At 37.9% G+C, this 133690-nt stretch overlaps 3 protein-coding genes across 3 annotated transcripts; 1 reads left to right on the top strand and 2 right to left on the bottom strand.

Annotated features, from left to right (window-relative positions):
* Positions 1-61427: 61427 nt before the first annotated feature.
* eipr1 (EARP complex and GARP complex interacting protein 1) lies at positions 61428-89120 on the bottom strand. The gene is made up of 9 exons (XM_066715649.1): positions 88954-89120; positions 88337-88420; positions 83669-83801; positions 81330-81486; positions 75955-76054; positions 72363-72499; positions 64853-65020; positions 63374-63541; positions 61428-62257 (listed from the first exon to the last, which is right to left on the bottom strand). The coding sequence occupies exons 1-9, from the start codon at positions 88993-88995 to the stop codon at positions 62083-62085; spliced, it is 1164 nt and encodes a 387-aa protein (XP_066571746.1). The 5' UTR covers positions 88996-89120; the 3' UTR covers positions 61428-62082.
* Positions 89121-89251: 131 nt separating this feature from the next.
* trappc12 (trafficking protein particle complex subunit 12) lies at positions 89252-121306 on the top strand. Its single transcript, XM_066715533.1, has 12 exons — positions 89252-89317; positions 90099-91320; positions 91571-91687; positions 104715-104828; positions 106925-107063; positions 108545-108657; positions 111604-111676; positions 113543-113616; positions 116201-116299; positions 117649-117752; positions 118460-118547; positions 120728-121306. The coding sequence occupies exons 2-12, from the start codon at positions 90103-90105 to the stop codon at positions 120968-120970; spliced, it is 2382 nt and encodes a 793-aa protein (XP_066571630.1). The 5' UTR covers positions 89252-89317; positions 90099-90102; the 3' UTR covers positions 120971-121306.
* A 4447-nt stretch (positions 121307-125753) lies between these two features.
* Positions 125754-129653, bottom strand: adi1 (acireductone dioxygenase 1). Its single transcript, XM_066715761.1, has 4 exons — positions 129366-129653; positions 128731-128850; positions 127375-127554; positions 125754-126129 (listed from the first exon to the last, which is right to left on the bottom strand). The coding sequence occupies exons 1-4, from the start codon at positions 129480-129482 to the stop codon at positions 126013-126015; spliced, it is 534 nt and encodes a 177-aa protein (XP_066571858.1). The 5' UTR covers positions 129483-129653; the 3' UTR covers positions 125754-126012.
* Positions 129654-133690: the final 4037 nt, after the last annotated feature.

Consider the following 133690-nt stretch of genomic DNA (forward strand, 5'->3'; position numbering starts at 1 on the left):
AATGAGAATGTGGCACGTAATTCTCACGACAGTCAATCAGCCAATCAGACCATGCCCAGGAGACACCATTCAAGCCCTCCTCTCTGTTAAGAGCAGTTGCTGCACTTAGTTCACTATGGGGTACATTTTCATTGAAGATGCAATGGCACAAAAAGATATTTCCAGGAGCAAGTTCAGTCAGAGAGCATATTGCAGTTGTGTTCCATTTGTCGACAGCAGATTTGTGTCCTGTGGATATTTTATGGTGGTCCCTGCTTACATTGACCAACCTCCTGATTTTCAGTCAGCAATGTGATCCCATACTGCCCATTTGTATCTCACTTTCTTAGCTCTGCTTAGAGGAGTTTTAACTGAATCACAGATGTATACTGGACATTGTTGCGGGACTCCAACTCCAAACAACAGGTGTTACACAGTAAGACTGTTGCCATTAACTATCAAAAATCAATAGGACTAATTATATTATTCATCGTCATTATCATTCTCCTGTTTATAAAATTTTGCATTGCATAGTAAAATATGGTCTTAAAAACAGTAAAGACACTGAAAACATGTAAATTGACATACTATGAAAATTGCATGCTATGATGACTTGCAGAAAACTGGAACTCAGGCCAGAAATTGGTTATGACTGTTTCTGTATGCAGACACCTACACAGCGTAGGATTTTCTGTAGCGCGTCAAATCCTATTGTCCTACAGCCATACTAAGAACGATTATCAGCGGTTTGCTTCTGTTTAACCTACCAGTCTCCGTGGTGATACAGTATGTACACCACCATGGGAAGAGAAGGGGTGAAATACAGAACTTTTCATGAAACCTGGCACAAAGATAGATGTGTGGAGGAGATGTATGAAATACGATGGCTTAGATTTTTTTTTTTTCAATTGATGGATTTATTTATTTTTTACTTACGGCTAAAGTTTTTGCCTGGAAAGGTGCAGCTTTGTGTAGCTCAATTAATAGAATTAAAATAATTCTATATATTTAAAATCATGTTCTTGAGTATTCTGTTGTACTTTACCTTCAGTAAATCTAATTAATTCCAAGATGCACTTTTCTTCTTTTTACTTGTTTGAAATCAGAAAATATATTCCTCTCTGAATGGCTGAATATTTAATAGCTGGTTCTTCATAGAAAAACTCTGTCAGAAGCATAGCTCCAACTATACATCATAAACTACACATGCATACATATACACACACACAATATATATATATATATATATATATATATATATATATACACTCACCTAAAGGATTATTAGGAACACCTGTTCAATTTCTCATTAATGCAATTATTTAACCAACCAATCACATGGCAGTTGCTTCAATGCATTTAGGGGTGTGGTCCTGGTCAAGACAATCTCCTGAACTCCAAACTGAATGTCTGAATGGGAAAGAAAGGTGATTTAAGCAATTTTGAGCGTGGCATGGTTGTTGGTGCCAGACGGGCCGGTCTGAGTATTTCACAATCTGCTCAGTTACTGGGATTTTCACGCACAACCATTTCTAGGGTTTACAAAGAATGGTGTGAAAAGGGAAAAACATCCAGTATGCGGCAGTCCTGTGGGCGAAAATGCCTTGTTGATGCTAGAGGTCAGAGGAGAATGGGCCGACTGATTCAAGCTGATAGAAGAGCAACTTTGACTGAAATAACCACTCGTTACAACCGAGGTATGCAGCAAAGCATTTGTGAAGCCACAACACGTACAACCTTGAGGCGGATGGGCTACAACAGCAGAAGACCCCACCGGGTACCACTCATCTCCACTACAAATAGGAAAAAGAGGCTACAATTTGCACAAGCTCACCAAAATTGGACAGTTGAAGACTGGAAAAATGTTGCCTGGTCTGATGAGTCTCGATTTCTGTTGAGACATTCAGATGGTAGAGTCAGAATTTGGCGTAAACAGAATGAGAAAATGGATCCATCATGCCTTGTTACCACTGTGCAGGCTGGTGGTGGTGGTGTAATGGTGTGGGGGATGTTTTCTTGGCACACTTTAGGCCCCTTAGTGCCAATTGGGCATCGTTTAAATGCCACGGCCTACCTGAGCATTGTTTCTGACCATGTTCATCCCTTTATGACCACCATGTACCCATCCTCTGATGGCTACTTCCAGCAGGATAATGCACCATGTCACAAAGGTCGAATCATTTCAAATTGGTTTCTTGAACATGACAATGAGTTCACTGTACTAAACTGGCCCCCACAGTCACCAGATCTCAACCCAATAGAGCATCTTTGGGATGTGGTGGAACGGGAGCTTCGTGCCCTGGATGTGCATCCCACAAATCTCCATCAACTGCAAGATGCTATCCTATCAATATGGGCCAACATTTCTAAAGAATGCTTTCAGCACCTTGTTGAATCAATGCCACGTAGAATTAAGGCAGTTCTGAAGGCGAAAGGGGGTCAAACACAGTATTAGTATGGTGGTCCATTCTTTAGGTGAGTGTATATATATATATATATATATATATATATATATACACTCACCTAAAGGATTATTAGGAACACCATACTAATACTGTGTTTGACCCCCTTTCGCCTTCAGAACTACCTTAATTCTACGTGGCATTGATTCAACAAGGAGCTGAAAGCATTCTTTAGAAATGTTGGCCCATATTGATAGGATAGCATCTTGCAGTTGATGGAGATTTGTGGGATGCACATCCAGGGCACGAAGCTCCCGTTCCACCACATCCCAAAGATGCTCTATTGGGTTGAGATCTGGTGACTGTGGGGGCCAGTTTAGTACAGTGAACTCATTGTCATGTTCAAGAAACCAATTTGAAATGATTCGACCTTTGTGACATGGTGCATTATCCTGCTGGAAGTAGCCATCAGAGGATGGGTACATGGTGGTCATAAAGGGATGAACATGGTCAGAAACAATGCTCAGGTAGGCCGTGGCATTTAAACGATGCCCAATTGGCACTAAGGGGCCTAAAGTGTGCCAAGAAAACATCCCCCACACCATTACACCACCACCACCAGCCTGCACAGTGGTAACAAGGCATGATGGATCCATGTTCTCATTCTGTTTATGCCAAATTCTGACTCTACCATCTGAATGTCTCAACAGAAATCGAGACTCATCAGACCAGGCAACATTTTTCCAGTCTTCAACTGTCCAATTTTGGTGAGCTTGTGCAAATTGTAGCCTCTTTTTCCTATTTGTAGTGGAGATGAGTGGTACCCGGTGGGGTCTTCTGCTGTTGTAGCCCATCCGCCTCAAGGTTGTACGTGTTGTGGCTTCACAAATGCTTTGCTGCATACCTCGGTTGTAACGAGTGGTTATTTCAGTCAAAGTTGCTCTTCTATCAGCTTGAATCAGTCGGCCCATTCTCCTCTGACCTCTAGCATCAACAAGGCATTTTCGCCCACAGGACTGCCGCATACTGGATGTTTTTCCCTTTTCACACCATTCTTTGTAAACCCTAGAAATGGTTGTGCGTGAAAATCCCAGTAACTGAGCAGATTGTGAAATACTCAGACCGGCCCGTCTGGCACCAACAACCATGCCACGCTCAAAATTGCTTAAATCACCTTTCTTTCCCATTCGGACATTCAGTTTGGAGTTCAGGAGATTGTCTTGACCAGGACCACACCCCTAAATGCATTGAAGCAACTGCCATGTGATTGGTTGGTTAGATAATTGCATTAAAGAGAAATTGAACAGGTGTTCCTAATAATCCTTTAGGTGAGTGTATATATATATATATATATTCATCCTCAAGATAACCATACAGGAAGGAAATACTGGGTCTTTCCAGCTTTAGGGTGTGATCCAAATCTTAGCATTTTTCATTTGTATTTCAGAATAACTTTCCCCAGAAACAGACATATATATTGACTAATTTATTCAAAGCTCCACAAGATATGTCAGTGTAGTATATCATCTTCCTTAGGCTTGGATCCTTTGAGCTCATAAGAATGTACCTCTTCTCTAGGAATACAGTTAGGTCCATATTTGGACAGTGATACAATTTTCATCATTTTGGCTCTGTAAACCAACCACAATGGATTTGAAAGGAAACAATCAAGATGTACTTTAAGTGTAGACTTTTACCTTTAATTTGAGGGCAGTTACATCCAAAGTGGGTGAATGTTGTTGGAATTACACCCATTTTTATATGTGGTCCCCCAATTTTAGGGGCTAAAAAGTATTTGGACAAACTAACATAATCATGAATTAAATTGTGAGTTTCAATACTTGGTTGCAAATCCTTTGCAGTCAATGACTGCCTGAAGTCTGGAACCCACCATGCTGGGTTTCTTCCCTGGTGATGCTCTGCCAGGCCTGTACTGCAGCTGTCTTTAGTTCCTGCTTGTTCTTGGGGCGTTTTGCCTTCAGTTTTGCCTTCAGCAAGTGAAATGCTGCTCAATTGGATTCAGGTCAGGTGATTGACTTTGCCATTGCAGAACATTCCACTTCTTCGCCTTAAAAAAGTCTTGGGTTGCTTTCGCAGTATGCTTTAGGTCATTGTCCATCTGCACTGTGAAGCGTCATCCAATGAGTTTTGAAGCATTTGGCTGAATCTGAGCAGATCATATAGCCCTAAACAGAATTAATCCTGCTGCTCAGTCACATCATCAATAAACACAAGGGAACGGTTCCCTTGGCAGCCATACATGCCCATGCCATAACATGCTTCACAGATGAGGTGGTCTGCTTCAGATCATGAGCAGTTCCTTCCCTTCTCCATACCGTTCTCTTCCCATCATACAAGTTGATTTTTGTCTCATCTGTCCATAGGATGTTGTTCCAGAACTGTACATGGTTCTTTAGATGTTTTTTAACAAACTCAAGTCTGGTCTTCCTGTTTCCTGTTTCCATCTTGTGATAAACCCTCTGTATTTACTCTGGTGAAGTCTTCTCTTGATTGTTGACTTTGACACAGATACGCCTACCTCCTGGAGGGTGTTCTTGATCTGGCCAGCTGTTGTGAAGGGTTTTTTCTTCACCAGGGAAATAATTCTTCTGTCACCCACCACAGTTGTTTCTCATGGTCTTCCGGGTCTTTTGGTGTTCCTGGGCTCACCAGTACGTTCTTTCTTTTTAGAATGTTCCAAATAGTTGATTTGGCCACACCTAATGTTTTTGCTATCTGTTTTGATTTCTAAGGCAAAACTGAAGGCAAAACGCCCCAAGAACAAGCAGGAACTAAAGACAGCTGCAGTACAGGCCTGGCAGGGCATCACCAGGGAAGAAACCCAGCATGTCTATGTGTTGTCTATCCATTGTCAAATACATTTTTTTGGCATACAGAGCCAAAATGATGACAATTGTGTCACTGTCCAAATATTTATAACCTAACTGTTACATTGGGTTTTGTCTAATAAAAACAAAAGTTTAGTCCCTTCTCAATGCAGTGGTACAGACCTAGAACAGGCACTCAATGAAACATGATCCAGATGTAACCAACGAAATGTATTCGTATTGTGTTGTGCAAGTATTTTGAATGATACGGATGCACTAGAATGGCATGAGACCTCCCCTTAGTTATAACCTTTCTTATGTTCTTATGACGAGAACATGAAAACAGACAACAGATGACTGTCATGGTCAATTGGAATACTTTCACATGAGTTAAAAAAGCTAATGTGAGATTATTTTGTTTGTTTATTGTTTTTGTAATTGATTCCTTGCTTTGGTGAATTATTGATCTTTCTCTCAGTGTTGCAGGACTTAATTATGTAAAAAAAAAATCCACACAGTATATTGTGTAAAATCTATTGCATAAACACAATATTACAATAGTAAAACAGATTTTGAACATTTGCAATCCTTAACCCTTTGATCTTTGTATCAGATAATTTCGTAAGCATAGGTTAAAATTATCCCTTTATATTGCTTTGTTGGCCCCTTCTTCCGGATTTTGTCTATTATTTTTAGCAAAACAAAATGTTTGTATTTGAAAAACACAACTTTTAATAAGTGAAGGGTATCCAACAAAGTGAGACTCAATGGGTGAGTTGCAACAAAACAATTGTCTGTGGATGATCCCATATTTAGTCCTCTGAGTCTAGACTAAGGCCCTGTCTATTTGTTGTTTTAAAAAAATTCAAACGATCTCCATTCACAAATTTTCACACTTTTTCTGACAATAGAACACATGTAAAATCACACCCAGTACATGAAATCAGATATATCACAAAAAATATCAATGGTCAACATTTAAAATGTATCTACTGTGTATTTAAACACATTTTCACATTGAATGAATCCTTATTTCGCCTGTCCTCTCCCTACTCTTTAAGGTAGTCTTCTTGAAGAGGTCTCTAGGCTGATATTAATTTCCCCATACCCCACAGAGACATGTCTGCCTAGCCCTAGACTTTAAATTCAAGTATATTTCTAATCCCCCATAGCCTATTAACTCTCTCTTCTCCCACTCTGTTACACTGAAGGAGGCTGCCATCCTTAATGATGTTGTTTATTCACCTTTGTATCACTAACGGGTCCAGTTCCTGCTTCTGGTTCATGCTCATGTTTCTTGCCTCCCACAGAGTCTGATCCAAGAGACAGAGGCCTGCTCTCTAGTGATGCCCCCCTGGGGGACCGTAGAGGACACTCTCCACCGAGAGCACCACATCTGCCAGGACCCTGCTGAGGGAGGCAGAAAGAGAAGCCGGGGCCCATACCCATTTGCAATAATGGCATCCGCACAACAGGTGGGAGATTCCCCTCAGTTCCTGTGCAACCCCTGTAATTGCAGATCTCAATAAGGGCTGAACTTATTTTACCATAGAAGCCTTTGTGGGGAGACACTGATGTACTACCATCCAGGCAAGGACCTTCTGTGTGTTAAGGGGTGAATTTTAAAAGGTGTTGGCAAATACTGTTGAGCCTATGCAAAACGCTGTTGTCTTGTTTGGAAGGGAAGGCAAAATACATGAGAAACCTGTATTCTGCACTGATCAGTTCGCATTTATAAACATAAGCGCATGCTGGGATACTGTACCATGTATTGCGCTGTGAGGAACTGTATCTGAACTACATGTAGATTCAGTAATCTCGACTAAACAGTCTTCTTTGTGGATCTGTCAGTCTGTTTATTTATCAGTCTGTATGTATACACATGTCATGTGTTGAAGTAGTTGTTATAATGTTATTCTTTTTTTACGTTACGTTTTACGTTTTTCTACTTTGTGATCAATACACTTATATGAATGATGTTCACCTGTTAAATCAATACTGAACCTGGATAATTGTTATTTTAATTAAATTAGAACTATATTCAAGGTATTTATTTAACTTATTTACTTTTTTCTTCATGGAAGGAAATGAACTGAACGAAGGGAACGAAAAAATTGTTCTTACACGTAATACAAAATAAACAGATTACCCTATCTATATTAACCCTATCTGTCTGTTTGTCTTTTTGTTTTAATCAACCTACTAAAATAAATCATCTTGTTTTGATTTGTTTTGTTTTGTTTTTGCATGGATTAATAAAATGATAAAGTAGGCTTCTTGGAGAATATTTAAGTGCATACACTCAGGCAGGTAGATGGAAAAAAACACTCCCATGGGCACAGTGGGTTGTTTTAGAACTCTTCAATGATCAGTCAGTTTCACCTGAAAATAATTCAGTCCAGAAGAAATGAATGTGTATGAATAACTCAAAATCTGTAGTTCAATTAGCATTTGTTTTATCAGCATATAATACACGGCGTCAAGGAAAACTGAGCTCCTGATCACACTGAGTTAATCTGGAGAATTTAAAAATGCATATTTATTCATGGTAAGGTTTATTTTAATTGGAGTATCATGTTGGCTTGCTAAAATTTCAAAGAATAATTTGGCATTTCACCTGGTTAGCACTAACAAACTGAACCATATAATTTATTTTGCAAGGTACCAAGTGGCATTGTCATGAATTTAAAAAATTCAAAAAACTATTTTGTTTTGTTTCAAACAATAGTCCCCTGGACCACTGTTCGTGCCATTGCATTGCTTGTCAAAACATAGACAGGGTGATTTTCGAAAGGGTGAAATTAGTCATTTCTAAATCCTCATTTGGCACACTTTGGGGTACTCTTAACAAAAGGTTTATATAAAATGTATGATGTCGCAATTTCGTGCACCTTTACAATAAGATTGAAATTATTCGGTATGTAAATCAGGCTTTAGAAATTACTTCGCCACCAATTTCTTATCATGCTGATAGTCTCCCTGAGACACTAGTTCACTGCTTGAATTAGAACTTCCTTTCATAATTTATTACGGGGACACTGCATGGTATTTCACTATCGGTAACATTGTTCTCCTATACAAAAAAAAATGATAATGGGAAAGCTTTTGGTTAAGCTAAATAGTACACCTTTTTGCCATCAATCCACTGATTATGTTTTGGCAGAATTCAGTTGAAATCCCTACATTATGTAGAATGTTTATCCTTGTTCTTTATTATGACCCTATTTAGAGATATCCACTCTCGATCAAACCTCTTTTCATCTGGCTGTAGAGGCAACAATGCGGACAACCTCTACATTAGATTTCCAACTGTTTATTTTCTTCGGCATGGCCTCTGATTAGAAAATATTCAAGATATAAGCCTACCTTCCACAAACATGTTTTTGTTCCCATATCACATCTCTTATGTTAATGTCAGTCAAGCTTGATCAGGTTTTCACCATCTCTTTCACCAAGGATTTGATGGTATTAAGCATATAAAAGGTAACGTATGAGTTAATAAGAATTACTCTATCCCTAAGTTGATAATAAGTGGAAAGACAAAGGAAAGGAATTGAATGCTATAAGAAAAATCCTACTTTGGAAAATGTAATTTGTGTTACATTTATATTTATTATTTTCTGTGCAGACCTCTTTTTGTCTCCTTTGTAAGACGTGTTAGTTTTGTATTTAATCTTAACCTCAGCTATATCTCTCTACTGCCAAACCCTGTACAAGAAAACCAAAATTGTAGACATAGAATGGTGTTCTTTATCTGACTTAGAAAGGGTTGGAGACTATTCTTGGGACTATGCATTTTAATAATTTTATATTCATTTGTATGTTCTTTCAATTCCCCAACACCTTTATTAAAAAAATACAGTTATGGAAAAATTGAAATTAGCATGAGAATTTACATTTTACTAAATCAAATATTTAGGTTAAGATTTTAAGTTCACAAATTTTAGTTGAGCAATGGTGTTTTGTACAAATCTCTGCCTTTTCTTTTCAATCATACGTTAATAGTTGGTTCCTAAAGTGGTTTGAGTGACCTTTTGGATGTTTCCGTATCAAGTGCAGTTGTTCAATATAAATGTTACCAGACTCCTAACAGATTGTTAGCCCTTTTTCTTTTTTTTTTTTTTTTGCCGCTGTTGTATTAATGCACTCTTTTGGAAAGGACCAAGTCTGACTGTTACCTTTCTGTCATTAGCTCCCTCACTGGCAGTCAAAGGTCTGAGAGGGATAGTAGTCTGGGGCATTGACTTCATTATTGTAGTAAAACAACTTTTGCTACCACTCAGACTACACAATGCATGCAATAAGTTAGCTGTTTAAGATGTGAATGTTCTGATCTATGTCACAAATGCATTTACCCATCACCTGCATCACAATTTTCAAAGATTTAATTGGTAAGTACTTGAAAGTTCAGCAGAAGCTATATTAACATTTAAGGGAGTGAACTCAACTTTAACATATGTTAACTCTGCTACTAAATACATTAAAATACATTAAACCTCCCCTTCCCCCACTCATTAGATTATTAAAACCTTGACCTACTTGTTAAACTCTTGTTTTTATTTATAAGTAATACAAACTGGCTTCAGACAATAAAACAAACCACATTTGTAATTTCCAAGGTCAAAGGTATGTCAAGATCTATACAGGAAGGTTTCATAAGTAACAAATACCCTCTTGCCTGCTTGATTGCCGAAACTCTGTGTGCGACTAATTGGTTACTATTATTATTGTTTAAAAATTTGTACTATTCCTATTTATTCCCTCGACCTTTTATCTTTTTGTGTTTAATAACATCTGTGGAAAAAAATGAAGTATGACCCTGCTAAACTTTAATGAAAGATAATACAAAGGTGCATTTCCCTGCAAAGGCTTCATCTGTGTTATTTTCAAATTCAGAACTTCATTTTAGATACCAGTGTGAAATACAGACTGTGCCCAGATGCAGTTTCTAGCTGAACTTGTTAAACTCTTGTTTTTATTTATAAGTAATACAAACTGGCCTTAGACAATAAAACAAACCACACTGGGGTTCATGTTTGTAATTTCCAAGGTCAAAGGTACAGTAGGTCAAAGTTTTGCTATGTGTGAATTGATTGTTATATGTGATTCTGGAGCCCAGTTTAAATGATAAAGAATTATGAAGTGTCCTAGCAGGCTAATATCGCTTTTTATAGTAGTCAATAAACTCTCTGTACACAGCTAAAACCCATCCCATGGCAACAAATAGCTGTCCTCACAACTGAGTCAGGGTTAAAATGGTGTAGAGCGCCTGCTGAGAGTGATGTCACACAGACTCCTTGCAAATACAACTGGAAGCAACTAAATGTGACCTTGTCCAGCATTAGACATTGTTATATTTCTTAGGTATTAACATATGAGCCCTAGAATGTGTTCAAAAACACAAACAAAAACACTTAATCCTAATACTAAAAATGAAATACATTGGTTTAGCATTAATATTCAAAATACCAATCTTCTTTCATACCTCCATTTTTATTCACTGTAATGTGTAGATTACTGTATTACAGTGATGTCGGCAGCCTTGTAATAGATATGCATTAGGCAGACTATGGTATGTGACTCTGTCCAAAATAAATGTACCTTGCCTTCAATGAAGACACCAGAGAAAAAGAAACAGAATGAGAAGATTTAATTTTTTATGAAATACTGCTCACTTGACCTTTAGGTTGACATGGTGTAACAAGAAGAAGAAAAAAAAGAAGTGTATGCCACAGAAAATGTGTGCTGTGATTGGAGCTGAACCACAAGCCCCATTCTCTGATGATGTGAAAACATGTTTTTGTCTCCACCTTGAAGGCAGGCAGACCTGGGCTTCTTTTTTTAACCTCCAGAGGTTAGCCAGAGTACTACAGCTCTGTGGTCATATGCAAATGCTTCAAACGTCTCTGCGGACCAGCAGATACACAGCCTACTCGGCCAAGGAAAGCATCTATAAACCCACAGCTGGAGGTTGCAGTTTGAAAGGGCAACCAAAGTCAAGCTTATTTAGGCAGAATGTCCCCTCAGCTGGAACTGTGCGAAATTGGCCTGCCACAAGTGTGTAGGGGGTCAAAGTCAATTTTTCTGACAGCAAACAAAGTCTCAAGTTTGGAGAAATACAGGTCTTAAAGCATTACAAATGTACAGTCAATACAACATGTATTATTACTACTAATACTACACTATTACTACCACTGCATGACTGTTAAGCTTACAGTTTGTAATTTAAAATATTTCCAGTTAACTGAAGCATTGCTGGAACGATTTGCAATGTTTTTTAGAAGTTAATTACCAACAAATGTCATGTGGCCTGTTTATTACTATTGAAATCATCAAGATCTATACAGGAAGGTTTCATAAGCAACAGATACAGACTGTGCTCAGATGCAGTTTTTAGCTGAACTATGACATGTCTGAGTGTGAGTATGCATGTGTATGATTAAGTCTGTTTTTAGTGGCAAGACTAAAACGTCCTTTCCCTCAGTTGTTTTTTTTTCCCCACTGTGTCCCTGACCTTATGTTAAAGCACTGCTGAGCTGTTCTGAGCTTGCTTGGGGCCTAGGGTACAGCTGATCCCCTCCAAGCCAGAGTTGGCTCAAATACCCCATGAGCCAAATACAACCATTTTAAAGGGACAAGTGTGTTGGATAAGGCAGCATTTTGTTATTCCACTACATTGACTAGATTTTATATTCAAAGACAACAGTGTTTACCGTCCTTCTTGAACCATGCAGATTTAGGAAGATGTAATGTAAAAAAGTTAGTCACACTGTGGGGCTGAAGTCTGTTCATGATTGTCATTCAAGACCAGCAAATTATAGCATTTTGGGGATTTTCAAATTAAGATAATTAAAGGGGCTTTTTGCAGACTTTCTGAGTATGTCTTAGTTACTCTAATAAACGTATGTGCAGTATATAATCATTAGTAAATGCCTTAACAACTTTGGAATATCAGGCCCTGTATATATTTCATCATCAGTCTTAGTTGATGCACCGTTAGATGAAGGCCTCCACAATACATCGCGTGCTGGGAGGGGTGAGAAATGTTCATCTTGAAGGACACTAGATTCCCCAGAAGCCTGGGGTGATGAATCGGTAGTGGGGAGCAGCTGACGTGCAGGGCTCCCATGTTTGGCCCAGCTTCTGCATAAACGGAGGAAGCCAGCATACCTTTGTGTTGGGGGAGTTTGAGGAGTCAGAGACTGAGAGAGAAAATACAAAGAGAAACAAACTGAGAGACTGGAAAACGAATCTTCGCCTCGGATTTGGATTGACTGGGGAATTGCAATTGGGATTGGTTTCCAGGTGTGCCTGTTTAAATGTAGGCAGACTGCAGGGGAGTTAGGTTTTCTTTTAGGTTTTTGGCTTGCTTGCTTTGTATCAATGGCAATTCCTGTTTACCCTTCCTAGATCCCACCTATAAATCAAGCCCACCATTGTGGTCAACCCCCCATGGTGTTACAATATATAGTGGTGCAGTGCTAGGAGGGGCACACAGTGGATGCCCAAGAAGGCTTGGGGGATGATTAAGTGGAGGGAAGCACCTAATTTACAGGACTCTGCTGATTGGCCCAGTGCCTGCTTAAAGGCAGGAAGCCACACCTTGCTTGTTTGGTAGGAGTGGAGAGAGTGAGACAGAGAGAAATGGAGTGAAATACAAACAATGTCACTGGTAATTGACCGCTTTCTTTTGTACTGGGACTGGATTTTGATTTTGATTTTTGCTGTGGACTGAGTATTTGTTTGTTAGTGTTTGTGTTTATAGGGAGGGACAGAAAGAAGTGAGTTAGGCTAACATGTATGTATACTGAACTTGAAAAGTCTATTTATGCATTGGCATTTTTGTCAGTACCGCAAACACTGCATATTCTTTGTATTATGTTGTGTTCCTAAATACAATACATTACTATATTCCATAATACAATTGTCCCATAAAAACCGAATGAGCTTTATGCTTAAGATATACTGTTAGAATAACTCAGAGAATTTACGTCACTTTAAATTAAATCAGCGAAAATAAAGTATGGAGGTGGTCTGCGGTGTTGGAAAACCAGGTTAGATTCCAGGCACTTCTTTATCATATAAAATACAATATCTGTCTATGGAATGTGTTGATAATTTAGTTCTTCATTTTAGTGATTTGACTGACAATAACAGTTTTTGAACTGACAACCAGTAAGCAGGTTGTTCAAATTTCCCCATGCTATATGTTCTATACATCAGTGGCTCATCAGATTAGGTAAGTGAGGCATGGCTTCACTATGAATTCCCAAAGGGTAGAAGGTATATTTTAACATGTATTGTTTAAAATCAATTGATAAATATATACAAAACTAACTGCAGCTGAGCCTATTTATTCTATAAGTCAACTTGCATTCCCCAGATTGCCAGAGAGTCAAAGACAATGAGATTGTAGGGGAGGAACAAAGTGTGGCATTGTTACCATGGCAATTGAACCTGTCCAGCAGTCCTGTGTATAGGTCATTGCTATTGAATCCACATCTTTGTGAGACTCTGCTTAGATTTGTAATTTGTGGAAACTTAGAAGCAGAAATGGCTTACACATCAGCACAATGCGATGCTGTTTTGCAAAATAAAGCAAACAGGATTTTTGTGAAAATCTGAAGTGAAGGTTTTTAGGAAAAATTAGGAAACAGTTTCTGATGTCTTGGCAAATTGGTATCGAGTCTAAACATTGACTTTAAAATGGGATACTGTTAAAAATTAATGACTTATTCCAGCTCATCAAAAGTAAGTGTAAATCAAGTGTAAACTTTCCCTGAAACACTTATAGAGAGCAAAAAGCTCTCATAGATATGGTGATGAACGAAGAAAGATGCAATGCTATCAGAAAGAACTACTAGAATATCAGATTTTGAATAGACTGACTAAATGACTAGCATTTTGTGGCCACAGTGAGAGAGAAGACTAGCAAAGCAAGGTTTTGCAGGGGACTTTTTGTTTACCCATTTGGTTAAGATGCAAACTTACAAATGTATTAATCGAACAATGCATCTACTCATTTATAGACTATTCAAAAATAAGAGTTTAGCTGATCTCCTGCCTGATGCAAATTAAGACATACTCATCATAAATCTAATGTTCTTTTTATATATTGCTTTTATACAAAAACAGGTATAATATGGATTTAATTGGACTACAAGCTCTCAATTGTTTTGCCACAGCATGATATACTACCTTATTAATTAATGTATTAATTAGTGGAAGATTCCCTTATCCAAGCAAGCATTAAAAAAACTACAGTAATACCACCCAATAAAAAATTCAAATTAAGCATTAATACAAAGTACATTTTAAGAATGACAAATGTGCAAAAGTACAGTTAATATTAAATATAAAGCATACATCCTAGTTCAAAGTGGTAACAAGTGCAGACATGATGCAGTGATGTCCTAGGTATGTGCTAAAGGGAGGGGGCATAGGGGAAATCACAGTAAACAATAGGAGATCTAACAATGTATAAGTAAGCACAAGTATATTGAAGCATAGTTATAGGAAATGCAAAACTACAGGAGTGCGGCAGGTCAGGAGAATAAGCTGCGATATTACAAGTACAGTCTGAACAGATGTGTCTTGAGTAATCGCCGGAAGGTGGTCAGGGATCTGCTGCCCTGACCTCAGTGGGAAGGCCATTCCACCACTTAGGGGCAAGGGTTGAAAAGGAGTGTGCTCTGGAGGAAGGGGAGCAGAGAGGAGGCAAAGTTAGTCTTCTGGGACAGGAGGACCAGAGAAGTCAGGAGGGAGTGTAAGGAGAGATGACGTTCTGAAGGCAGCTCAGTGCAGTCTGGTTGAGACAATGGCAGGTAAGAGTCAAAGTCTTGATCTGGAAGCCGAGAAGGGAGCAGAGTAGTGCAGTAGCATGTGATAATCTGGTCAGAGAGAACATCAGACAAGCAGCAGAGTTATGGATGAGCTGGAGTGGGAGGGTAATAGATACAGGCAGGCTGGCCAAGAGGGAATTGCAGTAATCCAGGCGGGAGAGAACCAGGGTCTGGACAAGCAGCTGAGTTGAGTAGTCACTGAGGAAGGTGCAGATTTGGCGTATGTTGTTCAGGACAAATAGACAAGTGTGTGTCAGTGTGGAGATGTGCTGAGAGTCGGATAGAGTGGCTGCATGGATGACTCCTAAATTCTAAGAGGAAGAAGAGGGGCAGAGTGTGGTAGATTCCATGGGAGTTGAGATGGAGAGATCCATAAAGGTGAGGAGGAGGAGGGAAAGAAGAGGAGGTTGCATTTAGAGAGATTGAGCTTGAGGTGATGGGAGTGCATCCAGGAGGAGATAGCAGATGCAAGAGGGGATGAGAGGGTCATAAGAGGGAAAAGACAGGAAGATCTGGCCATCTACTGCTTAGAAATAGTTGAAGGAACCTTGGAAAGTGATGAGGGGGCACAGAGAGTTGTTGCAGAGAGAGAACCAGAGAGCTCCCAGGACAGAGCCTTGTGGCACACCTGTGAGGAGAGGTTGTGGTGTTGATGAAGATCCGGGTCATGTCACTTGGTAGGTGCAGACGTTGAGGTAGAAAGAGAACCAGATGAGAGCAGTTCCAGAGATTCCAAGGTCGACAAGGTAGGAGAGAAGGATAGAGTGATCAAAGATGTAAAAGGCTGCAGAGACACAGAGTTGAGGGAGTCAGTGATTGCTAGGAGAGCAGTTTCTGCGGAGTGAGCAGTACAGACGATTGCAGAGGATCAAGGAGTGAATGATGGGATAGAAATGTAGAGAGCTGATGGTGAACATCCCGGAGCAGGAGCAGTTGGCTGCAGGAGGTGAGTGGGGAGGGGGGGCAAGAGCACACATGGTGGGTTTGTGGCCTTGAAGCAGATAGGAGAGCTCAGAGTCAGAGAGATTTGAGAAAGAAAAATAAGAAGGTTGGAAATATAAGCAAGATGTAAGGAGGAAGGGTGCTGAAGAGTTAGTGGTTATCAGCGATTTTACAGGAGAAGGAGGCAAAATCATGTGCAGAGATTAGAAGAAGGAGAAGGAAGGGGAGAGCAGAAGCCCCTTCCCACTTCCCTGCCCATATGGAAGAGGAGAGTAGGACAGTACAATGAGAGAGGAGAGGACAGCAGGGGTAGCTGAGTTCTCAGGGGAGATCTATGTTACAGTGAGAGCAAGGTAGTCCAGAGTGAGGTGGGAAGCAAAAGCAAAGTTGGCCTTGTCGTAAGCGGAATTGCAGTTCTACAGACCTCCAGAGAGGGGAATGGAATGAATGCTACAGAGTAATAGTTTGTATAGTTCAGCTAATTATTGTAGGTTAATATAAGTATGTTTAGCACTCAGGTTGTGGTCAGACTAAGGTTAGGGTATGTGTTGTTCTTACTGCTACTACTGCTGCTACTGCTGTAAATCTTCATATTTTCAGTGTTTGTTTGTTTTTATTTTTGTTTTGTTTTTAAGAAAATTGGTTACATAACAATAGTGAATACACAATAAACGATTTCCCACTAAAATGAAAACTAGCAAAATTGAATTGGTGGGATTGGGTATTTTGTTTTAATTTGGACATCATCTGTCAAAAAAGTCACCACTTCTTTTAAGGGCCCTGGAAAATTCACAGCATGTTTCAAAGAAATTAATGAATGCAAAAGGGGGGAAATTACACATTTCACAGAGTGTCACAGTAGCATTTTAAATCAATATTACTAAAAATACAAATTTGATGTAAGTTACTTAATATTTGTTAATAGTTCATAAATAGTATCAACCTGATACCAAAGGTACATTCAAAACATTTTAACTTGTATCTTTGCAAAGTGAATGGTCCCAGTTAAACATTGTAACATTAGAAGTTGCAATTTAATCTATTCAAATGTGTTGAACAATACCTTTTGGATACAGCAATTAAATAAGTTAACAACAAAAGTTAAACTTTATTAATCTACTAAAATGTTTTAGAATTAGTAGCAGATGATGAATTACATATTATAGCTATTAATCCTGAGACATGTTAATATTGCAGAATAATTTATGAAAATGTTTTTCTTTTGTAAACTTTTAAGCATATGCAGATGTTTGACCTGTTGCATCAGTAATAAAATTCACAGCATTGACACTGATCTATGGGCAGCAAACTGTAGCATTTCTGCGATGTGAAAATGTATGAAACAAACAGGGAATGTGAGGATTGATGTAAAACATCATAAGTAAAATGAAAATACTAAACTCACAGAAAGCAGTGAAATTCAAGATTTCCGTGAAATCCGTGAAATCTTAAATTTTCTGGTGCCCTGCTTATTATACATAGGCATGCTGAAAGGTTTTGGGGACTACGAAGTGAAATGGGAATGTATTTTGTTTTTCTTTATTATTTTTTTTAATTCAATCGTAGTTTGGGAACCCATTCCCCATGGGGTGAAGATTGCTAACTGTCTCTCAAAGTGGCCACTTATGATCAGTATCACCCATTAAAGAGCAAGGATGAACCTGCAGAAGGACAATCTTATCTGGAAGCTGCAGGCACATATTTTACACATCTGCAGGCTCCTGCTTTGCTTTTGTTTTTAAATCTAGCTTTCACACATATCTCTGCATGGAGCTGAGGACACAAGGTGACCATCAGTATGTTTGAAGATCCTCCAAAGTTTTTTTTTTTTTAAACTTATGTTATGAAGAGAGCTAGCTCTCATGCATGCAATCCTCTAACTTAGGATCCCTGAAGCCCTGTTAGTCTGCTTTGGTGAAATTAGGTCTCTCGTGGAGGCCAAATGTATATATTAGAGAAAATCAACATAAATGTGGCATTGGAGGTGAATATGAAATGAGCAACTGGGGAATTTTCATGAATGTTATTTTACATTCAAGTTTAGAAAACTACCTGACAAACTTCATAATATATACTTATATTAATAATACTGAAAAATATTTCAAACTATCGTATTTCATACCCTATTATGGAAAAATAGTATATTTCTTGATTTACTCCATACTAAGTACTACGTATAATTGTTTAAATGCAAATTACACATATTTATTCTGAAAACTACAAGCAATGCTGGCAAAATAAAAAAGGGAAAACCTCACAACTGAAGAGAGTAAGAGTTAGAGTAATGAATTCTGAAGGCAGTACATCAGTACACCATGGAAAGAAATATAAAAATTGCAATGAATATTCTGATTCTTATATACAGGACATTTTATGCTGCAATATTTGAGCAAAGAAATAAACATGAATAATTCAAAGCTGAATGACCTTCCATCTAAATTACAACAGGTATAAAAAAAAATATATATATATGTAAAAAAACATTAATACTTATGCATAAGTATCTTTTATTCATAATTTGTTAAGATACACTTAAGTCAGGAATGTACCCATTTATGCTTGTGTTTCGCACCGCAAAGCTACCTGCTATCTAATAATCAAATGTGTTTTTATAGCTGTTAATATCGTTATTAAATGTGTATGGCCCACACGTCATGATTGGCAATCCCTTGAAATAAACACTATTACTCAAATTAACATTTACACGTGTTTGTCAACTGCATTGGTACAAAGTATTTTTAATTACTACACAGTTGATTTACAATTAAAAGTGCATGCTCCAATCTGAAAATAGATTTCTGCCGTATATGGAGATAATTGGAAATGGATCCACATAATTAAATGAAAAACATTTACATTTTGGGAAAGTCCTATGTTTATATAAAGTGGAAATTTTATGAAAAGGGTTCAGAGCATTTCTTTATTTCTGTTTCCAATTGTACTTCAGCATTATTGTGCCACCATGGTGCATTGGACCAGGTGCTGGGGATCTCAGGCAGGGCTTAGGACACACATAGGCTGGTTTACGGAACAAGTAGAGGTGATTTATTATATACAGTGCATATGCTCTTAAACAAAAGGACATACAAAAACGTAAACAAAACCATAGCTCCTCTCGAGCATAACCAAATTAGTGAACTACACATAGAATAAACAAAGACAAACACACAAGCTCCCATACACATTCCTTGATCCAAATCGTAGTCAAGTTCATAAACAAAGTCACTCACTCACTCACTCACTCACTCACTCACTGTCACTGCATCTCATTATTTAAAAATACATGTCTGGAATAAAGTGATTGAACCCCACTTTTGGGAGTTATTTTTAGTCATCTTTTACAGTTAGTGTTTTCTCACCATTGTAGTCACAAATTGTTACACAAATAATTGAATTAGTTCAGATATTTATTTAATTTAGTTTAATTTAGAATAAAAATGAGGCACTTATCAGTTTGATCTCTCCTTTGAGTACCTTCTAGAACGTGTACATTTTTAGACCAGTGAGAGCTTTCCAAGTAACTTTTCAACCATGGCAATGTTGCATTCGGAAAGAAAAATGATTTGAGTATTATCTGCATTCTTTATGATCACAGCATCAAACAAAACATTAGTGACATCCACAAATAAAAAATGCAATTAAAAAATGTTGATCAACTGTTTGCCGAAAAAGCAAAAGACATGGAAAAAAACTAAAAAACAAACAAAAACTATTGACCCATGGATTTTCCGAGATAAAGAAAAACAAACAGTGTAACTTACCAAGCCAGACAACATCCATTATCAAAATAAGGCACTTTTTTTCTAATCAGAATTACTGTCTGATGACAGTAATGAGAATTGACACTTCAAACATGTACTGCTTCTTTTATCACTAAGCAGAGGGGTAAGCCTATTCCTGTCAGGTGGATTCACTAAACTCTAGAGAAAGGAAAATGCAAATTTACTTTTTGGCACATAATTTAGCAGATGCCTTTATCCAATGTAAATCTCTTGTTTTTCAGACATTAACATTAAAAGTACTACACAACATTACAAGTGAAAGGCCAGATGAGCAGGGACACATGGACCTGGAGACACAAATGGAAATTGGGCTTCAAGGCATTCAAGATGGAAAACAGGAGACACTTCTTCACACAGAGAGTCGTCACAATCTGAACAAACTCCCCAGCGATGTGGATTAGTGGGGGACAGGGGACAAGTCCCCCCATTGTTTAGAGAACGTTAAATTATGCCCCCCATTCACGTATGGCTTAGGGGATGGGGGGGGCTCATCCCCCCAATATTGTGAGAGCGTCAATCATTTACCCATAGGCGTAATGTAAGGGTGGTACATGTCACCCAACGCAAGAAGATGCGTTAATTCATAGTCATTATTTACCTGATGTATGGGTGAAATCACCCGCCCTCTTTGACATATCCCTAACCCCCCCTCCCAGTCCACAAATCACGGTAAACTCCCGGTCACCCCGGACTCAAAATGCATGCCCCCGCCCCCACACTTCTGAAACTAAACCACTTTCTGTTTACCTCCATTACACTACTGATCAAAATAATAATCTAGTCCAAAAAAATTACAAACATTTACTATAGAAGAATTCTCTTGGATTGTACAATAAAATAGAAAGAAAGAAAGACATTTTTTTTAGCCACCATTGAAATGTTGTGATCTTTTTATTTTGATGAGAATTGTTTGCAGTAAAAGGTAGACCTGTATTTTCTTTACATTAAATGAATACATTTTCATCAAATCCAATAGCTTTTCAATAACATTTCCAGGTTACCTATCTTTTTGATATACAATGTATACGCATTTTTTGTTTTACATATACAAATTGAATTCTACTGGGAAATCAATACAAATAATAAATACAATAATAATAATAATAATAATAATAATGAGTTTTGATTTGCAATAACACCATGTGATGATTCCTTAACGAGTGACAGCTGCAGCTTGAAACATACAAATATGGTTCGAGCGAATTCCTTGAAGCAAACGAGTCTGCAGGCTTTGACACAGCTTGAAGAGCCGTATTCCTATTATTACACATGGCATAGTCTGCTTCAGCAACTTGCATGAGCGAGAGGAAGAAACAGCGTGCGAGGAGAGAAAAATGGAACCACTGGAGGGCCCGGTACAGTGTGTCCTGTGGGACTGACTGGAGCAAAAAAATGCAAATGCAACTGGAGCACAGAGGAAAGGATTTCTTCAGTGAAGACTTTTGCATGGATATCCTCTGTAGCAGAAGGGCTGGCAATTTCTAATCCCCACATGCTCAAATATAAGCTGGCCATGCTTTAAAATACCAAGGAGTGAACGCTTTGAATCTAAGCTTCAGCTGTCTCTGGAAAGGGTGTCAGTGCTGCCGTCTCCTGCATTAATGAGGAGAGCCGCTTGGGAGGGAGGAACAACCAGACCTTGGGGGCAAGGGAAGGGGGCGGGGGGGAGGTCACTGCCAGAGTCACTCAGCTTTCTGTAGAGGCCAGAGCAGAAATGGCAGGTGGCAGCTGCAGGCATCCACACATCTCTGCTTTTCTGGCTTCACCAGCAGGGGTCAATGCAGAGCAAATCTGTAAGAGATGAAAATAGTCATAATGATGATTCCCTTTCCATCCCAAATATGATTTCACATTTTCTTTTCCTGAATAGGGGCCATACCACTTTTATCTCTGAAATGCATTTCCTCGCTTTTCGTAAAAATTGGCTAGCAATGTGCAAGTCCCTTTACATCCACAAACATACGCAGGCATTGTTTCACAAAGACAACATTTCACTTTCAGGGTCGAGAAACACTAGAGCCACAATGTAGGAAACGAGGAGGTACGTTTCCAAAATGAATACAAAATAAACACATTTTCTTTTCTCTGCGTAGATGGATGGTGTTGTTTGTCCTACGTGTAATGATTAGCACATGCTGGTTTCGATGCTTTGACTCATTCTGTTTCAGACAGAGGTAGAGACTGCAGCACCACGGTGACAGACAAAAAGGGTTTTGCAGGGAGACAAGGAAAAAAAAGATGATATCACGTCGAGACAAATTACAGCGGTGCAGTGTCTTAAATGTATTGGAGCAAAAAGCTGCTGTACAGCCTCCGTATCGCAGGGCTGCTGTGTGCCTCCTGCATACGCGCTCAGAATGTAAAGCAGACACGCTGGGGACGTGATGCTGTTATTCAGGTCAGAAATAAGCTTCTTCCTGGCAGCTCCTCATATGGCTGCCTGGAAGGCCCCCTGCAGGCCACTGGACTTACACACAGCAAACATCCAGGAAGAAGTCATTAGAAGTGACAGGTACCCACAAACCTGAGGCCAGAGTCACATCCCTCTTGCTTTTTTCTTTTTTTTTGCTTTTTGCTTTAAAAAAAATCTGTCTATCAACAGTGACCCCTTCTCCCCACTCCTATAGGCATTCAGCTGTGAAGCCTCCTCCCACACAGTCTGTGCAGCCACCCGCCTGCATTTCACCTCAAATTGCCTATTTATTTTTTTTCTAGTCGGCGTAGCTCTAATCACCACTCGTTCCTGAAGATGATGCTTCCTCTCCGCTCTTTGCGGTTGGAATGATATGTAAGAAGCGAACACATTTGCATTTTGTGCACCTTGACATTTAAGTAACAAGAGACAGGCTGCATGCTTCTGTTGCAGATATGCCATAGACATACAGCTGTCAGAGAATGAATGCCATAACAGCTGGAATAGAGGGGGCTACCTGCAAGCTATTCAAAAAAACTGCAGGAATGAAATCACTGAAAATCGATCCTCATTAATCACCATAAGATTTTTTTGCTGCAAACGGCAATGTCAAGCAAATAAATAAATGTATGAATGAATAAATTAAATATGTATATATATATAACCCTCCATATTAAGTTTAGGAAAATACTGCCTACTATCTGGTACAACTCATCCTCCCGGTTTTTCAAATGCAATATGCTTTTTATTAACACTGATATCCTTATCGCTGTGGAAACACAGATTATATGTTCTCTGCAGGAAATGTGTGCTCAGTACCTGTCATTTGTAATTATGCTAATAACTAATGTGAGAAAAAATGTGAATTGGAAATACTTGGTTAAATGATGTTGTTTAGTTTTAAGTTAATCACGTTGAAACTAAGACTGTGGTCAAAGCATTTTATTGTTTTCGATGACTGGGATCATGGGAGAACTTGGAAAAAACAACTGCATATTGCATACTGTAATGAGTGTTTTTTGTTTTTTTTTAAATCAGCACCATCAAGTGGGGACTTCTGAGAACAAAGCAGCTTTTCAGCAGTATTGATTAGACATGTTGTGTTCTTTCACCATGACTGTAAAAGAAGGGTCAGTCTCTCACCCATTAATTTTCGGGCATTATTTTCCCCACCATAAATCAAGCAGTTTTTCATAGTTTTATCAATTTTACTGTGCAAGAAAAAGTTAAATATAAAAATGAATGCTTAGAAATTGCTCTTCCTTTTCTCAACTATTGAATATAATGGAGAAATATGAAAATATTGTATCAATGGACCCCTTTCGGGTTAGCATATACTTAAAATCCTTTTCCCTGAGCCAGTATGCGACTTAAGACAGATATGTAAGTTCAGATCAGATAAAAAAAGAAAAAAAAGAAGGTGTCAATATTTGAATCTGCTGTGATGGGAAATTCAGAAAATGTTCAATGTATCTTATTTATTTCATTTATGTCAAAATTCCACGGTAATGCCTTTCTTTGGGGAAAGAAACAAAGCATGGATTTTGTACAGATGGGTACAGTTCCTTACCTTGTCAAAAAAAAAACAAAAAAAAACACAGATATGATGTGCCTCAGGCTCACTATAAACCAACCGTAGGGAAATAAATAACACTCTTCTATTCTCTGTGTAATACAGAGGTACAGTGTGTCTATTTTCAATTGTCAACAAAGCTAGATAAGGAACACATTCTTCCTTAGGCCACCTGACAATATCCTTGGCTGTTGTTTCTGTTTTCATGTATTAGTTGGAGGAAAGTGCTGTTCAGATAATATACCTAATTTTCTTCAATATTATTTGGGCATCTCCTGTCCCTTTCTGTCAACATAAGATATCAGCTTGTCAATATCTCAGTACAAAATAACTCCATACATGTGGGGTGGAGTGGGGACTGATCCTTTACTAAATTGCATATACCTTTCTGTGGTTCTGTTGCCTCAAGTGGAAGCTAAACATGCATCTCATGAACAGTAAAGTAAAATGGCCATGTGCGATGGAAAGGGGGGATTGCACTGATGTTCTTATAATTAAATCAGGTTTAGATTTTTATATCCACTTAATTATCTAAATGATCACTTTATTATTTGCATAAAGTGTAGATGCGATGAGTAAGCTTTACCAAAAATGCATTTTAACAAATACTTACCATTCACAGTCCACTGTGGCCAAATACATAAAGGCCCCTAAGTAGTTTTTCTGTAAAAATCCTTTACCAGAAGTGGAAAATGAACCTAACAACATGGAGGTTGGCGATTCTGACGCAGCTTGCGCAGTTCACCAGATGTGTCCGAGAGTGGCAACCGGTGCTGTGAAATTGACTTTGCTTTGCCAGGGCATTCTCAGCTCACCGGGCAGCTGTGACCCCTGAGCTTTATTTGGTCATTGCTGGGCACTGTATCTGCCCTATAGCTGACTGGAGAGCTCGATGTTTACCCGCAAAAGTTGAGTGCGGTGTGAAAAGTGGTGATCGATTTGGCATTGATTCACACTGCATCTCAGAGGGTGCTTGAGTGCTTTCAATCTTTTTAGAACAGCGGTGGAATAAATATGAAGTGACAATTACAAAATAGTTTAAAACGAAAAAACAAAACCAGGACACAGATGACATGTTAAACACGCAAGAAAGTAGATGGAAGTGTAACATGGACTAGAACTATTGCTTAAGAACCATATTCTTATATAGAAATATATCATTTGGGGAAGCAATGAGGTAAAGTAATGATTCCATTCTGTTGTACACATCTTCTGAGAAAAGTATAAAAACTTCTGATCATTTACATAGTGATAGAAGTAATCTTTGCCAACATTTTTTTTTTCTCAGATTTGGTGTGGTTTAATGCTAACCAAGACTAGAATGTCTCCCCTTAATTGGCTGACCAATTAATTTGCATTGAAATCTCATTACTGCAGAATCTGCCTGAGAGAGATTGTTGTTTCTGTCACACAAGCTAGTTGGGATAACAGTCCCAGCTTAGATTACAGCTCAATGTCCTGTATTTTTTTTTAATACCAAATAGTTCGCTAATGACATGGATGCCTCAGGCTTGTTTGAAGATTGCATTATTACAAATAAAAATGTATGTATAGCATCAGCCAATTTCTCAATCACCCATTAAAATTACAGGGTACTGTATGAGGTGCTGAGACATTCCAGGGCACATTGGGAGGTAATAAGGGAGAATACAAACAGATCCAGTTGTAGTTCAGACAGTTTACATGTATTTGTAACAGGACTTGTGTGTGTTGGCCTTTAATGGTGACATTGCTTCCTGTTTTCTTGAGAGCGTAAAAATTCCCCTTGCCCGGGAATCGGTCTTGTGGTGTGGTAGGGTTGTTGCTCATTTTGGTGTGTAGTTCAGGTGCTTGGGGGCCATAGACCATTATATAAACCTAGGTTATAATCTCCGCAAGCCACAATATCTGCAATCTTTTTGATTCCACCAGGGTGCTGAATTACACAATTGTCCTAATTATTAGCCTTTTAATAAATTGTCCTAAGTGCTTTTCTTTATTGTGTTGGTGGAACACAGTTGGGTCCCACTGGCATATACTAGACATGCACAGAATGTAGCATTTAAATATGTAGCAGGATATCAGGGTTACTACCATGCTTGTATCTTTTAGTCCTGACCAATATTGATGTCGACTAGGTACTTGGACACCTGGACAGTCTTTCCTTGACCACAAAATGAGCATGATTAAAAGCAATAGGTTGCAAAAAGATTTGGCTACATATCAGTTTAAGAACTAGACTAAAGCAAAGCTATCATGGAGAAATAGTTAATGTTCAGGCATTCCTGGTGTCTGTGAAATGTCACAGTTTCAACAGACAACCTCTTCACATTTGATAACGGCATTATCGCAAGTTCACTGTTATTGGGAGGAGAAGTAGAATGGTTTCAGATCGCCTTACCAAATCCAACAAACCTCAGCGATAAATCACAAGTACACATTTTACAGGCATTTTATTGATAACTCATTAAAGGCACAAAACCATAAAAAATACTATATTTGCTAAATAGCCCATAAATGCCTCAAGATACTCCATCAACCTCATATATGGAACAGGTGCACACAAAACATTATTATTGTAATTGTAATTATTATTATTATTAACTATTATAATTATTATAATTATTATTATCATCATCATTAGCCTTTCAGCAATGCATTCCTAGATGAAGGCCTCCCCAAGTTATTCCTACCCAATCTTTTCCAGGTTACGTCAGAAAGCTTCTGGTTTAATCTGTTCATCTTTTCTAGGTCTTTTTTAATCTCTTGGGATTTGTTCTGTAGTCCTTTAGTCCATCTATGACCTGTTATTTTTAAAATCAGTCCAGCCAATTGTCATTATAAGTATACATATATTGTAAATAAATAGTTCATATCTATACATTTGCATGTATAAAGTGCAGGCAACAAGAAAAATGAATTTAAGAAAACTTAATAACATGTATTTTAAGGTGACATTTCTCCAAATCTCTGACATCTGAAATCCAAAGGCAAATTAGTTAGGCTGCTTCCTTATATGTGTACAAGATGGTTAGTACAAGTAGGCCAATCATAACAGTAATCTTTCAAGTCGAGAATACAAGCCAAAGTGGGATAGTATAAAATTGTCCTTTCCATGGGATCTCAGTGAACTCAATTGTCTAACAAAGCATCATTTACCCCTCCCCCTACCGCCTGCTTTATCTATTGATGCTCGACGCGAGTTGAATAAACAGCAGTGCGCCTTGGTAGCAGCTCGATACTGCTTGGTACTACAGTGCGTCCAAAAGCGCAGTCTGGTAAACCCCACTCCTGGGTTTGGTTGATGCTGTACAAGCGCCTGGTGGCCCCTGTCCCCTTGTAAGTGCTGTTCATGTCCTAGTAGAGCGTGATCTTACCCGCCCCATGTCATATATAGAGTGCTGTGCAGGCTCTGTCGCTCCTGCCCCCCTTCCTTCTCAATTTTTAAGTTGAGCTCATATGTTCATTGAGTTCACATGGAAATGACAATGTCCCACCCTCTTTGAGTTGTATTCTCTTTTTCAGATGACTGGAGATGCATTTGCAACCTATCGTTTTGCATTATGAAAGCGTAAAATTATAAAAATCGTGATCACGCTTAAACACATTTGAAATATGAAGGGTGATTCAGGACATGGATACGTATTCCATTTCCTTGAGGTTCAAACAGGGTACACTAAAGTACAGTATCATTCAAAATGTAAAGAGATCCTGTAGAAACACTGTGTGCTGCAATATTAAAACTGATCAAACAGAAACCACTAAAATATTGAATTTAAAATATTTTAAAAAAATAATGGGAATCTTTGCACATTCTCAGAAAGTGGCGTGTGAGGTGCAGAGCAGCATTTTTGTATTCCAAGGTTATCCAAGGTGACTCACAGGGTTACTCACAGGAAAACAATGCATTATTAATTTTGGTTTAAAACATTTGTGCCTGTCATCATACTCAACTGTGGGTAACTTTCACTGACCTGCCCACTCGCACCACTCAGTTCACACAACTTCTTTCAATCAGCAATGACTCTAGAATGAATCCCAACAAAGGTTTTTGGCATGACTTTTCATTTCATTTTGAGGAAATAAAAGTGATTTTCAGCTTGACTCTATTTGTTTTCCTATTGTTTGTTCTTTTTATTTTCTGTGCATTATCATTTGTTTTGTTTTGTTTATAATAATAAGGATTGTGGCAATGTATCACATAACCATTGTAATCCAAAGCAACACAATAGATTAAGAGGCTCTGGATTTTATAACATATGTGGAAATATTTGCTTTGGATAGGCATTTTACTGTACCCTATTACAAATATTTAGAACATAAACTCAGTTTCCGAATAATTATACAAATGCATAAGTATCTGTATATTATACAAATGTCTGACGCTTTCGAGGGAAATGTATATAATGAGCCAATAGACTAAACAAATATATATATATATATATATATTATATTATATTAAAACCTAATAAGGAAAATAAATTAAATTAAATGTAAAGGAAGATAAACAAATTAAAACAGTGGCTCAGCAAATTAATGATATACACGTTCCATTACAGTAATGGACTAGAAAGCTTTTTCAGTGACCCCTTTTAATGAGCAAGAGGGGTGAATCTGCAGTGATCCAGGCCTGGATTTAAAATGTCCTGCGGCAGCTTTAATTTCTTACAACCACTGGACTGCATTAGCCTCTAAAACCTGTGATGGCATTAACGCTGTCAGTATTATTATTTTTTTTATTGTTGTATTTATTTATCTTGAGGATGCATATTGCCGCTATTGTAGGTTTAATGGGATACAAAGTTTAAAAAAAACAACCTTTGTTTTAAAAGACCTTGTTAAATCAACCCTGCCAAGGAAAAAAAACCCACTCCTTTCATTCTTATTAATTGAAAACACAAACATTCATTCCACCTGTGGATTTGCTAAACCTAAAGAACTGTCATTGTATCATGCAAAGAGTTTTGTTTTACCTGGATTTTTTTTACTCACCACCCAAGTTGTTTCCTGGCTTCTTGAGGAAAATCTTAATTTGATTCTTACACTTCTAATCTGAAGACCCTGGGTTCCCCATGCATTGATAGTCTCTTTTAATATTAAAGTCCTGATTCAATCTGCTATTGCAATCATGAAGCAGGCATAGTAAAAATGATGGGTCGATTGACAGCATTTTGCACCAAGTTATTATTATCTTCAGTTTGTGTCAATGATTAAGATGTGATGAAATGGAGGTGTACCATACACTTGCCCCTTGCAGCCTGACACTGCAATGACTAGACTAGAAAAATATAAATGATTAATAGTGTTATTATAATGATATTGTTGTTGTTGTTGTTGTTGTTGTCTGAAACCTTTGTCAAAGAGTAAGTGTAAGAAAGTTAAATAGTGTACAGAAATATACTATACAAACACATACACACACAAAACATATACATACTGTGCAAGCTACAACAAATATAACAACAAAACAGGAAAAATAAACCCACTTAAATCATATACATGCAGAATTGAACATTAAACAATGGGCAATAGGAACTTAGTACAAAAGGTCAATTTTAAAACAACTGACAAAATATAGTTCATCTCTGATTTTTAATTCATAAAATACTTCTTAATAAGACCATATTTCCTTAATAAGTGGTGATTTTTATATATATATATATATATTTAAATAAATAATAAAAATAGCAACACTGAAGCATTTCCCCCTTTCTTTTCAACGACTTCAGTCAAATAGTGTAATCAGCAGTCTGCAGGCAGGAATGTATTCAAGTCACTGATTGCTTTTAAAAGAAACACACACACAAAAAGATGCTTTTAGAATTTTGCTGTTTGAAGAATGACAATTTACATCAAGCACCGTTTGAAATACAAAACTGCTAATTGAAACCAGCGAGAGGTTTTATTCTTTTTCATTAATTTCTCTTTTACTGTCTTTGCTTTTCACAATTTGCACAAATAAAATCTGTACCCCAGCACCATTTACTGATAAGCCTCTGTGTCCTTGCTCTGAAGGTTGATCTTCGTCGTGGTGTAAAGGATGTCCACGAGTCGGATTGCATGCAAACACGTTTGATTATATACCAAGTCTTCTCATGCATGTGACAGTAAAATGACTAAGGCAACATGCCAAAAATGATATCATGTCCCCACTTGGTATGTCAGCCACCAGTGAAGAACAATGGGGCATAGTATTGCAGAGGGCCCAGACAATGACACTTTAATGAAAACAGACTTGCTAGGAGGTACCTTATTTGTTTCTACACTAAATAGGGGGATTATTCAGGACAATACTGTATGAATATGCACAAGAATATGCTTTTTTGTTCTGAATAGGGGACCGCATTGCAATTTGTCGTTGTCATTTCTTATCCAATGTACCTACTGCATACTTAATTGGTATTGTCATGTGCAAAATCAAATAAAAAAAAACGTCCATTGCACAGCAGTCTTATCCAGGTTTTTAAGCTGCATGGGTATCATTGTATTAAAGAACAGAAAGCGAGTCCAAATGTAAGACAGGGATTACTCCAATCTTGTAGGTTGTCAAGAGGTTTCAACCTTCTTTTTTTGTCCTATATATATATATATATATATATATATATATATATATATATATATATATATATATTTTTTTTTTTTTTTTTTTTTTTTTTTTTCTATAAACAAATGGTTGTTTTAAAGAAACTGATACAGACCCAATGCAAAAACCAATACATAATGCATTGAAAGAATACAATATATATACACAATATAAAAAAGTAGCCAGTGTCACGTCTGCCTCAGGGGTTCGGGAACAGGGGACCCAAGTGCAGTGCTGGATCGCGGGATGGTCGGACAGGCATGGGTCGAGTGCTGGTGGATCAGGGCAATGGAGGCTAAGCAGAGACGTGGTCGTGGTCACAGACGATGCTCGGAGGAACAGGGCTCGGAGGAACAGGGCTCGGAGGAAAAGGCAGAGCTGACGAAACTTCGCCCTGAGTGAAGGCAGTGAGGGGTTTATAAAGGGGAGCAGGAACCAGGCTTGGGAGGTGCAGGGCGAATAGGAACAGAGGGATAGAACAGGAGTGCACATGGCTGACCGGAATGTTAATGGACAGAGTGACGAGAGCAGGGAGAAGGCAGGGAAATGGCGGCCCCTAGTGGAGATAGAGGGGGAGCGCTAGGGGTCATGACAGCCAGGGTGAATCACCTTGGAGAGATATTAAGAGTGTCAAAGAACCACAATGCCCACACACCTCAAACGCAGCCATGAAAATCAATAATATATATATTATTTTATATAAACGAAGTTCAGAATTACTTGTGATACACAAGCAAGGCCTTCAAAGACCCCCACCCCCCATCTTTTCAATGAACCAAGGATGCCACATTCTGCAACCTCTTGTTGATGACCTATTCAAAATGTATTTACAAGAATTTCCTCTCAGAGGAGTGACTGATATCTGCGCCAAGCCGTTTGGCAGTACACAGCTGCCAATGCTGGGGAGAGAATCCGTACAGCTTTTCTACACAACAGAAAAGGGACACACAAATTAATGAGCCATTACAATCCAATTTATTCCTCGTTAAAATTCTAAGAATAAAGTGATTAAGAGTACGTTGAGGGTTGAATACAATAACGTCAACCTATGGAACGTACTACAATCAGAAATATTCTGTGGGTTTATATGACTGGAGACTTTTTTTTTTTTTAATTAAAGCATGCAGCTAGTGTGAAATTAACTCTCTCCTACACAGGCAGACAATGTAGAGTGGGAGTCAGAACCGGCTCCCTTCATCTCTCGTGTAATTAGACCTAGGTTGATGAGTACGTAGTGTCAACCTGCCAAATGAAAAACAATGGAAATTATGAAAGACTGGTGTTTTCAAGGGCAGGAGCAGGACACCGGCATGGGATGCACCTGATTGCACTACAGCTTCAATGACTCTCTGTAAATGCCTTCATAAATGCCCTTTTCTATAAAATCTACTCATTTGGATGAGAAAAAAAAAAACACCTCTCTGCATAATTTGTATATTTCAATTCCAGTATATAAAAAATATGTTTAACCTGTTTTGCACTGTTAATGGAAGAAAGAGTCACATCTAATTTGCCTGAAAGTGTGATTCTTTTGTTATACCTTAGAAGACACTTTCTATGCAAGTTCTGCTTCACATGAAAGTGGACTACTGTGAACTGTAAACGTCAGACCAACTGAAGATACTGGCAGCTTTTCTTTGCAAAAACAAAGTGGATACACTTCAAAATACACGTATATTAACTAAACTGTACTTACACTGTAATTACAGTATTACATACATGGTGTATGCAAGTACTGTTAAAATCTTATAACCGGGCCAGTAATTACACTGTACTATTACTGCATATTACTGCAGTTTCAAATGTCCCCAGATTATATGTAAAAGCATATCACCTCTTGATGAAAACTTGTGGACATTTGAAACTAAGTGGAATTCAGTATTGGTCATATCACTAATTAAACATGATAGTAATCACATAATTAAATGTATCCACCACATTATATACACTGTATTTATAGTGTACCTACACCATTTGTTTTTTAAAGAAATCATAACATAATAAAATGTAATAAACATCCACTATTGGTATTAGTTTTGTGTGTGAGATTTTGAGAAAGAAAGTTCTAGAAATTAGTATTTAGATGAATTGCATTGTTTTGCGATAATAGAATGTGCTGGATAATCAACAACATTATTCTCTGGTATTAGAATTCTTTTGTTTTTTTCTCTACAGGTTTTTCATTCTGTTTTATGTCTTTAAGCTTCTAGAGCTCATACATATTCAGCAGGTGAGTTTGTCTTTAGCTCCATTTGACTTGTATATAGAAAAAGATCTCTCTAGATATGGACATATGGGAGGGACTTAGTTGTGGGGAGAAACCTCAGGCTTGCTAAATGAGTAGAGAGGCAGTCATGTGTAGAGAGGGTTGTTGCAGAGAGCTGGTGAAGTTAATGGATTTGAAGGATGGCAGAACCACAGTGTATGAAGGAAATTAGGAACTGCATAGACAGATATTGATAGAGGAAAAAACCTGGACAAGCTGAGAAACTGAATATTGGAACAGTTCATATTTATAATAAGGAAGTTATTATTTTCATTTTAGGCTAACAAGACAGTACTGTACTGAAGAGACCTCTATTTCATCTGTTCATCTCACTCCTATCCCTATTGAGCTTAAAGCATCTGCATAACATTGTTATTATTAGTAGCAAAGTGGTGGTGGTCATAGTAGTATCAGTTATTTTGAATTTTCCTAGGACTATGAAAACTAAAAGCAAATTTAAATGTCATTGTGAATGTGGGCATATGTACTGCCGTTTTACAATGAAAATTTAATTTGAGCAAATATATATTTTGTTTGTATATTTATCTGGTAAGAAAATATAAACCATACCATAAACGTAAAACACCAACAACAATGTATGTGGTAATTGAATTTACTTTATTTTATTCGATTGAGCATTTCTGTTAACCTTTGGTCCGTTTTGAATCCAAAATGCTGCCTGCTTCCTTGAAATGGAAAGATAATACACTGGTTTTCCTGGTTCTGAGAACACGCTTTACAAATTAAAAGGTTATTCTTGCACACAGGGCATTACAGACCTCTATATTAATACACTGTCGGCCTTGTGTTGTGAATCTGGCACAAGGCTGTTCCGTGCAGAAGATCAACACTGTGCTGCTGGCATAGCTCACACTCAAAGCCCCATGCCATCCACGAGATTACCCAATACTGCCTCAGCTGCCTCTAAGGCTATACAGCCCACAATGAGTGGTTGGGACTGTAAGGGGTGCTCTGAATAGCAAAATACACATCCACCCACAAATGCAGAGATTTCAATTTCCATCCATACCCACAGAAATCCCCTGAAAGTAATTATGCTTTGCATTTCTTCCCCCATTGATAACTTCATGTTGAGTGTCATGAATAAGACTTTTTAAAATATACTTTATGTATTCTGTAACTCATATTCTCTGTCATTCTCTGTCATACACTGACATTTAAATCAAGTACCATATTATATATTCAACATATTCTCGACAATCAAAATTAAGTGTTACCTTCCTTACAAGCTGCAGTACTTCCTAAATTCCATACTATCTATATTATTTTTTCACTTGGAGAGAACAGGGAAAAGAAGAAAAGGGAGTTCTATGAGAAGCATCAGTGGCTGATACAATGTCATTCATGGGCCCCCTCATTTCTTTTTTTGTAATGGCTCAGCTGCTTTTACTCGGGTGTCTTTCCAACATCTTATACCATTAAGCCTTCTCAGAACCGCACAGGATATGGCATTCAATTAGTGTATGAAATGCTGTTGTGATTTCTCAGAAGCTTTAAGAATGGAGTATTATGATTCTCACCACTAGTTAAGGTTTTTGTCAAACATAAAAGTTAAGGGCTGCACCCACTGAAGAAATAGGTTACTACAATAACTACACTTTTGTTGTGACAATCTTGCATTTTATTTGCTGGCTTTACATGGGAAATTCAGTATACCTCACAATTCAGATTTAGGAAGAGAAACTGGCAGTGCTAATGTAAATTGCTCAGTTCATACTGTGGGTTATATAAATGTTTGTAACTGCCTACTAATTTAGGAGAGAGTGACTCTTATGATCATGAAGAGAGACAAGTGTGTTATATGTGTGTGCAATGTCACAACATAATGACTGTAGAGGATCACGCAAACCCAGCCAATGATGTCCACTTACCTCTGTCTGGATGAAACAGTGCAGCAACTTATCTTGAACATAATGGTACACAAACAGAAATTTGCCTGAACAATACTTTGACAGGAGTAGTATGCTTTGATTTCCCCTGACAGACTTTACCACAGTAGTCATCCCACACCACATTTAATCCAATCTTGAACTGTCCATTGAACAGTCTATAGCAATTTTCACCAGCATACATGTACATAAGCCTTTGTTCGTTTGTTTGTTTAAAAAAATTGAATCATACTTTTACCAAATAACTACTATGGTTTGCTTTACGTCCCTGCCCACATTCTCCACCATTGTTACACCATGTGGGGACATACATGGCGCCTGGGGGGTTGTAAGACAGGGTATGAAGCATGGAATGCCTGGCACTTTAAGAAAGGAGCTATACCTACTGCCTACTGTTGTCCACCCCTCTGTGTTCATAAAGAGCTCCACCAGAGGGAACCACCATCCGCCACTACCTGTGTCCCTGGGCAAGCTACACCAGAGGGAGCCACTGACCTTTACCCACCGGCATCCTGGGGTAGCTAGTAGCCCACGTGGGGCAGGTTCACAAAAACCTAATTGTAAATAAAACTGTACTCACCTTTGCCAACTACTCAAGTCCGGTTCTTGTGGGGAAAATACATCACCAGCAGCACTACTAGAGGGGTCCGCTTTACAAGGGTTTAGGAAACACAAGGCAGGGGTATATTGAAAGCAGTGTGGATTTATTATGTACAGTGCTTGTTGTGCTAAGCAAACATACAAAAACCATAAAGAAAATCCTAACCCTTTTTTGAGTCTAAACTACACAGCAAACAGATCCCTCTGTATACATGGAATAATAAAACGGGACATGAGACAAACACACAGCCGGCAAGTCAAATCCATACAGAAAAAAGTCTGTTACCGAACACAATCCTTATTGCGTGTGCTCGTTCTCTCTGGGCCTTCTGCCATTTTATCAAGGGGGGAGTCAGCCATGGGGTAACAGTAGGTCAGGTGTTACCCCAGGCAATCTGCCTCCCGCAGGGTCCGGGGAAGGGCATAACCTTTCCATGTCCCATCCGGCACAGCATCACAATATATATAATAAAATTGGACTTTAGTAAAACCAAAGTAATGTTTAACAGCTTTCTTAAATCTAAGACATTTTAAGTAGATCAATGTATACTTGAAGTCAAATGGTATGTCTACCTTGGAAAACAAATCAGAACAGATGGAGACATTCCATCCATCCATCCATCCATTTTCTACACCGCTTGTCCTGGTAAGGGTTGCAGTCAGATGGAAACATTATGGAGGAAATCTAAAGAAAATTGGAAGTGGGATGGAGTTTATTTGGGAGGAACAGCACGGTGTTAGAATGAAATCTACCCATTTGCCAGAAGAGAAGTATCTGATCAATGCATTCTACCAGTGCTCACTTATGGTTGCAAAAAAATGTTATACAAAGATGTGTGCTTGGAATAACAAGAAGAGATAGACAACTAAATGAATGGAACATAGAAAAGACAAAACATGTGACATTGCTGAAAAGAAAATTTTAAAATGGGCCGGACACAGATCAAAGATGGACAAAGGAATGCATCCCAAGAGATGAAAACAAACCTAGAAGACCACATAAGCAGTGGATCGATTTAGACTCATGGTGACAGTGATGCTATATATATATATATATATATATGTGTGTGTGTGTGTAGTTGAGTTATAACATTTCTGGCGCTACAACAGTGATATCAATTCCCTGTACATGCGGGGTAGCTTGTCTCATGCAATATGTGCGAAAATAGATTATCCTCTAGTGGATAAACCAACTAATTTTGACTCTATTTCTTAGAACATTGTCTGAGGAATATGTATGTGTATATGTGTGTGTTTGTGTGTATATATATATATATATATATATATATATATACACCAGTACCACTACACTATTTTTCTTCTGCCTCATTTTCTGCCTGGTAATTCTGAGAAGAATGTTGATTACTTACAAATCATGGGTACCTGTGATGGGATAGAGACACTCTGACTCTCATTATTGATTCCTGAGCTGATAATGGATGTCTGTCTGACGGGATTTTAATTGGCTAAGTGATCTGATTACTTCAAGGAATGTTTCCTGAGTTAGTCAACAGAGTTACTGAAGCATCACAGCACAACTGACGGATTATTCAGGAGAGTTTTAATTAATCTGAGGAAATTATAGGAGGCGCCTCAATGTCTTTTATGGAATACAGAAGAGTTTCATTGTATTTATTTACTTGCTTGATAATTATGTGGTTTTAATGTATTAGTTTATATATTCATAATTATGTAGTTAAGTGTACTCATTTATATATCATCTTTATCAATTTAGCCAAATACAAGGAATTACATTTTATTTTTCCTGATCAGAAAAATATTTATTTTAAACAAACCAAAATTAAATTAAATTAAAGGGTAGATATAAATCTGATGAACATATATACAATAACATCAGTGTGCTCACTAGCTTCAATATATTCATAAGTAAAAAGAAAAAACATTTGTAATGATATATAATTCTAAAAAAGCATAATCAGAAATAGAAGATATCTAGCATTGATGCTACTGGTTACCACTGACCCCTGTTTTCCACCAAACTTACATTTCACAAGAGCTGGGGCCAAATGTCTCTAATTATTATAATTGGCAATAATAGGATTCTTCTTTAATACATGGACTGGGAACGTCATAAATATTTTTATATCATGTGCTGTTCTGGTGCACGGCTCTTATGGCAAATTGGTACCGTGCTGGTTTGATTCAAAGGCAATGGGAATGTTGAGTTTTGAATATCTTTGTTTACTGTCATCATCCATGAGGATGTTTCACCTCAGCACCTTTGGAAATGTGGAAACACATCAGAAGGAAGTGGAGTTCAGTGGTAATGAGTAACCACCCATCTGCTCAAAGTGCAATTCTGATTATGATTTTTCAGAATTATTCATTATTAAACATTGAACAACAGTATGGATTTTTTTTATTACAATTTTTTAAATCAGTGAATACCTGGCTATATCGAAAGCAGCAGGTTCCCTCATAAGCAGGTAATGTATTTCATCAAAGCTCAGGGATAGGGCTACACTCTGTGTGATTTCCGAGATTTAAATTGTGTACTGTGATCCCAGTAAAGGAATTTATCTAAAGTATACACAAATATACATTTTTAGTCTGTTCATGCTCCGTGTTATTTGTTGAATTGTGCTGTGTTCTGTATGTAAAGCATGAAATTAACATGTACGTTGTTCACAACATAGATTTCTGACTAATGAAATTACACTGCTTCAAGCCAATCATCTGAATTCCATGACACTTATGGTGCTTATATTCCCCCCCCTGTGAAGTACCTCTTCAGTGCCACAGATAGGGGCGAGGGCACACATTTTCTGCACAGTGCTGACTAAGAAAATAAACACCCCAAATACAGAGGGACTGCTGCAAATGTACTGCTGTAATTTTAACCATGTTATCATCTTCCCATATAGATACCTTAGGGACACTTAGTAGGCTATAATTGACTTTCTGCCACAAACCCAAAGCTGGAGGCAAATGTTTAATCCACTTGTGCCTGCTTTCTGTACGATAAAACAATTACAAAACACTTGTATAGCACCCAAACTGCACCAAATATATTTTTCTTTGCTTGTTCTGGTGTGATGTAATGAACTACCTCTGTCACTTAATATTAACATTTTAATTATATTTCCTCATACACTTTCTCAAGAAACAAAGCAACTTGTGAAAATGTTATTTTGTGGAAAAAGTGGAAAATGTTAATAGTTGTTAGCCTTTAGTCACTTTTCCATTTACCTTTTTTCCATTTTTTTTTATGATGTATAAGAAGTAGACCAGGGGAATTCTGAATTGCAAATTGGTACATTATGTTTGTATTTTTCATTTATTTCTTTAAGTCTGTTGTTGTATTTGTTTTTGAAAAAGCTGCTAGCAAAAGGCTTATTGTGGGGCTGTTGAATTAAAAACATGAACCAGACCTCTGATAGTAGGAACATTAGAAAAGTCATGATAACTTAAAAATGTATTGTATGAATGCCTACACACATTGATTTGGCTTAAGAAAAAATAAAAAAACATGTAAAAAGCAAACCTGCAGCTTATGCAGAATATGGTCCTTTACATCTCTAGAAAAAAGGGGTAAAAGTTTTGTATATTCCAATGTAGATTAGATTATAATTTTGAGGAAAATCTCAGTAGACAATGACTGAATCAAAAGGGTCTGACACTGCTTTTCCAGGCCATGCTATGGTAGGACTTCTCAGTTATTTCCATATCCAGCAATTAGAAAAATAAAAAATAAAGAGGCAGCTGTTACAAATTAATTTAAAGGTTAGACATTCAGATTGAGTAGGCTTGGCCTATAATTCAATATTGTGTAGGTTTGAAAATAAAAGGGGGTGGGGGGTTGATAAGATTGGAGGAAGGTCAGTAGTTAGATTTAGCACCAATTAAAGGTTTAACCATTGGGCAGTGTCTAACAGTTAGAGCAAACAAAATTAATCCAAATATCCATTTCTGACTGTATAAGATGAGATGCTGTCAAAATCAAGTTTGATTTGCAGTCCTGAGGTCCAGATCTGGTCCTGGACAGCCACAGAATCTTTTGCTTTTCCAATCAGTAATTATCTGATACAATCAAAGGGTAAAAATAGTCCAAATGAACATGTATTTAAGTTATACAACTGACAGGATCGTGGCTCTCTGTTGACAGGGTTGGCCACTATTGCTATTATGATGCTACTGCTATTGAGTTTACAGTTTGCACAATAAAGGTGTAAAAGAGAAATGTAGAAACCTGAATAGCATAAACTAGTCCATAGATGCAGGGCGGAGTTCAAGGCACTTCAAAATTCAAGCATTTCCATGAGGTTTATAATGTTACAAGAACTCCCAAATGTGCCAGCAAGGTTACAGAGCAAAAAACTGAGTGATGTAGAAGTGAAGAACTCACCACAGACAAAATAAAAAAAGCCATTATGTGAAAACAAATACAACAGAGGTTGATAAAGGGATAGATAATAATTTGCAAACTTCAGTGCACATCCTTTTTGCCTGTTTGTTTGTTTGTTTGTTTGGAACAATTTCTCTCTGAATAAAAAGGTTGCATTTTCGATATGTACCCTGGATGGATCTGATGCAATTACAGGCACCAGAAAAGTTACAGAGTTACTTATCAGGTTGCTGAATTGGTTTAGATAGGTCTATCAGGTTTGCTGTTTAATCATCAATGCGAACAGCCATTTGAATGACATCTCGATATGGCTTGCTGAAGCAAAGAAATCCTATTAGATGCCGAGTGAGACAGGGATTTGCCTTCACATAAACCAATTGAGCTGAGTTACTGAAAACAATCAGTTTTGTACTCCAAACATATGACAGAGCTTTGGCACGTTGAAAGAGCTCCCATAAAAATAATGGAATCAATTATCTACCTAATCTCAGATTTTGAATCTCCCATTATTATTGTCCATTTTTCTTCCCAGTTTGGAGTCACCAATTACAAATCTTGGCACACTCCTACAACTCCAATGTTGCTTCAGGAGCACACATCCTCCAATATGCACTCAAAGTCATCCACGTGTTTTGCACTGCGAGCCGGGTTTGCCTGTTGTCCATCTATCACACCAGTCAGACCATTCAGTGCAGATGGGACAAGTAATACCCTTAACTTGCAGGTGTGCAACAAGCCACAGGAGCCTCTCTTATGTGGAGAACTGAGTTGTCCCTAATTGACTTCCATCTCCCCCTTCTTGCAAACAGCAATCGTCCAATTGCACAGCACCCCCAGCAACTCCTACCCGATAGCATTGAGACCATGGGCTGGATTCTGGCATATGTACCAGTCTTTGACATGAGTGTCTGAATCATCCCCTGCATAAGGCATAATGCTATGCTACTAGACCCTGCAACATTTGTGTCCGATTCATTTACTCCTGATGTTTTGTCATTTACATATTATTTCTGTGTCAACGCTGTTCATTTTGTTCACATTTCAACTGAGAATGAAAGCAAATTACTGTTTAATATATCTTAATTCTAAACAGATCAAAGCAATTTGAAGACAGGGATGTCTGTGACTCACTGTAATTATTTACATTTGCTAAACTAGTAATTACTCAAACATCAAAATGGTCTACTTTTGCTGTGTCAGGGCACAGAAAAGCTGGGTGATGTTGAACATAAAATACCATTGGTTTAATTTAGGGTAGCATATCTCCCATACTCAAACACCTCAGGGTTATAGGCTTTCATTCCATGTGAGCTATTAATAACCTAATTGAATTATTTGGTGCATTTTCATATTATTTTCAGGTCTTAAGCAGTTAATGATTTAAAGATTTTAACCCCCCCAGTTGTGCATTGCTGGCTCAAACAAGTAATGTGTTGTGGTCGACACAGCAGGACAGGAAACAGGGTGAATGGGAGACAAAGGTCATAACCAGAATAAAAATAAAAATATTTTAGTGCACTGAAACTAATAATAAAAAGCAAACAGACTTTGGGCCCAATAAATCACACCTTCTGCATTTGCAATGCAATTAATGCCTGATTACTGATCACTTTTTCACTCTCATTGCCTTCTCTCTGTCTCTTGCTATACTATATTTTTAACTCTCTTATTTGTGTGCCAACTATGCTTCTGTAATCAAAATATTCTATATATGACTTACTGTTGTCTACTGTAATATACACCGATCAGCCATAACATTATGACCACCTGCCTAATATTGTGTAGGTCCCCCTTTTGCCACCAAAACAGCCCTGACCCGTCGAGGCATGGACTCCACTAGACCTCTGAAGGTGTGCTGTGGTATCTGGCACCAAGACGTTAGCAGCAGATCCTTTAAGTCCTGTAAGTTGCGAGGTGGGGCCTCCAGGGATCGGACTTGTTTGGCCAGCACATCCCACCAGATGCTCGATTGGATTGAGATCTGGGGAATTTGGAGGCCAAGTCAACACCTTGAACTCATGATTCATCAGACCAGGCCACCTTCTTCCATTGCTCCGTGGTCCAGTTCTGATGCTCACGTGCCCATTGTAGGCGCTTTTGGCAGTGGACAGGGGTCAGCATGGGCACCCTGACTGGTCTGCGGCTACGCAGCCCCATACGCAACAAACTGTGATGCACTGTGTGTTCTGACACCTTTCTATCAGAACCAGCATGAACTTTTTCAGCAATTTGAGCTACAGTAGCTCGTCTGTTGGATCGGACCACACGGGCCAGCCTTCGCTCCCCACGTCTATCAATGAGCCTTGGCCGCCCATGACCCTGTCGCCGGTTCACCGCTTTTCCTTCCTTGGACCACTTTTGATAGGTACTGACCACAAGAGCTGCAGTTTTGGAGATGCTCTGACCGTCGTCTAGCCATCACAATCTGGCCCTTGTCAAAGTCGCTCAGATCCTTACGCTTGGCCATTTTTCCTGCTTCTAACACATCAACTTTGAGGACAAGATGTTCACTTGCTGCCTAATATTTCCCACCCACTGACAGGTGCCATGATAATGAGATTATCAGTGTTATTCACTTCACCTGTCAGTGGTCATTATGTTATGGCTGATCGGTGTATATGTATATATAGACAGTATTTGTAGTGATGTTGTAACTACTTACTACTTCTGTAAAACTATTACAGATCAAGAAAACTGCCTGGTGGTTTATAATGATGTTTCTCAAAAGTGATTTTATGGTTTTGTTGTATTAATTCTGATTAATGCATGACATTATATTCTAATTAGACTAGATTACTGCTGGCTCACAGGTCACTCTGTGGTAGACATCACCTGCACTGCTGAATTTGAATGACATGTGGATGCAACTTAATAGGGGGTTGTGCTTCCTTTTCCACTGAAGTAAAAAAATAAAAAAATACAGTACACCTGGGTCATCTTCAAAAAGAGTAGTGATATGTATAAAGAGGTTTTAAATGAAAGAAGTACAATTAAATACAGTGGCTCTCAAAATTAGTCACCCCCTTTGGACTTTTCCACATTTCATTGTTACAACATGAAATCAGAATGGATTTAATCAGGAGTTTTTGCCACTGATCAACACAGAAAATGTCCATAATGTCAAAGTGAAAAATATAATCTGCAAATTGTTCTAAATTAATTACAAATATAAAACAGAAAATATTTGAAAGCATAAGTAATCACCCCCTTTGCTATGACACACCTGATTGAGCATTGGTGAAATGATATCCCAGTTATCTGAAAAAGGAAGCACTGCCCAGGGGAGGGGAATGGGTTTCCGTGCACTTCCGTAGAAACCCGATTGAAAACACCACTCTGTCAAAGCTGCCATTGGCCCCTGCGCACGTCACTCAAACAGGTCCCTTCCCACTTCCTGTTTGATAAAAGGTGACGTCTACGCAGGTTCGTCCTCTTTTGCTGGGAGCAGGACTCCCGCATGGCCTTGCAACCCTTGGGCAGTGCTTCCTTTTTCAGATAACCGGGGCCGCATTCACAACCTATCTAACGGTTCAAGTCGGAAGCACTGCCCAAGGGGGAGGGGTTACTGTATAACAAAACCGTTGCTAAGGGAGGACGCAGCGAGCTGATGAGGGAGCAACACAACATAACTCGAGACAGGAGCCACAGAGGCCCCTTGGGGCCACACCTACGCTGCCCAGGAGCAAGGACCACAGTCATGCTCTACCGGGAACTGTCTGCAATTAGCATATACAAAGCGGGGCTAAAACAGGAAAAACATTTAATGCACTCTCTGCATAAAATGGGAGCATTGGCCGCTTGCTCCACTAGCCCATCTAGGAGCGAGGCCACACCAGCTTTACAATGTCGTACAAACAAACTATATACACCAGGGGGTGCAGGAAGCCACCCGCGAAACACAGGAGCAGTTGATGCTGATTAGACTGGATAACGCAGGTCAATGGTAGCTCTACTGTGTTGACAAATTAACTATATACACAGCGAACACAAGAGCCTGCTCAAGTGCTTACCACTGAGGACAGCAGCAGTGGTCTCTTGCTCTATGGCACACAGCCAGAGCGGCCACAGACCTGCTGACCAAGGAACTGTATACACAGCGAGGCGGCAAAACTGGAGTGCCAACAGCTGGGAACAGCAGCAGTGAGCTCCAGTCTACACAAGCTAGAGCAGAGCCACAAAGTCCTGCTGTTTACACACATATATATATAAATATATATATAGTGGAGGAGGGCGATCAGGTCTGCAAACCAGAATCTGCGAGGCCACTGTGGGGCTATCATCAGAACTGTCACTCGTTCTCCCCTGACCTTCTCCAGGACCATCGTGAGAGGGGGAATGGTGGGAACATGTAAAGGAGACAGCACGGCCATGCTTGGGCTAGTGCGTTGATCCCTAGGGTTCCTGTGCGGTCTTGGACGGAGAACCATAGTGAGCAGTGGGTGGACTCTGCCGAGGCAAAGAGATTCACTTCTGCTCTACCGAACTGGCTCCACTGGGAGGCCTCCCCGAGAGAGGTGAACTGCTCTGACGGAGCAGAGCCATGGCTGCACACACAGAAGCAGACGGTGTGCTAGACAATACAGGCTGTGCGACCGGAGACCTCCTTGCCTGTTGATACAGGCAACCACCACTGTGCTGTCCATCCGAACCAGAACATGTCTGTACTGTAGGACTGGCAGGAAATGAGACAGTCCAAGTAGTACTGCTTGTAGCTCCTGGACGTTGACATGGAGGACCCGTGTGGGCTCCGAACATCTGTCTTGGACTCCATGTCCGTCACAGACTGCTCCCCAACCTTGTTTGGAGGCATCTGTCATCATCACCACTAGGTGGGAGCCTGGCCTCAGTGGTACACCAAGGGTCAAAATGTAGGGGCTCTGCCATCAACGGAGCACCTTCCAGCACACCGGGATGACTGTGACTCGGTGTGCTTAATTGCGGCTAAGATGCATCTGTAAAGACATGAAGAGTCTGTCAGCCTCTGGCAAGGGGACACCCTGAAACAAGCTCTCAGTCAGAAGAGGGAGAGACACATGTGTATGGAGGCAACTCTCTCTGGCGCCAATTCGTAACTGAAGACGTGGAGCCCCTGGCAATGCAAGGGGGCTAACATGACGTCAATGCACTTGGAAAAAGGAAAGAACAGCAAACTCAAATGCTCAGCGAAGTGGAGGTATCTCCTGTGTACCTGTGCAATAGGGATGTGAAAGTAAGCGACTTTCAGATCCACCGTGATGAACCAGTCGCCAGGCTTGATGGCCTGGGACATGGTGCGCAAGTTGTGCATGCTGAAGCGCAACACCCTGAGGCGGCATTTCAGGCATCTCTAATCCAAGATGGGGCGGAAACCGCCATTTTCCTTGGGTACTAGGAAGTTTGGGGTTTAGAATCCCCCGTGCTGCCCCAGTGGGGTCACTTCGCAAATTACTTGCATCTTCAGGAGAACAGCGATTTCAACGTGAAGTGCCTCACACTGTAACAGGTGCCTCACTCACGTCCTAACCACGCCTTGGAAGGGGGGATGGACGAGTCTGAAACTAGCCAACTGTTATAGTTTGGAGTTGCTGGGAGGTGTACGGGTGGGCCAGAGACTGCTGTAGACTTGCGCTGCCTGTGCAGACAGGAGGGCGCAGATGTGGTGCATCCCATTCAGGATTGCTATCCGGAGTGGGAGATCGCCGGGCATACTGTAGTGGACCTGGAAGCTGCAGTCAGATCGCGCCCGCTGTCGGTACCCAGACAGACAGGGCGGAGGGCCTCCCCACTCCAGGTGGGCAAGGTGCGTCGGCAGCAAACAGCACAATGGGGGGGGGCAAGAGGAGCTCATTGCTGAGAGCACACGTGCGTGAACCAGTAACATGCAGCGGGGGCACCGGTCAGTATTTGCACCAGGGGGCAAACAACAACTGAAACACCGCCGAGACAAGTGGAGCGTCTAGCAGGCTCGCCGCTGTAAGTGCGTCTCCACTCGGCAATGTTTATGGACATGAGGGCACTGCAACACCAACCAGACGCAACCTTGCTGTTGCCGGACAGAACACTGTGTATCCAGACACCGGATTGTGTGATACAAGCACCGCATAGGCCCGTTGGCTTAACAACACTGTGTGTGCCGGGGTTTCCGGGGACACTGGGTGATGCAGGGTCTGAGGGGCTGAGGGTAGTAGGCCACCAGCAGAAGCGGGGCTTAGAACTGAGGCCGCACTCGTGGACGGTGGAGCGCAGCAGAGCTCAATCCCAGCAAGCTGAGAGAGCAAGATCTCCTACAGCCACAGCCGTGGGCCATAGTGCGGGCACAAGCTAGCGGAGGAGCACCTCTCGCGGGCGAGATTTCTTACTGCACGAGGCCGTAAAACCAACACAGCAAGCAATCAGCAATCAATATATGGCACTATATTAACAAGATTATAATTTTTAAATGCTCTATTTGTGACCTGAAACTGAAACCGATAGCGCAGCCAGAGCTCTGGTGTGTGGACGGACAGAATCGAAATTAACTATAAATATAACTAATAAAACACACAATAGAGATGTAGTGAAATGGTGGTGAACCACTGTTTCGATCAGGTTCCTATGTAAGTGTGCAGAAACCCCTCATCCCTCAGCAGTGCTTCTGACTTGAAAGATAACCAATTGTCTTTAGAAGTCATATAATTAGTTGAATGTGCAATTAAGGTGTGTCACATGATTTCAGGTTAAATACACCTGTCTCTGGGAGGTCCCACAGTTGGTTAGTACAATTCCTAACAAAAACTACATGCAAATCCAGAATAAGGTTCTTCAAAAGCATCAATCAAGGGTAGAATATAAGAACATTTCTGATGCATTGAATCCCTGCTGTGAGATGTCTGTGGAAGAGGGCCTGTAGGTAATAAAAACTCTTTAAAATGGACGAGATCCGAAATCCCGACACAGAGCTACGAACCCGGGCCAACCGGCATTTCCAAAAGATGGTACGGATTGACATCAGTCATACATCAAGCCTCCTCCAATAGGACACTGGGGGCTGAAACCGAAATCCAATCTCACAAACTCAAGAACCAATCATCTATTGATCTGACAGGCATATAAAGAGTAGTGCACGGCATCTCTCTCGCTCTCTCTCACCTGAACCAGTAACTCGCTGCCACAGCTCATCCTGTAGCTCTGTTGCCAGAACCGGAACCAGAAACCAACTAAGTCTTTGCCGGCAACAGAAGAGTTAAACTGGGAGAAGGAGATTGAGCCGTACAAAGAATTCTTTAAAGAACTTTATTCAGTTAAAGAACTTTATAGACTGCGCTGCCCGCCTGTGCCCATCTGATCAGTGGAGTTTTACAGCTGGACAATTGACTAAGTTGACTGAATACGAAATGTCAGTCATTCTCATTCCTGTTTAATTGTTTAGTCTGAAATTGACACACGTTAATAGACACCAGATTATAGGTGGCCCTGCCTATCCTTAATCATTGAATAATAATCAGTTAAGGGAAATTGTGGTAACAAGTAATGATAGGATCTTTCTCGGCACCTAAACGTAAATGAGACTGATATATATATAACGGGAAGTTACCTGACATAAATACTAACCTGCGTAGTTATTTAATGTCTGACTAACAATACTAATGAAAGACTCACCTTCGTCTTACTAACCGGTATTGTAGTCAATGTGTTTATAACCTTTTTTGTTTAACGATTTGTGTGATATCATATGCAATACCATGGTCTTTGATTTGGTCACGGAAGTGATTTGTCTTTGATTTGTGATCTAGAGTGAATTTGAATTAGTTTTTCCCTTTTTGTATGATTAGTGTAGTGCTACATTTAGTCTTTGTTTTTAATAAATTTGACAATTTATATCTTTGGAATTGGTGTCTGCGTCCATTTATTATGGAAATTGAGTTCTACAAGATTCCAGGATTCTTGATAAGGTGATACTTTAAATTCACTTCTTTAATTGAAATGTATAAGTGTACCTTATGCTACATAAGACATGGAGAGAATATGGCATAACTGTGAGTCTACTTAGATCAGGCCATCCTCAAAAACTGAGTATCTGGGTGAGAAGGGCACTAGTCAGGGAGGCCACCAAGAGGCATATGGCAACTCTAAAGGGTCAGGGTCTTCCATGACTGAGCTGGGAGACACTGTGCATACTGCAACAATTGCCCAGGTGCTTCACAAAAGTGGCTTTTATGGGAGAGTGGCAAAACAAAGCCATTGTCGAAAAAAACTCAAATCAAATCTCGGCTAGAGTTTGCCAGAAGGCATGCGGGAGACTATGAGACCAAGTGGAGGAAGATTCTGTGGTCTGATGAGGCCAGAATAGTGTTTTGAGTGTTTTGGCCTCAACGCTAAGTGTTACGTTTGGCGCCAGCCTAACACCGCACATCATCCTGAGAACACCATCCCTATTGTGAAGCATGGTGGTGGCAGAACCTTGGAAACCTTGTAAAGATAGAGGGTAAAATGGATGCAGCAAAGTACAGAGAAATCCTGGAAGAAAACCTGCTGAAGTCTGCAAGAGACCTGGGACTTGGGAGAAGATTAATCTTCCAGCAGGACAATGACCCCAAAGCCACACTGGAGTGACTTAAAAATAAAAAGGTCAATGTCCTGGAGTGGCCTAGTCAAAGCCTGGACCTCAATCCAATTGAGAATATGTGGAAAGAGTTGAAAATTGCTGTTCACCAAAGGTCCCCATCCAACTTGATGGAGCTTGAGCAATTGTGCAGAGAAGAATGGGCAAACATTGCTGTGTCCAGATGTGCAAAGCTGGTAGAGACTTATCCACAGAGACTAAAGCTGTAATTGCTGCCAAAGGTGCCTCTACAAAATATTGACTGAAGGAGGTGATCACATATGCTTTTAATTATTTTCTATTTTGTATTTGTAATTAATTTAGAACAATTTGCAGATTATATTTTTCACTTTGACATTATGGACATTTTCTGTGTTGATCAGTGGCAAAAACTCCTGATTAAATCCATTCTTATTTCATGTTGTAACACAGTGAAATGTGGAAAAGTCCAAGGGGGGTGAATACTTGTAAGAGCCACTGTATGAGAGCACATCAGCCACATGCAAATAAAAATTTTCACAAGTGTTGTGTACCTAAGCAATGTTTTTTTTTTTTTTTTTTTTCAGGAGCTCACTAGCGGAGGTCTCTTTTCCATCAATACCATTGTATTTATGATCTAACAGAAAAAAAATAAAAGTAATAGATATTGGAAGATTGATATGAAAGGGTTTGCAAAGGTATTTTTTAAACCTCATTTACGTACAGTAATCATGTCATATATGTTTTAAAGGAGCTGAACATAATACATATTTATTAAAATGTGACCCTACTGAGATATTATAACATTTATTTTCAATACAAATTTTAACTGATTTCTAACAGTGATAGAAAAATTAACACTAAGTACTGTATACTTTATAAAAGTTCAGTGAAATTGTTAAAATTCTAAGATTCAAAATAGAAATTTGTGTATTTTGTGCACTGATGATAAAAAAAAGACCTAAATAAAAATATAAAGGCCTTTTCAATATGTTATTTGTGTGCCTCAAAAAAGGGCAGCGTTGTATTTTCTGTTCATAACCTACCTTCTCCAGCAAAACTCAAGCTGCACAGAAATTGAGATAAATGTTTGGTCGTTTTCTTGCTTAACAAAGGCATTATTCTTCAGGGAAAGTGCAAATCCCTGGGTCTTATTCCCTACCTAAATCTTCTTAGCACCAGACTGGTTTAAACAAGCTTTACAGAAACTAGCTTTTCAAATATCTACAGATTTTTCACACAAGACCAAGCGTATAAAACACTGTGAACGTGGACATATAAATGTGAAGCTGTGTGTAATAAGCTATGGAAACAGTCAGGGTGTTATCCCCATATTTAGTAGCATGTTATCAAGCACAACTAGTCCATTTCAATGGGACAGTCAGAAGCTACCAGCCAGAATTAGGCTAGTTGATACGGTTCAGCAGTTTTCAATAAACAATAATATTTATACAAAAATAAAACACTACTCTTAGCAACTCTTTAATGAGCCTTTTCGCCTCAAGTTGTTTGATTATGACATGCTGCAATTTGTATGCTTTTGTACGGTGGGAGGGGCTTAAATAACATTTTTATAACCTAGGTTCAGAAATTAGCACCCTGAAATCAATGTGTCAACAATCCTTCAGTTTAAACATGGCTTAATTTATTTGGTGGCTAATTTAGTCATGTGTACACTTACTCACATCTGTATATATCTTTACCATATTTCCCTATTTCCTCCTCAAGCGAAGATGCCTTTTAGGTGTTTGCTGGGGTTATCGTTCATCTTTATTATTGCATTGTTGGCTGTCCAGATGTTGACACAAGGATCAGACTGGAATTACTTTACTAAAAATAGTCTGTCACAAAGCTTGCTGTGGTCAGTATCCATAGTGTAAACCTTTACTAAATAAAGATGCTTATATATGAGCGACAAGCTTAGTCTAAACAGTTGTGGTTTAGCTGCTCTTCTTCTATTTTATGGTGAAGTTTTACCAGACGACCTTTACAGATTTATTGAATTATTAGGACTGTACAGCTGCAAGCACCAAACCATAAATATCACTGATTTACACATTAGTAGATATCTAAAAAGTACACATCCCGACCAGGACCAAATGCTAGTCAAAACAGCACTGCCTGACAGTCATCACATAATGCATCATCATAATCACCATTTCTGCCATGACTACATAAGAATGTCCATATTAGGCTTCTAAGATGGCTATACTAAGGCATGGCATTGTGAGGGTTGAATATCATTAGCCTCTTGGAATGATTGTTATGGGTTGGCATCAATACGACGGGCAGGACCGATTTTCACATTTTCATATTTGACATAGTGGTATCCTGGCTGCATCCTACCAAGTCACAATGATGGACTTGTTTTCCATTAGACACCTCTAAAGGAAGAATGTACACACCTTACTTCGAATCTAGCGATGTTCCCAGACCACCATCATCAAGAACTTTGGGACATTCTCCAACATCCATCTCCAACAGCATTGGTCATTCACACAGAACTGACAAAAGTTGTTCTACAAGAGGAATGGCCAAAACCTAAGTTGCAACTAGGTTAAGTCTTTACAACAATGAAGGCAACCACATGGGGTTGAGGGGAGAATCCCGGAGGTGTATGTTCAGGTGGGAGTATTTCACTGCAAATTAAAGTGTCACGAGAGGCATGGAAAACGAATAACACAGCTCAAACACAATGAGCAGAATGGATATCACAATTGAGAGCTCTAACCAAAACTGTAAATTCGACATTCTCTATGACCTTAAATATGACTTGAGGTGTCTGATCAACTGATTAACCAGCCAATGTGAACATGCTATTAGACTCATCTGCTAGTCAATCAGCCAATCAAACAGCACTTTAGGTCAGTCATGTAAGGTCATGGCAGACCAGCATGGGCTCAAGACTCTGCTTTTATTCTTCACATGAGCACTTTGAATCTAGTAGATCAACAGATATCATTGCCAATGTTTCTAATGTTGTGCTTTGTTTGATTGGATTTGCAATAGAAGCTTATGTTCTATGTTGTGTCAGCACAAAAAGCCAACAAGAATGTTAAACTTTGTACAACATTCAACAGTATGAAGTGAACAGGATGTGTGAGTGCGAGTGCGTGTGCGTGTGTGTGCGTTAAAATTCCTGAGTGATGTGTGAAATGTCACTGAAGGAGCACTAAAGAGCAACACAACTAAAGATTCACACAACAAAATCTGACTGAAATATTGCATGATTGTTAAAGAGCCTTCTGTCAGTCAAATTATACAAAAATATGTGTAGATAATCCACCAGTGAGATTACTTGAAAAGAGTCTTTTGAGCCTGTGGCTATGGAATTCTATCCCAGTGTCAGCTGATCGGGGATCTTAATTACTGTGTTAATTATTACCAAGTTGGAATCTGTAGTCAAAGAAAAAAATTTAAGAATACAGAAAATGATAAAACTACACCTCCCACTAAGCACTGTGTGGCCAATAGAGGTTTCTAAGATTAACTTATTTTTCTGGAATCTGCCCAATGAACAATGATGCTAAATGTTCTGTAATTTGTAATTTAACAGCTTCAATGTTCTTGATTATTAAATATCCAAAATTCAAGCCAGTTTGGAATAACTGTTACATATATGTATTCCGGCAAAAAAATTATCAAAATGCCAATATAATATACAACAAGACATAGCTATCCACTGTATTTCCAAAATGTTTTATCAACCAAGGGCCATGATCAAATGGACATTAAGGCATTATTCCAATTGAGATACCATAATGGGGAGTTTAATCAAAAAATGTATTTTCACTTTGATCAAAAATGGTACTCAAGATAGTTTTCATCCTGGGAAAAGTTAATAAAAGACAAATCTGATTAACAATTACCTTAAATTGAAGCACTGTTTCTTTTCAGTCTATTAAAATATTTGGGCAAGGTGTCTTTGGGAAAATGAAATGATTATGTTGTCACAGAGTTATAATTGTAGATGAGGAACTCTCAGCTAAATGAGTACAGAATAGAGAACATTTGTTTGGCATATAACTGATTGAAATGAGGAATACATGTAAATATAAATTCAGTTATAGGAGAGCTGTTTTTTGTTGTTGTTTTTAGGGTTACTACCTGCTGAGGTAGAATAAATTGGTGATTATGGGTTGTGTATGCTTCTTATGCAGTGGAAGTGGTTATGTTGTGTCTCAGAGAAGCTGGAGTGGGCAGACCTACACTTGAACAGCTGGTAGCATGCTAATGTTTTGTGCCAACATCACTGAGTTACATCTGTTGCGTGGTAAGGTTTTTCTAAGGTCACTGGGAGAAGAACCACCGAGGACACGAAGACCAAGCAAAACTTTTCTAAAAACAGGATAGATCCCATTTCGATCCTCTAGTTTTAATTTATGCAAGTATGCAGACATATAGCAATCCAGATCGTTATAGGGAAAGGTATTCAACCAAAATATTTACTGCTAGCTGCTAGGGCAAATTTAGTGTTAGTGTACAAATATGTAATCGATAGATAAGTGTAGTTGAATAAACAATATTACTAGTGAAATAATTAACAACATTTGTTCAGCTGAAGTGTGCCAATATTTTCATCTGATGCTCTTATGAAATTGGTTTAGATGGTTTTATTGTTACTGGTTTGATATAGCCATGGCTTGTCCTATCAACAGCTAAGCAGGCGCTCACTTTCCAACATTTGCTTAAACTTTTTGGTATTCAGAGTGCATATATCAAACTGAGAGCCCATTAGTACCACCGTTTAAATGTCAGTGAGAAGTACTGTCCTCTCAAACACTGCCAATGAGATTGATTTGTTTTGCAGGAAGTCCATTTCATGTGTTATCTGAGGCGCTGCCTTTTTCTGCAGCTGTCACCACTGGATTGGACAGAGACAAGATGATGGAGGTAGTTCTATTGAAAGTACAGAGACTTATATTTCTTTCACAATAACTACGCCAATTTTTTTTTATAGCCTTGGTTCCTCCTGTTCCACTGCCATGTATGTAACAGCCAAACAATGCATGAGTTATTATTTTGATCTTGTTTGGAGCCATACCTTTTCACAGTAGGTGGAAGTGCAGAAATATGTTGGCTAAGCATACCAATTAAAAACAATATGGTCTGGTGACAGCAACTGGGTCCTTGGGCCGGATTAAATAAAAACATTACACTTATAGCAAACTACCAGCCTGTATATCATAGCAGTTACATTTATGATTAGAAGTAACTGGGTACAGTTTTGTATTTTTTTCATTAAATGTTTAGATTAGGAAAAGGGTACAAACTAATATCCAAGTGTTTGGACATTTCAATGTACCATTTGTAATTCAATAATATGAGAGAATTGGTCAAGGGTCTGAATACTTTTGCACTATACTGTATATTGACAGGTTTATATGCACCCTTTAAGGAATTATTTTGTTCTTCATCTGACTTTCTGTTGTGTTCCTTTCAAGCACCACCAACAAAGCCGAGGTACCATATATACTTACCCACCAAATTTGAAAGAATATATCTATGCACCTTTTGTCTTGTGTATGGTTTCCCTTCAATTGTGAAAAACAGAAACACCAGTATATCAACTGGAAATTATAAAAGAAACCCTATGCCAAAGCGTACTATTTTTATAAAACCGGCAAGAGAGTTGTGTATGCGTTTTCCATTGTTGACTTCTGTGCTTTTGAACTCTCAAGTTCTGCCTTTTGCTGCCTGACGAAACCCAAGGGTGCGTGTATCACTGTGTTGAAACTCCTGCTGTGATTTTTTTGGAGCACTAATTGTAAGTAAGACGCGTTAAGTTCGTTAAATTGATCGAAGGCTGTCATGTTGCAGGAATCTATAAATTATTAATTGCCCCTTAAAATATAAAAGGCAGCTGAAGTGAGCAACCACTCACTATGTAGGTCACTTCCTTTCTCTTCCCAGCCTTGCAAGGAATGAGAAATTAAACATGACTCTTATTTTCCTAGTTATTCCAGAGCACTCAGGCTTTTTCAAATGGGAGAGAGAGACTGATTCACAAGGGACAATAATATCCCCAGCTTTTCAGGTACATTTTGACTCATTACATCAATAAAGTGAAGTCCTGGTCAAAGCGTCCTTTTATTTTCACCTGAGATAATTTTCTCAAAGCTCATCTGCCTACTTCAGGACCTCCTGTAAAATGTGTCATCTCGAGTCATTTGTAATCCCCAGTTAATCCCAATGACACCCAGTAATGCATTGCTAGGAGATAAACGACGCTTAAACAAACAAACAAACAAACAAACAAATACGTATCTTTATGGTCTCAGTGGAAATGTACCAATCTCCTTATGTTCTCTGCATCCGGGAGATGAGGTCCATTTGAGTAAGCATAAGTTCACGACACTCGGTGAAAACCTGGCTCCTCTGCCTTCCAGTCAGGACATACGAGGCCTACAACGCACCTGGGACTGCTGAAAGAAGCAGATGCTGACCAGACGACCGTGGATCATCAAGCTCATTTATCCTGACGATTTTACACATGGGAAGATGTCGTAGGCATGGCTGAATGCTTCGGTACCTGGACGTGTAATACTGCAACTGACCTATATTAAAAAGTGTTAGTCCTCCAGTTGTGCATAGTTACAGTAATTTAGGTCATGGCTTCTCACACTCTTCAATGGTATGACATGTAACTGACTTCCTCTCAGGTCAAATGTCCCACAAAGTAAAAGCATCTCTGGCAAGTAGTATAGAAAACAATAACTCATGACATAAACTACATTAACAAAAATTTTTTTAAAGAGGGGTGCGTGACGATTTCAGTAGAAACTGCTTTATGGTACAAACATACTCTAAATTAAATGCCCCCCAAAAATGTATTGTGAGCCGTCTGTTGAGGTGCAAATCTCTTCATTTAGCTTTTTTCATTAAAAAAATGTTTGTAGATGGATTAATATATTTAAACGTTTCTGTTGGTGGAAATTTACATATATATATTAATTACCATTGTACTAAAGGCAAAGACTTGCATGAAAGGGCTACTGCTGTTCTTTATGCTCTTCTAGGTCATGTGTTATACAGAAATGCTATTGCTTGAAATATCAGGGGACGTTTTTTATTTGCATTTCTTTCTACACATATACAGCACAAAGCATGCACACATGCACACACACCAAGTATTGTGGCTGTGATATGCTTCATTGAGTTTTTCTTACCTCTGGGGTAATGCTGAGGACAGATGTGTAAACTATCGTTGAAAAATGTATTCATATATAAAAACAGAACACAAAACAAGCACACAGACGATTAATAGAATGACAGTATATGTAATAAACAGCACTATTCACCTACATTTTCCACTGTGGCATTAATTCAAATGTGGGTTATATTTTCCAATGGGTCCTGATGCACACATCAAATAAAAAATGAAACTCTGTATTTATCCACAGTCCAAAATCATTTCATTAAATGTAGTGAAAAAGCTACAGAAAGAAAAATATAACTGGGGTAATACTTAAAACATTTATATTCAGTGGTATAAGACATATGCAAATATTAATAATTTCCCCAGCATTGCTGTACTAATTATAAAATTGGGTGCTCTTACCTTTATAGATGGCTTATGAACCTAACCATGTATTTACACCCATAGATGATTCCATATACATTTTACATAGAGTCCAACAGCACTCACTGATGTATTAAAAATAGCTTAGCTGTGAATAAGTGATAGCCTGCCCTGTTATGGATGTGCTCAAGCATTTAGAACAGAAAAAGAAAAGGGAATGGTAATTTAGTTGTGTGCGAGTGAGAGACTATATGGCTTATATTTAATTTGGCAGTTTAGGAAAGTTACAAGGGGGAAAAAAATCTTATGAGCGTAGATCATGCTTATAATTTATTAGAGCGTTTGATATCCTGGTACAGTAGAGCTAAAGCACTTTATCTTCCGAAAAATTATGGTAAATAAGCTGCTTATGACATACTGTTCTGGGTCTGTAGGGTGTTTGTCACTGTAAGTAGTTATCCATGTTCCTTGCAAGCTAACTTCAAAGGCATTGGACTGTATTTAAATGTATAACTATAACTCACTCCTCCGCCATTTAACAGAATGAAATATTCTTCAGAAATTAGAATATTGGAACTCATGCACATTGGGCTATTACTATATACTATATATAGTTGGTGCCTATTATTTAATCAAATGCCAGCTGCTGTTCAAAAATAATAGAATAAAAATAAATCTGCATTTAGTGTGGTGAGTTACACTGATCCCTTTGATCTTGCAGGTGAGGCATACAGATTCATCCTTCCTTCAAAACTGAGTATGCTGAATGTTGTATCGCTTGTTTTCTTGTTAGTTAGTTACTTAGTGACAGCTGAATTATTGTAAGTTATTGCAAACGAGGATTTGGTCTCAGTTAACATTATTATTTACATAAAGGTTTTGAGTAAGTGATTATCTTACTGGAAACACATACAATATATAGGCCTATATATTTGCAAATTAAAAGTCCTGAACAATCTTATTTTATATGTTTGTATATTTACATCAAAATTCCACAAAGTGGGGAGATATTTGCATTATATCAGCATGTCTGTCTGTTCATAACAGTATTAAATCCCCGTACAACAAAGTCTCGCGTTTGTTGAATGATGAACCAGTGGGATTATGGGTTAATGACCAAAGATCTTGCAGGAAGACAACTTTAAATCTTGACATTTGAAAATGGTTCCGATTCCACAGTATCTGTGAAATGCACATGCTGCTAGTCAGGTCACATGGCTGGGGGTCTGTGGCCAGTTGAAGTCTCAGTCTAGGATCAGAATAGCCTACAGCTTTCATTGTTCCTGCTCTTCTGACAATGTTGCCTTAACGCCCCCACTCTTAACACCCCATGACATCAGTTCCAGCTGTATGTCAACCCTGAAACCAGTCATGTCTGTGCCTCTAAATGACAGAACAGCCTTTACTTACATTTTGGTAAATGTGCAGAGATGTGCATCATCAAGAGCCAGTGTTTTGCCCTAAGTTTCACTGACATGCAAAAAACATGATTCTGCCAAATCATTTTAAACAGATGTGTGTAAGACCACTCAGTGCTTTTGACCGTCCATCTTCATGGAATTAGAAGTACACAACTACATCATGCCTTACCTGGTATATGTATATGCATTAGTTAATAACTGCTGTGTTGGAAGGGCTTATAAAATGTACAATATACTGTATAATTACACAGAATAAAAAAGATAGTAAGATATTCACATTTGTCTTAATTCTGCTGTTGTCATTTTGCTGGAGCCCCCCAAAAAAATTCCCCATATTCCTGTTTGGCATTCTGTGGGTTCAATTCATTTTTGCATATGAAGTTCAGCTGTCCACCAGACACCATACACATGCAGGAGAAAGACAGGGGTTGATAAGTCCGTAAATATGGTTTCCATGTGCAGAGAACATGTGTTTACAAGAGAGAATCTTGTCAGGAAAGTAATGACGGTCAGCTTACATCTTGTTTGAGTGAAACGTTATGCACCATGTCTTGTGGCAGGGATGGCATTCGGTTATAATTAATAATGATATTTCGTATCAGCAATAATAATAATTATCATATATTATATTATATATTATATATATATATTATATATGGTATATTATAAATAAGTCAAAATCAGGTATTGCAAATCACTGTGCTTGGAGACATAGGCTTACACAGTTCAGTGCTAGACACTACTGAATTCCCTAAATGTGTACATGCATCATTATTGCACATGTAAATAACCATACAGTGAAACTCCACCTCTGACATTTCAATAACTGTGTAAGTTCAGCATTTTCTATGATAGGGTTTATCATTTGATTGAAGTCCTGTAATGAGGTAGCATTAATCAAAGTAATATCGGTGGAAATTGACTGCTAGTTGACGTTTTGAGATTTGCAGAGGGACATCCATAATTTAAGTAAACAAACAACTTCTGGGGGAAGAAAGCATGGTGGCCATGGAGGTCTTTGAAGGGGAAATTGTCTATCTGCATTATTCCAGTAGAATATTGTCAAACTATTCATGTACAACATAATGCACATCATGAATGAACAAAAAATGAAGGAAGAAAACAAGGGGAAAGTTATCAATGTATGGACAACATATGGTTAAAACTGAAGATGTATTTACATACACATAGATTTAATTTTAATAAAAATTATAACTTTTCATAGATGCCATACTGCATATGGTGTTGATAATGCAGGAATAGAAGGAACAATTGTATTCATGGGAGTTGCTTCAATATAGATGTGCACTTCTGATATAAGTATTTATCCAGCCTTTTTTTTACATAAAGTACCAATTGGTTGCTAAAGAATGTCTCTGTCATATATTCCTACCATTTGTATATCACTCCTCAAGTATCGTTGAGTTCTTGGACATTTTGAAAGGCTACATAATTTACAAATCACCTTAACCAGTCATTTCAAGTGGAAAACATGCCATTATTATTTATTTCTTGGCTGATGCCCTTATCCAGGGCAACTTACAAAACATAAGAGCAATACAAAATTCAAAAATACAGTACAGTTCAAAGCATAATGCAATTTACAAATTTCAATTTACATACAGTACTCTTATCAGCTAAGTGACTGCATAGATGTAAGATATTATACACTCATGCTGAAAGATACAATTTTATAAATCTTAATTGGTTATTTTGAACTCGCTGAAGGTGTGTTTGCTTTTAATTTTTAATTTAAAATTTAATTTCAAGGGATTCTGCATCTTCAAAATTTAAACGAATGCTTCTTGAAGGTAATAATCCACCTATGGTCCCTTAAGGTTGTGCTGACTCTTAAAACGCATATTGAATAAATTATGAATTGAAATGTAATGTTCTGTTTTAGAACAAAATCCACTTGTTGTATTTGCCCTTAAAATAATACATTTTAATGACCTGAAGCAAAAAATAACTAAATGGTGGAAAAAATCATTTGGAAAGAAAGAACAAATGCTTTGTACTGTTGCAGTTTCAACTTCAAATCATTATATGTTGGAGTAAAACTTGAAAGGCCTTGGTTTTTATGGCTTTAAAGCACAGCGCCTGGCATTTCGCATGACATTAGGATTTTGTTTAATCAAAATGCACCACAAATATTATTAGTCACAAGCTAACGTCTACTCTTGATTTCTTTTCTTTTTTTAATATCGTTTGTTAAGCCGTTGACTTGACTACCTTATTTCTATTTATTTCACACTTAAGGTTCAGCTTTTTCCAAGTCAGGCCTAGAGTATATTTATTATGTTTCTCACTGGATGAGAAATAGTAGAATCAATTTTACATCTGCCCTGTTTTACATTCAGGTCAAGTTACTGAAAAAACAAACAACATAAAAAACATGGCCATATGCCTGTAGCAGATATGACATCATGTGGATATCTCCAAATTGGCCATGATTTAAAATGGAATGAATGTGAAATTTAGTTGGAGATGCAAAAAGTCATAATGACACCACCCAAACAATCACAAAGATCATGACTTGGAAAAATAATGGTCAGATCTCTTACAACCAACCTGCACAGAAGATCCATATATCAGGTTGACAATTCTATATCATAAAACTAATACTAATGATAATAATAAAGTAAGAGATGCACAGAAAGTTTGGAGACAACACTGCCAAGCTCCTAGGCTATGGATCATGTTTGCTAATGAGCCAGGGAAACAGCTGTAGAACATCCCTGGAGTAAGCATGACCCACTTCACTGGCGAATTTATAGATTGCCTTAAAGCACTGAAGGTTTCTCAGGAATCAATATTACACACCAAAATGTTTTTTTATCGGTCTGTTATATTAGGGCTGCAGTCTCTCCCTTCCTCAATATGAATTCAGCACATTTATAATAAACCTTAAGCACAAGGGTTACCTTTCCATGCAGGTTTTTTTTCACTCCACCTTAGCGACCTCTATATCAGTGAAAGGGCTTCACACCCTGCAAATCTCCACGGGAACATCAGTTGTCAGCAAGTCTCACATCTCTGACTCTCTCTCTCTCTCTCGCTCCCCCCAGGCCTCTAGGCAAAACCTTTCACACCACGATTAACCACGCATCCAGACTCGGGCTCAAAAAGCACGAGCCACTAACACAAGCCCAATAACACCAAGCACTAACTCTCTTGAATTCTGTCACACCTCCTGTCCAAAAATCACAATGCCTTGTCAATTGTTGCAGAATACAGAAAAGAACAAGACACAAACAAAACAGAAACCACCAAAAGCTTGGTCTTGTATGAGCAGGAGGATAATATTTTTAAATTCCACCCACATTTAAATGGATACAGAATGTGTGGCAAAGGATGTCATGTATATTATATACTTTACCTCATGGTAATAGCCCTGACACCAGTAATGAAGACCTTTGACACCCCCTGTCAAAACCAGAAATCTTGGAAAGCTTCAAATCCAAACTGCAATTAAATCTAACCATCATCGGTGTCTGCAACACTAATAAAAATAACTGTCACATTCATGCACAATCAAATTTCCAATATGGATTATTACTGGGACGAAGAAGTAAATTATTTAATGAATTCATCCTTCCCGTCTTGACATTTTAGGTACTTTCATGCTGAAATTACTTGTGAACCAAAACGTTTATGACAAACTGCAATATTGTACTATCGTCACTACATGATCCATGTGTTTTGTAACCTGTATTTGGTTTATTTAGGAAGTATTCTGTGTATTCTGACAAAGACACTCCAGCAGCTATTCTGAAATGGTAATCTGCCATATGAATCTGAAATAACCAACATGAATTACATTTTTTTTTTCTACAGTCTAATTTGCCAACTAAATGTAAACAAATGAGCAATGCAACATTAGCACCAAGGATTAGGGTTATATTTGACATATTGGCTGATGTAGGGATTACCACTATATTCTAGAATACCCTACGTAGAATAGAAGTATGTGAAATAGTATACATATTTTTATATACATATTGCTAAATTGATCTAATAACATGAATGTATTTCCAAAAGTTTACTGCAGCTACAAATTTAAACCAGTTTCTATTTTAAATGCAATGTAACAAGAAGCTGTAATTGCACCCACTTAATTAAAATATTCCACATGCATCAATATGTCTAGTGCAGCACACTCCAATTATGTGCACCAATTTGAGTTTTCAAATGGACAGACTACTTTATCAGGTCTCAGTAGTTAGTTTCTTAAATGGACCATACTTTAAAGTAGGGAACAGATCATTCCAAAGGTTTAATTGTGATGAGAATAGAAATGTAAATTCTGATCAATCCTTTCTGGAAACATCATTAATATTTTGTTTACGTCTGTTCTCCGCTGTTATTCTGCACTACAGATGGTTATAGGATAACTTAATCATCTAATCAACACAACTGTTGCTTGAAAGTGCTCGAAAATGTCAGTAATGGTAAAAATAAACACACTCTGAAACAAGCAGATGTTTCATTGTGCAAGAGCTTTAATGAGAAAAATCACTTTACCAGGTATGTTAATACTTCATTAAATCAGATACAACAACTTTCAGCTCAGACACACACCAAAAAAAAGCCAAAAAACAAGACTGCTTCTTCCTTCTAGATTGCTAATGTTGTACCTATGGAATACAGTAACTATTCAGCGATGCCTAGTTTTGCAAAATAAAGAAATCAAACTCAAACTCTCTGTTATTTTCTGTAACCAAATAACTGACTTTGCCACTGTGAGGCCCCTAAAAGCCTTCCTCCGTGACTGAACCTTGTTTTCAGTGGTGTTTCTGGCTTTACGGTTGAAGCAGCACAGGGAGCCTAAGGCACCAGAAGATGAAGTGACTTGATAACAATCAGTGGTCGGGCTGCAGTAGAGAGCAGGATTTTTTAAAACCATCATCAACCCAATGTAATGATTGCAACAATGAAAACTTGTTACATATGTGGTCCTTTGAAAAAATGGGGTATAAGAAGACAGTTGAATTGATTAGTGTTAGATAGTGTATATACATACAGCTCTGGAAAAAATTAAGAGACCACAGTTTAGAAATCAATTTTAAGTGTTCTCATTTTTTTCCATAGCTGTATATATATATAAATAATAGGGCTTGGTGGCAGGGGTTTGTTTATAACAAGATGCGATATTTCAGAGCCCTCGGTACTCTGTTTATTACAAGTCTGCCATCGTAGCTCAAAGAAGCAAAGAGCCAGGGGTCAGCTGATGACCACTCCACTGCATACACACTGTCTTCATGCTCTTCATAGGTAGCTATTATGCTGTCTTGGAGTGGCTCTTTATTTCTGCAATAAGAAAATATTAAATATATGTATCACAAAATGCTCAACTTATTAGTATTTTATGATGCAACCTTTTGCCCAGCAAAGAGAAAAGTGGAAATATAAACTTACTTAAATGATTGCTGTGCAAAATTCAACCCCAGTGCAATCAAGAGAAAGGTTTTATCAGTGATATAAGCAACAGTGCCTTTCTACATCTAACTAATATTATTAGGAGATTTGCCTTTGACACCAAGGGTCAAAAGGAAAATAATTGGAGAAACAGAAGGTGAAAGATCATGCAGTTCAAGATTAAACAATCAACCAATTTAATCCTTAAAAACATCACTTAGACATGCTGATGCAAGTCAAAAATAAAACTTTCATAAGTGATTCATTTTATATAAAAGAATGCAAGAAACTCATACTACTATTTGACTATTATCTCTTACATTTACCACATCATATTGTCTTCTTTAAGCACTGTAGATGTTGGCGCAAGAGACTGGAGGAAATAATAGCAGACTGCAAGTTTTTATCTATTACTATTTACTCACCCATACAGTCCTAATGAGCCAAAACCCTGTAGCTATTATAGAGAACTTCCAAGATTTCTAAGCACTGGTAATTAAATTAGTGACCAATACAATCAATAATTGACTCAAGAGCTCAGGTGGAACGTAACTCAGAAGAAAATGATGCTCAATTTATGCAGAAGGCCAAGAGCAAACTCTTCAGTTAAACCAATTTCACAATTAACACCCTTGTCCGTTGCAACTCATATACACATATAGAGTAACAAGATAAATAAAATATATAAGTAAAAGATCATAGAATCAATTAAAATTAAAACCCCAAGTTATTAAACATATTGTCTAAATTTTCTGGCGAGCATTTATTATATTTACAGAATTCCAGTGTGCAAATGTCAAGATCAAGTAATTTTAGATGTTTACATCTATGCTTTATTTTGGAGAGGAGTAATGGGAATTCTACTACCACTATTGCTAATAATAATAATAATTACTACATTTAGATATAGAATATATATCCTATTCTGAAGCAGCTAATGATGTATTTCATATTGGTCACTGTTGCTTAAATGTATGAAGTAAAACAATAGTGAAAAAGGTGCAATACTTCTCCTCCTGATGATTTTCCTCTGGGTCGCTCAAATCATCTTCATCCACCAAGTGGCCAAAGGGCTCGGAAGAGATGGACACCATGTTGGAGAGAATGACTCTGCTGTCGCTACTGCCAGTCAGGACCAGCTGATCATGCGAGTGATTGTACCTCACACTCCACACCCTGCAAAATCAGACTGCGGCTCAGTGGACTGCTCTCACAGCCAACACACAGCAACGATTCTTTGAACTAAAACATGAACTTTCTCTCTCATGTCTAACACTGGACGGCACAACTCTGTGGACACACTTCATCTTCACTGATAACTAAGGGACATCAAAAGTGTGTCTTCTGAAGAACCACTATACAGTATTCATGTGAAAGGCTTGAGGGATTGGCTTATATCTTGTGTCTCTTCTTCTTGTTTCATTTATTAGATTTCTGGTTTTAAGCAATGCACAAGTGATACAAGGGGTTAATACAAGGGATTGGCTTGTATTTGATGTCTTTCTGAGGTTGGTATGCATTCACGTTTGATATCTGCCAAGAGGACTTCAAATTACTGAACATGAAGGAATGGAGCAAGGATATATGACTGTGTTGCAGAGGATTTGCTAGATAAAAGTGGAAGTCAGTGGCTTTGTATCATATGAGGAAGATGCTAAATGGCTTTATACCAGATTTTGTGGAAACGGGAGTGTAAGAAAAAGCAGGTACGATAAAACACCAATTTGAATTTCTACACACAGACCCTAGTGCCCAGCAGTCCTGAGAACTGCATGTGAAATACAAGTTTTGTCAGATCAAGAAAGGAAGAATAAGGTCAGGTGTTCATGGTGTAAGGACAGTGCTCTTATAAACTAGATGGTGTTGCACTTGAACAGGTACTTATTAAGGAAGAAATTGGAACCAAGAACCTTAAAGCAGTGTAGGAATGAAACAGACCACTGCTGCTGTAAAATAATCCACCACAGTAACCCACCTTGCCCTGTCTTAATCCCCTACTGCTAATACCTTGTGTCCTGTAAAGAGAGAAGCTACTTCTTTTATCATTTCAGTATGCTAAATGCTAAAGCAACAGATATATAACGGGCAAACTAGAAATCCATGAACACATCGTACTACACCTGAAACAGACCAGCCAGCCACCTCAAAATAAACCCTGCTGCTGCTGGGTTCATATGACACAAAGCATGCAGACTCACCTTTTAGAGATGAAAAACAGCACAAAAACAAACAAACCAAACAGTTTTTTAAAGTTAAATGTGTAGTGAAGCCCTCAGCACTGCAGTATGCGGAGACACATTGATGCATGATGCTGGGCTTGTGGTAGATGGTGCATATTAAAAAAACAAAAAACCTGAACCTGTGATCTTTTGGCCCAGAGGCAAGAATACTTCCCACTGATCATCCAAAGCAACACTGCAGTTGTGTGACTCCCACAGGGCCCTGCGTGCTGGAGACAGGTAACACAGATCAAGCCTGCTTTCGTACCAGTGGGAGTGCTCTTCCAGGCTCTTGACAGGCTCACTGATGTTCCTGACGTCCCAGAACTTGACCTTGCAGTCATCTCCGCAGCTGGCCAAATAGTACTGCTTATTTGGATTGAAGTCCAAGTCTCTCACCAGTTGGCCATGAGCGTTTTCTATGCAATACATCTGACTGTGGCACAGACACACACACACACACACACACACAAAATGAAATGAAGAACAGGAAAAGGGACGGTTTATTCTTCAAGGGAAACAGCTAGGCTTAAAGTATACATCTGTAAGGAAAAAACTTATTAATAACAATACTAGTAATCATAAAAATGTCAAATATTTTTCCCTTCGAATGTGATGTTAAGTAGTTAAAATGTAACTGCTTTTTTACTTTACCTGCCACCCCACTCAAGCGCCTATTTTGAATCCTTTTATGATCTAAAAAATACATGAATGAAAACACTAACATTCTTTAGCAGAAGGCTTTCCTAGCAGTTGATAAAATACTCAGTTTTTTTTCCTCCTGATTACTAAAGATACAGCATACTCTTACTCTTCTAAGTGTGATGTAAAGGCTGGCTTGTGCAGCCATCTATGTTCCATGTGTTCTGCTTCTTTCATAACTGATCATCTTGCTTCTTGCTGATCTCATTATGCAATTAACATACTAATTAAAAATCTCATTAAAACTTGAGGTGAAAATTAACCTAAGGGGGAGTACAGGGCTTCAATTAGGTCAAAATTAAATTATTAATTTTTTCATTAATTTAGCAGTCATGTGTGCTGCACTTGTATTTTTAGTTGCGTCTGTCTTTGTCACGCAAGCAGAAGAGAGGAAGGAATGTACAGGACCTCCTGATAAAACAGATTTATTTACATAAACATGCATCTAATTTCAGATTACAAATTATGATTATCTTTTTTGTGGGGATTATTATAACTTTTGCACATTACTCGATAGTCCATATATGCAATATATACCATAACAATAGGCATATAAAGTTACCACTTACAACTGCGAACTTGTAGGCATAATACTGCTCAAAAATGCAGTTTTCCTTTGTGTACCTTGATGACATATTTTCTTGGCTAACTTAAAGATAAACCACAGTGACCCCCTGGCCAACTGAGAGGTTATAAAATCTCCAACTCAGAAATGAGAACTGGAGAAATGGAGCAGGAAATTGTGTTTGTTTCGGGCTCCACACAGTTTTAGAGTTTTCCACCCTAAATATGAAATCTGGATTCTCCAAAGCTGGATATAACACACTTGACAAAGTTATGGGGATTAAGTCTCCCTTCCCTAAGCCCGTGGACAGAGTGAAACCAAATCTAAAGTCATCCCTCCTTTAAGGCAACAGAAGTTATTACAAGACATCCGTCTCCGCGGTTTAGTGATAAATCACTGTGTGCTGAGGGGATAAACTGTATCTTTTAAAAGCTTGCACAGGCCTCTGTTTCTATGACAACTGCTGTGCACACAATCACTTCATCGCTTATCAAAATCAGACCACAGCTGGAGAAGGAAAAAAAGGGAGCAAAGAAATTCTCGTGCATGGTTTATTAGAAACACAATCCTATGTATTCAGCTATATTAGCATGTTCGTCAAATTAGGGGAAGAGGTTGATGAAACCCATTATAAAAATTCTGTTTCTATCAATGCTTTGTCACCGTTTTATTCTAAATGAAGAAAGCAACACAAGTTCTACACCGGTGCAACTGCCCCGTCTACCCATCGGAAAATTAAATGATCTGGCCTGCCTACATTTTTGATTATTTTACTGTATGGGAAAACAAACTGTATGTAGCTGAATCTACACCCTGCTTGCATGAACTACTGATCAATTCATGTAATCATAAAAACTAATGTCTTCAGGCAATGCTGAAAAGGTCAAAGAAAACGCATACGACAGCTACATTAGGTCAGAGTTCACTGACAAGTTTACAATTTTGTTTTCAATAAGAACCCGTCTGTGAGCATTGGAATATTAAGACAAAATAAATACTTGCAACCCTGTAACTACTTCCAAGCATTTGTTTATGAACGCCACCCATAATGAAGATTGATCAAGAGAGGCACAGAACAGATTAATGCAGATGAGCAATCACCTAATTTCTTCTCTCTCATCACTCATAAAACCTCACCTGAGTGTATAGTTATTAAATTAATAGTTCGATATAACTATAGCATTTGGAGACCTATATAAAACTAAAAGCAATTTAGAAATAGATAAAATAGATATCCAAGTCCAAAATTACTGAACGCACTTAATCATACTAAATGAAAACCACACACATGCTATATGTATATGGAATATGTATGAATCCTCTTACTTCCCTCATGTGAATATCCACTTAGAACTCAGAAAACCTGCTGTTTTCTGAACGCACATACATAAAGAAGACCTAGGGATATCTTGAATGGGAACCTTAAGAGGTCATATGACTGCCACATTAAAATCAATTTACACATGTATAGTCACATTTTGAATGCAACACTAAAATCAATGTCTCAGAAAAATCTGGTCATTGAAAACATGTAGCTGCTTTGTCTTAATTGCTCTCATGAGGAGATATTTCAATAACGCCCAGAATTCTAAGCACACAGAAACAAAGAACAGTAATATTCATCACCTTTATCTATCTCAAAAATGTAAATTGCTCAATATATACAGTTTATATACCACATACAAATAGAAGTGGATAAACATCTCTGGAATTATGTTTAAATGGAAAGGAAACAGTGCATTATAAAATATGAAATAGCAGGTTTATTTCTAAGGAAAACCACTAAACCCTCCAATGTCTAATGTCCAAGAAAAGCAGAAGTAAAAGAGAATTTATAACCAGCAGAGTTGGGGCCAGTATTGCTTTTCAATTCCAATTCCATTTCAAAGAATATAGAATTCCAGTTCCATTAGGAAAAGACCCCTACTGTGGTGTTCAAGTTGGCAGATAATAAAGACATGGGGCAAAATGCCATGGTTATACTTATATAGTGTCATACTATTTAACTCACATGTCAAGAGTTCATTGAGCAATTCATCAGTAAAAATGGCTTTAAGTGATGCATTAATCTCAAGCTTATCTTCCTAATGGCAACTCAACCTGAATTCTCCATATCAGCCATGACACCTGTTGATTCTGGTGTTAGTGTTACGGATGTGTTAACTTGAAAAAAAAAAATACAGCACTTTTCATTAGCAAAATTCTAACAGTCATGCTTATGATTAATGTATATCATATTTATATATTATACATTTATCCAATTCCCACTGAATTCACTGATGATACCAATGTCATCAATTTAGTGAAATGCATCAGTACGGAAATGGGTAGAATTGAACAGGATCGAAATGGAATGTATCAACTCTGGGTGGCATGGTTGCATGGTGGTTAGCGCTGCTGCCTCACAGCTCCGGGTTCAAGGGACCTGTCTGTGTGGAGTTTGCATGTTCTCCCCGTGTCCATATGGATATTCTCCGGGCACTCCGGTTTCCTCCCACCATCCAAAGACATGCAGGTTAGGTTGATTGGTCTCTCTAAATTGCCCTGTGTCTGTGTGTTGTCCAGTGATGGACTGGCATCCCGTCCTGGGTGTATTCCTGCCTTGCGCCCTATGCCTGCCGGGATCGGCTCTGGCTTCCCCGCGACCCTCACCAGGATAATCAGTTTCGAAGATGGATGGATGGATTTATCAGTTATCTTGCTTTCAAAATGTCAATTCCAATTCCATATAGTTTTTTTTTGTCCCAATTCCAAATTCATTCATAACTCACTGATAACCAAACAAAATATCTCAGAGAAAAGGGCTTCTTATAACTATATAATATATATATATATGTGTGTGTGTATATATCTCAGAAGTGACAGCTATCTTGGAGTGTGCCTCAGAAACAACTCGGTGTTTGTTTTCACCTTGTGCAAACAAGTCCAAACAGGACTTCAGAGTGATTCACAGAAAGAGCATCACTTATGACAGGCACAGTGAATGCCTGAAATGTCATATAAACAATTGCCTCCCATCTGTGGATAACAGACAAGTAGACAACATGTGTATATATGTTTTATGTTTATACTGCACAAGTGTTCACTTCAAAAAGCAGTTCTAAATTGTTAATAACAACCAGTCACTAGCCAACCAAAACCATCCAATGGAATAATACAAGGTTAACTATTTGAATATCGTTATAATCTATGTCGTTTTGAAAATCTTATTACCCAGACTTTTATTGTTTACAAGAAGACAATGGTAACCAGCATGTAAATGTGCTTCCCAGCATTAATCTCTGCTTTTGTGTTTTATGTTGGTTTGCCTTCTCAATTAATGCAGTCTGCAATAAACCTTAAGTCATGCAATATGCTCTGCATTTGTTTGTGCACCAGCAAGCATACAATCATTTTAATTCTTAGCTCAAGCACATCCTTTTCTAAAGAGCCACTGCAATTAAAAAAACATGGTGTCGTTTTTAATCATATGATTTCGTCATATATTTCCTTATGCACATCAATTAAAGTAGGCTTACTCTATATAAACATACAATGACTGTATGCTTGGTGGCAGTTGACCTGATTCTTATGAAATGCGATGCACACTAGGTTTTGCATTGGCTGCCCACCAGTGATCTCTTTTTGACCCCCTTGATGACAGACACACACAAACGATTTTCTAACCTTTGCACATTCTAGGTGACACTGCTGAACTGTACACAACTTGAACAGTGTGTTACGTGGCTCTGATGTTCTCTGGCAGGAAAGTGGAAATCATAAATTATAAATTGCTTATGTGAGCCAGGTGTGAGCTCAGGCTCCCAGATCTGATCTTCCAGAGGTGAAAGGTCAGTGAACTTGTGCACTCAGATGTTAATCAGGTAACACAGAGGTAGCTATGTTTTATTTTTGAGTATATCTATATAATACCAGCTGAACATTACACAAAAGCACTGTTAGTATCCAAGGGTTTCTCCAGTAGGGAAACACTGTTGTTGTTTTAAACAGAATTGCAAAAACCCATCCATGGAAGGCTTGGATTGTTAAAAAAAAGTTACATACAGGGCAGGTGCTAAAGTAAGTGCCTTCCTTTCATTTTAGAATGGTCACACATGAAAATGTAGAATTGGAAACAAAATCTTAAGAACATAAGATTCCTTGTGACCTATTAAATCAAAAAGTACTTTTTCCTGTTGCCATTTATTTTATACATATCCGCAGCTTATTGCAGGACCGCACTACTTCAAATAAAATAATCTGCGTTGTTAAATGAATAACCGGCCTTTTGAATAATACAATAGAAATATTAAAATTCTACACAACAAGAAACACAACCCTCAGAGTGCTGTCCATAACATCCAATGCAGAGTTGCCATGGAAACACAATTCCTAGTCTAGGAAGAGTTAACTCTTTCAAAATCCTATATTGTGCAGTCAACACATGGAAGTGTTCTTCTGGAAAAGATTGCTTTCCCTTTGTTCTCCACAATAAAACACACACGCTACTTATTGTTCTTCCCCATGTAAACTGAAACCGTTCCATGTCTGTAATCATGTTTAGTGTGAATGTTGTTTTACTTAAATAGCCTCCAGCTCAGTTCTTTTAATGTCAAGTGAATATGATTTTTCACATTAAGATAGTCATTGTTTTCTCGCTGAAATTGTGAATGTTGATTAAAACATGAGAAATGTGAAATACATTTTAAATAAAACAACAAGGTATCAATCTGAGAAATTGCCAGGTGACTTTCTTCTATTTCCAAAGTGCCTACCAAATTAAGAGTGTTCAGACACATGCCAATGTTGCTTCAAGAGAAACAAAGTCTTTAGAAATTAAAATGAAATAGAGCTTGGTGAATCAGATAAGGAATTCCATGTTACTCATTAAGAGAAAAATACTTTGAATCACTACCCTGCTGGGATCCATTCCACACTGACTGAAGGTTTTTTCCCCAATATGAAAATTTCTCATTTTGGAAGCAAATGCACTTATTTCAAAACTGCACAGCTCCTGTTTGTTCAAAAGCACAACATGAAGGGTCTGAACTCACTAGGAAAGCAGAAATGTCAATGTTTCACCTCCAAACAAATCACCTTATCTTTTTTTTTTATAAATATCATTCAGCTTAACCCATTGAATACCACAGACAGGTTTTGTCAACATTTAAGAAATCCTCTCCATGACTCCTCTCATTTATAAACGTTCCTATGTTCTTTCTTATCACTGCTCTCCCCATGAGACATTTCAAAATACAGTGTTTGTCCCCATGTTAATCAACGACAAAGGGCCAACTTAAGGATAAGAATATTACCCTCAGTTAGTGTCAAAAGATATTTGTGGAGACCTGGCCAGATTGTATAAATACTTGTGTATTTCAGTGTGAATAGGAGTGGACCCATATTTCTCCATGACTCCAGGTGGGAGTAAGAGTTATGCGCAGATAAGGGAGGATGGGCATGAGTCTCAGAGGAGTGAGGCATAAGGATACGAGGAGTGAGATTGTCTGATACCTCTTGGCCCCATATACTAGACTCTGGGCTCTTACTTCATGGCACACTGCAATGAGAATCTGTTATATATGATATGAACCTGTATGCCTGTTATATTCAAGGTAGAAAACACAATCAAACCACATACATGTATAGTGAAATGAAAAAGTGCCATATAAATGTGTTGATTGTGTTATTAATAACAGAATATGCTTCCGGATGGACATAGAATTTTCGAGACAAGGAACTTGTTTTTTTTTTTAAGCAGAATTATTGTGCCGTTATGGAAACACAGAATACATATTTTAAGTTTTGTTAGATACACATCTCTTACACTGTCTCTTTCCTACAGAACTTGAGAATCACAAGTACAACTTAATTTTAGACAGTACGCTATTTTACAATATTGCCATTTTCGGGGAATCTCTTTGTTTGTGGAAATTGTTTGTGGTTGTGACCGTTTTTCACATTACAGCCTTAATATGAGGCTTAAATAAGTTCAAATAAACCGCAATCCTATTGAAGAATTTGTGCTCTACACCAATTAACAAGACATGGTCCAGTTGGCTTTCCATGTTCAGAGAACAATATAAAATTATAAACCTGACTTTGCTTTTTATTTGTAGCTTTGTAAACAAAATAAATGGAGGAAAAAATGTATTGTACGTGTGATGGGCATAAACACTTTAATAAATTCCACTAAAGTCCACTGTACACAACATTTAGTTACTTCAGTCACAGTTTAAGTTTCTTTTTAGGAAATGTGTAATTATGTATGTGTACTGTCTGAAGACAACACGTTATGTTGTTCACTAGAGTGGGTAGGGGAGGGGGGTATGATGAAGCTGGATTATAATTTTGGAAGAAATCATAATTATTTAACAAAGTGCTTTTAGGGCAGACTTTGTTGTCTGATAAATTCAATAATGCTAGGATGTTGCTTTCAAGATTTGGATGCAACTCAAGGCCACAAAAGAGTAGTAACAGAAAGGAGGATGCTGTACATAAAGTGTATTTAAAGAAACTTTACTTCAATTACCTCATGCTCCTAATGTCCCAGCCTCGGATGGCTGTATCGTTGGCAGTAGCAACTTGTGTGCAGTTGTGATGTGGGCTCCATTTTCCAGAAGTAAACTTCAGCTGGCCTTTACCCTCCAGTGTAGTAGAGCTTGATATCTAATTAGGAAATATCACAGGCAAAATGTACTAAATTAAATGCACACACATTTATTCAAACATTGGACACACAGACAAACATATTGTTTCACGTTCATTATGACTTCTAATAGTGTGTATTATAATAATTGTGTAAATGTATGCATGAGTACTGAATGAACTACTCCATTTTACATTACTGCTGTAAAAATATATAAATAATAGTATTAGGAGCGTTTTAATAGAAAATAAAAACAAGATCTAACATTATGTTAAACTTCCATCTGTTTTAATTACTACTAAGATCCTGTTTTGGCACACTTTACACAAGTTGTTTAGTGGGGACACTTCCAATCTTGTTTTAGTCCTCAGTTAATTTTGTTTTCAAAGTGTGTCTATGAAGAACACTTATGTCACACAGCATTGCGAATGAGACAAATACATTTTATGAGTTTTGTTTCCTCAGTTCTTTAAGTTTTTTCTAATCTATATTAATAATCTGGACTGTGGGATAGTTAGCAAACTTGTCAAATTTTCAGATGATACAAAAATAGGTGGCTCAGCAGATACAATCTTGGCAGCACAGGCTATTCAAAGGGACTTAGAAAGTATTCAGGTGTGGGCCGACACCTGGCAGATGAAATTTAATGTGGACAATTGCAAGGTAACACATACAGGTAACAAAAATGTCCACTATAATTACACTATTGGAGGAATAGAACTAGATTAATTAACGCATGAAAAAGTCCTAGGAGTCTATGTGGACTCCTCACTTTCTCCATCCAAACAATGTGGGGAAGCAATAAAAAAGGCAAACAGAGTGTTAGGGTATATTGTGAAAAGTGTAGAATTGAGAACAAGGGCAGTAATGTTCAGACTGTACAATGCACTAGTTAGAGCTCATCTGGATACTGTGGACAGTTCTGGGCTCCACACTTCAAGAAAGATATCGCTGCTCTAGAGGCAGTTCAGAGGAGAGCAAGCAGATTTATTCCAGGTCTGAAGGGAATGTCCTACTGAGAGACTGAGGAACTGAACCTTTTCACCCTGGAACAGAGGAGACTACGTGGGGACTTGATTCAAGTCTTCAAAATCATGAAAGGCATTGACCACATCAAACCAGAGGAGCTTTTCCAGATCAGCAGGGACACACGCACCGGGGGCACAAATGGAAATTGGGGTTCAAGGCATTCAAGACAGAAAACAAGAGACACTTCTTCACACAGAGAGGCGTCACAATCTGAACAAACTCCCCAGTGATGTGGCTGAAGCTGAAAATGTGGGAACATTTAAAAATAGACTGGATAGGATCCTTGGATCACTTAGTTATTAATGGACACCAAACAAGCACAATGGATCGAATCTCATGTGTAAACTTTCTTATGTTCTTCTTATGTTCATAAGTGCTGAGTCACCTTGGACTAATGTTTGGTAACCTGAATGTACATTAATATGAGCAAAGCACAGAAAAACTATAAAATCACAGATTTGTTTTTTAATTTGTTGTTTATCAGGAAATGGACAATCTGGTTTTGTGAAGAAGAAACAGGAAGTTTAAAGAGAAGAGGGGAAGGATGGGGCTCTCAAATAAATATAAAAATGCATACATTCATGGGAACTCTCTGTAATTATTAAAGAAAAGGAAGAAGAAGTCCTATATGTAAACAAGAACACTCTGTGTGTTGTGCCAAAACAGAATGAAATCGATTAAAATCCTACTGTGCATTGGTGAGTCTATGTGTGTGTATTTAGTTTTTTGATTTTAGGCAAGCAATGTTTTGCACTTATCTTATAGATTCCTTGTAATGGTGCACAATGTATAGGCCTGTTAGAAAACTGTTGGCTTGAATTGATCTGGCCTTTACGTTAACATTTTACACACCACAGAAAAACTCATTATTTCGGGAAGAAGCCAGAACAATCAAATTACGATTATTTAAAGAAAATAACAGTATACAATAGAATGTATACACACATTTAATTTTAAACAAAGTGGACATTCAATTAGTTGAATAAATATTGGTAATTAAAATCTACTTATTTATGAATTATATATTTCTAGAGTTGGTTCAACACTAGTTTAGCCTAGAGAAAACTACAGATTCTAGCGGTTTCAATTTAATTAAAACGAAGAGTGTTACTAACTGCAAAAGCATACAGCAGCACTTTTTAAAAACTATTTCATTTTTATGCATCTTTCGGTTGATGTTTAAGCAGTTAGTTATTATATGCCCATTCATTATTTGAATCCTTACAGAGTCAGTGCATCTGGATTTGCAATCTCTGCACTGAAGGGATCTTGCTGTGCTGTCAGCCAGTTCATTCCTAACCCTACTTTATTTCATGAACTCAGGGACCACAGCAAATAGTACCACTCCGTAGTTGCCATTTTGGATGGAAAGATGACATCAAAATGTATCATGTGTGTTATACCGACAACACCCTTTCAATATCTGAACAAAATCAGTAGCTTTAGAAATCGTACGTTTCACAGCACACACTACACGTATTCTATATTATCATGAGCAAACCCTGTATGTATGCAGTTTCCTAAAAAGAGATTACAATAAAGTGAATGTGTTTATAAATAAAAATGACACTTTTCAATTTAGACAAGAAATTAACGTATGTACTCGGGTGCACGCTATATTGCGAGAGGATCCTGTGAAAGCACTATACTGAGAACATACTATTGCATAAAATAAGCATCATTCAGATTTAAAATATTGCCCACAGAAAGAAAATCACGTTTCATAAGTTAAAAAAAACATGAAAATGAAGTAGTAGCAGGGTAGTAGCATCTGCTTGGGATTTCTCAAGTAAGCATTTATTCTACAAAATGTTATTTGGGGCTTAACACAATCAATTTAAATCATAATACTGTAGGCAGCTACCTTATAAACATCCAAAAAGTTTAAATGGTATGCTTACGATTGAGAAAAGTACATGCAGAGATTGGAGGAAATGTGGAGGGGAGGGAAGGAAAAAACTGAATGTTGTGTGTTCCCAACAAGCTAGGATTCAATAATGATGCATATCATGAGCTGCCTTATAATAATCACCTAGAGTGAAAAGTGTTAAAGAAATAGGGGGATACAAATCGAAGCTTTACGGATCCAGTTTAAACATACAGATCTGAATGTTCCAAGAGGGAATCTAAAGGCTTCATGCATCTTTGCAATGGATTTTCAAAATTAACACTAACACTAACTAACTAACACTAACACTGAATCAAATTCAACAAGATATGAATCCTTTATTACAAGGATCCTTTAATAATTGTTATTTTGATAGTTTAGTTTATTTGCTTGGCATGTGGCCTTCTCAGAAGGAACATTGTGGAGCCTAACCCTCCTCTAAACAGTTAGGATATTAATTGACTGTATTCATTTAGAAATAACTTCACATTACACCTTTAAATAAGCCATACAATCTTGATATCTCAGTTATCAAATAATGAGACCTCTCTATCTTACCACAGCCTTGGTGCCACTTTCCTGTAAGTCGCACAGCAGGAGATGATTATCTGCCAGTGAAATCAACCTTTTGCCATCACCCATGGGTTCCCAGAGAACACTGTAAAACATTTAATAAGTTAGTGCCTGCTGGCCTGGTTGAGCGATTTCAATCCAATTCATTTTCCATTTCGTTTTGATAAGCTGCACTGTATAATCACCAATTACCATTTTTAACCCTACTCATAAGCAAACTTAAAATAATAATATATATATATATATACACACACACAATAAAAAAAAAAGTTTATTTCAAGGTAGACAACATTTGTGTTTTCATATAACGTAACTAGTTTAGGCCAATCTCTCCAATTTAAAACCGTTAGGCACATTTCACAGAGCACAGAGCAGTGTGCAAATGGGAGATAAAAGAAACCCATTTTCTGACCGAGTCTGTAATTTGCATCTGCTTCTTGAGAGGGAAAAAACATTTATTAAGGTTATAAATCTGGGACCAAAGGCAAGGCAGTTTTTTTTTTTTTTACAGCTCTCCCAAGGTGGCTGAAGTCATTGCTCTATACCGAACACTACAATGCACCCTGGACATTTAGTAACAAGAGTTTTAACACACACTATACTTGTATTCATTGATCAGATGCTTGCTACTCTGCTGAAATTTGAACTCAGTTTATCCACCACTTAGAAGTGTGTCCTCCTTAAAAGCATCAAGTAATGCTTAAAAGGTTCCTTCCTCTTAAGTTTCAGTCATTCTTCTAAAAAAATATATAAGTTGTGGGCATTCAACCTTAAAGAGTACTGCATGGCTGTCTTAACATATAGCTAACATATACATTTCACCATCCTCACATACATTTCAGACTTTGTCATTTTGAGGTGGCACATTCTCTCATGTTCACCCACGGAACATAATTATACAAATACATCTGATCCAAGTTTGTAACAAAAAACCTGTGTGTTACTGAAGATGAGAATGAAAAATAAAAAATAAACTGATAACTGCACAGCAACAGCTATCTGTATGCTATATGTCTATTTTTGATGGGTTTATCATAAACATACTCTTTTGCTAGTTCCTAAAGATCTTCACAGATACAGCACTCAAAGATCAAACCCATTGGAAGGAATGAAATGTCAGATTTTAATCACCCATTCAAGATAAATGTGTCTTTATTCCGCTGGGATTGACTGCGTAACCCAAACAAGTCCCACCATCATTAAAAACAAAAGATACTGACTGACCTATATATTGTGTCTCAGTTCTATACAGTCTTGGGATCCTGTTGATTTGTGATCAACCTCTCAGTGGAAAAACACACCTCTATTATACAGGTACCTTAAAATACACTGTACAAAAATATAAACGCAACAATTTCAAAGATATTACTGAGTTACAGTTCATATAAGGAAATCAGTCAATTTAAATAAATTAATTAGGCCCTAATCTATGGATTTCAAGACTAAAGATTTGAGGGAGTGTGCAATTAGCATGTTGACTGCAGGAATGTCCACCAGAGCTGCAGTCAGGTCAAGACCCTGGTGAGGATTTCTGAATGTTTCTGACAGTTTCTGCAGAAATTCATCGGTTGTGCAAACCCACAGTTTCATCAGTTGTCCGGTTGGCTGGTCTCGCAGGTGAACAAGGTGGATGTGGAGGTCCTGGGCTGGCGTGGTTACACGTGGTCTGTGGTTAGACATACTGCCAAATTCTCTAAAACGACATATGGCTTATGGTAGAGCAATGAACAGTCAATTATCTGGCAACAGCTCTGGTGGACATTCCTGCAGTCAGCATGCCAATTGCACGCTCCATTAAAACTGCACATTTTTAAGGTGCACCTGTGTAATAATCAGCTTCATGATATACCACACCTGTCAGGTGGATACATTATCTTACCAAATGCTCATTTTACATGCTGCATTTATATTTTTGTTTAGTAGAGTTTCTTGTTCATGCTTGTGGAAAATGGTACTTCTTATATCAATGACAATCCCAGATGTGCTTTCTGTAAACATTGGGTGAGAATTTGCATTAATTATTAATGTATTTCAGTATTCATTTATAATAAGGCCGGTGGAAAACACTAGTTAGACTCCTTAAACACCATAAACTTTCATACTACTCAGATTGACTTCTCAGGAGCTACAAACAGTATATCAATGTTAGTCTGCCAGTAGGTAAAATAATGTCTCTACATTCAAGCAGAGGGTAGCTTGTCATTGGTAGCAAAAGACATACTATGTTTAACTCCACCCCAAATCAAATATGAAAATAATTGTATGTAGGCTCCAGTTTCAGTCCTGGAACCTATGTGGACATAGTGCGTATGCTAGTTCTGGAAATAAGACCATACAAGATAAGGCCATGCAAAGGGATTCAAAGTAATGGGCATTACTGGGTTTGGAAGTGAAAAATACTGTTGTGTTTTCACGAGCACTGCATAGGTTTGTCAACATATTTAGTTCTATTATAATTTGTAACCACTATCGAGTCTCCCTAACAAGGAACGGGAAAGCGAACCAAAATAGTTTATCTTCAAAGCTGATATTACAAAGGCAGCTGCAATGTTTATCAACATGATTTCCTCCTTGTGCATCACACTTGCCCTATGAGAGACCACATGCTTAGGAGGTGAGACGGCACTTCAGCCTCTACGAACATCAACCTCTGCTTCTCACCTTGGGACTGCTTTCAAGGCTGGCTAAATTTTTCCAATTGTGTGATGAAAAATGGAAGGGAACAAAAGGCCTCAAGACCAGATTTTAGACAACCCCATCCTATTTTTTCTCTCTGGACTCTTAAGATTACAGCAGAGATTAACATATTTGAGGATTGCAGGCTTTTGTACCTCCTGTAAATATCATACTCACCAAAACACTTTTGTTCTTTAAATTCACACCCGGCGCAGTACATCTGTGGAGTTCTGCTTGACAGAATATAAAATCCTCCTAATACAAATTCTAATGAGATCCTTCTACTTAAAATACCAGATGTGTCCTGCATACATCTTTCTAAAAGCAAGGTGATACACATCTATTTTAGTTCCACTGAAGTTACACCCTACCCACTCAATTGAAGGAGGGAGACTTGGCCCAAGCCAATCTTTTGTAACAGCTATGCTTAATGCATAAAGAAACCACACCCTGATGGCAAGAGATAAATTCTATCTTTTGCGTCTCCTTCCTCCAGCTTTTTCTACCGACGTACTGTCATTGCCTCTCCTTGTCAGCCAGCGAAGAGGCAAGTCAGAAGGGAGAGGTGACGTGAACAGGTTGTGGCTGAGGACAAGCTTTGTCGAAGGAGGGGAACGGAATCATGAGCTCCCTCTTCTGACAGAAGAATGAGCTGGTGAAATCAGAGCCTGTCAGGATTATAGCACTGGATAAATCCATCCAAAGTAGTGGAAATGTGATCAAGAACTGAGGTCCTTATAATTTCAAATACTAATTGCATGGAAAAAATGTGACAAAGTAACACAATAAATAGAATCTAAAAACTTCAGCCATCAATGGCAATAGGGTCTGGGCTTTCCTTCCACCTGAGCTCTTAATTAAAACAACTGAAATCATTTGATTTACTTGAAATACATGTTAAAATTCATTATTATGTTGTCCCCTTCATCTCTTTGTTATTTACAGGTATCTATACAACCAACTGGACTGATGCCCTCAAGGAGTACACAGTGTAGATTTAAGTTATTTAGGAACATCTGATCAGACAGTTACTCCATACTGTATGCATGCACACAGCACATATAATGTATTTGAAGATTAATTGATCACTTTTCTCATAGAAACCTCCACGGAAATAGTGGAAAATGTACTTTTTTTTTCCTCTTCGGGGGTAGAAATCAGTAAACTTATTCTATCATCCTGAAAATAAGAGATACATAAAAAAACACACATATAATAATGTGTGTTTGAAGAGAGGGGGGAAAAAAAGGTTTGTTGCCTTCAAAAGTCTTCTTGACCAAGCAGATGAAGAGGCAAGCAATAGTAACTCCGAGAGTATAATTTCTGTTTGGATTTACATACCTGAAGTATTAAGCACTGTGCTGGGAATCTGTGTAGTGGACTGTTAACGACTAGACCTACATGGTATTTGCAAATGAGAATGAAGTTGTAATACAAGATGGCAGAGTGAGAAAAAACATATGCGTTTGTAATTTACTTCTGATGTCTGCCTCAGCAAGTCTTACAAGGGCCGTGAATAAACAATATTAATGTGCCAGTGTATGTAAGTTCTTCTCACTGGAATTATTTAAATTGTGCTTGTTTTATTCTTTGTATAACACAAGCCTATAGAGGACAAAAGGAATAAGACTGAAGGGAAATGTCATTGGACATTGAAAGATGCATTTATTGGAGCCTTAATAGTTCCCTTCTTATTGTGTGTTGATGTATCTTTTAATAGACAATTAGCATGTCTTCATTAAACTGAAGAGAATGCTTTTAATTGAAGGCAGGACCAAGTCTTCTGTCTGCAGCTGATGCAGATGTACTGAAAAAAGCTAACTGGATGTGGAGGGATGAAGGCAATTCTGTTTTTAAAATCTAGTGAAATTGTCTAAATTCTGCATGGATTAGGCTACTATTTTGAATTACTTTTACATTTTCAAATTTGATCAAGCAGACATTAAAAACTAAATTTAACATTGTGTTTCATCATTTAGTTACACACTAACTTAACTATTGCTAGCACACAGACTTCACTGCAAACAAAGATTGAAGAATATGAGCTTAAGCATTTAAGACACTCTAAACCAAGTCTGTTCTATTGTTCAGGATAGTATTATTCTCCTATGGTTTTCTAAGGGAAAGTGGTCTACAGATTACATTCATAAATTAAGGCTTGGGCAGAGTTTAAAATGTGATCTACCCATGGATACTTTTTTTAATGGATATCTGTGGTGGAGGGAGAAGAGATATTTCCTTAAATACTAAGCTGTTGTTGTATTTACATTATAGTGGAATCCAAGTTGGTTAGAAGAACCTTTTCTAATTTTGTTATATTGGCATGAATTCGGAACACACTAGAGTGTATTTTATATTGCAAACATAAAAATATATAGTTGTGTGTGGAAAAACTAAAATCTGTATTCTCTCAACAGGAACATGTCACCTTTTAATGGCCCTCAAACCAATTAAAGCAATCTTCCCCCATGCCCCCCCTCCCCAGTATGGTTCCACATTACCCAGGCAAGCGAGACAGGGATCCTGCGCCAGCCTAGCGCTGCAGAATCTAGGTCAGTCAATAGCTTCCTGTGGAAAACAAATGCTGGAAAACACAAGTGAATAACACATTCAACCCTGGCATACCCCACTGTACGTAAAAAAAAAAAAAAAAAAAGGTTTAAAATCAATACTTAGGATCCTACCAGGCCATATTGCCGTGGGCTGTGTTGTCAAGGTGACAGAGGAGCTCCAGGGTCTGTGGGTTGCTTGCTGAATCATCAGGGGATTCATGACTGCCTGATTCCAATTCCTTCGGCATCCTCCACACAGCTGCACATGTTACCACTTTACTGTCTGAAGCTAAGCAACAGAGACCAGCGTTTGCACATCACAGACATGACAGACACACCACAGTGCTCAGCAATTAAAAAATTCATAAGGTGTATGTGTATGTGTATATATATATACAAATGCATAACACTGGTCTCTAATTGTGGTCAGAGCATCCATTTTTGCTTTTGTTTTCTAATTGTCTTCATGAATAGCTTGAATAATGATATCAGTGTCTTAATCAAGACAGTTTAAGTCAGCTTTAACCGGAACATGCACGTTACCAGACAGAAATGTTAATGCCTCACTGTGGCGCACAAGCACTCAGGGGCAGCATGCCGTGAAACAGTTGCCATTTTCAGTAACACTCATTGTCCGACGTACAGTCAAAACTGTCGTTTGCCAGTATCGTCAGATGAAAGAAAGTGCCTCTATTTAAAATTCGACAGAAATAGTACCACAAAAGAGAAGGGAAAAAAAAATCAGGAAGAAACAACAGGAACAAGACTGGAGGATCAGCCAATGGCTGCCTGACAACCAAGCACATGTTGTTCAGCCTCAACCATCTGATCATTGCCCATTTGCCTGCTGCACTTTTTTTTAATATTGCATTTCAGTAATCTTGGTATCTGATTTCAACCACAACACCTTCAGTTATCCATTAAATCACCTCTTGGGCTGAATTAAAAACAGGTGACACAATTAAGAAGGCTTACAAGATAAAGACCTTTTTTGGAGGCTAGTTATGCTCAAAATTACCCCTCATTTAAGCAAAGATATTTCAGAAATAATTACAATGCGTATTTTACATTTTCTTCTTTCTTTTTAATACTTTCTAAAGAGTGTTGTTGTTGTTTTTCTTTATGGTATGGAGGTAGTGGGAGGGATGCAGTTAATTGAAAATGTATCTTGCAGTTAAAGATGCTTCTAAGCCAGCAACCATGATGACATCTCAGTGTTTAAATTTAAAGTTGACGGGAAGGAAATAAACTTTGGAATTTGGTCAGCAGTGCCTCTAGAGGTGAATTATAGAAGCATACAGAGATCTGTGTACCACAGCACAACCCAACAATCGATCACAAACACTTGCAATAGAATAGAATAATTTCAATAAAAAGCTTGAATGAACAAATTATATATATATATATATATATATATATATTTTTTTTTTTTTTTAATTGTTCTTAATACCTGCTACTTTCATTGTTTTCAGGGTTTTTGTTCAATCTGTAATTTTTATATACCTTTTTCTTCCCATAATTCCCCACTGCTAGTATTCAAAGAGGTTCACAAAGAGTTAGATATGGAAATAATATGCAATTGTAATGTTAGGTACTACTATTTTAAAAAGGATTAGGGTTGTTTACTCACATGTTTCATAATCAAAGACAGAAATTGTATTTTTAAAATGTTTGTTTTTAGAAACAATCTTGCTTGAGATGTCAGCGCTGCATACTTGTAGTGTATTTAAGATGATCTTCCCTATTTCAGAGGAGAATGACAGCATGCTACAGTGGAATATGCTGAAGTTGTTAGTGAATCTCAAGTTTAGCTTGCCTGAGGAGTCTGAGATTCATAGCAACTCAAATAGTGACACTGATTTGTAAGGAACTAAGCTTATTTTTGATTTATTTATTCATTCTTTTTTTATTTTTAAACTCACCTGGAATTTTAGAGCTCATTAGAATTCAATATTAAGTGTGACACTTTGCAGTGCAAGCCTTGTGGGAAATTCAGGACACAGTCACAGCTATTTCATGTCTTTGGCCTCAGCTACTCCATTAGATTAAATGCCATGGTAATTACATTTCTCTTTTGAACTAGACATTGAAATATCATGCATCAAGCTTTTTAATAAAAAAGATGGATTGTTTTTTGCCCTCATTTTTTTTTTTCCTTCTTCTCATACATGTTCTAAATGAAACGTGGCATCTGACTAATAATTATTATAAACCGGAGAATGCTACTGGCTTCAGCCTTGTAATCTCCAATTTTTTTAATTTTTTTTGTCCATGTTCGTTTACTTTTTAATTGCCTTGCAAAATTCAAGACAGTGACTTTGTTCTTCTATCCACTATGCCTGAACTTAAAGCAGTCTGAATCTTGAACACACTTGGTCTGGGTTTGCAAAAAGGCAGATGTCTTGGAAAGTAGAAACAGACAAATAACAGAAAAAAGCCATTGGGAAAAAAGAAAAATAACGCTTACTTACTTTTGTTGTAACATGTTGTCAACACGCTTTTATCTGCAGGACTAGTGCTCATATGCCATATTTCTCCAATTTGGTGGAGGAGAACGTTCTTATTAATAATGTTATTTTCATCATCAAAGTCAATGATGTGTATCTGCAAAAATAAAAATGCGCACAGTAAGGAATGTTAGAAGTGATACCCCTTGAGTTTGGAAAGCATACACATTATTTCAACACCAAAACCTTTATTCCACAATTCAATTAAACATTTGTCATAGTGCAGGTTAAACATTTTACTGCATTGGAAATGTGGTATACTCATCACTTTTTTGCTAATGCTGAATACAAATCAAGTGAAACCTAGTCAATTCCATTACATATAAACACTAACATAGATCGTGAGAGAGATGGGGGGGAGCAAAGCAAAAGCATATGCCTACTCCTCAAGCAGATGCTCCTTAAAAAATATGACACATTATTCAAGTAACAGTAATAAACACCCACTTTTCTCTGCAGCCAACTGCTTTGTAAAGTGATGAAAGTCATGTTGTTGCATATTTATTTCTCATTAGTCATTGTGGAAGAATTAAAATAGAATACAAAAAACTAATAATGTTTTTTTTTTTTTTTAAGGCACACCCATGTGTGCCCTGAACATATTTCTAAGGAATTTCAAGCGATAGTATTACTTTTGAAGCAGCCTGAGTTAGATATTGAACCTTAACATTTCTCATACATGGGAAAACTGGTGAAAAATGTAACCTGAAGCAACAAATACCCACTATACTATATAATAAATTGATAAAAATACCACAAACTGGCTACCTTCCTAATGTAAATTAGTAGATTATATTAATCATTTTACGAGGCACTAATTGTTTATTCCAACATACATGTTCATCTCCAAACTTTCTTTGATCATTTGAGTTTTTTTATGTAAATATAACACCTTCTGGGCTATTGAATGCTTTTGAGTGACAATAATTTGGTCAGCCTTATCTGTATGTTTTGTGACAATTCTATTAACATACCTGTAGAGGCAAAAAGAAAAAGAAAAGAGGCTAGACATTTTAATGAGCTGTTGTTTCAGAATGACACAAAGAATATTAATTGGTTGCACCTGGCATTAATTCCAGACATTCATCTTGCCTGGACACATTTTAAGAGGAAGTTTTCATCACTGGCACCTCTTTAGACAGTTGAAAGTCAGGAGAAGCCATTAACCTTGGACTGGACACATCGAACAAAAATTATTACGCAAAGTTAGAATTTTATGGAGGAGAGCTATACAAATAAATTCAGATCGCTGGACAGGATAATTGGAGAGAAAAAAAGAACATGTAATAGGGCCCTAGGTGAATTGGTCCAATAGACAAAGCCCAGACATGATTTATGCCATTTTATATAGGAGATGGAGCATGAGTCATCTTATTCAGACATCTCGGCCTCTTTTCTGGCAATTTTCATAATCTGAAAAAAGGAAGTGACACGAGCACTCAACTTTTGGGACCTCGCTAAGGCTCTTAGTCCAAAAAGCCTAAGCTAACGAGCGCTACAGAAAGGTAAATGGCATGCATGTAAGAGAGATATATTATCACATTACTTGTTTAATGTTACAGGGCTGCTGTGTTGCACATCAGTATTCCAGACCAACACAGCTAGAGTGGCTATCAGCAGGCACAAGGAGGGAGGAAAACTGGTTTGGCACAGACTGTGAAAAGTGTGACTAAAATGACTGCGTCATACCTGTCCAATGCGCTTGTATGGAATGATCTGGGTTATAGCCTAAGGGAGGTTTAGCACTGAGTGTTGGAGCTGTCAGAGTGTTTTCAGGGATTCCGAGGACATGCTCTTTTATGCGTTTAGCTGCAGAAGCCCATAACTGCCTCCCACCTTCAGCTCGGCAATGAGTAATCCTTCTACTGCGCAGGCCAGAATTTGGATTTAATAATAAAGTTCGGAATGCAAACAAATTTCAATAACGCCAAAAGTGCTTCCCCCAATTAATCTGAAAGCTCTGACATTTGGAATACAAACAGGACACAACATCAATAAAAAACTAACTTTGCAAAAAACCTAACCAAAAATAATACAAACAGGTCTCATTCCCACAAACAAGGATAATATATGTTGGATGCTTTTTACAATTTGGTATAAGATGCAAATGACTATGTCAATAAATCACAGAATGAAGGGCACAATAATGAAATTAATAAGAAGGTAAATTACGGTGGCATTTAGACCCATTACTGTGTTAACAGATGAGTGCATGTATAAATGCCTTTCACAAATAGGCTTATTAGAATGCCTTTCTAAGCAAGTGTCTGGTTCTTTCCGCACAGGCTTCGGTTTTATCTCCCTGCCAGTAATATCTCAGAAGACATGCTAGCAGACAATCTGCTATACTCCAATATTAGCGTGTCGATACTGGCTGAATAAAAACACAACCAAGTTATAAGCTGGCCAGCAGCGTGGAGTAGTGGTTAGGGCTTTGGTCTCTGAAAGAGAGGGTTGTGGATTTAATCTCAGGTTGGGGACACTGCAGCTGTACCCTTAAACAAGATACTTTACCTAGATGTCTCCAATAAAAACTCACTTGTATATATGAGTAATTTTATTTAAAAAAAAAAGTGCTATATTGTAACAAGTCGCCTTAGATAAGGGCATCTGCTATGAAATATAATAAGTTACCTGGAAGCTTTTTCCCCCAAATATCTTAAAACAGGTTATTCTGTAAAAACACCCTTTATGGTTAATGTGAAGATATGTCACAATACATGGTTGTCGATAAATTATTAAATTATGATATAATTGGTTTTCTTCAGAAAATACCAAGATGCAGTAATACGGCTACTGCTTCTCCAGTGGTTCTCAAACCTGTCCACCTGTCCATTTTAAGCATCATAATAAAATACTGTAGAACAGTGGTTCTCACACCTGTCCTGGAGTACCACCTACCATGCTGTTTTTTGCTCCAACCGAGCTCTTATTACTTAATTGAACCTTTAATTGAACTAATAATGTCCTAAATCAAAGCCTTTTAATTATTTTTAACAGTAGGGGTTTTAATTTAAGTATAAAATTGTATAAGGAACATATTATCTTATTAAGAATCAAACTTTTTATCAGTTACACAATTTAAAGAGTCAAATGTAATTAAATTACTTAAATTAAGGGCTCAAGTAAGTAATTGAGAGCTCGGTTGGAACAAAAACCAGCAGGGTAGGTGGTACTCCAGGACAGGTGTGAGAACCACTGTTCTACAGTATTTTATTGGTTAAAATGTAAGCAAGTTCAAAAGGAACTAGTTAGCCAGGAAGTGTGTGTATTACTGTCTGATGGGAATAAGGACCTACTAGTAGGTAGTTTAGATCTGGAAGCCCTCCCATTAGTTTTTATTCTAGCATTTGATGCTTACTGTAATTGACAAATACCCACTATATGCAAAAGAAAACAGGTGGAATGTCTTTGAATGATATCTGGATTGAAACAGAATATTTAATTCCATGTTTAACACAAAAGGATACAATATATTTGTCCATATTAAAATAACACTTTTTTTTAAGTTTAAAATGTAATTACAAAAGATTGATTTTCTTCAAAGAGCGTAACTTTTGTGCAATTTTATGTGCTCCTGTTAATTATTATTCTTTTCCATTATAAGTATATGACGAACAACTTACATAGCCTATATTTTAGAACTTAATTAAAAATGTCAGGGATCAGTGCAAGAAGAAATCTCTAAAATATGACATACATGTGTTCCTGCTAATTCATCATTTATTTAGGACACAATATCTGAATACATATATGCAAGTTTTGTTATGCAATGTGCTAATGTACATACTTTTGTAATAATAGAATGACTAATTAGAAGAAATAATAGATGAAGTAATGCAATGGGATGATTGTGAATGATTGCTCAACAGGTGGCTTAATGAGGAGCTCTTGGGGCTGAATAGCATTTTTTAAAGTCATGCAAAATGCAGGGTCCTACTAATCAAGTACTGCGAATTATAAAATGTCATATTAGAATAAGTACCTTCTAACATAGCAACACAGGTTGTTGTGCTGCATACAAATTTTTAAGGTTGACTTTTTTTGAGTGTTTTTTTAATTGACATAAATTGGCAAGTTGAGATTAAGCAAAAACAAATACTGTATTTTGAAATAAATTGTTTTTCTTGAATATATTTTGTAGTATGTGTTTAAAAGGAAAACTGACCTGTAGCATAAGGTCAGAATGAGTTTGTAAAGAAACATTTTTCACAATGAGAATTTCTAGCTATGTTTAGTCTATGTTTACAAGATGTGTATAGCAAAGTCTTTACAAGCCCAATATGTAGGGAATTTTAGACAGTCATCAAAAAGTGTTATACCTCTTTTGACAACAATACATTAATTAGAAAAAATAATACAGAGGAAGACAATTAGTGTATGAATAAATGCCTGTGTGTCCATAAACAAGTTTAATCAGTCAAAAGCAAATGCAGACAGTATAAAAATAACTTTTTTGTCTGTGTCAGAAATATCTATAGATCTCAACAATATTAAAGAATTTAACAAAGAGTAACTCGCTAGGTAGGGGAATTGCTGCAGTTATATTAAGAGGCAGTGCCAATCTCATCTTCAACAACAGCCAGTCAGGTTGTATTCATCACTTGTTCTATCATTAAGTACTCACAGTACCTGATTGTCAAATTTTAGAGATTGTGTGCCAACAAGAAAGCGTATAGCATCTGTCTCTGCTGTCTGGGCTGTTAAAGCTCGGGCCTGGAAAATAGAGGAAAACAAACACAAAATAAGGATCAACAGTATTATTTCAGTATGCCACCCTTAAACTTAAGTCCTGCATTTCTTTCGGTCCTAAATGAGAAATAAAAACTCTGATCATAGGGGTAAACATTCATAACAGTTGAATGAAGGATCTGTCTGTCCAGCTATTGCAGTCCCCACTACTCCTCCCAATACAATACAGTACAGATTCTTCTCATGAATTAAGTAGCAAGTAAGGGAGGATATGTCGAGTTTGTAGTATCCCTGTACTGAAAAAAGGCTCATTATTTTCAAGATTAAAAAGGTAATACTGTGTCAATCAATGCATTCTGAAAATGAGACTGAATGACACCGACTCTGATACGTGTTTGGCAAATTGTTTAATTAAGCTAATACAATGAGGCCATAGCTGTATAATATTTCATAAACTAGTTTTTTTTTTTAAATCAGTTCAATCTCATGATAACAATATCACAACGGTAAATGCGTTTCTAATCATATCATGATCATCAGTTATTTATTGCACGTACCTGAAATTCAAGGCCATATATGACAGGTGCGTCGTCCTCCATATTTTAACGAGTTAATTCAATAACCTATCGTTTATTTAGCGTATCATTGATTCGGTGCCTAAACATCATCCATTCCAACTGCTAACATTTCCGCGAAAGGGATAAAAAAGAAACCGACTGAAAACATTACTTAAGTTATACAACGCTTTCTTCGTAATTTATACACAATGAATGGTTATTGTCTGCTATCTGGTCGTACAATGTTTGGAGAATAGGGATCTGCGCTTTAACTTAAGAGTTGACCCATTGCGGCTTCCGTTGTTTTCTCTTCCTGTTCGTTTTGCGCATGTGAAGAATCTCCTTTGCTGTCATCTGTGAGAAGGTAAACCAGACATGTTTACCTTTTATGTTTTGTTTTTTAACTTATGTTACACGATATTAATTACTGACCGACATTAGTTCTCTGTGTTAATCGTGCTGTTCTTATTACTGTACTGTATGTTTAGAAAGCTTAATTACTTTGACTCATACGATCAGGTGAAGCTATTGAATAACCGAATGATGTCTTAAACCTAATGATATCTTCAAATGCTTTCGTCTTCATCTTTGTTTCATATAGTTTATTTTTTTATCACAATCTAGAAATATTAATTCCGCTTAAGGTTACTGAGTTCAACCATTTATTGTGTACATTAAATCATAATGTATAGACTAATGCCTGTTTCATTGATTAACGTATGTATTACAAAATTAAGCAAAAGGTTTTTAATATTGTTATATTTTCTCTTTTCTGTTTTTCTCTATCACACATTATATTATAGCATTCAAACCTTGTTCAACGTTTATTTCTATGTAATCGTAGAGTAAACGCAAAATTGTAACAACTAAAGAAACGAATCTTTTTGCTATTTACTGTTCCTATTGCACATAGTAATTTTTATCTCAAAGGTCTGATATTAAAACATCGTTTTAGTTTTCAAATTGCACTGTTCTGTAAAGTAATGTAATTACCAGAATAAATACTATTCTTTTCAAATGCTTAAACTATGCACATTTTATATAATCACTGTATAACAAGTACTCTTTACTATAGCATTTATTTCAATAGATACAATTGGTAAAAATATTGTTTTGTAACTTTAACTAACTTTTTGTTTTAAAAGAGCAATGGAGGGTACTGGATCTGAAGCTCATAATAGAAACTCTTTAACACTGGACCTTGGTGGAGAAATCGACAGCAAAGAAAATGAGGAAACATCTCAACAGGAGGTTGCAAGCCAGCCCCCAGAAATCTTTTTCCAAGAGGAAAACATCGACCTGGAAGCCTTTGTCACGCCACTAGAAGAAAGCCATTCTGAGAATTTCATGGATAAACTTAATGACCAGATGATGGAAAGTGTCATGATATCAGATTCCCCAAACAACAGTGAAGATGATGTTGGCCAGATGGAATCTCTCCTGGAGCAGTTTGAAGAGACCGAGGACTTTGTGTCAAAAGAGACAGAATACACAGACGTGAAACCCGTTACAGATGTGGAGGAGGCCGCACTTGAAAGTAAGGGAGAGTTGGAAGAAATGCCACCGGTCACCCCAACACTAGATGAGAAACAGGTGGATGTGGAAGAAGAATCAGAAGAGGATGAAAGGAAAATAACCCCTATCCAGCCAACAGAGGAAGACACTGGTCTTGACAATGGCAAGAGCCAGGAACCGGAATCAAGTACCAGCCATGAGCCATCAAAGGAGGAATCGATTCCAGTTTGCACCATTTTTAGTCAAAGTAATCAGCCTAAAACACAGACCCAGTCCTTGATACCTGATGGCTTTGAGCCTGCCTTGGTCAAGTCTCCCAGCTTTGGTAGTGTCACTGAAACCCCAAATAAGCTGGCTCCCTTAGTTTGCCAGCCCAGCCCCAGTCTTAGCAAGTTTTTCGCAGACAACAGCCACTCCAACCCAGCCTCTGACTTTTTTGATTCTTTCACGACTTCCTCCTCTTTCATATCTGTCAGCAACCCCAATGCAAACACCTCCCATCCACCGGTCCCTGAACGCCAGCTTTCAGTTTCCTCACTGCCTGCTCCTGTGCCTCAGGAGCCTGGCACTCCTACCTTCTTCTTTGGCCCCGCTCCCCCAGAATCCCCCGCACAGCCTGGATCGGCAGAAGTGGCGCCCCCTTTCTCCCAGATGCAAGCCGCCTTCTCGGGGAGTGACGACCCCTTCGCCACAGCTTTAAACATGAGCGAAATTGACCGGAGGTTCGATGCGTGGCTCCCCTCAGAGGAAACGAGGAAGGTCTTGATTTCTGTCGCCACTCAACAGTACAGTCCCATTTTCATTGAAAAAGAGAAGCTTTCCATGCCTGGGCTGAAGTTTGACAATCTTCAGGTACAGTATCTCTCTTTATATATTTCTACAAAGGCCGAGAAGTGTCTTGAATACACTTAGTCTGTGAACACTGCATGCAACAGTTGTAGTTGTTAGTGTGTCCAATAGGTGGGCTGCCATGCCTTAAAAAGAAACATAGTGCTTCTGTAATGTATAATAGTAAACTATGTTCCATCATATGGGAAGCAGTTATTTTATAGTGAAGTGTGCTTCACTAAGCAGTAAATATGGGCATTTTTTTCTTTTTCAGGGAGATGCAGTTAAAGATCTTATGCTGAGATTTTTGGGAGAACAGGCAGCAATGAAAAGGCAGGTTTTGACGGCAAATTCTGTGGAGCAGTCCTTTGTTGGACTGAAGCAGTTAATTGTGAGTAATTATTATCTTTTTTGTTTCTCCCTATCATGTTAATTGCTGAGCAAAACAGTGATTGTGTTCAAATAATCACGCTGGCAGTCACACAAGCATTACATTTTTGTTGATGATGTGGTCCCCATGCAACTTGAACATCTTGGAAGTTTAACCCAAGAACTTGACCATGCTAAATTATTGTATATTTTTGTAGCTTTATATTAATGCTCTTAGTGCGGTTATTCCTAAGAAATCATTGACCCTTACACAGTTTAGTTTGATCAGATTTAATAAGCTATAGGATCTGGTAGCAATTAAAACATACATAGGAAAAACAAGTCTACCTTCCACCTTCTTGGCTGTGCAAATGTATTCATAACAATAAACAGCAACTTATAACCCATGGGTGTTAGTTCTTGGAAGGAAAAACTGATTTCTTACAAATACATATTTTTCGCAAATGCAATAAAAATGAAGATCTAGTGTGTTTGTCATTCACAGTATTCATGCAGGATACACTTAACTGTGTAGCTACTCAATCTCTTGTAGTGAATGTCAGTGTTTTAGGATACCATCGGCAATTGTATTAATAATGAAATCAAGTGAATATTTCCAGTCCATGTTGAATACTGCACATGTATGTGTAATAATCTGTAAGGTGTGAAAACAAGCATGTAACTATGTCAATCTTTTTGCAAATTTGAGGTAACAAATAGAGTGAAAGAGTCAAAGCGATGTTCATGACTACAACGACTTATTTAATCGGGCATCCATTTAATGCAAGAGTGTTACAGACAGTTCATCAATATTTTAATATATTCACCAGGAACAAGTAATTTGTCAACAGCAGAAATGTATTTATTAATAATAATAATAATAATATTATTATTATTATTATTATTATTATTGTTATTGAAATCAGAAAATCATTGCAGTAATATATTTAAGGTGTACAGTATGTACACTCACCTAAAGGATTATTAGGAACACCTGTTCAATTTCTCATTAATGCAATTATCTAACCAACCAATCACATGGCAGTTGCTTCAATGCATTTAGGGGTGTGGTCCTGGTCAAGACAATCTCCTGAACTCCAAACTGAATGTCTGAATGGGAAAGAAAGGTGATTTAAGCAATTTTGAGCGTGGCATGGTTGTTGGTGCCAGACGGGCCGGTCTGAGTATTTCACAATCTGCTCAGTTACTGGGATTTTCACGCACAACCATTTCTAGGGTTTACAAAGAATGGTGTGAAAAGGGAAAAACATCCAGTATGCGGCAGTCCTGTGGGCGAAAATGCCTTGTTGATGCTAGAGGTCAGAGGAGAATGGGCCGACTGATTCAAGCTGATAGAAGAGCAACTTTGCCTGAAATAACCACTCGTTACAACCGAGGTATGCAGCAAAGCATTTGTGAAGCCACAACACGTACAACCTTGAGGCGGATGGGCTACAACAGCAGAAGACCCCACCGGGTACCACTCATCTCCACTACAAATAGGAAAAAGAGGCTACAATTTGCACAAGCTCACCAAAATTGGACAGTTGAAGACTGGAAAAATGTTGCCTGGTCTGATGAGTCTCGATTTCTGTTGAGACATTCAGATGGTAGAGTCAGAATTTGGCGTAAACAGAATGAGAACATGGATCCATCATGCCTTGTTACCACTGTGCAGGCTGGTGGTGGTGGTGTAATGGTGTGGGGGATGTTTTCTTGGCACACTTTAGGCCCCTTAGTGCCAATTGGGCATCGTTTAAATGCCACGGCCTACCTGAGCATTGTTTCTGACCATGTCCATCCCTTTATGACCACCATGTACCCATCCTCTGATGGCTACTTCCAGCAGGATAATGCACCATGTCACAAAGGTCGAATCATTTCAAATTGGTTTCTTGAACATGACAATGAGTTCACTGTACTAAACTGGCCCCCACAGTCACCAGATCTCAACCCAATAGAGCATCTTTGGGATGTGGTGGAACGGGAGCTTCGTGCCCTGGATGTGCATCCCACAAATCTCCATCAACTGCAAGATGCTATCCTATCAATATGGGCCAACATTTCTAAAGAATGCTTTCAGCACCTTGTTGAATCAATGCCACGTAGAATGAAGGCAGTTCTGAAGGTGAAAGGGGGTCAAACAGTATTAGTATGGTGTTCCTAATAATCCTTTAGGTGAGTGTAAATACACTGTGGAGCAAAACAAAAATAATGGTTGTTTGAAAGGAGCACTAAAGTAACGTGTTCTTTCATCAATCTGTGACAAGTGTCTTATATTGTGCTACTGAATTTAAGAATTGTATCCTGGTTTTATGTTAAATTGGGGAATGTTTCTTCAGCTTTAATCTACAATTAATTTAGATTTGGATGTTTTAGTCCATGTCTGATTTACAGTCAGTATCACACCCTACCATAGAATCTAACAGGAGGAATTCCATATGCAAAGGACACAATGACCTTCTAGAGCAAACGTCTTGTACATACAGAATTATCCCATAATAAGCCATACTTGCAATTGCAAACTTGTTATGCAAACTTTTTTAAGGGCTGTTTATTCATTGCACGTTGTTAATTGAAAGCATTAACTTCTGTCATATAATGTAATGGCTTTACATTTTTTCGAATTTAATGCTGAACAGTTTGTATACCAGTACATCTACTTTTCGTAAGAATGACTAATAACAGGATGTTTTAAAGCAGAGTTGCATTAATTGCATTTACCGTGTAACTGTAGTATTTCTGGTCTTATAAGAACCTCTAGGGGGCAGCTGTGAGCATTTGGAGTTCATTGCAATTGGGAATATTATAGTCCAAAGCTGGTGACTATTGTGAGAGATGAGGTACATTGCAATTGGGATTTATTAGCACACTAAGACCCTGTCTACACTACATAACTGATCTTTAGAACCATTATTGAATACTGTACTTTAGTAATGCTCTTATATTTTGTAAGATGCCCTGGATAAGGGTGTCTGCTAATAAATAAATAATAATAACTATAATCCATCTCAGAATGCCCACACAATTGTATATTTATTCTGGATCCTGGATTTACTACATCCACACGTAGTTCAGTTAGTCCCTGACACCGCAATACATTATGGTACAGTATCCCACCATGCACTTATGTTTACAAACACAAAATTATGGAGTCCATGGGTGCAGAACACAAGCTTCTTTAGTATTGTGTCTTCAAAACTTCAATAAAGCACTTATAACCACTTGTTTGGCAACAGTATCTACCTTGAGAGACACCTGTAGGATTACAAATGCATTACATTTCATGAGATAAATGCAATGCCCTACATATTGGACTGGCTAGCTTTGTAAACTTTAAGAATACATTGCTTACAATAGTTTTGATGCACTTTATCTTTCAATGTTACTTTTCAGCAATCTTGAATGTTCAGGCAGATATGTTGTCATCATTATCCATTATGCAGTGAATATCATAATTTTGAAAACTGGAAATACTTTTAACAGTAAAACATTTTCTCAAGAAATATATAATTTTAGAGAGCTTTAGACTTCATACCCATATGAAATCAGTGTGTACCTGGCGATGATCCATTTGTAGAGAGTGAATCATTATGAATGAAATCAGATGCTTAGAGTATGTAGGTATACTTATTACTCTTATTTGCCTTAGATAAAAAAAAAATAAGATCCTTATTAGCCACTAGATAGCAAATTTCCTAACCTAACCATACCTACAATTTGTCAAATGGACTTTCACCTGCTAACAATCATGCCTATAATCTTTTTTTTTTACAAACATTAAAGAACTCATAAAGCCTGTATTGGATCTGGGATTGTTTCCATCAATACCAATAGAGACTCATACATTGACATATACATCTATATATCTTGCAGTCCAAAGTTGCAGTCCAAAGTTTTATTTAACTGTTCATGTTTTCAGGTTGATTACACCTAGGGTTTGATCTACTTTGTGTCATTAACATTGATTCAGTTAATAAAAAAACAGTAAGTTATCATATATCTTCCACATATTTTTTTTACTTTAAACCTGAAACCGGACAAAGGAGTTTCTGCAAAGGTTTTTTTTCATACTGCTAAACAGTAGATTCATATGTGAAGTAGTGAATGCAGAGTATTGATGGTTACTATCACAACATATTGTGTGAGTGACATAACAGCAAGGACTCAAACCTGGTGCAGTTATTATATTGTGATAAATATGGTCTACATTAGAAAAAAGGGTATCTAATCTAACCCAATTCCTTAAAACAGAAATTCAAAATGAAAAACACTAAAATATAAGTATATTAAATCGTATATTTTTAGGCACCATTATTGAATAATATGATTCCTTTGATAACCTCCTGAAGTGCATACAATAATGTGTTGATAGCTTTAGGTTTTTCAGACGCTAATAACTGAAGAGAGGTAATGGCTGATTATTGGATAACAAAGAAAGGTTAGATTAGAGCTTTCATTTCAGTACATTTATAATTCCCCCCGGAATCAAAATTCACAATGTGTTTTGACATACTGTAAAAGTTAAGTTTCTATTGAATTCAACTTTTTTTTTTTTTTTAAAGCTGCAGCTTTTTTTTCAAATTTATTTTATACATTTTTTTATCTCAGATATGCTGAGATATTACTATGCTAGTGATTAAAGTAGAAAAATATGATTCCCTCCATTGCACTTTTGAGCCATTGTGTGTGTGTGCGTGTGTGTGTGTGTGCGTGCGTGTGTGTGTGTGTACACTCTCACTCACACAGATTGACAACTGATACGCAGAACTAAAATAAATAAATATCTTCTGGTTTTCCATCACTTCTGGCCTTGTGCATAGTGTGAGCACAGCAGCAGTTAGAAAAGTCAGTTTAACTGTGCAGAGGTTCTCAAGCATAAAGAAAATATTGGGGGGTGTTGCCTGAGGGGTTCAGTGCCTATATTTTGTTTGAAAGGAACTGACAGCAATGGGAACTCAGCAGCATATTCATCTTCGGACTGGAACTCAATTCTGCCTGCTGTGCTCATGTCCTTTCTCCAAGGAGAGCATTGCTGTGGAGAAGTAGTGAACTATGGCCATCATAGTATGCTTACACCCTCTAGAAGGCAAGGGAAATCTACTACTATAGTATGAGAAGAAAGCTTAACTGACTACTTTCAATTGGCATTTGTGTGTCTTCCTTTCTTCTTTTACTAGATCCAAATGATTTTTGAGTGGGAAACCATCCTCAGTGCTGTACTGGTGCTAGGATGATTTCAAAATAAGAGCATTGAAATACCATAATACAGTAACTAAGAACAGTGCAATGTAAACACAAAATAATGCTCTATGGTGCTCCTTGTCACCACCCTTGCAATTATATATTCTTGGCTCAATGTCACTCTATTAATTCTCATCAGTCTGACTCTTGTAATGAAACTCGACATATCTCTGTTTGTCCTCTGCCTTCAAGTTTCATTAGGCGTAGCTCCCTCCAAACACCATGTCAAGAAACATCTCTTGTCCTGAAATCATTCACTGCCTTCCTGGTTCAAAAACAGTTTTCTGTACATGATCCATCAAAAAAACTTGCTCGTCCCATTTGCTAAAATGGAGTATCCAGTTTAAAAATATGGCAAAACATAAACAATTATTGAAGTGTCGAAATATATGTGATTTCTGTCATCCGTGTGGAATATATATGATCCCAGAGGTAAATGAACAGAGGATTACCAAATGAAGAACAAAGACTGCTTTTCTTGTTTTGTATTTCAGTAAACTCATTAAAATGTCAATACATTATTCCTATTAAATGAGCCAATGTCAAATTATTCGTGCAACCCAGCCCTCCCTTCTTCTGCAGTCTGCAAATCAGTGGATTTTCTCCCCTGAAAATAGTTGATTCCAGAACTCTACATTCCGCTATTATTCATTGACCCATAAATGACCCCAACCTGTATTTGGTATTTAAAATATATACGCTTGGGGCTGTAAGAAAAAATAAAAAAAAATACTGCAGGCATCAACTCCATCCTACCAAGCACATGTATAATGTATGTTGTGTGTATTTGAAGACATTTGGCATACCTCAACCCCTCAAGGTACACCTGGAAGGTAATAAAGAAAAAATAAAATTTCAAATTCAGGGCAGACCACAGATGTACATCGGATGGGCCATTGATTGATAGTTTGACATCCCACTGTAGTAAGTCAACACTTTTTCTGTATTGTTGGAACATACTCCCAAGAGTTCAAATAAAAATGAAGGTTTCACATATTAGTATGTTTTTGATATAATTATGTATATTTCTGCTTTTGAATCATAGGATTATTACCCTAACAATTTAAACATGATGTACACTCACCTAAAGGATTATTAGGAACACCTGTTCAATTTCTCATTAATGCAATTATCTAACCAACCAATCACATGGCAGTTGCTTCAATGCATTTAGGGGTGTGGTCCTGGTCAAGACAATCTCCTGAACTCCAAACTGAATGTCTGAATGGGAAAGAAAGGTGATTTAAGCAATTTTGAGCATGGCATGGTTGTTGGTGCCAGACGGGCCGGTCTGAGTATTTCACAATCTGCTCAGTTACTGGCATTTTCACGCACAACCATTTCTAGGGTTTACAAAGAATGGTGTGAAAAGGGAAAAACATCCAGTATGCGGCAGTCCTGTGGGCAAAAATGCCTTGTTGATGCTAGAGGTCAGAGGAGAATGGGCCGACTGATTCAAGCTGATAGAAGAGCAACTTTGACTGAAATAACCACTCGTTACAACCGAGGTATGCAGCAAAGCATTTGTGAAGCCACAACACGTACAACCTTGAGGCGGATGGGCTACAACAGCAGAAGACCCCACCGGGTACCACTCATCTCCACTACAAATAGGAAAAAGAGGCTACAATTTGCACAAGCTCACCAAAATTGGACAGTTGAAGACTGGAAAAATGTTGCCTGGTCTGATGAGTCTCGATTTCTGTTGAGACATTCAGATGGTAGAGTCAGAATTTGGCGTAAACAGAATGAGAACATGGATCCATCATGCCTTGTTACCACTGTGCAGGCTGGTGGTGGTGGTGTAATGGTGTGGGGGATGTTTTCTTGGCACACTTTAGGCCCCTTAGTGCCAATTGGGCATCCCTGAGCATTGTTTCTGACCATGTCCATCCCTTTATGACCACCATGTACCCATCCTCTGATGGCTACTTCCATCAGGATAATGCACCATGTCACAAAGGTCGAATCATTTCAAATTGGTTTCTTGAACATGACAATGAGTTCACTGTACTAAACTGGCCCCCACAGTCACCAGATCTCAACCCAATAGAGCATCTTTGGGATGTGGTGGAACGGGAGCTTCGTGCCCTGGATGTGCATCCCACAAATCTCCATCAACTGCAAGATGCTATCCTATCAATATGGGCCAACATTTCTAAAGAATGCTTTCAGCACCTTGTTGAATCAATGCCACGTAGAATGAAGGCAGTTCTGAAGGCGAAAGGGGGTCAAACACAGTATTAGTATGGTGTTCCTAATAATCCTTTAGGTGAGTGTATATGCACCATGTATACATTTTACATGAAATATTGGAAGGAGTGATGCATGATAAATGTTGCTATCTTACTGGTTTAATCTGAAAAGTGATGTTCTTCAGATTTTATGGTACATTTAAGTATCTTATGATTATGCTCTGAATTCTGAAGGTGAATTTAAAACTTATCGATCAAGGGGAGAATTAATAATTTTCTTGCACAGATATTTCTCTTTTAACAGCTTAGTAAGTTGCTTTGAGCTATCTACTGTATATTGCATACCAAAAATAATAACTACCATCTAGATACTGTATCTGTTTTAAACTATTGAATCTAGACCAGTTGTATTTTTTTGTAATAATTTAAAAAATATTATCACAGCCTATGAAAGATATGGTGTAACCCATACTTGCATAATATATTATATTTGGTCAGCTAGTGTACTTGACTGTGATACCTTGGAGATACCCATTGAGCAATAACCAATGTCTAATACTTTGACAAAAAAAATTACAAACCTTGGATATATCACCCCATTTAACATATTTTGGATTATTATATATTAAATGTAGGCAGAAACTGTGTATCTAATTCTATAGTGAAGCATGAGCTGCAGGGATGTGGTTGTGAGTGACTCATGCTGCAGTGACAGTGCCTGCATGCTATGTCTGCCGCTGCTCTGATTTCCAGTCCATATGCAAAGAAACAGAAGGTGTCTGAGTGGAAACAAATTAATTAAGAATGAGGAAAAAAATGGGATTCATGAACAAACCTCATACTCTTCCAGGAAAGATATTCAGTCTGTCTGGGACTAAAAAGAAAATATATTTTGTAATTCACATACAACTACAAAATAATAAAAAATATTCTGCTGTAATTAATGATGCAAAAGGGTGACAGACCCATAACTTTTCTGCTGTTTTGTCTTTTATGATTCTCTCTCTGCTGCTTATTACCATGCAAATTAATAGATTTTTTTTTTCTTATTAGAAAAATAAGGTAATTACAGAGATTTTGAAAAGCATTAAGCTATTTGTTTGTGGAGGCCATGCAGATAAGTATCTACTTTCAATATTTAGAAAAATAAATATGTACAAATGCAGAATTAAAGTCTATCTTGCAAGATCTGTCCTCTTTCTTTGTGTAAATCAGCAGTTCTGCATACAGAAGAAGCAGCAAACTTGTTTTTCTCTTGCACCACAGAGGATTGATGTAGCAAAGGTATGGCTGTGATTCCTGTGACTGAGTTATCACTGCTTTTGGGCATGATTATGTGTAATTCTATTTGTCCTGAAGCCATCCAGTTTTGCCCCCATTCATGTTTTTGCCCTTCCTGCCTGCCTACCCCTCATCCACTGGCTCGAGTGAATGCCCTGCATCTGTTATTGTATTATTTCCCTCTGTTCACTGGCTCAGTACTCTCCTGGCTTGGACTCCAGATATGTGTCACTTAGTTCCCTCTGATCAGTGGGTTCCTCAGGGTGAGGCCTGCCCCCTTCCTACTTCTGGTTAGGTGGTGGCAGGCTCTCAGCCAGACATTGTTGTGATTGGCCATATGTCTGGCATAAGGGGGCATAATATCTTCCCTTTAAGGTAACTATCACTCCATCTCCTCACTCCACTGAGGGTGGGGGGGGTCTCATGTCACGTCATTGCTGTCTGGTGTTCTGCCACAGTTTTAGGGGCCCTCACAGTACATCACATCAAGTCCAGGAGTGTGCTTTTGGTATGCAAAAGTGAAATATTTTGGTGCAGCTATTGTTCTCAATGGTGCCTTGTTATCAGACAAGTGCTGAGCAAAAGAGTGATTGCTGGTATTCCTGACAGACTGTAGCTTGCTTCTTCAAAGGTGTCCTGCTGAGTTAGAGACTGCTTCCTGAGCTGTGCTCATTTTTATTTTATTTTTCCTGGACTGAAAGTAGGTGTGTAGTAGTAGCTGGTGCACGAATCCCTCAGGAGCTTGAATGATACAGCCACCCTGTAAGCTGACATAACACCTGACTGTGGAGCACCTAGCTTACGATGGCCAGCACTTGGGGATGAAAGACAGGCGTCCAGAACATTGCTGCAGCCCCCAGGATACAAATATCTAAAATTCATCCCAGTTCAAAAGTCTTATAGCAGCATCCTATAGTTTGCAGTCCCTTTGGTTTACCAAGATATAGTACATCGTGCTGGGTTACACACTGTCAAAACCGTGGTCTCTAACGTTAGGTGCTGTGGGCCTGATTGCTTCATAACCACTAGTTAATGTCTGCCTGCAGTCTTGCTCTAAGCGCTGTGACTGTGTGGGTCATCTGATAAAGCTAATTAATAACTCTCTTGCATTCCTATACTCTCCACTTCTCCTACTATAGCATCTGGTTGATGCTGTATCTGCATTGTTTTTACAGAGATATTCAATTTGCCAGCTGGATGATTTATATTCATCCAGCATATTATTGTATGCTTTCTGTGAAAATGTAAACTTAAAAAAAAATCATATCAATAATGCCCTGGGGCTGTCTAGTACCTGAGAATATTTAATTTCCACCCTACAATAATGAGATTTTCCTGTTTACACTAGTAATATGCGTCTCCACTGTATGACTATAGATGAAGGAGCTTTACCATATTTAATGTTTTAAAGCAATTTACGTAGATGTAGTCATACAAAAAAAAACTGTGTAATGTTAAGATGGATTTTATCTTTTATTAGCAGAGAATTTTGTAATGGGCAACTAGCATAGGAGTTTTATGTAATGATAAGGTACATATTATTATTATTATTATTATTATTATTATTATTATTATTATTATTATTATTATTATTATGATGATGATGATTATTATGCTTCTAGTGATTTTGAAATGTGAAACGCTTTTTGGCTGGAGGCTTCTCTCTCTAAATGACAATTGATGAGCCTGCCAGCAATAGAAAATACATTTCCTTAAAAAATGCAGAGGAAGAAGAAATATATAAATAAAAATTACATTATTAAAAAATATGTATATGCATATGCATAGTTTTCCTTATTGGGGAAGTCATGGAAATTCCTGTGTCTAGTAGTAATTTTCTTGAAGTGCCCTCCAGTGGTGCTCGAAGATCAGTTGCTTTTACAGGCACTCGAGAGAAAAGGGGACACTCAGTTTGATATTAGTGCTCCTTTTTCTCAATGATTTTTCTATAGAGCTCTATATTTTAACATCATGAATGCTGGTTGTGTTAGCTGTGTCTATGGTTTTGGTGAGTCGATAGATTCTCGGCACCAAAATCTACATTGTACCACAGACAATTAAATAATTGATTCCAGAGAGCCTTTCAGTTTGGGTGATTAATGAAAGTCGTTAGAAATTGACGATCGGTGGAACATATTATTATAATTTTTTCTACAGTAGGTGTTTATCTAGCACAGGAAGGAACACCAGGCCTGTCAAAACATTTAGCAATTTTATAGATTATACACGTTTCTGGCACATGTAATTCGGTATTGAAAATGAAGAGAATACAATGTTAAAATATTTTATTGTTACCATCTTTTATGTTGCACCCTTCACTTACTTTGTCCCAACAGGAGAAACTTTAACTATTACCATCACATTTTGCTGGTAGTTTGCCTGAAATTAATTGATTTTTGTCTTTCAGAAAAAAATAATTAAATAAAAATAATTAACATGAGCAAATTCAATAATTTTTCTGTATTATTCACCTATCTTTTCCTTCTTATTGAAATTACTCACACTTGTCATAAGTCAATCAATTTTTAATGTCTGGGAAGGCACTGTCTCCTCAGGGAGGTTACCGAACCTAAAGGTTTTCTTCCTGCTGGGATGCCTCCTGCATGCAAAGACTGGAAGGAATCACCTGACCAGAATTTTAAAGCTCTCCCAATTTTAAACTCGGCAGCTTGTTGTTTGAGGTATTAGGGTCTGCTAAATTATACAACAGATAAATGCTGAATCGTTGCCTTCCATTTTGCTCATTTGTGGACTTTGATGTGCTGCAAGTTTGCTTTAGGGGGCCCTGGCTGTAGTAGTGTGGCTTGCATTGCCTTCTGCTGTAATGAGTTACAATAGTGGCTGCAGGCCTCTTCCTGTCTGTACGGCAAGTCTGCAACTCCTGCAGCTCAGCATTTTGAATCCTGACTCTCTTTACTGACCCAGACCTTTTGGTTGGGTTGTGATATAATGTGGGCTACAGAGTGGGACATCCAATTGAACAGTACTAAAACAGCATCAGAGATCTGAGGAGTGTTTTCTGTTATTTTTTTAACTTAACGTACCTTATTTCTACAAGAAGTTCAGTGTATTCTGCACATTCATGTGGAATACAGCCTTGGCAGACTCTTGTCATTCTTTCAATGTCAGAATACCAATGGTTGGTACACACAGATAAAGCTTTTATTGTCAGTTGTTTTGTCTTCCTTTGCAGGAAACTTTTTATGAATAGCAGCTGACTGAATAGTGTGTAGTGTGGTACAGGGCTGTGATGTTTTGGGTAAATGGTGTAGTCGGCTGTGTTTAGAGTCTTTCTGATGAAGCAGAAAATCTCTTTATGAAATGTTTTGACGCCAGTTGTGTTTGATTTAAAGACAACTATATATATTCCATATCTTATTATCAATAATCAATAAACTATCAGCAGTAAAATATACAGAGAAAAATGTATATTTCACTTTAATATTTATATTTTGACCCTTTAGCCCTCAGTGCCCCAGTAAATGCAGGAACACTTATTTGTTCAAATTGAAATTAGACAATTTGTGTAATGTTTATCTAATTTTTTGATTTAAGATCAATTAGTGTCAATGCTGAAATCTTGCAAGAGTCTCTCTTTTTATTTCTCGTCTCACAGATCTAAACCTTTGCATTGTATTGCAATGTTTTATTCAGTATTGTGTGTACATCTTCAATGTTACAGCTTTTTTCCCTTTCTTTTACTCCATAAAAAAAAAATGCTTTGTGTATGTAAATAAAAGCTGGGAAATGTAACGCTATTTAAAAAAAAAAGATTATTTATGGGCAATTTTGATTTATTTTGCTTGTCTTTAAGTTTTTGGAATGCAGCGCATATCATAAAGATTCTAAATTTACAGTTACATTGACTTTTTACGTTCCGTTTCAGTAGCTGCAGCTGCTTTTGCCCATTTTTTTTTTTTGCCAGTCGTTTTAAGCTTCATTTCCCCTCCTAATGAAGATTTAGAAGCGAGAGATCCAGTGATAAGGAGTTTCAGGAAGCCTGCTGGAGACATTAGCACTCCACAGGAACTTGAGATAGGAGAATGGGCTCTCATAACAGGGCTTTGTAATGGTGCTATCCTCACTGTACAAAAAGGAGGTTTCTGTTTGTTAAAATTATATTTTATGCTTGGTTAAAACTGTTGCCTAATTAAAGAGAGAGCTTTGATGAATGACATTGCAGTTAAAAGAGAATAGCTGAATTGACCTTGTCATTATTACTGATGGGTAGCTTGACTGTACCTGCTCGCAGCCAAATAAGCAGCTGTTCATTTAATGGGTTCATTTAATGGGTTCATTTATTCTTCACCTTGTCCACTCTATAACAAGAACACAAAGAACTGGAGGGCAGCTGTTGACCTGACTGGGAGGCTGCTGACTGCTCATGGTCAAGGGTATGGGAAGAGTGGCCAGCCAACCAGCCACACTACAGACTCCCTGCAGGTGGGTTTGCCTCTCATACATCACACAGCGTAAATCCCACTTGAAAACATGACAGCTCATGGCAAGCCAGCGACTGGTATTTTCCTCTTCTCATCTCTGGTGTCAACATTGGCAAGGTATTTCAGGAGGATCCTGTCCAATTGTATTGTAGGCATCCTTTTGATGTTATATTTCTGGTCAACAAGTCTCCATTATTTATATTTTTGATATATCATTAAATTAAAGCCTTTATAAAATGTACCTTTAGTATACCATGGTAAAATAACAGTAAAGTGTAAGAACGCCAAGTGAAATCACAGTAAAGCATGCAAAGATGTATCTGGTAAAACTATGGCAAAACCTCCCAAATTTGCATATATTTGTGCTATGGTATTTGTACTAAATTACTATGGTAAACCTTTGCGTGTAATACTGTATGCAGGGCAGTAGGTTTCATTTCAGAATTGGGGGGACACAGTCAATATTGGGGGGGATGCGTCCCCTATGTCTATGGAGCCGGGCATACATTATTGAGGGGGACAATTTCACATGCTCTCAACGTGTCCCCCGCTAAACCTATACCTATGACTGTATGTAAGCATATTATTTATGTATCCACAACCCCCACCCCCCCACAATGCACATTACAATTTTCTTTTGAGATACAATTTCAAAATGACCTCCCTCCACACAGGCACACACACACACACAAACTTGATGCTAGAATAAACATGATTAACCTTCTCACATCACAGGAATTAATTTGCCTGCCTCCGGAAGACTGTTTGTTTAGTGTTTTTATGTCAAAATCATGAGTGCTGCTTTGAAGTCGAACCAGAGTGACAGCTCATTGCTGAGTTTGATGGCCCGGCTTTCTCACAGTCCTGTCTGCCTGTATATGTTGCCTGTGTCCATGGTATTAACACCAACAGAACTGTAGCGATTAACAAAAACAAACTGACAAATACATTAAAAGCATGTTCTTTTTTTAATTCCTGTATAATTCAAATATTTATATTCATCTTTAGGAGGGAAAAGGAGAGTTGTCTATTTAGGTACCTTCACATTTAAATTGTCAAATTATAGAATCCCAGTAAAGCAATTTTGTCCTGTATTCTGTGTTTAATTGATATGATATATATTTTTTATTAAAGATGCAGAAAGGGTACAGGCTACATCATATCATGAAAAAGCATTAAACGTGCTATACGAAGCTTTATTTGTATGACTTGGTGTTTGATATAAGTTTTATTAAATAAGCATGTTTATTTCCCTGACAACAATTAGAATATTTTGATTGTGACAGTGCTCAGTACTTGTTGTATTGTTGGGTAGGTTTATTTGTTATCCACATGATAGACCGAATGATTGTTGATCAAATTCCTTTGCTTTTAAACCCAACACCTTCGATCATTCCATTCTGATTGATCTTTTAATAGTTCAATAGTAATAGTACTGCACATTTACCCTTTCCTGAAGTGTGATTCTGATCAGCAGCATACATCTGAACATTTCCTCCTTCTCTTCAATCAAAAGATTGGAAGAAAACAAAAATAAAATGAAAAAATAAATAAAAAAAAACAATCTGTAGGATTTTCACAAGCCATCAGGACAGTGGAGCTAATCGTAACAGTTTTAAACAAAAAGCTTTAATCCTTGAATTGCCAGAGATTTTAATTAAAACATTAAGAAGCGTGTAAATTGTGTGAAAACTTTTGAAGCACGAGCTGTCTAATCTGATTATTGCCAATATACCCAACCAAAGGCTTCAGATTTAAACCATGTTGTTTATTTTCACTTCAGGCAAGAAATGAGACATTTTTCATTCAGTTCTTACATTTTTAAAGCTTGACGGTTTCACAAACCCACACTTTATTTATTGTTGCCCACTTTACTGTGCCACATTTGTGGTTATATAAGCCCAATGCTAGCATAAAATAAAAGTGACTGACATTTTTGTTTACCATGGTAATTAAAATAGCAGTCGATAACCACACTTTTTCATTCAGAATCATACAGATACAACCACCTAACACAATATAATATGAGAGCTTAGTAAGCATGTAGTACTTGATAAACAATAGTGTGAAAACATTTCTTGTTCTTTTATCTTCCAGCTATGGTTTGTGCGCCTTGCTTTGCTTACCAAATTAAGCTTGTTCCAAAACGCTGAACTGGAGTTTGAGCCTTTCGGTAACCTGGACCAACCAGACCTATACTATGAATACTATCCAAACATGTACCCTGGACGGCGAGGTGAGCAAAACTCCTTCTTTTTGCTTCTGAAGCGGACTGTAAAAGTGACTCCCCACTAAATTATAGGCAGAAAAATCTGAACGACCAGAGTCAACCTCTACAAGTAGAATTCGGCATTGTCTCTCAGTGTGGAGCTCAGTAAGGTGCAGCGAGTCTTCATGCTAATCAGTGCAGCATTTCACTTGTGTTTGAATGCAGTGCACAGGGGAGAAAACGCTGGCAGGATTCGGCACTCGAAAATAGGTCTGCTGCAGCTAAGGTTCCTGCCTTTCAAAATATTTTTACCCCCTTAAAATGATTACTCTATGAGTGGATATTTATTGTGCAAAAAATAATAATATGAGGTCTGGATTTTAGTGTTTTGGTGTGTGTTTGTTCTGGCGCGAACCTTTAAGCACATCCTTCAGATGAGAATAGATTGCAATTGACAACAAATGACCTGGATGCCCAACTCAGCTCCTTGAAAATAAAACATCAGCTGGCAAAAGAGGTTTAAATCTTTTCAGGGACACTAAAATAACTGCCTAAGCAGTGCAAGTGTTTCAAGGATTATACAGAGATCTGAGTCGATACAGAATGTGGAAAGTTACAACTTGGCAGAGGTAGTTAGGAAAATAATTATTTATTTAAAATTTAATTATTTATTTAAAAATTGTCTTGCTTGCAGCTGGCAAGGACCCATTTCTTTTCTTTTTTTTTTTTGTTACAACTCCTGTGGTTTCAGTGGTTTGTGCACTGTTCTTTTAACACATGCCTAGTGCTACACACACACGAATATATATATACATATATATGTAATGCAGGCCTTTCAAATGACCGTTATATTACATATACTGTGTGTGTATGTATGTGTGTGTGTGTGTGTATATATATATATATATATATATATATATGTATATATGTATATACACATATTGAGATATCTACACAACTCTACCATTATTTCAAGTGTGATTGGGAATAATTATGGTGGGATTCTTTTTTTACTGTGTCATTTTTGGAAACCTTACCTGTCTGCCTTTGATCAACTGAAATGGAGGAGAGGTTTGTTGTATATTAAATATAAAAAATAATAATTAAAGAACATGTAATTTACCCACAGTCACCTATTTCATTGATTTTAAACTTCTAAAATTGATGATTTTTACATTTTTAATATCCTGAAGAAATATATATTTCTGCAGTCAACTTCAATCTTTTTTTATTTTTTTATTTACATTGGCAGTTATTCTAGGTGTTTACTGCAAGTTCAGTCATTATTACCTAAACCTATCTATTTCATTCAAATATGTAAATCAATTGCACTTTTACAATATCAAAGATTAAACTATAATAATATGGAACCGATCTCAGGATGGGAAACAACAGAAAGGTGCATATTAAGAATACAGGAGTAATTTGTAATCCTTATAGTATATAATTTAAAACCAAAAACTGCATTTTAAAGTCTCTGAAATTGCTTTTTTACGTTGATGTTTCAGGTTCAATGGTTCCATTTTCAATGCGGGTTTTACATGCAGAACTGCCGCAGTACCTTGGGAAGCCTCAAGAATCTCTTGACCGCCTGCACAGTATGAAAATAGTTTGTCTAATGGTGAGTCACTTACCAGTATTCAATTTCATTTATGGTATAGACACTCTGTTAGAATTCAGCACAAACATGCAATGTACTAATGTCCATTCATTTACTATGGATATATCATGTGATTTGGCAGGCCTCTGACTGAGCTGAAACATGCGCCTATCAGAGGTGTTTATAAGACACTAGACAATAAGGGTGTTCGTAGCAATTCACAAACCTTGATCAAAGGGAGAATTCTTAACTTAAAAAAAAAAATAGTAATAGTGTATTTTGGGGACAGACTGAAGGTTTAGCCAATTGAAGAAGCTTATCATACTGCCAGATCGAGATTTGACTGTGGTAAAGTCTACTGCACACAGCAAGAACGACTTTTATAAATAGAAGATGTTGGGTACTTAGCTGGAAGAAGCTACTTATGAAATCGAGAGTTATGTAAGTACAGCAAACTCACTCAGGATCCTTCAAGAAACAGCTGAGGAAATCCTTCAATCAATCAGTTATTAATGAGCTAGATGGGCCAAGATGCCTCTCATTTGTAACCTTTCTTATGTTCTCATGAGGTTAGAGTCATAATGTACTGACTGACAGAAGTTTAAAACCAATAAAATCAGTCACTCCTTGGGAACTCCCAAGTGATCCACTAAGATTGCAGGATAAATCCTCTAGCCTGGAGATGGTTGGTCTCCATCCTCCGTCAGATAGGGAAGCTGTACTGTTTGCATTCCATAATTGCATATTGGGAAAATCAAAATAGCACATGGCTTTGTGATGCCTAGGTATTGAAGACTGTGTCTGTGTGTTTGTGTGAGTTTCTTTGTCTCTTGTATACTGGTGCCAGGGGTGCAGGGCCCAGTCGTATTGAGCAACACCAGCTGGCAATCTGAAATGGGGGTGTCTGTGGGGAAAATAAATGCCAATTCTAAATGTACACTTTATTTTTATAATTTACCCAAATCCAGATATCCTCTTTATATATATATATATATATATATATATATACACACACACAGTGAGGGAAAAAAGTATTTGATCCCCTGCTGATTTTGTACATTTGCCCACTGACAAAGAAATGATCAGTCTATAATTTTAATGGTAGGTGTATTTTAACAGTGAGACAGAATAACAACAAAAAAATCCTGAAAAACGCATTTCAAAAAAGTTATAAATTGATTTGCATGTTAATGAGGGAAATAAGTATTTGACCCCTTGGACTTAGTACTTGGTGGCAAAACCCTTGTTGGCAATCACAGAGGTCAGACGTTTCTTGTAGTTGGCCACCAGGTTTGCACACATCTCAGGAGGGATTTTGTCCCACTCCTCTTTGCAGATCCTCTCCAAGTCATTAAGGTTTCGAGGCTGACGTTTGGCAACTCGAACCTTCAGCTCCCTCCACAGATTTTCTATGGGATTAAGGTCTGGAGACTGGCTAGGCCACTCCAGGACCTTAATGTGCTTCTTCTTGAGCCACTCCTTTGTTGCCTTGGCTGTGTGTTTTGGGTCATTGTCATGCTGGAATACCCATCCACGACCCATTTTCAATGCCCTGGCTGAGGGAAGGAGGTTCTCACCCAAGATTTGATGGTACATGGCCCCGTCCACCGTCCCTTTGATGCGGTGCAGTTGTCCTGTCCCCTTAGCAGAAAAACACCCCCAAAGCATAATGTTTCCACCTCCATGTTTGACGGTGGGGATGGTGTTCTTGGGGTCATTCCTCCTCCTCCAAACACGGCGAGTTGAGTTGATGCCAAAGAGCTTGATTTTGGTCTCATCTGACCACAACACTTTCACCCAGTTCTCCTCTGAATCATTCAGATGTTCATTGGCAAACTTCAGACGGGCCTGTACATGTGCTTTCTTGAGCAGGGGGACCTTGCGGGCGCTGCAGGATTTCAGTCCTTCACGTCGTAGTGTGTTACCAATTGTTTTCTTGGTGACTATGGTCCCAGCTGCCTTGAGATCATTAACAAGATCCTCCCGTGTAGTTCTGGGCTGATTCCTCACCGTTCTCATGATCATTGAAACTCCACGAGGTGAGATCTTGCATGGAGCCCCAAACCGAGGGAGACTGACAGTTATTTTGTGTTTCTTCCATTTGCGAATAATCGGAACCAACTGTTGTCACCTTCTCACCAAGCTGCTTGGCGATGGTCTTGTAGCCCATTCCAGCCTTGTGTAGGTCTACAATCTTGTCCCTGACATCCTTGGACAGCTCTTTGGTCTTGGCCATGGTGGAGAGTTTGGAATCTGATTGATTGATTGCTTTTGTGGACAGGTGTCTTTTATACAGGTAACGAGCTGAGATTAGGAGCACTCCCTTTAAGAGAGTGCTCCTAATCTCAGCTCGTTACCTGTATAAAAGACACCTGGGAGCCAGAAATCTTGCTGATTGATAGGGGATCAAATACTTATTTCCCTCATTAACATGCAAATCAATTTATAACTTTTTTGAAATGCGTTTTTCTGGATTTTTTTGTTGTTATTCTGTCTCTCACTGTTAAAATACACCTACCATTAAAATTATAGACTGATCATTTCTTTGTCAGTGGGCAAACGTACAAAATCAGCAGGGGATCAAATACTTTTTTCCCTCACTGTATATATATATATATATATATATATATATATATATATATATTTGAAAATGTAAGTATTATTATTTCAAGAGATGTTAGCATTTTATAGAAAGCTAATTGTTAGTTCTCCTGACTAGATATGTCACAGACTGGGTAAACAAAATCATTGAGAATTATTTAATTTTATATTTCATTGTGTGTGTTTTTTTTTTCATGGTCCGTAAACTACTCATGTTAGGTTGTCATTGTAAAATGTTGTTTCACATTATAAACTTGACCAATGAATATGTAATGTCCTGAAGAATGACCCCAGTTATGTCACCACTGATGTATCGTAGAAGTGTTATGTGTTTATAATATTTAAAATGGTTTCTTTTAACAACAGATTTTGGATAACTTAAACAAAAGCTTGTCAGAAGATGGCAGCATGATCAATATAACACAAGAGAACAGGCAAGGTGAGCATCGTTATTATACGTTTTATTTCTTTGATATTTTAAAACTACAATGAATTTCAACCCACATAACTCATTCAATGACAGTTACAGAATAGCCTTATAACTGTAAGGATTTTTTTTTTTTCTAATTAGAATCTAAAATAAAATGTGGTATAGGCCTTAAAACTGGGTCTTTTTTTATAAACAAAAGTCAAGGACATCCTTTCCTTTTCTTTTCTTTTTCTTTTCTATTGTTTTCCCCCTCACCAGAATACATTACCATTGTATCAGCTATGGCAGTGGTTTAAATTAAAGTGAGGAAAAAGTCAATACTTGCACTCATGTATCCCAAACCATGCAAGTTCCTGTCAGGTATGTATTGTGTGTAAGGGTCAGCAGAGCGTAATGGCTATTGAAAGTAGCAAATTGGGCTGCGGTGCCCCAGAATTAGCTTGGAGATGGATGTTGAAACCCTGCTGCACACAGCTCCTGCCTTGCTAATTTTTGAGGTCTGTGATTTAATGCCTTTTGGCATCAGCAGAGCCAGAAAGTTATCACTAGTGCCTCAGACACGGTGCAATCTGACTGTCTAAATGAGGACTTATCCTTCCATAACAAGAGAAACACTGCTAATGTGCATTTACGTGTTGGTCAGTCATTCAAACTTATTTTAAATGGTACCCTATGATTTCAAAATTCCTATATTGCACCTCAAGTGATCTTTTTTATATATTATAACTGAGAGAAAAATTGCTGTTTTGGTTTGCCTTTTTAAAGGATTGTGAACAGATTTGGTGAGGGAATGCAAGGTTTGCTGTAGAAAGCCACAGAGCAACAAACTTCTTGAGGGCTTCCTTCCATTAGCTCTCCTAGTACACTTCATTCTTGGCAACAAGCACCCTCTGTCATCCTCCCTTGCCTTTCTCAGAAGACACTCCTGAACGGTTACAGTCGGTGTTGTGCTTTTGTCACGGAAAATAACATCCACTGGTATCTCAGCTGAGACACCAAGTGATATTTCACTCTTGACCTGAGCTGGATCTTAACCCAGGGCTCCAGAGGTGGAAAGCTTGAAAGGCTAATGAATGGACCTCGCAAGCCACCTAGTCCCTCATAGAAGCAAAGGAGATAGAAGTAATTATTCCTCTAAATGAGAGCGAGGCACTGCTATGAATGCAGAGCAGGACAGCCCCTTTACAGTAAGACAAAAGACGCAGCACGTATACACAAAGGTTGACGGAGCCTTTAGCTGTTGATTGGCGACTCCATATTGCCTAATTGTTTAAGCAACCCCCTCCCTCTCTGAACCAATTAATTGGCTGTGATCGTGCTGTGTTTAAAAACTTGTATTTTTCCTTTCAAAAACTTAAGATTTTTAAAGAGCATTTCAAAGGTTCTATTAAAAAGAAGGCTTTGATGTAACAGTTAGTCTTGCTAATATAGGCAACTGTCATCTTCGCAGATGTTTCCTCTGTTATGGTGCAAAACACGGTGCCTTGTTCTGATGGTTCAAGGGATTAAAACTGGTTTGAAATTTGTTTGATTGTTGCTCCAAACCGCTTTTAGTTTCTCCTGTTGTTGAACAACAAAGAGCTCTCCTCTTTTTCTTGTACCCTTTAAAGAATGAAAACTCCTTCTCTGTGTAAATACCCAGATTTATGTATGTCTCTGTGTTTTTTAGTTTGTTTTTGTTTTTTCTCTGCAATATAGGAAGAGAGTGGAGTGGGGAAGGGTTTAACCATTTCTAAATGAACAGAGGATTAATGAAAGTGTATTTTTTTTATTTTTTTTGTCTTTAATTCTGTTTTTGAGGCAAATAATTGATGGTTAGAAAAAAAGACTGCAATTTACTAGCACAGTCTCTCAAGCTGCTCTTGTTTCCTGCAGCCTCTATTCAGCTGTGGAGGTCACGTCTGTGCCGGGTGATGTACTCCATGGCAAACTGTCTGCTAATGATGAAGGTACGTGGGCGGCAGCAAGCTGCAGTGCTACCGTATATCCTTGTGTACGGGCCCCTCTGCTTTAGGGAAGCTTAACCGAGGCTCAGTATGGGAAAAGCTAATTAGTAAAAAACAGGATGATGGGGAGATATCAAACACTAATCTGTTTGGAAATGTATTGCTGAAGAGACGAGTCAGCGTTTTTAAGGAAAATTCAGATATAATAAGCTTAATGTCTCCTCTTTCACCCCATCTCTTTACTTCAATGCAAACGCTCCAAGCTTGATGAGAGTCATCCCGGTCCCCCCCCCCCTGTCTTCAAAGTGTGCTTTTGAAAAACGCATTAGTATTTTCCTCCAGCATCGTCTGGGTTTAGATGTTCAAACGAGTTCAGCCAAAGCCTAAGACAAGGTGAGAAGTATACTGAAGGTCACAGAGAATTCTGAGATTGGAATATCAATAAACTCTGAAGAGCTAGCACAGATGACTGTCTACATCATTATACTTTAAAACAGAAAAAATGGTGCTCCTACCCCCCTCGAATTGCCTTTCCTATAGACATGAGATGATTTCTGAACACCTAGCTGGAGGACTTGAATTTTAGTTGGGAAAAATAATATTAAATTAATGTATTATTGTTTAAAGTTTTTGGTTTGTTCTGTTCTCTAAATGCATTTAGGAAATGGCAGCTGTTGTAGCTAGTGAATATTTTGCCATATCTTTGTTTTATCTTTGTTTTCCAGTGTACATACACATTTAGCTACAAATCTTATCATACATACATTCTTTTATTTACATCAGTGTTATAAGTGCATCTGGAATGCAGCTTTCCTTTTTAAATTTGATCAAACATTTCCATAAAAAAAAATACTATAAAGTCTCTGTTGGATGTTTCCTAGCTATAAACCTTGGAACCAATAATCATTGTTTCTTTGTGTGCTTGAATGAGAACTAGTCGAGACTGGAATTAGTTAAGGTAGACTAAGGTAGTACAGTGAGCTGGACTGCCATCTACTGTTTGAAAATGTGCTAAAACATTTTTCTAAATATAGTAGTAGTACTCCCCACCTTCATTTGAAACTGTGCAATGCAGTAATTCACTTACGATAAATGTAAACTGCCATACCACTGGAGGATCAGACTAAATAATAATAAAAAAAACTGTTTTTGTAAAATGTATTTTATATACTGTAGGCTTTACTATTGGCCTTAATGACTCCAATCCTATAAGGGCCACTTTCCAATATATTTTGACAGATGGCTAGAGCAATACTGTGCCTAAACTGCCACAGTACAGTTTTTAACAAAGACAGTAAAGTTGGTCTCTGTAGTCTCTTCCTGATTTGCTAATGCAATTCATGTCAGAGGTGTTCTACTGGACTGAGGTCAGGCTACTCTGCTTTAACCACTGTGTTACGATCACATCATACAGTTTTTTAGGTGCTGCATTTTGCTGATAGAAGTGTTGGGCTTTACTCAATGCTGGCAATATAATGTTTGTCACAAGAATATATATTGCTCTCATAGTGCCCTTCATAACACTCAAAAGCATTAGTCAGTACCATTAGAAGCACAGCCAGATCACATCAGCCAAGGCAGATGAAAGCCTTTTCTAGGCTTTGACCTTGCCCAGACTCTTCCATCCAAAGCAGAGAGAGTGTGTGTGTGTGTGTGTGTGTGTATGTTTCACAACATTCAGTGCACACACTTGCAAACATATTTGTGTGGTCGTTCATCTCCTGGATGGTGGTTTCTAGGTCTATATATACAAATTCAGCTTGGAATGCATGTAAGAAGTAAGGAAAACAGAAACAAAATTAACTTGCGTAACTCCAAAAGCATGGTCTACAGCTTTGTTAAAACTAAGGAAAGTGAAGTAGATCTTAAATAGATACTTTAAGAAATCTAAATGTATGTCTACCTTGGCCGACAAATCAACGTCGATGAAGATCGTATGGAAGAAATCAAAAGAAGAGTGAAAATGGGAAGGAGTACATTTGGGAGAAATGGCACTCTATTGAAAGGAAATCTATCCATTTGCACGAAGAGAAAAGTATCTGATCAGTGCATACTACCACTGCTCACTGAAGGCTCTGAACCCTGGTCACATAATGCAGAAATGGTATAGAAACATCTTTGGAAACAACACAAAGATGTATACTTAGAATAACAAGATGAGACAAAAGCAAATACATAGATCCGAGAACAAACAAAAGTATGTGACATCATTGAAAAATGTGAGAATGGGCCAGATAAATTGCAAGAAGAACAGACCAAAGACAGACAAAAGACACTATAGAATGGATCCCAAGAGATGGTAAAAGACCAAGAAGAACACATAAAGGATGAACGTATAATCTAAAATTAACAATTTCTTTCACCTCTCCTGTATTTGTCCTGTTAATTCTCCAATATATCATCTGATCTGTTTTTGTTTTTGTTTTTTTCCTGCTTACAGTGTACTACTATGTCAAAATCATTTGAACCTATTGCAGTTCACTTCAAAACAGAAATGTGATTAGATGTGAGGTGTGAAACCCATGACCGATCCTCACATATTGCTGTTGCCCAGAGTATAATTTCACTCTGATGCCTGTTCCCACAGGATTATGTGCTGGCAGTGGAGATGTACCACTCAATCATACAGTATGAGCCGGAGCAGAAACCTCAGCTATTAAGCGGGATTGGGAGAATATTCCTCCAGGTGAGCTGACATTATAATCACTATGTGGCCACTGCGTCATCTCACAGTGACACATATGTGTTTATTACATCCTGAAATATGTTTTTCTTTTCATCTGCATTGTGCTTGGTTGTCCCATTTAAAAGGATAAAATATTGTCTTCAATAGCCTAGCGTTTTCCTTTTAGTTATTATAAGGCTTTGTATGCCTTTGGATTTGTAGTGATCTTAACATTCAATGGTACTGTTAATCCAGATAAGAATTGTCTGAACTGGGAGAAAATAATAATAATTTGGATATGGATGTCTGCTAAAAAAGAAAGCTGGAAAGATAAAATGGATTCCCAATCAGATACTCGACGTGTAAGTTTGGTGATCTAAATACAAATAGTGTTTTAAGGAAGAACGCATTCGAATGTAGGGCACTGAAGATAGTTTTCACCTTTAAAACCATCATACTTTGTTCATCTTGTCACACGGTGCCACTACTGTCAGATAATTCAGGTGCCTGTTAAAGTGGCAGACTTAAAACAAAAACTAGCATGCTATCTACAGCAAGGAACATGGTAAAGCATGCCTTTGTTTTACACATTTAAACAAGTATTTTGGTATTCATAGTATCCCTGACCATGATAGCACACGTACATTTGTGGGTCTTACACCTAATCATAATTATTAATCAAAGTACTATTTAATTTGAACAAAATACTATACACTCTGCTGTCTTTATAATTGCTTTTTGGAATTCACTATCCTATAGTTGGTTTTTAATTCTCTATCTCTGCATACCTCGAAAACAGTCACCATAGAGCTTGTTTTTGTGAACTACCCAAAGTACCACAAAACATCCAAAAAGGAAAGAGCAGATTAATACCACACTGGACCAACCTGATTTAAGTACTCTCCAGACATTTTCACTTGCATTGATTAATTGTGCTGATCAGTGAGGTTTCTATTTAACCCTGAACCTGGTTCACCAAGATATAAAAATCGATATCAACAGTACATTATAAAATAGCCTCTTTTTAATTGGCCATCTTGGGGGGATAAATATATGAGTATGTGATTAATGCAAGTGTCTGCCGGAACATGCTGAAAAGAAGGGCCTTGATTCTGTTTGTCTCTCGTCAGTGAATTGCTTTTCACATGAGGTTGAGGGAGTGAAGACTCTTACGCTGCAACTTCAAGTGTTGAGTGCTGGACTCCTCTTTGCACATCAGCCTCATTCCGTCTGGTTTCCGAGGATCTAGTTAATATCTTTAATTTGTGTTTGCTTGAAACCCATTAGTGAACCTTGTTTCAAAGAACTCCCATCAAGTACCTGTTGGTAAAGCACTAACCTTGTTGTATTTCTCACTTTTTTAATATCAGATTGGAGACATTAAAACAGCAGAGAAGTATTTTCAAGATGTTGAGAATGTTTTCAAAATGAACGGAGAGGAACCAAGCCAGAAAACTTTTGTTTTAATGAACAGGTAATCATTGTTGCATGCATTTCTGCTGTGTCTGTATGTGTGCAATCATATGAGTTTCAGACTAGAAAAGACTGTTCTAAAGGGGTTATTAAACCAGAATGGGTATGCCGTTTTCTTTTATAAATGATACTTTTAATATTCTTTAATAGTGATTCATTACGCCAGTGGTCACAATTTGACATTGCTCTTGCAGGTGTCCCAATAGGCCGTTTCGAACAGCTTTGCAAGCTCACCTGCACAATGTTTCCAATAACCCATTTAACATGAACACAAAGGTGTTAGCTAATTGACAATACCATAGTGTGTGATAAATTATGTGTTTTGGTATTGAGTCCTGGGTAAGGTTTGATTCAGACAAAAGCTAATTTAACTGGTAAACTCAGCAACATTGGAACATAGGACTTTGGGAATAGTAGCAAGTACAGTATTTAGCTGCAGTGACCTTTAAGCCTTAATATGTTAATAACAAAAGCATAGAACTGAAAAATAAAAATTAAATTGCTTGCTTACTGATCATTGTACAAGTTAGTTACAATAAGATATTTTTTATAAATACACAAACCATTTTTACTTTTCAACTCCATGGTATGTAATTCTCTCATATGCTATTTTAAAAAGTCAAAATCCAAATATGTGTGTGATGAAGTATAAATATTAACCTCTGCCTCTTGACAAATTAGACATGCTTGTTTATCTGTCTGTTTAAGGGCATTTGTGTACCTAAGTCAGAACAACTATGGAGATGCCCATAAGTCTTTTTCAGAGGTCCTTAAAATTGACCCCAAAAATCCTGTGGTATGTATGCTGCATTTACATATTTCTCGCTCACTTTCATATTATTAATAATAATAATATTATATATTGGATCTTTGTGTTCATTTTTTCTCTGCACACAACTCATTTTCATCATTATACCTGCACATTAAATTTTTCATATTTTGTTTCATTGTCTTGAAATGTCAGCATCAACAGCAGTCTTTTTCAAATGCAGTACAAAGGACAGTTTTTCTAATCCCCCCGCACATAGCAACTTATATACAGGGTCCTAAATGCCAGTCTCTTCATTCTAACTGAAAGCTGTGCAGTCTTTGTCTTGGAAGAGGGATTATATGGGAGAAGTGTGTGATTACAAACAGCTTGAATGGGACGATGCAAAATATGGAGATCTGGGTTTGGGGGAAGGGCAAAGGAGGGGGGGGGGGGCATGTTTCACACCTTGAAACTGTTTTTAAGGCTGCACCTTGTCCCTCACAGTAGACTAGGATTATACCAGAGTATATCAAATAAGCAAGTGTTCAATCTAAAGTTACAACAAATGCATCTGCTTAATACTATTTCATAACAAAGATGCTTCCCCTTTAAGTATTTCCTCTCTGCTGCACAGAAACCCTCCTGCTGTGCAACAGACCCTGCACTGTTTCTCTGCAGTCATCACAGTGCACGCAGGGAAGAAATATAATGCAAGGTGCATGAATAGATGGATGGATGGATAGATTATTTATATATACCATCATCATCACCATCAACACATATCGATCCACTGCTGGATGAAGGCCTCCCCAAGATGTTTCCACTATCTTCGATCCACAGCTTCTCCTTTCCATGTCACGCCAGCAAAGTTTATGACATCATCTTCCCATCTATTATGTAGTCATCTCTTGGGTTCCATTCGATAGTTTCCTTTGTCCATCTTTGATCTGTTCTTCTTGCAATGTGTGCAGCCCATTGCCATTGTAACATTTTCACTCTTTCGATGATGTCACATTTCCATTTGTTCTCAAATCCATTCATTATTTTATTAACTCTTCTTGTTATTCCAAGCATACATCTATCCCTGCTTCTTTGAGTCGTCTGCAGTTTCTGTAACATCATTGCATTAAGTGACCAGGTTTCATAGCCATAACCGTAGGAACATGTTCCTGATATTGAGTTGCCCCCCTTTTGACCCTCAGAACAGCCTCAATTTGTCGGGGCACGCACTGTACAAGGTGTCAGAAGTGTTCCACAGGGATACTGGCCCATATTGACTCAAATTCTTACCACAGTACTTTCATTTGGATTGAGGTCTGGTGACTGGGCAGGCCACTGCAGTATGCTGAATTCACTGTCATGTTCGTGGAACTATTCTTGGACAATCCTAGCCTTGTGGCATGGGGCATTATCCTGCTGAAAACATCAATTAGCAGATGGATAGCAGGAACAGGGATTCATCAGACCGTGTCAGTATCTTTCGTCAATGAGACATTTTCGATGGCTGGGTGTCCTTAGGGTAGTCGACCATACTTGATGCACACAGGAAACTGTTGAGCATGAACAACAGAGCGGCATTGCAGTTCTGGACACACTCAAACTAGCACATCTGGCACCTATTACCATACCGCGTCCAGAAGCACTTCAGTCTTTTTTGTCTTGCCCATTTACACCAATTGGCACACGTGCACAATCCAAGTCTCGGTTCTGTCAAGGCTTAAAAATCCTTCTAAACCTGTCTCTTCTCCTTCATCTACACTGATTGGAAGTGGATTTAACAGGTTACATCAATAAGTGATCTGGAGTCTATTTCATGGAAAGAGCAGGTGTTCCTTTTATGTACACTGAGTGTGTGTGTGTATTTATATTTAATTATATATATATATATATATATATATATATATATATATTATATATAATATACACACACACACGTAGCATAGCAAAATATGTTCTTATTTTCCAGCCTTGAATACTGTTTGCATAAAATAGTATCACTTGTAAGCATTCCAGGTCACCATTTGATCTAGTGAAATGGTTAAGCTGTACTGCAGTGCTTTGATGCATCAGAGGGCATCTCTGTTTATAATTATAGAAATACATAAGTAGGTAAATGGTACAAAAATGTATTCACTGGTCCCAAACAATACCAGGTTTCTATGATAAGCATACACACAAGATTGTCAATTTCAATTGTTACATTTCACCGTTTGTTTTCTTCCTAGGCTAATAACAATGCTGCCGTTTGCCTGCTTTATTTGGGTAAATTGAAAGACTCCTTGAAGCAATTAGAGGGATTAGTGCAGCAGGACCCCACACATTACCTCCACGAGAGTGTTCTCTTTAACCTGACCACCATGTACGAGCTGGAGTCGTCCCGCAGTATGCAGAAGAAGCAGGCGCTGCTGGAGTCCGTGGCCTGCAGGGAGGGAGACAGCTTCAATACACAGTGTCTCAAACTGGTGTAGCGTGTGCATTCACAGACTTTAGCTGTCATATCGTATCTTCCCAAACAGAATGTAAATTAATTTCACACCAATAACAGAAATTGTAAATACTTAAAAAATAATATAGAGAGCAGAGCAAGAATTGCTTGTAAAATGTTAATTTAAAATAATAACGTACTTAATTTTGTAGTCCTAAACACAATGTATGAATACAGATTATCATCCTGTTAGTATTCCAGGTCACTTTTTAGACACTGTTTGTGTCGGTCTCGTGAAATGGTTAAACTGTACTGTATTGCTTTGATCCATCAAGGGACACCTGTATTTATAATAAAATTTGACTGATTTCCAGACTAACTTCAGATTTATGAAATCTATATTTTGAAATGCGACTTGTGGCCAGTTTTTGTTGTCCAGTAAGGTTTTGTGTAGACGCAAGGTGCTGCAATTATTACAAATTATAATCAAAACAGGCTGACATAATGTTATCAATTTGAAGATTATTTTATTTTTTTAATTGAAAGATGTTTAGTATATTTGACATGTTTTCAAATTGGGTAGTTACAAAATACCCAATATCAGCTTTCACTTTTTATGAAATAAACTTGTATGCCTTTAACAAGTGCAGAAACCCAAATATGTTGTCATTTAAAGAATAACAGCCCACCTAAATGTCAAAAGCTACGAGGATATTCACATAATGTCTTCTCAGTTTTTAGTATTCGTGTGGGGACAACAATTAAGCTTTTTAAGAAATTGAAATGGAGATCTAGAATAAATTCATATAGTAAAGACAAAATGTCAATTTTTAGTTTTCTGTGGCTTTGAATTCCTAGTTTTTAAAAGTAATTAAATGTGTTAATTCCGCCTAGACAGGCTGGTCAGGGACATTGCCTAGGTAAACAAGTAGGCAAGTATGTGTTATTTCCTTTAGGTTTAACTACCATATAGACATTTTAATCTCACTTTTGTGGAGAAACGTGAATAAATTATACCCTTTGTTGTAAAATAAAATATTGCTTAATTAATCAGAGAATTGCAAATCATTCCTGCTAAGGGCTCCTTAGGAATAGTCCACGGTGTCCTTAGGACAACCTGGAAAGTTTCCACTTATGATTGTTGATTTTTACACAATAATAATCTCAAACAGTGGCCCATTTTGCTGCATTCATGCTGTTTTTGTGTCCACTTTAAATGTTTCATCATAATCGCGTACTTTATATATGAATTATATATTTCCCTTTACTTTTGAAGCTAAAATTGAAAGAGTGTATTTCTGCCAAAAGCAACCAGAGGGCAATGTAATATAAGGAACAGGAGCATTTATTCAGAGCACATTATAGATCCCAGCATATTAACTAAAATCAATGAATATGTATGAAGGGTACTCCAAAACTCGAATTACAGATCAATCTTAGGCTCTACGCATTGCAGAAATAAACACATTCTATATGTTTCTATAATGTTTCACAATGTATTAATAAAAATATAAACTAATAAAAGGGTAGGATGCTTTATTAGTATTTGAGCAGTACTGTTTTAATCTTACAATAGGGAGCTCTTCTGAAATAGGATCAGCGTCGTACTGGTAACCCAACACCGGGAGTCTGCAGGGTACCGGAGCTGATCTGACATTTGTTTCTCTTGCAGAACAGTGAGCCGCACACCTGGTCTCAGACGCCGGGGAAAGCACTGACCTGCTTCTTCAGCACTGACTGAAACCTAATTAAAGCCCCTTGGTCTGAGCCTTCCTTTGAAATATTTATTACCAGTGCATGGAGAGTGCCACAGTTTATGAATTATTTTCTAGCTGAATTTGTCTTATTTAATCACTTAAAGGTTGGGAATTCCCCTCGGTTGGACTTTTAATAATAGTAATAATAATATGGATACAAACCATATATATTTTTTAAAAGCAACTAATTATAGTGTTTCTAAAACTACAACTTTGACATCCTTCAGATTTGTTCAGTCTGGATGCTCAGCAATCTCATTAGTACTGGACATACAGAAATATGATCCAAATCAGAACTCATTTAATAAGCTACTATGGTCTATAGTGGCATTTTAGAAATTAACCAACATCCTTTCTACTCATCCTCATGAAATTAAAATGATCATTCAAAATGTATCTAGACTGAAATCCTGCAGCATTAACCTAACAAAATGCCCCTTTTAATACTCACCTGTTGTTTGTAACATGATTTACTACAATATTTGCACATGATGGAATTTCATACTCCATTAATGTGAAAGTGCTAATTGATAAGCGACTGGGCTTGCCATTAATTTGAGGCCACCATACAACCGCAGCGCTCAGCCATTTTTGGTGTTGACTCGCATTGCATCACGCTGAAATCCCCCCAAAAACGGACACAGATAAGTCTCCACCCTATTCCTTATCTCTCGTCATTCTGGCTAGAAGGGCACCCCCTGTGAGAAGTCTATAATGTGTTCAGTCTGGCAGGGAGAATATGTGCTTAGACTAACCTCTGCTGGGAAAATATGGCGGTGCACAAGGTGACAATAAGACTCAAGTACTCGAAGGATTGTGATTTTAAAGTGCATCAGTACCTTCCAGTCTCCCTGCAGCAAAACCTGAAGATGCCCTGCTTACATACACCAAGCTCATGTCATAGTATACACAAGTATCACATTAAATTCTGTGCAATATTTTGATGTGGTGGTGTAGCTGTTTTTTTGTACTACTTTCTTGTATTTCTGTTGGCATTTGTGCATCTTCTAATATTAATCACAATACTTCTCTATGCAACTAAGCAAAAACCAAACAGATTTTGGAAGAAAAAACTTTATTGAAGTGGCAGATGAAGAGTCATTCAAGACAGAGCAGCCTCCAATCACAATACTGACATGATTAATTACAATAGTGCTGTAAAAAAAAAAAAAATACATGTCAAAAGCTAATTTTCTGTTCTAGTGTCTTGTGCTGTATATGAATTATCACATAACTAAAATCACTCAAATGGAAACGGGTAATACCCACGAACAAAGAGTTGAAAAGTTGGCATGTGTAAGACGATGCTTTGGCTACGTTATCTATAAATAAATCAACCAAAATTCGACCTGAACCAGAAGAGACTTTATGGTTCACCTACCACTGTACACTTTTAAAGGCAAAATTACTGAATAAAAAATGTTGAAAATATTGCAAATTCTAGCTTTGTGCAAGATCTACACTGCTTCTGTTGCAATTATGTTCTCATTCATTTGACATTACCAAATGGAAACACTGCAGATCAAAAGTGATTCAATTTTCTTGCAAAGTCAGTGTAGTGTTATAACTTTGAAGTTACACCTGAAAATGTATTTAGTTTGCATACAGTGAGGGAAAAAAGTATTTGATCCCCTGCTGATTTTGTACGTTTTCCCACTGACAAAGAAATGATCAGTCTATAATTTTAATGGTAGGTGTATTTTAACAGTGAGAGACAGAATAACAACAAAAAAATCCAGAAAAACGCATTTCAAAAAAGTTATAAATTGATTTGCATGTTAATGAGGGAAATAAGTATTTGATCCCCTATCAATCAGCAAGATTTCTGGCTCCCAGGTGTCTTTTATACAGGTAACGAGCTGAGATTAGGAGCACTCTCTTAAAGGGAGTGCTCCTAATCTCAGCTCGTTACCTGTATAAAAGACACCTGTCCACAGAAGCAATCAATCAATCAGATTCCAAACTCTCCACCATGGCCAAGACCAAAGAGCTGTCCAAGGATGTCAGGGACAAGATTGTAGACCTACACAAGGCTGGAATGGGCTACAAGACCATCGCCAAGCAGCTTGGTGAGAAGGTGACAACAGTTGGTGCGATTATTCGCAAATGGAAGAAACACAAAATAACTGTCAGTCTCCCTCGGTCTGGGGCTCCATGCAAGATCTCACCTCGTGGAGTTTCAATGATCATGAGAACGGTGAGGAATCAGCCCAGAACTACACGGGAGGATCTTGTTAATGATCTCAAGGCAGCTGGGACCATAGTCACCAAGAAAACAATTGGTAACACACTACGCCGTGAAGGACTGAAATCCTGCAGCGCCCGCAAGGCCCCCCTGCTCAAGAAAGCACATGTACAGGCCCGTCTGAAGTTTGCCAATGAACATCTGAATGATTCAGAGGAGAACTGGGTGAAAGTGTTGTGGTCAGATGAGACCAAAATCAAGCTCTTTGGCATCAACTCAACTCGCCGTGTTTGGAGGAGGAGGAGGAATGACCCCAAGAACACCATCCCCACCGTCAAACATGGAGGTGGAAACATTATGCTTTGGGGGTGTTTTTCTGCTAAGGGGACAGGACAACTGCACCGCATCAAAGGGACGATGGACGGGGCCATGTACCGTCAAATCTTGGGTGAGAACCTCCTTCCCTCAGCCAGGGCATTGAAAATGGGTCGTGGATGGATATTCCAGCATGACAATGACCCAAAACACACAGCCAAGGCAACAAAGGAGTGGCTCAAGAAGAAGCACATTAAGGTCCTGGAGTGGCCTAGCCAGTCTCCAGACCTTAATCCCATAGAAAATCTGCATCAGCCTCAAAACCTTAATGACTTGGAGAGGATCTGCAAAGAGGAGTGAGACAAAAACCTTCCTGAGATGTGTGCAAACCTGGTGGCCAACTACAAGAAACATCTGACCTCTGTGATTGCCAACAAGGGTTTTGCCACCAAGTACTAAGTCCAAGGGGTCAAATACTTATATCAATTTGTAACTTTTTTGAAATGCGTTTTTTCTGGATTTTTTTGTTGTTATTCTGTCTCTCACTGTTAAAATACACCTACCATTAAAATGATAGACTGATCATTTCTTTGTCAGTGGGCAAACGTACAAAATCAGCAGGGGATCAAATACTTTTTTCCCTCACTGTATAATCTGCTGACTTTTCTAGGCACTTGTGATTCTCTTGGAACGTATGCAATGTCAATGTTCTCACAAGGTAATCCTTTTTTTATTTAATCTAGACACCATAAAGTGAAGCCTGTTACACTTTCACCTTCACTTCCCAGACAAAGTCTCATTCCACACTGCAGTCAGACTGAAGCCCTTTCAGGCACTTTTGAGGAAATTCTCATACTGCTTGCGAGCATCAAACTCATCAGCCGGGCGGTTGTATGCCTTCCACACTGGCTCCCCGACGAACAGTCTCATTGCTTTTGTGTAGTTCTGGGGGAGAGAGGAGCAAAAACACAGGTAATCCCTTTTTCACTCCTCAATACAGAAATAAACATTGTATGACATTTTAAAAAACAAGGCAATATGCAAAATCTTCTGCAGGCCCTAATACATGTAAACCACAAATGTTAGCATTACAAAATGATAATAAAATCAAGTGAGATCTTGCATAATACAGTGTGTTTTCCATTTCTTATGGATGTTGATGACTCCAACACTGCTGTAATAAGACTGATTAGGTGTTAAACATGAATTTCCATAGATCCAATTCTACTTAATTTGATGTATTTTGTTCTTGTTCTTGTCTTTACAATCATAGAGCATGTTGTTTTAAAACACGTTACATTTATGGTGACAACAGCATTCATCTAGAAGACAGACAACCTTTAAAAACATATATTTTTAAATCTTAGTGTTTCTAAAATACTGACATGTTTATAAATGCTTAATGTAATAGACCAGCCCATTCTTTCTTTACAGCACTGGGAAAACAATATAACATGTAGACTAATGTTATTCATTGTGAAGCTTTTAAAACTGTCAATGATCCCTTTATGTATTTCAAGCAGGTAGTGTTTCACTGTTATATAATATATTTCACTGTAGCCAACAAAACAAACAAGGGGGGAAATTTTACCTTTATGTATTGATTTGATACCTTTCTGTCATTGATAATATAAAAAATACAGAAAAAGAAGAAAACTGGTCCTGTTTTAAATATAATTACAGAATGGCAACACATTTATAAATATGTAGTTATAAAGGATATAAAGTTTAGCTTTAATATACAGTTAGGTCCATAAATATTTGGACAGTGACACAATTGTCATCATTTTGGCCAAGTCAATCACCTGACCTAAATCCAATTGAGCAGCATTTCACTTGCTGAAGGCAAAACACATCAAGAACAAGCAGGAACTAAAGACAGCTGCAGTGCAGGCCTGGCAGAGCAACACCAGGGAAGAAAGATGAAAGTCTACACTTGGTCTTGCACGTGGTTTCCTTTCAAATCCATTGTGGTGGCGTAAGGAGCCAAAATCATTCAAATTTTGTCACTGTCCAAATATTTATGGATCTAACTATCTACATGAATGACATAAGTTAGGTTAAACTACTTTTCCAACTTCCTATATGGACAATTTAAAGAGCTCTTTACAAGAGTTGTGCTTCCCTACTATACAAAAACTGTCCAGGCAATCCTCTATTGAAAAAAAAAAAAAAAAAGTATACACTCACATTTTCATCCATTGTAAATCTGTGATAAATCCCAGCCGGCAGTGTAATCATGTCTCCCTTCTTCATGGCAATCCTGATCCACCGATCTTCCTTGTCTCTTACATCAAAGTAAGCGGTTCCGTCCAATATGTATCGGATTTCGTCATCCAAATGGAGATGCTCCTCAAAAAAGGTCTTTAGCTGAGGAAAACAACAGAACTGTTCTATAGCGCTCCAAAGAAATGCAGAACAATACCATGAGGCTCTTACGTTTCCTGCACATATATAACACATAATGAATGCAATTATATCATCACTGTGGCAGTTTTAACCCATGTCTTGCACTGAAACAGACTGGAAGAGCTTCCTTTTGACTGGAAGAATGGCTTCAAGTCAGATTTGGCTTTTTGTACTCTCCACTAGTTTCCCCAAAAGGTAGCATTGCCTGCACCCCTCTTTAATATCTACACACTCCCCCTACTAAATACGATGAGCTAGCCATCTAGATTGTCATACTGATGCCAATGACACCCTGGTCAAATGCATCAATCAACTCCTAGACCAATCATGAAATAGAGTTGTCTGCCGGCTTTATCTATATTGAATGGCAGCACGTCAGGAGCAGAAGTCTCAGAATTTCATGTAACGTCTGGAAATTATTCTTTAGTAGGTTGAAAACCTCAGCTACATAGACTAGTTTAGGGTTTATCAAGGCTTTTTGATACAGGAGACACAAATGGAAATTGGGCTTCAAGGCATTCAAGACAGAAAACAAGAGACACTTCTTCACACAGAGAGGCGTCACAATCTGAACAAACTCCCCAGCAATGTGGCTGAAGCTGAAAATTTGGGAACATTTAAAAATAGACTGGATAGGATCCTTGGATCACTTAGTCATCACAAACGAGCACAATGGGTCAAATGGCCTCCTCTCGTTTGTAAACTTTCTTATGTAAAATATTGTATTAAAGCAATTATAAAACGTTTAATATTGCAAAAACTAGAAAGGGACAACCAAAGTTTGGAAAAGAGCAATGTAGTTATTGTCTACTTTTCCTTCCAAACACATTTTTGAATTTTAATCTAGTAACACAAAACAAATGCATATTTTACAAGGGAGCAAAGTTTTGACCAGGTGATTCCTTCCCTTTCCGTTTCAATAGCACTCAACTTTCAAAGACTCCTCCATTAAAGAAAATCTCGTCACAATTATTCAAGAATAATCCAGTAGCAGTCGTGTTTTTCTGCCATCAGTTTTACTTTCCATTCCCTTCAGAGGTCAGGGGATGGAACGCCAGCACTACAAATAGTACAACCCAAAGGAAACAGATCCATGCCTGGGGTGTGCCAAAGGGTTTATGACACTGCGCGAGATACCTTTTCTTCATAATTGGGAAGTTTATCCTTGTGTATTGTAATAATGTCCATGTAGGAATACCCCCTCTCATCACGGATCTTTTGCAGTTCTGGGTCATTCTCATGTTTGTCAGCATTTAACTGTGGGGAGAAAACGCTGTTCAGATTCATCAAGGACAAGAATTTGGGCTCCTAAATTGTAATACAGCAGCCTAACCTCCTGGGCTGCTCTGATCTCCTGCTATTATGCACTCCCTTATGGTCCTGCTGACTTATGTATTGTTATGTTGGCACTTTCTTTTTACTGCAATTTCTCCTATGCCTACCCCACCCTTTTAGTATACCCAGGACTTAAAAAGTGCAGCCATAATAGTTAACTCATTAAACTAGTATATAGTTTATACTATGTTGTAGTGGTTTGTGTGTTGTTTTTAACTGTACTTTAAATAGTTTCAGACTTCTCATGAAAAGTTGCAGAGTCCTCTGGTATTTCACATTGAACTGTATAATAAAATGTGATTGGTTCTGTAGTTCAGCAGGTTGCCATAACACAATCAAATACAGACTATCCAACATCCTTCATATAATGAAATGTGAAGTTTAGCCAACACCACCCAGCTATCATCTAATGCTAGACTGTGGCCAGATATTCCTACCTTCCAGTAGAAAACCCCTAGTCTGTTCAAGTCCTCCAAAGACACCGGCTGATTTGGAGTTAGTTTGTGCGGTTTTCTCTGATCTTCAGGCGAATCGTCAATATACCAAGCCTCCATTATATAGACCAGTGGGTTGTACAATAATAGCACTGTAATGTTTAAAGAAAAGAAAAGAAAAGTGTCTAGAGGTATACCGTTCAAGTCCGTGATTTCTGCACGTTAAATGTTGAAACGGCCATGCATGCAAGTAACTAGTCGTGTTGAGCATATATCCTGCATCGGGTAATACATCCGGGTAACACTACTTTACACCGGTGTCACAGTAATGAACATTTACCACCAGATGGGATCAACGGGCCATCTTACACACATCACTTATTATTGCAATGTAAAACAATACAGAGTGATGATAACAAGAAGCGCCAGGGGTCTATTGCAAATTAAAAAAAGTGGATTATAAAAAACATTGAAAAGTATTTTTATTACTAAATTTGCATGTATGTATGTGGAATTTTGCCAATATAATGAGAACATGAATTAAGTAATAAGTATTGTATATTATTTTATTCTAGATTATTTATTACTTTAGTTTAGTGATAGAAGCCAAACAGTACATCTTCAGAAAGCAACAACACTGCTGGCGAGGTTGAAAGAGTTGGCATCTTGTAAAAGAGAAGAGGACGAGGACAAAGTGGGCGCAAGGTAGAGGCATGTATCACGGTGTTATTCATGACTTCATGTGGCAAGTGATGCGTGTGCGTGACCTCAATACATGCAATAACCCTGTTCCTGGAGAGCCGCAATCCTGCAGGTTTTCCAGGTCTCTTTAAATCACCAATCACTTGATACCTTGCACACAGGGACATTTTGTCTAAGACCCACACTTGGTTCAATTCAGCGGTTAACGATGGAACAAAAACACACAGGCCTTGTGGCTCTCCAGGACCAGGGTTCGCCACCCCTGCAATATGGGATTATCAAACTAATTTTCAGTTGGAATCAGCAGTTAGCTTTGAAATCAACTTAACATAGCGAATACAGTAACTAGCCAACCAAATGTTAAGGAGTAATGATCCAATGAATGACCTGTTGACTAGTTCTAAGTGCTGCGGAGATGTGATAATTGTCGAGATACACTTTTGCACAAGCAGGGCAGCATTTCTAACCAACAAAGACTCTGGCCTAAAAGCTCTACTGGAGAGAGCCAAGTTGAAAGCTTCCCTGGACCTGGACTCCAACGCCTCCTATGGGAAGCCCTACAGTGCATCCAGAAAGTATTCACAGCACTTACCTTTTTCCCCACATTGTTATGTTACAGCCTTATTCCAAAATGGATTAAATTCATTATTTTCCTCAATTCTACAAACAATACCCCATAGTGACAACATGAAAGAAGTTTGAAAGTCTTTGAAATGTTTGAAATCTTTGCAAATTTATTAAAAACAAAAAAAAGCACATGCACATAAGTATTCACACCCTTTGCTCAGTACTTTGTTGAAGCACCTTTGGCACTAATTACAGCCTCAAGTCTTTTTGAGTATGATGCTACAAGCTTGGCACACCTATTTTTGGGCAGTTTCTCCCATTCTTCTTTGCAGGACCTCTCAAGCTCCCTCAGGTTGGATGGGGAGGATCAGTGCACAGCCATTTTCAGATCTCTCCAGAGATGTTCAAGCGGGTTCAAGTCTGGGCTCTGGCTGGGCCACTCAAGGACATTCACAGAGTTGTCCTGTAGCCACTCCTTTGTTATCTTGGCTGTGTGCTTAGGGTCATTGTCCTGTTGGAAGATGAACCTTCGCCCCAGTCTGAGGTCCAGAGCGCTCTGGAGCAGGTTTTCATCAAGGATCTCTCTGTACATTGCTGCATTCATCTTTCCCTCGATCTCGAATCGTCTCCCAGTTCCTGCCACTGAAAAACATCCCCACAGCATGATGCTACCACCACCATGCTTGGTATTGGCCAGGTGATGAGCAGTGCCTGGTTTCCTCCAGACGGGACGCTTGCCATTCAGGCCAAAGAGTTCAATCTTTGTTTCATCAGACCAGAGAATTTTGTTTCTCATGGTCCGAGAGTCCTTCAGGTGCCTTTTGGCAAACTTCAGGCAGGCCGTCACGTGTCTTTTACCGAGGAGTGGCTTCCGTCTGGTCACTCTACCATACAGGCCTGATTGGTGGAGTGCTGCAGAGATGGTTGTTCTTCTGGAAGGTTCTCCTCTCTCCACAGAGACACGCTGGAGCTCTGTCAGAGTGACCATCGGGTTCTTGGTCACCTCCCTGACTAAGGCCCTTCTCCCCCGATCACTCAGTTTGGCCGGGCGGCCAGCTCTAGGAAGAGTCCTGGTGGTTCCAAACTTCTTCCACTTATGGATGATGGAGGCCACTGTGCTCATTGGGACCTTCAAATGCTGCAGACATTTTTCTGTACCCTTCCCCAGATCTGTGTCTTGATACAATCCTGTCTTGGAGGTCTACAGACAATTCCTTGGACTTCATGGCTTGGTTTGTGCTCTGACATGCACTGTTAACTGTGGGACCTTATATAGACAGGTGTGTGCCTTTCCAAATCATGTCCAATCAACTGAATTTACCACAGGTGGACTCCAATCAAGAAACATCTCAAGGATGATCAGTGGAAACAGGATGCACCTGAGCTCAATTTTGAGTGTCATGACAAAGGCTGTGAATACTTATGTAAATGTGCATTTTTTGTTTTTTATTTTTAATAAACCTTAATTGAAGTAACAGTCTGCTTAGATTTTACCTTTTAAAGTGTGTAAGAAAATAGTTGTTTCTTCAATAAGTTTTTTTAATATAATTCTCTACTTAACTTAAAACCCCTACTGTTTAAAATAATGAAAAATCTATGATTTAGGAAATTATTAGTTCAATTAAGGGTTCAATTAAGTAATTGAGAGCTCGGTTGGAACAAAAACCAGCAGGGTAGGGGGTCCCCCAGGACCGGTTTGGGAACCACTGCATTAGGGCGACCAGATCCCCACAAACCAAATGTGGGACAAAGAGTATGTTTGTGTGGACAATGTGCGACACATTACCAATGCTGAGAAGTAGTCTAAAATTTTGTTATGTCGTCTATCTAACTTAAAAAATAAACATCTCAATTGTCCCTGGCGCTCCGTAGGCAGCAAAGCCGGTGACAGGCCCCCTGCACTGGACCCAGGTGTGCGCAGTTTGATTGACATCAAGCACAGCCCCGTGATGACAGCCTTCCCTCTGTCTTCACAGCCATTGGATACAATTATTGTATTGACATTTTAGATCTGTTTCCAGTGAGATATTATTCAGTTTATATAGTGACTTTGCTGTTGTAAACATTACTGTTGCTGCTCTAGAAATAACATTCTTTTAAACAATAATATATTTATTTTAAAAGCAATTATTTAGTAATTGATATAAAAATGAACCTATAAGGAGTATCATTAAGAGTAATAATATTGATAAAATCCTAACGATACCCATCCCTACTTATAAGGCAATTATATTGCAACCTGCTGGTATTACCTAAGCTTGCAATTAGCAAATTGTTAGGCCTAAAATCAGCAAGAAAATAATCAGACTAATCCTATGATATCACCCTCTCACTGGACTTGCCATCCTCTCCATTGAGAGAAAACTGGTCCAAAGACTGGACTTCAAGGACATTATCAAAGACTTTGCTGCAGAAAAGCCAGGCGACTTGCATTTTGGACCTAAGCAGTGAGTGAGTAACACAAGGATGGGTGGGTGGTGATGGTGGTGGACGGTGCTGGAGTGGGTGTGGATGAGGGAAGTGCCGCGGGAAGTAGGGGTTGCTGGTTTATATTTGGCCAAAAATAAAAAAATAAAATAAAAATCATTAAGAGTAAGACAATGTTCTTTATTAGAATATCCAGGTTGGCAGTGAGCACCACGGACAGCATACAAGCACTCCACATAGTCAAAGTGTGTTGCACCCCCCCACCATGGATGAGGGGGCCCAATTTGGAAAATGTTGTCCCCCTGTCCATAAATCCTGATGGTGGCCCTGCTCCCAGATAAACTGTACACCCATTGTATAAACCATCTGGGTCCTGGAGAGCCACAGTGCTTTCTGCTTTCACACCTTCATTGATTCGTATTGGGCTTAATTAGTCACATTTTAGTCCTGAAGAGCAAGTACAAAATCCAGTGCATGACTCTGTTTGGAGGCTGTTCCAGTAAGCAGAGACGAGGCCCTGGCTGCCTCACAGCGCACACGGGGGTCCCAGCGCTGACACTCAGGCCAGTTTGAAGTCTGGTCACCAGAGCTGGCTGAGCTGTTCTGTTTCTTGGGAGGGGGAACTCTCGGGC

This window comes from Amia ocellicauda, chromosome 1, assembly GCF_036373705.1.
Source record: "Amia ocellicauda isolate fAmiCal2 chromosome 1, fAmiCal2.hap1, whole genome shotgun sequence".
In the NCBI taxonomy this organism is placed as follows: Eukaryota; Metazoa; Chordata; class Actinopteri; order Amiiformes; family Amiidae; genus Amia; species Amia ocellicauda.

Bases quoted from the DNA above. Each gene is read 5' to 3' on its own strand.
- trappc12 (XM_066715533.1), top strand. From the start codon at position 90,103: ATGGAGGGTACTGGATCTGAAGCTCATAATAGAAACTCTTTAACACTG. The intron at 91,688-104,714 runs GTGAGTAATTAT...CTCTATAACAAG, and splicing joins TTGGACTGAAGCAGTTAATT to AACACAAAGAACTGGAGGGC. The intron at 107,064-108,544 runs GTGAGCAAAACT...TTGATGTTTCAG, and splicing joins CATGTACCCTGGACGGCGAG to GTTCAATGGTTCCATTTTCA.
- eipr1 (XM_066715649.1), bottom strand. From the start codon at position 88,995: ATGGAGGACGACGCACCTGTCATATATGGCCTTGAATTTCAG. The intron at 83,802-88,336 runs GTACTGTGAGTA...TTATTTTTGCAG, and splicing joins CTCTAAAATTTGACAATCAG to ATACACATCATTGACTTTGA. The intron at 76,055-81,329 runs GTAGGATCCTAA...AATGTTTTACAG, and splicing joins GCCCACGGCAATATGGCCTG to TGTTCTCTGGGAACCCATGG.
- adi1 (XM_066715761.1), bottom strand. From the start codon at position 129,482: ATGGAGGCTTGGTATATTGACGATTCGCCTGAAGATCAGAGAAAACCG. The intron at 128,851-129,365 runs GTAGGAATATCT...TTCTCCCCACAG, and splicing joins TAGGGGTTTTCTACTGGAAG to TTAAATGCTGACAAACATGA. The intron at 126,130-127,374 runs GTGAGTGTATAC...TCTCTCCCCCAG, and splicing joins GATTTACAATGGATGAAAAT to AACTACACAAAAGCAATGAG.